This window comes from Sinohyriopsis cumingii, chromosome 1, assembly GCF_028554795.1.
Source record: "Sinohyriopsis cumingii isolate HCF-2022 chromosome 1, ASM2855479v2, whole genome shotgun sequence".
NCBI lineage: Eukaryota > Metazoa > Mollusca > Bivalvia > Unionida > Unionidae > Sinohyriopsis > Sinohyriopsis cumingii.
The window spans coordinates 79,882,837-80,027,015 of record NC_142961.1 but is presented as its reverse complement, the minus strand read 5'-3'; the positions used below and the strand labels follow the sequence as shown (position 1 = coordinate 80,027,015).

At 37.5% G+C, this 144,179-nt stretch overlaps 1 protein-coding gene across 5 annotated transcripts; it reads right to left on the bottom strand.

The window, feature by feature from the left end:
- Window positions 1-57,461: 57,461 nt before the first annotated feature.
- Window positions 57,462-120,487, bottom strand: LOC149807205 (uncharacterized). 5 transcript variants are annotated; one of them, XM_089963483.1, is made up of 19 exons: window positions 120,446-120,487; window positions 115,879-115,978; window positions 111,844-111,907; window positions 107,077-107,129; window positions 102,977-103,069; window positions 102,080-102,172; window positions 100,690-100,878; window positions 97,742-97,883; window positions 93,300-93,392; window positions 87,864-87,950; window positions 84,772-84,847; window positions 76,761-76,845; window positions 70,765-70,878; window positions 67,327-68,863; window positions 66,224-66,442; window positions 65,761-65,835; window positions 62,066-62,121; window positions 60,888-61,019; window positions 57,462-57,737 (listed from the first exon to the last, which is right to left on the bottom strand). In XM_089963483.1, exons 2-19 carry the CDS (start codon window positions 115,957-115,959, stop codon window positions 57,594-57,596), a joined length of 3,333 nt encoding a protein of 1,110 aa, XP_089819609.1. In that variant the 5' UTR covers window positions 115,960-115,978; window positions 120,446-120,487; the 3' UTR covers window positions 57,462-57,593. The 5 variants fall into 5 exon arrangements, with proteins under 5 accessions (XP_089819609.1, XP_089819641.1, XP_089819617.1 ...); XM_089963515.1 differs by having other exon boundaries at window positions 66,233-66,442; XM_089963491.1 differs by lacking the exon at window positions 120,446-120,487 and adding an exon at window positions 120,004-120,233.
- Between the last annotated feature and the right edge of the window lie 23,692 nt (window positions 120,488-144,179).

The following is a 144,179-nucleotide window of genomic DNA, read 5'->3' as shown; positions in this document are numbered from 1 at the left end:
GGACCCCCTGAACCCGAGGGATAGTTTGTGTGGAGGAAGAACCAATGCCACGTGTTTGCTGTACCAAGCCGACGAAGAGAAAGGAGAAGAAATCAAATACTTGGACGTGTGTTCGCTGTATCCCTATGTGTGCAAATATTGTTGCTTTCCTGCAGGGCACCCACAATTGTTGACGGAACACATCGACCTGAAACACGTTCGACAATACGAAGGTCTGATCAAGTGCAAAGTTTTACCTCCCACGGACTTGTACAATCCCGTGTTACCTCACCATTGCCAAGGCAAGCGGATGTTTCCCTTATGCCGTACTTGTGCCGAAACGTGCAACCAAGACCAGCCTTGTCAGCACACCCAGGAAGATCGCACCTTGACGGGGACGTGGGTTAGCGTGGAATTGTTCAAAGCTCTGGACATGGGATACCAATTGTTAGAAGTGTACGAAATTTGTCACTTTCACAAGACACAACCTTACTACAAGGATGACTCAAGTCAGAAAGGCATTTTCGCCGACTACGTGGATGCCTTTTTGAAACTGAAACAAGAAGCCAGTGGCTATCCTTACTGGTGTCACACTCCCGAAGACCAAAAGACATTCAAAGAGAAATACTGGGCACAAGAAGGCACCACTCTAGACCACATCGAGAAAAACGAAGGCAGGCGATCGTTTGCCAAAGTGATGTTAAATTGCTTCTGGGGTAAAATGGCACAACAACAGTGTTTACCCAAGACGGAGTATTTGACAGAACCTTCCCGCTACTGTCAGATGATTCACGACAAAACCAAGTACATGAAACACGTGGACGTCGTTCGCGAGGATTTGATCTTAGTCAATTACGAAGAAGATCTGGACTTTGTAGAAGCCGACGAATTTGGAAATGTCATCATTGCGGCTTACGTGACAGCTCATGCTCGCTTAAAATTGTACGAAGCTTTAGAACTGTTAGGGGAACGTGTCCTGTACTTTGACACGGACAGTTGTATCTACATCGAGCGCATCGGTCAACATCACCCTGACATCGAAGGAGACCGTTTAGGAGCCTGGACAGACGAGCACCCCGACGAGAAAAATTTTAAGTTTCGCGAGTGGCGGTCCTAAAAATTACGGCTACGAATACCGGGACAAACAAGAAGTGCACACGACGTGTAAAGTGAAAGGATTGACTCTGAATTATCGTACCAGTCAAGTGGTGAACTTTGGCGTATTGAAAGAAGCTTTGCAGTCTAGAGAAGATGAACACTTTAAAGTGACCACCTATCAACTCAACAAGATTGTACGTTTACCCACTCACCACATCGTCAGTCGACCCTTGGAAAAAGTCTATCAAATCGTGTACCAGAAGCGAGTGCGACTTCCCAATCACTTCACTTTGCTGTATGGATACGTCGGTATTGGCCTGTATATAAAACGGGACAATGTCCAAGATCAATAGTTCATTGTGACTACCCAAACCAAGCGAACAAGATGAATACTTTCAGAGAAACACAAAACAAGTTCAGACAGGCGCAATTCAAGTTTCGGGTCTCTGAAGTGGAATGCCATTGTGAGCCTTGCGATGTGAGCGATGCTGTACGCTGTGACCTTAGCGATGCCGTAAAGCATCATGGGAACTTTGTTCTCACTACCCCTATCATGGAAAGTGATGGTGTGCGTGTCAAACCTGATGGATGCGAAAGCGATGATACTCGTCCTCTTGGACACTTTACTGGGTTTCATGGTCAATGTGGATGTAAACCTTCACGTCTACCACCCTACGGAAGTCATCCAGCCCTGAGCAAACTCCTATCGATGTCACCCTGCCCTCATCGAAACGAACCTGTGAAAGACGAATATTCGTTCCCTGTGCGTTTGTCTGAATACTGTAACATTGAAAATCGTTTTCAATCGTTCAAAGGAAAATGGCCTATGTATCTGGGAGGACCGATCCCCGAAGAATTAGCCAGAGCCGGATTTTTCTACTTGGGCGAAAGGGATAAAGTCAAGTGCTTCAGTTGCGGTGTGTCACTTCACCACTGAGAACCGCAAGATTCAGCCTACCTCGAACATGCTCGATTTACCTTTAGTAGGACAGTATCAGTAATCCCTGAATGGATACTTTACAAGAGAATTTTCGTGCTTTGCCTGTGGAGTTGAGAGAACGCATTTACCCAGAACTGGTCAAAATGCAAGTGAAACGTAAAGAACAATTGCATCCGTTACGTCACCGGTGTTTAAACCACTGGTACCTGAATGCTATAAAAGGACTGATTCATGCGAAAGTGTTTCAATGGTCAGACCTTCATTAACTACCCCATGGTTTTAAAAAGGATTGGTTTGTTATTGATGATTTTATTTCTTACAATGTAAACTTACTGCATCGAATTCCAGAGGAAGAGTTAACGAGTTACCAAAATTTTTTACACAATGTTAACTTAGTGAGAAAGTGAAAGAGGAAACTTCTGAACGAACTGTGATGTGCAAATTAGTGACTAAACGATTTAGATTCGACACTGAAGCAAAACCATGTCTGTGCAAACAGTACATTTCTTGTGTCAGACAAAAGAGGATTTAATATCACCTATTCATGAATACTTTACAAGAGAACATTCGTGCTTTGCCTGTGGAGTTGAGAGAACGCATTTACCGAGAACTGGTCAAAATGCAAGTGAAAAGTAAAGAACAATTGCTTCCGTTACGTCACCGGTGTTTGAACCACTGGTACCTGAATGCTATAAGAGAACTGATTCGTAAGAAATTGTTTCAGTGGTCAGACATTGTTCAACACTTTGAGGTGGCAAATGATCGACATGTTCATGTTTTTCGTTACTTCGAGATAGACCTACTGCAACGAATTGAGGAAGAAGAGTTGAAGGATTACAAACATCTTTTATGCAACATCTGTTTAGCGAAAGAGGAAACTTCTGAACGAACTCTGGACTATAGGTTAGCGCATGGAGTATTTAGATTCCCTACTGGAAAACGAATATCTCTAGGCAGAAAGTACATTTATTGTATCCGAAAAAAGAATATAAAAACAGGCTGCCATGCCAAGGCTTTTATCACATGTGATTGAACGGATTCCGTGGAAGGAACTCAATGACAATATTCAAACCGTGGATCATTACCATCAATTATTACAAGAACTGTTTCCGTTCAATTTGGGTCGACAAGTGGTGTGTGTCTTAGTGACTTCTTTTCTGGGATTTCGTTTACCAGCCGATTCCTTGTGGACTCTTTAGGAACAGTACTTACCACCCAAATGGCCTTAAATGTTCACAAAAGACTCATTTTGCTCAAAGCCTTGCGTTTTCATCTGGATACTTCACGACCCCTACGGGAAAAAAAGATTCGTCAACTTTTAGCTACCGAAGACGTGTATGACGATGTGTGTGTAGCTTGTGACTTACACCCCCATTGGACAGATGTACGTGCCTGGAAAAAAATGGGGTTTTGAGGATTGGACCCAAGAAGTGGCCCAGTATGCTAGAGAGTTGTGATCCTTCCTTTCAACGTCCAAAGAAAAAAGTCACTTTTCAACCTGTGTTGGTGACAGTACCAGAAGAAGAACTCGTCACTCAGGACAGGATTGTCATGGACATTCCTGAAAGACCCTTTCGGGAGGACACTTGTGTGACCTTACCCCCTGTTGAACTTGTCAGAACATTACCCAAAACATGTTGTCCAGAAACTTGTTTCTATTCCACTTTGATCGTTTTCATGTGCATTTTATCGTTGTACTTAAGCTTTTGGCTTTTATGTCTTTTAGACTTTCGTGTTTATTTTTAAAACATCAATAAACGTGTCCTGAAAAAAGTATAAAAACTCTTGTCTTGTCTGTTTTCGTGTCACAAGTGACATTCCTGACACTATGGCTACCTCTGCTGTCTCTGTTCCCTCTTCCTCCCCTGTCAAAGTCATCGACGAACACTTAACTCGTGCCAGTTGGGAGGCTTTGTATCTTCGCCATCCCTCTAACATGCTCATTGCTGGACCTAGCGGTCCAGGCAAAACCGAATTTGTCAAACGTTTGATCGAACATAAACATCATTTGATCGATCGGCCACCTCAATGCATCGTGTGGTGTTACAAAGAGTGGCAGTCGGCATACAGCCTCTTGCGAGAAAGTCAAGGCGATTCCATCGTGTTTGTGGAAGACATTCCTAACGAAGACGACGAAAGTGTGACTAACTCCCGTCAAACCCATTTGGTCATTTTCGACGACATTTTAGAGAAGACGAAGAAGAAATTAAACTGTGGTTTACGCGCAAAGGGCATCATCGTAATGCCAGTGTCATTTACATCACTCAAAATTTGTTTCAACAAAGTAAAGCCCATCGCACCATCAGTCTCAATGCTCATTACGTGGTCTTGTTTAAAAGCCATCAAGATAAATCGCAAGTGCAAGTCTTAGCCAAACAATTAGGAGCGCCTTGGCTGACTCAGGTGTACGACGATGTCACTCAAACTCCACATGCCTATTTACTCGTCGATTTCAAACCTACTAACCCCGATTATTTGCGATTTCGTACTCAGTTGTTTCACCACTGGTGTCAAGACGGAGGGCCTGTCCTGTACACGTCTCCGTCCTCGACTTAACCCCAAAAAATCTATAAAAACCTTAGACACTTTTCGTCTGTCTCACACAGTTTGAACATGACGTCCCTTCAGTCGCATCTTCCCGTCAAATTGATTCGTGCCTTGTATGGCATCAGTCGCGAAAAAAATCCACAAATACGTGCTCGTGTCTTAGAATCCAGTCTCAAAGAAGTCTTACGATGGTTCACGGTGACAGCACGTCAATTACTGCAAGGCATCATTCAGATTCCTCATCAAACCAAACGCTTTTTTGATCGAAACAAAGTAGCTTTCACCCAACTGGCCGATCCCCGCATCGACACTCAAACCAAAAAACAAATCATTTTGAAACCTGGAGGGAGCGGTACTCTAGGAGGTGTCATCATTCGCTCTCTCTTAAGATGGGATCCTAATGCTCCCAAAGTTCTCCCCAAGAAAGAAGTCAAACGAAGCCCCAAGAAGAAAAAGAGAAACGGTGTCAAGACCAGGTCACCACCCCAGAAAAAGAAAAACCCCCAGAAAAAGATACCCCAATGAAAGAAAAGGAAAGGACTGTCTCCTCGTTTAATCAAACATGGGGACATGTTGTCTGTCTTGTCCAAAGCTTCTCCACCCCTACGAAAAAAAACTCATTCAATCGGCCTCCAAAGAGGTCATCGATACCGTGTGCGAATGTTGTTTGAACGTTTTGAAAGGCACGATCCCTTTGTCCAAACACCAGAAACAATGCTTAGGCAAACATCGTTACGTTCTTCGCCAAATGGTTCAAAAGAAAATCCCCATTCGCCAAAAGAAGAAGATGTTGGTCCAACGTGGAGGAATTTTGCCACTCTTGTTAGGCCCATTACTGAAAGGAGTCTTGGGAACCATGTTGGGAGGACGCGTGGGAGCAAGATAAAAAGGACGTCTGAAGTCTCAAGATCTCAGACGTAACCCTTGACATTGAATGGAAGGACGAAAACTAGCTTTAGTGCCTTACAAACGATGGATGGAATACCATCGGTGGCAAGAACAGCGGACCCCGCATATACCTCCCAATCCCAATTTGACCGAGATGTCTCAGTTACAACACGAATTGCAAACCTTGATGGATCGCCAAGATTTGTCCGAAACAGTAAAATCGCAAAAGTACGGTCAACTCTTGCAACGACTACAACTCTTTCACCAGAAAGCTTCAGACGAAACAGCTTTACCCACTCTGAAAGATTTTAAGACCTTGATGAAAAGTCCATCCCCCACACCACCACCACTACTACCATCCCCAGGGGTCACCAGAGACGCTACCCCACGAAGGCCTGAGGAAGAAGAGTTACGAGAAGTTTTTCAAACACCGTCAGCAGCTCCCATTTCTAGCAAGATTGCAGCATCCTTGTTGACCCCTTCCCCCACACCCCAACGAGAAGAAATGAAAGCTTGGGTTAAAAAGATGATGTCCACTCCTCCTTCGACAGAAGGGAAAAAGAAAGAAGGGAAACCAGAAGTGAAAAAAGAAAAGAAGACCAAAGTCATTCCATTACCACCTCCACCACTACCTTTGACTTCTACTCCCGTAGCCCATCGGACACGTAAATCCGTTTCCAAACCACCCCTTCGTCCCGCCCAAAGTAGCATCATCGAAGAGTGGGTGCTTTATTAGAAACAAAAAAAAAAAAAAACATAGAGAAGGTGTTAGCCAGCATTTACTACGATCCATCCCATCCTGCAGGTTACGGAGAAGTTCAAAAATTGTATTGTGCTGCCAAACCTCGACTGAAAAGTCTCCGTTTACCTCAAGTGCAACGATGGTTACAAGAACAAGCTACCTACACTTTACACAAACCCATTCGACACAAGTTTTCCAGAAGTCGCACCCAAGTGGAAGGCATCGATCATCAAGCCGATTTAGCCGATGTCTCTCATTTGGTCACTTACAATCGCGGCTACAAATATTTGTTTTGTGTCATCGGCGTCTTTTTCAAATTTGCCTGGGTCGTGCCATTGACTTCCAAATCGAGCAACGAGTTAGTGCGAGCCCTGCAACAGGTGTTGAAACAAAGCGGTCGTCACCCTCTTCGATGGCAAACGGACAAAGGTCGCGAATTTCTGAACCAAGCTTTCCAAAAAGAAAGAAACGTGACATTCATTTTTTTACCACCGAGAATCCTGAAACCAAGGCTAGCATCGTGGAACGTTTTCAACGCACTTTGAAAGAACGCATGTGGAAATATTTTACGCATCACCACACTCTGAAGTACATCGACATCTTACCGACCCTGGTGCAAGCGTACAACCAATCTTACCATCGAAGCATCGGATGTGCCCCCCAAGAGGTGACTCCCGACAACGAAGTGCTGGAGTCTGATCGTCTGTTTGGTACGTCCCCGACGAGGGCTGTCCCCAAGAAAAGTGGAGTGTTGGCCGTAGGAGATTGGGTGCGCATTGGCAAAACCAAACGCACTTTCGACAAAGGTTACTTACCTAACTGGACTACCGAATTGTTTCGTGTCACTGAATGAGTGCATGGCCGTCATCCTGCTGTCCATAAATTGGAAGACATGAACGGAGAAGTGTTAAAAGGAACGTTTTACTTACCCGAGTTACAACGTATCACCAAAAAAGAAGACGACGTGTACGACATTGAAAGCATTCTCGAACGCAGAACCCGTAAATTAGGTAAACGACGTGTCAAAGAAGTCAAAATATGTTGGAAAGGATATCCACCCAATTTTGATTCTTGGATCGACGCTTCGCAAGTCATCGACTATAAAAAGAAGTGACCATCATGCCCTTTCACACAGACGCAGCTACTGCGACCACTCCTTCACCCAGTTCTTCTCTGCAAGATTTACAGAAACAACCCTTGTGAGTGTGGTGTGGAGAACGTGTGCCTAAAAGGCAAATCGTCTTTTTCTGCCAAATCTTTGTGGTGCATTGTGTCATCGGTGCAGCCATTGCCAATTTGAGTTTGCAACAAGGAGACAAACAATTGTGGACCATTTTATTGAGCAGTTGCATTGGTTACCTGCTTCCCAATCCCTCCCTGAAATTCTCCTCGAACGGGAACAACGGGAACCTTGTGTCCAGTGCCAGTGTCAGTCACCACTCCAACAACAACAACCCCATTTTGGGCGGAGACACTCCTCTGACTTCCAGTAACCCTTCGGACAGCCACAGAACTCTGGAATTATGAGCCACACTAACCAATTTTACTTAACCTTACCCAGTGACAGTTCCATGGAGGTGTTTCCCAACAACACTTTGTGCTGTTACACGGCCAAATTACCTCAGGCCATCCAATTAAATCATGAAGCCTATTGGGAAGTGGCTTTGGTAGAAATGATTCACCCGACCCAAGTCCTCAATGTCCTTCCCGAGCAAATGCAACAGTACTTGGATACCAATGTAAAATATGATAAGAAAACCCCTAGCACAAAAACTCAAAAGTCGACCACATATCACTTGTTCATTCCTACAGGCTATTATTTTAGCGGACAACATTTGGTGAGCACCATTCCCTCCAGGTTTAATGTCGTGTTTCTTAAAGCTCTGGAGAGTGTAAGAAAAAGTGTCACGCTGGAGTACCATCAAGTAGCTCGTCACCTTCTAATGAAATTTTCTGAGGGGAGTAAAGTCATTTCGATTTTATTTCGTCCTGAATTGTTTGGCATGTTGGGCGGGGACATGGAGATGAGGAAGAAAGTAGAACAAAAAGGCGAATCACCAGTCATTTCGGACAACGATTCTTTTGCCAAGTTTTTTCGTGCCCCAATAGAATTGAACCAAGGACTGAATTTGATCTTTGTGTACTCCGATGTGGTGGAGTACAACGTGGTGGGACACACCTCTGTGCCGTTACTGCGTGTCATTCCTTTCAAAAGTGGATTCTGCCACGGTCTCTGACGAGGAAGGTGGAAAAATGTATCACGTTCACCGCGAATTTGCACATCCTCATTATTTGCCCGTCAGTAAGTCTTTTTTGGACACTGTCAACATTGCTATAAAAGGGGATCTGGGACAAAATATTCCATTCACCAAAGGGAAAGTCACGGTGAAACTTTATTTTCAAAAACGGTTCTTTAACGATTTATAAGTCATGTATCCAGTGTACCGAGGCGTTGCTCCACAGCGAGGACACGGTTTAGGAGATATGCTAAAATCGGTCTTTCGTTCGGTGGCCCCGGTGTTGAAACCGATGATGACACGAGAATTGCACGCCTTGAAAGATGCAACATTGACACACGGTAAAGAATTTCTCCAAAATGTCATTATCGACAAGCAAAACCCTAAAGAAGCCTTGTGGAGGGCAGGCAAAAATGTCTTCTTGCAAACGGGCAAAGACCTTTTGGGCCGACGAGAAACGCCTATAAATGCCCTGAGCTCTAGCGAGTCAGGCAATCCTACTTCCCTGAAGCCACAGCAAGGACAAGGCAGAAAGAGACGACGAAGAAAGCACCCTTTCGCAAGACTTCACACTTCTAAAGCTAGAAAGACAAAGAAAAGAAGATCTGTTCGAGACTTATACGTTTTCGATTATTAAATTATTGAGAAACAGAAAAATGATGCACCGAGAGTCTTGCGTCTGTTCCAAGTCGAAACTGGATCTGTTTGCCATGCCACCCACTATGATGACGATGCAAGAATCCCAATGGGTCGAATTTCATCCCGTCTCCTCTTTGACCGATTCAGCTCCCATCGAGTTTGAAATCAAAGGACAGCCCGAAGATTACATCGATCTGAACAGTAGTTACTTGTACTTGAAAGTCAAAGTGGAAGACATGTCAGCAGGCGGTCCCAATCTAAGGGACGGTGAGATAGTAGCTCCCGTTAACAATTTCATGCATTCCTTGTTCAGCGAAGTGGACTTGTACTTGAATAACAAACTGGTCAGCAGCAGCATGGATACTTACCCTTATCGAGCGTACCTGGAAAATCTCTTGACATACGGAAAAGAAGCCAAAAACACTCATCTGGATGCTTGCGTGGTATGGAAACCTGACACGGCAGGTCAATTCAACGAAACAGACGATGACAATAAGGGATTTATTGAACGTCAAGAGAAAATCAAACTAAGCCGTAGTTTAAAACTAATGGATCGTTTGCATTTGGACATGTGGTTGCAGGAGAAGTATTTGCTGAACGGTGTGGATATCCGTCTGAGACTGAATCGTAGCAGTGCCGCTTTCCAATTGTTGTCTGCAACTCCCGATTACAGAACCATTATCCAAGAAGCCAGACTCTACGTGCGACGCGTGGAAGTGTTGCCTAAAGTGGGAAACGACATCAGTCACACGTTGAGCAGAACGACTGCCAAGTATCCGATACGACAAGTGGAAGTGAAAACCTTCACCATTCCTGCTGGACAGCGATCCATGATCGAAGATCATCTGTTCCAAGGACAGTTACCCAAACGTTTGATTATTGGTATCGTCAAGAATTCAGCCTTCAACGGGACCCAGGATGAAAATCCTTTTCAGTTTCAACATTACAAAGTGTCCAAAATCGAAGTCAGCCGCGATGGTAAGACCTTGTGTACCAGACCCTTTGAACCTAAGTTTGGTGACGAGAAGAATTGCTTGAGATTGTACTTGTCCTTGTACGAAGCCACTGGACAGTTAGGAACCAACACCAGTCACGGCATATCGTACGAGGATTATGCAGGAGGCTATGCTTTGTGGGCTTTTGATTTCACTCCCGACCATGGCAGCGACGAGGGACATTTCCACCCTATAAAATCCGGTCAGATTCGTGTGGAACTTCAGTTTGCGAATCCAATACCCGCAGATAACACAGTGAACGTAATCTTGTATGCAGAATTTGACAATACGATAGAAATCAACAGTTTAAGAGGAGTCATCCTAGACTATTAGAAGCTATGGAAGACTGTTATCCCTCTCTACCTAGTGGAGAAACTTTGGACATGGAATGTGAGGAGACCATGAAAGAAGAATCCCAAGACAAAGACGACGAAGTTATGATGAAGTCCCGATGACCAGAACAAGAAGCCCATTTAGTCTCCTGTTTTGCTACAGTGCTGGGAGATAAAATTAAGGAATTGATCAAGAAAGATTGATATGGATGTCAAAACGATCATCCCAGTCAAATTCAGCACGCTAAATGTCTGATGCTGAGTCAAGAAGAAAAATTGGACGAGTATCTGGAAAAAGCTTGGAGTCTCATCGAGATAGAATTCGTGTATGATCAGTGGTATAAAGGCTTGCGTAAATATTCTTCTCCATTAACGCCTCTGGAGATCCGTCGCATCGAAACTCTCGTGAACCAGGGTCCGAAGTCGGAACTCGTACCTCTTTACTTGACAGACATTTTTCAAGAGAAAATCAGGATCGAATTGATCACTTATTATCACCTGTGAAGAAAAAAAGCCACACAAAATATGGATACCTGGGAACTTTATTACCTTTTGAACCACAGTTCGTACACTGCTTCTTGGAATCCTGTCGTATGTGCTAAAGATGAACTCCCTCATCGCAAACCTCAAGACCATCAAGCTTATGTGATCAACGCGGACGACAGTCATCTCCCAGGAACCCACTGGGTAGCTGTCTACTTTCCTCAAGAAGGATGTGTGGAATATTTTGATTCCTATGGATTGCCTCCTTTGGAAGACGACATCGCTGACTTTATGAGAAGAATGGCTCAGAACACACGATTCAATAATGTGAAATTACAAGGCACAGATTCCTTGGTTTATGGACAATATTGTCTGTATTTTCTGCATCATCGCAGTCTGGGCTATTCTTTAGAACATTTAGTGACTCATTTTGATCATAGTTCTTCTTCTAGAAACGATGTGAAAGTAGATCGTCGGTTCTGTGACCATTATACTTATCTTTTGTCTCAAGCTAGGAAACGTAGTGTCCATCAATGGCCCAATGACTTCCAACAGTGGAAATCAGAATTTCATTCACAACGTTGCCAGCCCTGTTTAAAATAGAGTGTTACTTGAAAAAAATGTTTGTTATTTGAAAAAATGTTTAATGTTATATTGAATAGTTAATGTTAAAATTTTATTGTTACTTGTTAGTGTTAAGTGATTTGAATAAAAATGTTGTGTTTTGAAGAAAAAAATGCCTTTGTCGTTTGTTTTGCTATTTGTATCATGATTCATGCTTTGACTTCTCTCTGTCCCTCCCATGACACTATTTGAACGTTCCGACTCGAAAACCGTGTAGGGATGTTTTCCTTCACGTCCGCGCTTTGACTATAAAAACGGGGCAGTCTGAAGAGATAGAGAATGTTAGAATGTTGAAAGTCACTGAAGACCTGATAGAAGAGCTCTTTAGAGAAGAAATTAACAGGGAGAAAGAAGAATGGACGGGGAAGTACAGACGTCAGAAACAGCAGAGAGAACAGCGAGAGCAGCAACAACAACAAAAGCAGCGGCAACCTGGTCCGGACAGAGGCTTTGTCGACTGTCGTATCGACACCAAAGAGTTCTTCTCTTTCCGAAGAAGCAGACCTTATCCTGTGAGAAAGCCTATCGTCAGAGGAGGCCGCAATCTTAGACCCTAAAAGATTGCCATAGCTTCAAGTTCACACAAAAAACAGCCCTTTTCAGGGCTACCCATACTCTAGAAAAGAAATAACATTCCATTGCCTATGATAAGATAGAAACAATTAGAAGTACGTGTATAAGCACATGAATTCTTTCTCTTGGTTAAAAAGTGAGTGAAAATTTTTGAAAATGGTGATGGGTAGTAAAAAAGTGAGTGAGTGTTTCTTTTAGGTCCGCGCGTTTTTGGGTCATGATCTAGGTAATATAAGTTGTTCTTAGGGGGTGTTTTCCTTCACGTCCGTGCTTTTCATATAAATACGAAACTAGTCGTTGACCTGTTAACAGCAAGACAATGAACACAAGAATTGCAAAACTTCATGAACTCCAGATGCACCTGGAATACGCCATGCGCATACTGAATGAGCTGGCCGCAGAGGCTATTGTGGAAGAGGGAAGGATAAAGAAGGAGGAGGAGAGAAGACAGAAGGAAGAGGAGGAAAAGAAGAAAGGGATCCTGCCTCACGTAATAATGAGGCAAACAAGTGAGGTGAAACCAATGGTGAGGGCACCTTCGCAAACAGTAGCTACACCGCAGCCACAGACACAACCTCTTCCACCAGTACAAAGGCCAATAGAGGTACGTGTGGAAAATATAACGAGGCCACAGCCACAACAGCATCCACGAATCCAGCACAGACAGAGGGAAGTCTTCAGGGTCCCAGAGAGTGAAGACTGGGATTCCGAAGCAAGTCAACCCGCCTCTGCGCTCCCAACCACAACTATAAATTGGCAAGGAGACTGGAGTAGGAGATGCGTGTGTGGTGCCAGACCAGAAGGTGTCAGCATTAGATCGGTGCATCTGGAGTTAAATAAAAACAGCCCTTTTCAGGGCTACCCAATACTCTAGAAAAGAAATAGTAATCAATTTGCCAATGTGTGAATGTGGAGTAGTGTGAAAACAAACACTCACTCCTTTCCTGGTGTGATTGTATGTGTTTATGTGTGTGATTGTAAGCGCTCTAATACGTATGTGTGGATAGTAGATTATGGGTTTGATTTTTTGCTGCTTTGCGTGTGTGGATAGTATATTTGAGTTTGATTTGACTGCTTCGCGTGTGTGGATAGTAGATTATGGTTATGTTTTTTGCTGATTTACGTATGTGGATAGTAGATTATAGTTATATTTTAGTTGCTTCAGGTGTGTGGATAGTAGATAATATGAGATGACGAAAGTAGGGGATGTTTTCCTTCACGTCCGCGCTTTACATATAAGAACCCACAACGTTCGTCGTTCGCGCCATTCTACGGAAAGACCGATATAAAAATGGCGCAAGTGTCTGCTTTATTTAATCTACTGAGAGACATCTATTTCTGGATGATAGATTTAGAATATGTGATAGAGAGGATAGAAAAGGAATGGAGGAATGGAGATACCAAAGACTTGGTAACCAGTCAAGTTAAAGGTCTAAAGTAGCCAGTAATCTGATAGCAGGGATGATAGAAGAAGAAGAAGTCAATAAGTCAAGAGGATTCATTGACCTACCTTATGTCAGAGTGGGAAGTTTGAAGGAAGCACTGGATCATGCCATCAAAGTCAGGTGCTTCCTAGAAATCATATTGTATTGGACGGAGTGGCGGAACGTAAAATGGGGGTTGGACAAGCTGAAGAAAGCGGAAGATCTTATGAGAAAAGTGATGGAGGAAGAAGTCAAGAAGATCAAAGAGAAATGGAGTAAAGAAAGAAAGGAAAAGGAAAACTTAAAGAAACAGGCAGAGTTTGAGAGGTTGAATAATAATTTGATAAAGATACAGGAGAAGTTCAGGTCTATGGGTCATCCTGACTGGTTACCAGAGTCAGAAATAAAGAAGAAGAAAGAAATTTTGGGAAAGATAAGGGGGTGGATGAAGAAGTGGAGGAAATAGAAGAAGAAGAAGAAACCCAAAGGCCCATTTCAGTGCCAATCATACGACTCGAAAAGAAATTAACTTTCATGCCTAAATTTCTTTAAAAGAAAATGTCTATTGTCTGTGTTCTATCCATCTCCCATGTTCAATGACGCTATACAGTCCCACCATGTTCAACTTCCCTTGACGCTATACAGAACCACAATCTATTCCCATGTTAAATTCCCCTTGAGGCCATAGTACAAAGTAAAATTTCCCCATGTTAAATTTCGATTGAGGCTAGGGTATCCCACATTCCCATGTTAAATTCCCCTTGAGGCTATAAGCTATAAGCCATCACAAATTTCCCCATGTTAAATTTCCATTGAAGCTAGGGTACAACCCTCCTATTTTAACATTAAAGTCCCCTTGAGGCTAGGGTATCCCTATTCACTACTGATGAAGCTGTAAATTGATTCTCTCTCTCTCTCTCTCTCTCTCTCTCTCTCTCTCTCTCTCTCTCTCTCTCTCTCTCTATATATATATATATATATATATATATATATATATATATATATATATATATGCTTGTTACGTCCGATAAATTATAGAAATTGATATATCTCTAAGAGGCACTAATAACTTAGATCTACATTTAAATACTGAGAAAACGTGAAACAGTAACTAAATAAATACAGAAAAACAGGAACACTAACTAGCTGCATAAATAGATAGTACAAATGAAACCACCTCAACTAAAACTGTATTCTATATCTATCCTCACCAAAAAGTGTATTTTCACTCTATCAGATCCGGTAAATAAAAATACAGATGCATCTAATTCAACTTTTGTTGAAAAATGCGAGTCAATACTTAAACATGTAAGATATCTGAAATATATTAAGACGTGGAGGGAAGAAGTTGACAATGATTTACTACTACTGAACAAAGTAGTACTGAACGAGCTTACAAAATCTCTGATCAACAAAACAGAAAGATGGTGACAATAAGAAAATGATTTTATATGCACAGGACTTCTTTAAGTTGGGAACCTAATTTAGTGTCGTACCGATATTCCTCGTGGGAAAGAACAAAGAGATACTTCATATCGGATATAAAATTTACAACAAATCTGAACAGAAAATATACAGTGCAATAGATTCTCTGGAGAGTGACATAGAGAAAATAAATCACTGAAAGCTTATACTACTAAGCAATCATTGCTGGAACAGTTAATGCAATAACTGTAATTAATTTCCCTTGAAATTAAAGAAGGACATATCGAATTTTGAACTACTTTTAATCACGCAAATTATTTTTTTTTACAGACTTTCTTTCCCATAACTAATTATACAGTTTTGTTTTAAACTCATAAAATACTTTAACTGAAACACCATTCAGCTCATCCTCGAAAGATTGCGGAATTTTGAAGAGAAAAAAAAAAGAACATTTTATGGGATATATAAGGCATCATTTTTGGAATAGTCGCTAATATCATATAGCTTAATGCAATCTTTCGAGTGATAGGAAAAGTTTTATTTCTCAGTATGAATGCGTATGTAGTCCATATCAATATAAATACTACTTAACAACCTCATTCTTCCGGGGGGGGGGGGGACAAACAACTTACATATACAAAACAAACACTTAGCACAAATTCTACGAGAGATTTGGACTCCTACATGTTAGAATCACTAGAGGCAATTTATAACAAGAGATATAACAATACAAAGTTATGCAAAATAATGGACGAACGAGTTCTTGTGTCTATCACATAGCGAACCAGTAAGTTTTGACGTACTTCGAATACGTGAACATACGTTGAAAACACAGCGTGGCGAGAGATCAACGCCATCTACAGGATATGGTAAAGAAGTTATTGCCCGGTAGAGTTACGTAAGGAGGGTCTGAAGGAAAGATAATTGTGTGTCGGGATAACAGAAATAATAATAATAATAATAATAATAATAATAATGTAATTACTTGGGAAGATATTTTGCTGCTAATGAGGCTTTTGTAATTTTATTCATTCGATGTCTCAGATCAATGGTTGCGCCAACATATTGCATGGCACAGCTCTTGCACATCAGAAGATAAATTGTATTATTGACTCGACATCCTGACCTCTGACTGATTGTGTAGTTAACTCCTGTGGTAAAACTTCTGAAAGATTTGGTCTCGGACATGTGTTTGCAAATCAAGCAACGTCTGTCTTTGCAACTGTATGTGCCTAAATATGTGGCCTTGTTTGAAGTTACCCTAGCCAATACTGTATGTATATAAACAGTAAACAAACAACGAACATTTCAAATCTAGTATTTAAATAGTCTAAGTGCATTTGACTCTCAATGAGTCTTTGTGAGAGGTAGTCAGTTTTTAACTGACCATTATTCCCACCCCATTTGAGATATTTTGACATTTATGTTGGCTGCAGGTTCTGAGCAAATTGTCTATACATTAATTCAATTCTCCGCCACCGATCCGTGGCGCTATAGGGTAGCTGCTTACTAGCGAGCGCAGCAAACCGATACAACATTATATCTAGTCATACTTGCATGAAATCGATGTAAATACGCTTCATTTTTCCGAAGAAAAATGCGAGTATAATACTCATTTGCACTGCTTGTCACATGACTGACCAAATCTTGGAACCAATGTGTCATTGACACCCGAGTTCAAATAGTTAGGAGATATCAACAACAAACCCATTCGGAATGTTGATGAACACAAAAATTCGAAAATATTAAGTCAAAGTCACGTAATGTTTGTTGAAAAACGAGAGAACATAAAATTCTCAACAGTTATTCCGAGAATAACAACCAGAATCCTATCGCTGACGCACCAGTCCAGTTTAATCTAGCAGTGAGCACGTGTCAAAGCGATTGTCGCGTGATGCCAACAAAAACATTGTTGATACATGTTGTATTCCGGATGCTTTTCCTTTGTGAAGTCGGTAAGGGGGCGGGACAGGGGTACCCGCAGCATTTGTTGTTGTTGTTGTTGGGGGGGACCATGTAGTGGTCAGCTATTATGTTTTACGAACGTTGACCGCAACATATTTTGAGGTGAAATGGGAGGGGGTGTACAACGAAGCAGGAGGTTATGCGAATGCTATAAGCTAAGAGGAAATCAGTTTTAAGGTCGTCATGACTTAAAATAACTATTCAACATACGTTTTAATGAGCGTTTTATCGGTATACAAAGGGTCATTAAAACAAGCATTGATTTACAATACACAGAAGCACAGCTTAATACATGGATACAATTGGACAAAAACACATAGTGCAGAATTTTAAACAAGATCAAGCAATGCATTTTAAAAGGCTATCAATTTCAAAATAAATTTAGTATTTGGTTCAATTAATTTCGAATACTACTACTACTAATAATAATAATAATAATTTATATTAATAGTAGTATTAAATCGAATTTAAATTAAACGCAGAAGCATCAAAAAGGCTAAAAGCTTGCTGCGGTGCAGCTTAAGCCCTACTTTAAAGAAGTGAGCTAACGGTATGACACATGATAGCATACTTAGTCTTTACCCATCCAGGACAGAATTAACGATCTAAATGAATTAAAATTTGATTGTTGTCTAAAGCGATCTGATTGTTCATTCCATAGAATGGCAGTTGCATACCGAAAAATGTTTTTGCCAAATGGTGAGATTTTAATTCTTGAGTGAGATGTGTAAAATATTGTAATATCAACAAACTGTATTGTTGCGTTTACATATAAAGTCATGCAAACATTTGGGAGCAAGCTCATTCAGACTTTTGAAAGTCTCTAAAGCCATTGCCAGAAGACTGTGTCTCTTCAGGGTTGGCATTTTTCACATAAGTAATAGTTTATAGTAGCTGTGTGTGTAATCATGATACACAGATTTCAGGGCACGCTAATGTATTTTGTTTCAAGTGTAGTAGTAGTGTTCACTGCAGAAATGTCAGACCTTGAAGCTTTCCTACTGTGGTGGTTTTTGTGTTTTTTTTTTGTTGTTGTGGTTTTTGTTTTTATCTGAATTGAATTGCAGTTGGTTGCCAATGCTAATTCTTAGCAGTTTAGCAATATCTTCAGTTTATGACAGCACTGCTTATGTTTTGTACAGGCTTCAAGTTGACTGTCTTTTACTCGAAGATAGTGCTTGAAACTTTCCAGTGTTGGCTTACATTTTCTTCGCAGTGAACCAGTTAATGCGAATGTTGGACTCTTGTTTCAAGTGTTTAATAAGAGTGTCAAAATCCGGTGAGGAAAGAGACAAAGTGTTAACATAGGAATAGTTATATAAAGAGCAATATACAATAAAACAGAAGATATCCTTCATAAAACATTAAAGAGTAACGGTCGTAGGACTGACCTCTGAGGAACAGCTTGAATATCAGTCCAACTAGGCCAGACTTAGAAAGAAAGAAAAAAATGCCCTCCCCGACCACACTAACAAAGATTTTAGTATACATACTTCTAAATTTATATCCCAATGCATTAATAGCAAATATGTGAGGCACTCGTCGCGGTAAATGAATTTTACTTCCTTTCAACGGTCCGCTTTATCAACTGTGACAATTCAGAAATATATTGAACGTCGTTAGTTTGGTAACAAATTAAAAAAAAAATTAATTCAGGAATGGTATTAAAAGGCATCCTATTTTCCCCACAAATTAAATTCATAAACTGTATATCCGAATTGTACATAGGTCCATTTAATAATTACGATTTATGACATTCTTGTGTTATATGGAATATTAGTAAGGTTAAATTGTGTGCCACGTGACTACAAAGAACAAGTTTGACGCTGTAACCCTCAAGTTGGGTAAATTTTGTTGCATGGGTTTCCCGATGTGACCCATTCCATTCAGCTTGTATTTAAATCGTGCAGCAGAAGACTTTGAAGGCAGAATGGTTATCAAAATTTTAGTGAATTTAAATTAACTATAAAAAAATGGGCGGGGGGATACTGGAATTGTATCAGGAAAAAATGGATTACTGACCTTAAGAGGGCCGGATCAGGTTAAGTGTTGGGTAGGTGGGGGTATTCAAAAGTTTCAAAAGGGCCCGGACTTTCCTAGAAGGACACCAAAGCAAAAGTCTTTGTGTCTGTTTACTCAAAGTGACCGCTCCGGTGGCCTAGTGTTAGAGCGACCGCCTCGGATGTGGGTTTGATCCCCGGCCGAATCAAACCAAAGACTTATAAAAATGGTACTAACAGCTGCCTCGCTTGGCGCTCAGCATTAAGAACTTAGTGGTAGGACTGGTCGGCCTGGTGTCAGGATAATGTGATATGACCGAATTTTTTTTAAAAAGTTGCGTTAAAATCCAAATCACACACACACACACACACACACATATATATATATATATATATATATATATATATATATATATATATATATATATATATATATATATATATATATATATATATCTTGCAATATAACCACGTGAGACATCTTACTACTCAATCTAATATTTCAAAATACTTGTGTGACCTAACCCATCCGATGAAAAGTTACTTATTTCTGCTAGAACCGTCCAAACCCCACATGAGAAATTAATCCAAAGTCACCAACACGTCGTATTATTAAGATTAGTAGTAGTAATTGTCAACACATATGTAAGCATCTATTTATAGATCCTATGTAAAATGTATGCACTCAAAATTTCACGACCTCCCGCATCTGAGGCAGATGCTCTAACCACTAAGCCACCGGAGCGGTCATAGTGCAAAATATAATGTAGTCATAATAGCCGTAAGTCATAAGGTGTAAATAAGGAGAGAACTGAGCTATCAGATTCATTTATATTTTGGATTCATTCCTATTTCGGATTCTGGTTTCATATGTTAAAATCAGTCAGATGTTTTTAATGTTGCGTTTAGACAATTTAAGTGGGAACATTTATTAGGACTATTTAATGGAATTACAAAGTGCTCATTGGACTATTCTGTCACTATAATGAATTAATCAAACGTGTTCTGGACAATGCCATTGTGATATGTACATTCAAGGATCTCAAATACATTTGACATTTGGAAAATTCAATTCTTTTGGTCTTGAATAGAACTTTGTTACGGTTATTTGGATTCACTCCAAAATAGTTAAGTTCCTCTTATATTGTCATTTTTATAACTGATAATTTAATTATTTGTTACGTTTTATAAAACTTGTTGGTTTTGCTTATTTTTGTTGCTTAGTTTATGACCACAGAGTCCTAACAGCACCATGTAGTTCAACTGGAAACTGAATGCGCAGTAGCCAATCAAGCTTGCAACTGCAATATCAGAGACTATTCTTATTTGTAATCCCAACATCTCCAATCAATTTTGCACTACTCACACGTGAACCTTACAGCCAGGACGATTTTTCTCGACGAGATGAGGAGTATATCCCAACACTCACTAAAAGCATATGCATACACAATATAATTACTGGAATATGCATTATTTTTTGTAATTGTTGCCCACACCTTGCTTCCACTGTAGTATGTTTACAGGAATATTACCAGTGATCCTGCAACTGTGAACTGGCTTAAGCTGGTCAAGAACATTTAGTTCCTAATTTCAAGCAACAAAAAAGAGACCGCTCCGGTGGCCTAGTGGTTACAGAGTCCGTCTAGGATACGGGAGGTCGTGGGTTCGACCCCCCGCCGAGTCATACCAAAGACTTACAAAAATGGTACTAACAGCTGCCTCGCTTGGCGCTCAGCATTAAGAGGTTAGTGTTTGGACTGGTCGGCCTGGTGTCAGGATAATGTGACTGGGTGGGACATCATGCTACATGTCTGCGGCATGATGCCCCAGTGCTAGGCATCACTATAAACTGTCACACTGCTGACATCGTAGCGATGTGACTGAACAATTGTTAAAAGCTACGTTAAAAATCCAGATCACACTCACACACACAAAAAAAGACTTTATCCTGTCGTCAGGGTTAGTTAGTTTCAGAGTGTGAAGTCTGTTGACGTGGATTATGCATTGTGATCAGAAATAATTCCGAAAGTATTAAATACATTAGCTCATTATGGTTGGATTACTAATGAGCTTAATCAGCATAAAACATTAATTTATTTCCGCAAGGCATGCTCTGCGTTGATGCTTCAAGTTGTCGATATGGAATGCAATCTATACTCTGTGTAATCAAACATAGTTCAGACTGGACTAAAGATGTTAACTGAAAATGGTTAAATTACAAATAAGCACAAGTGGCATAAAACAGAAACAGTTTGGCTTTGGAGTTTAAAGTCTGTTAAGATGTCTGTCTAAGTGTGCATTATCTCCCAATAATGAAAACTAACGGACTAAAATACAAAATTTCATTATGGATGGAGACGCATTTCAAGGAAAGGAGTCAATCTTGATTATCTGCTGCATAGATACGACACAGACAGGTTATTTCAATATGACTTGGAACTACTAAAGGTAGTGGATTCTTAGCCAAAAATCTCGGTAAAAAAGAGAACGAAACTGAAACAAAACCCTTATCTACTGACAAAGCATGAATTTCAATCCTCCTTGCTGATGCTAGGGAGAGAAGACTGTTTTAAGGGTAAGGAAGCCTTATACAAATGTTCATAAGTAGGTTTAGGTAGTCACGAGAGGTTTCACGTTGGCACTAACAAGCAATATACTGACCTCTGAAGTTCAAAGTATCTAATTAGCTGTGAAAGATGTAGAGAGTATTAGAGAGGGTTGCCCTATAGCCCTAAATGGTTTATACTGGTCAATCCGATAAATCAATACATTTTCTACTACACCAATTCCAGAAAATTAATCACTTGTCACAGCAAACCCTGCAAGTCAAATGCCTTTTAGGCTGGTCAATGTATTTGACAATCTTTCTCAAAAACTGGTCTTGGTTGATATCATTTGATATGAGCTAGATGTGATTGTAGAGGCTCTTAGGAGTGCTGCAACAGAAGATCCCTTGTCTGTGGTAATTCCGTTACCTTTGACCAACAGGTCATTCAACCGCAATAGCTGGGGTCACAGGGAAGCTATCAAGATGATTTAGGACCTGCAAGTCCCGAGTCTGTGATGAGCCTGAGGGATTATTCTAAAAGGTCGGAAGGCAATGGTTTACAGCTGATCCCACATGAAATATCGACTCTGCTAATGATTGGAGTAAGGGTGATTTTTTTGTGAGGTATGAATACCTGTCTGAAGACGCTGTGCGCCAGAACATTATTCTTGCCTGGAATTTCATGCTGTCCAATAGATAAAGTTCCAAACTTTCAAGTAGACAAATAGGAGATGAGTGCCACCTTGGCATTCAAGGTACACCATAACTGTTATCTTTAGCAACTGTGACAGCAATGCCTTATGTAGTTGACACACCCAAGAAGTGCTTGAAAATGTGACCTGAAGCTTTTTCTTGAGACCACTGAGCCTCTGGGACTATTTCATCTGGTTCTCGAGTAGGCAATGGTGTAAAGGAGGTTCCAAAATGTGAATCAGAAGTCCTATTAGAAGCCTGTCATGACTTTTCAACCAACTCCAATAGTAATGAATCTTAAAGTGATCTGGGCAGATAGTGGGCCCTTGTGAAGTCTCCAGTTCGCTCTAGACAGGAAATGAGGGGATGTACATGACGCATTCAAGGGAAAATAAGTCTGCTTCTTTGTCCAGAGTCCCCAGCAAAGAGTTAGAGACAAACATGTAACAATATGTGAGAAAATTCATCCCCACATAAACAAAATTCTGAAAAGGGATAAAATATCACTTCTTGTTGGGGATTAAGCATAGTCAAGTCATCGTCTCACAAAAAACAAATCACTCAGATGGTAATATTGAAGGCCAGTGTCCTGTTTAAGAATTAGAGAATGGGAACCCCTATTGATCTTCAATGAGCTATTACTTTCATTACCTTGGTGAAGGCACTGGAAGAAGAAACCAGATTGAAAGTAAGAGTTAACTTAAAGATCTTGCCAGACAAAATCACATACATTTCTTGTGGATGGTGAAGATGGTGATGTGAAGACAAGTATTTTGGAGATAGATGGAGACTGACAAGTTGTTTGGCCTGAGTACACTCCTGGCTGAGGAGACTATCTCCATCCTGAACTGCTCTTTCAGAAAGAATGATTTTAAAGGAGAATGGTCAATGAAAAGTCAAGATTTTCCCCCTGTCTTTGAAACTAAGAAAATCTTGGAATAAAATCATGGACTTCTTATCTTCTTCACCCTCTCTATCGTGCCCTTTTTAGTGTGAATATACATCTTCCTACAGAGATAACAGACGAGGCTAGTGGAACAAAATTGGGGTCCCTGAAAAATTTGGATGGTCTTTTAAGTGAAATTGGTAGCTTCCTATTATTGTGTAAAGGACTTACCCATAATCCATGTCTTTGTACCAACTGGGACATTGGAAAGGAGGAACTTTGGCAGGTGAGGCTGTGATTCTCTAGGGTGACTTGCCTCCCTCCTTAGAAAAGGTAGCAGGGCCCGTAGACTTCCTCCCCTGGACCCTCTGGAGGCTTTGTCATGAGAATGATGGGCAGTAAGGTGTTTAATACTGGCAATGAATTATGTTCTAATTGATTACCTGCTTAAAACACTTAACTGGGGAGTCATGGACTTTCCAAAAAGGGTGTGGTTTATCTGGGTCCTGTACTTCTGCCAGTGACCCGTATCGTCTACCCCTTAAATCCTGAGGTCACTGTAGGGATTAGCCATCCAAATACAGTACCTGCATCAAAAGTGGTGGTCTCAAGAGCCTTGATGGAGAGACAGGCCCAGGTCCCTGACAAAATCTAACACCTGGTAGGCAGCCGAATCCAATTTGGGGGGCTTTAGAGGCAAATCAGGCAAATGGTTGAGACTGGGGTCAAAGTGTATGAGGGGATAGACCACCTCTTCTGCTGTCTGGCCTCCTCTTTGCCTTCATACAATTTCTAAGTCAGCTCCCTTACCATTGTGGAGTGAGGTAGCAACAGCAGGTCTGACTTAGGCTGTGCCCTGAAAAACCTCTCAAAACTGGAGAGGACCTTTTCCGCTGATTATCCCAAATGCTTGGGACACAGAGAGACGTAATAAACCTCATTTACTGCCTTATTCAAAGTTCATTTATCTTCCTCCTCTGTCATCTCATCTAATTGGTGGGACAAATTACAACCAAAGGGTGAAGATGGAAAATGTCATCTCATTTATTTCCTGCGAGAAGACTTCCTGTGTGTTCGTCATCACATCTCAGCTCAAAACTAGCCTCCTGAGCCCTCCTCTCTGGAGATAGAGACACGTGATTCTTTTGTCATCCAAGATAGAATGTGGCATTACCCCATCCCTTTGGGGAAGATCCAGGGCATGCACATTCTGCTGATCCTGAGGTTGTTGCCCAGTACCATATTACAAAACTATGGTGAAGGTTGTTTGGGACATAAAATGGTGACCAGTGTCCAAAGACCAGTGCCACGCACCTGGTGATTGGGCACCTTATATCTGGTGACCAGTTACAGACCTTCTATGAGTGAAAAAATAACACATTTCCCAATGCCCAAAGACAGACCTTCTCTGTCTATTAGCCGATACACTACCAAGACACCAGATAATAACTATTCTGATGATATAAACCTTACTGGAGATTCTCTGGGGAACTTACCACAGATGAATGAGATCTTGCTTTAACACCATCAAAAGATGACTGCGCTTCCCATCCTTTTGGTAGGCAGGGTTCACTATTTGGAGCTGGCAACGGATCCCTTCCTCAGAGATTCCCTACTTTGCTGTGGAATCTGGCATCTTCAAAACTACAGACACCCCTCTCACTGAAGCATGCAACTTATAAACCCCTGGGATGCACTGTACTCCCCTTTTGGAATTTAGAGAGTCTTCCAGACGAACAGAAGAGGCGTGACCCTTCTACCTGGGCTTCTAGGCCCAGCAATTTGTGCCAAATTCCAAGCTTCACCAAGCCACAAACACTGATGCAACTGTCCTTGCATACACATTCCATGCATGCAAGACTGGAAGTACAAGTGTCCCATGCAATCTTTTTGTGCCCACACCTTAAAGCAGCCTGACAGAAAATATATAAATATAACAATGAACTGGAACAACAAATGCATTGAAATTACTTACCCAGACACCAGTGTCTATCAGAGGGATGGAACACAAGAAACACTGCTTCTGAAGTGATGTAATCAAAACACTCTAATTTAATGAAAATATGAAAATGAACAGTGAAAATAAAGCAAGAACTGGAGAACTGGAGGGAAACAAATACAATGCAAAAAAATAAGTACAACAGACAACAGAAATGACACCTAAACTGCCGACTGTCCAAGAGGTACATGTATAAATGCACCAAGTTCAAAGAAAAGGAAGAGGATATTCTTAGAGTGTAAGTAGTTGACTAAGGTATTGGACTGATCATTTTTTTAAATTCTAGACCAACAGTTACTAATTGGCAGCAGGAATAATGTCCTTGAACTGGTACTAGCAATAGGGAAAGATACAGAAATTTCAATAATAGCAGGTTTTTATTACAACTATTAAAATGGCACAGTCTGTTTTTTACATGATGGTGATATACGGAGACAATATTGTTCTCTCCGTTGAAAGGTGAACACGTTCTAAAGTCATTCATATCAAGTTCAGCTAAGTAAAGATTCTGTTATATAGATCATATTTTATGAACTTTTATATGTTCCCAAGTGGACACATTTTTAACATGTAAAGTTATGTGCTTCAGTATGTATTACAATAATGGATTCCATTTACTAACGATGTATGGGAGGTGCCACAGTGCTGTGGGCATGATTTGTCGATAACATTATTGTACTACTGAAGAAAAGGACTATTCTTTCCTAAATCACATTGTTGGTTGTGAAAATCAAATTTCAACAAATGTATATTTTTTTTATTAATGCAGTCACGACTCCATTCTTATTCATCATTGGAACAAATTGCTTTAATGTTTATCTGTTCTTTTCTGAACTCATTTTGCTTTAAAGTATTGTATGTGTCTGTGGACTGTGGTCAGAAACAAAGTTATGATTTATATATCCATAAAGTGGGTGTGATAAAAGAAAATAAATCATACCTGTCATCCAGTTCTTAAGCCATAAAAGATAAAACCTGACTCAAGACTTTAACCTTGAAATCATTTTAATATGCTTATTAAAAACACATGCAAAAATCTGGTCAAAATTCATAAGCTCAATGAATTACACCAAGCAATAAGTGAATTTTTACTTAACACCAAGGTCAAAATGGTTTCAAAAATTGTTAATAACAGCATTAACAAGATATTCAGACGATCCTGGTGTTTTAGTATCAATATGATGATCCAGTCAGGATCAGGATTAATGGAAGTGAAGATTTTCAAGATCTCCTTCAAGTTAGCTATTTCATAGACTAGAACAGCATCTTTCTAAAACAAGAAAAACTACATATTGCAGGAAAAAAGATATTTTGTATAGCCATCCATTTGGGATAACTGCTGCAATGATTTTTAATAATGGCTATTTTGGGAGTCTGATCAGCATCATTTCAATTTTGGCCCAACTATACAGTGATTTATATCAATACACCCAGTAAGTACTTCAAGAGAAGTAGCAATAAAAACATTTAAAAATCTCTGATAGCCACCCTTTTTGAGGTTTGATCACTGCCATTTTTATTCGTGACAAACCACATATTATAAGTCCTTCAGTGAAAATAAGGTTTCTAGTGAAAATTCCATGTCAATATGACTATATGTTCAGGGGATTAGTGATAACAAGATGGCCACCATGATGGCTATGCTGTTTTCATTTAATATTAACAAAATGTCATTAGAAGTTAAAACCCCATGTAACTACAATCATCAGTTTAAGGAACAAGGTTTTAAATATGGCTGCCATGGCAGTCATGTTTGATGTCAGATCAGCATCATTTTCATTTTGGACCAACTAGACAGTTTATGCAAACGATTTGAAACTTTGTTTGCAATAATATTGTGTCAAAATGAGTGGCAAGAATCTGATATCTGGCAATCTGTACAAGAATTTAAATTGTTAATGAGTATGCAGATCCCTGTCTGGAAGCTTCTTGACAACTTTTACAAAAACTGTATTAGATTTAATTACAAATAATATTCTCTTTTAAAATAAGCATATCATGTAAAATATAAAATGGCTAACTCTCATGTATGCAGTAAAAAAAAGTTACTACCGCTGAACTAATTTTAAGGTAATCACTGAAATGATTACTAACTAAAACTTTCGTGAAACAATGATTAAAAAAACAATGATTAAATCCTTGCAATGGACTGTATAAACTTGCATATTAGTTGGGTCTAACTGCAAACAATACAGACCCTGCTCTGCCATTCATGAAAAAAACTGAAATGATTACAAACTTAGTGTAAAAATGATTACAAAGTTAGTGTAAAAATGATTAAAAACTTGCAATACTAGTATTCAAGTTGGTTCCAACTGCAAACAAAATAGATCCTGCTATGTCATTGCATAATCTGCTGGTAGAACAGAGTTTCTGTTGTTTGTTCTACTAATTCCTCCCAATAAATTGCACAGACCCAGATCTGCTGGCACATTATGTGATGGCAGATATTGGTCTAAGCAGTCCGATCCAACTTATACATGGGTATATACGGTAAGTATACAGATTTTCACATCAAACTTGTATCAGTTACTCTACAATAAAGATCTAGGAAGAGCTGCAACCAAGTAAACAATTGGGAATTGCACTAAAAGTAAAAAATTATTGAAAACAGAAAATAAATTCCTCTCATAAATGGTTCATTTTGTTCATTTCATCTTCTGTTTTGCTTGGCTGCTGCTGTGTCAACAGAGGTCTGTCGCTTTCTGCCGCTATCTGGCACAGCAAATAACCTGAATGTGCTGAGAGTCAAGGAGAAAAAAATGGAGTGTAATAATGACAATTTTTACTCCGAGTCAATGGTGGCATTTTTTTCATTATCACCCTAAAAATTACAGTAACTGACATCATCTCTGATCATGTTAACAACCTACAATATAAACAAAAATGTTTAGACCTGTGAAATAAATCTTGGCCTCCTAATTATTGAAGATAAAGAGGAAAGAGAAAACAACATCAATTCCTGCATTTGAGAGACAGAACTTTTAGAAATAAAGCAGATTTTTTGGGAGAAGGAGGGAGGTTTGCTTTTAATGGCTCTCCCTTCTTATGTTCTTACAGAATGTGTGCTAGGTTGAGTAACCAGAAGTAAATATTTTCCAGAAAAGTATGAAACATTTGCTTTGCTTGTGTCCTTTCTCTTCCCAGATCCTGATATATATATTTTTTTCAGACTACCTATCTGCCCTGATTTTCTTCCATGTTTCTCAGTGCACTTAGAACTTGAGATAAGCAGCTCTTTGTGTCTCTAGTATAAACTTAAATATAATAGGAATGACTATTTTTAATCAAAGGGCCTAAGAGTTTTATTTTAAGCAGATTTAATGCAATTCTACGATGTCAGCATGCAGTGTTCTATTACTGTGTATTCCATTAATAAAACCTACTTAATAAGAACGAGTTCAGGATATTATGTGTACTTCTCCAATTACTGTATTTGTTCATGCCATGAACTGACATCATACATAACCATTCATGTAATTTTCCTACATGAAAAAATATTAACTTTGATCGCAGTAAGAAAAATGTATTTTAAAAAAATGCATATATCTGGTATACTTTGGATGGAGAAAAAATAATTATTATTTTTGTTATCCAAAGACATTAAATTCTTAAATTATTAAAAAATTATGATAAAAATAACATGCTCCCCTTCTCCTATAAGAAGTTACCATAAGCTCTTGAATAATGTGAAACAAGCATTTTTTATTTGATCCATGTCTGTTCACTAGAAATTGCAGCCATACACATATTAGAGACACAGTTTTATGTGCATTTTCCAATACAACTATAATCTCTTGATCAACTATTCTGCTAATCAGTGATTGTCAAAATACACCTTGCAACTTTATTTCTGTTTAAATAAGAAATGAAAATGAACGATTTTAGAATAATAATTCTGAATGTACTCTCTACATAAAATTACAAGCATTTTGGTACTGTGTGTAGAAATACATGTATGACTGTTACCAGCAGTCTTTAAATAAAAAGTAATATTCAGGTAGAAGTGTGATTAATATGTTGATATTCTTAAATAAATGTTAATCATCTTTTCTTTCCTTCTTTTGTTATTTCTTTATCTAGCAAAGCCTCAACTCAAACCAATAAGTTTGTCATGGATTGTTTAGATGTCTATCAGTCATTTCAAGGTGACTAGGTGATAGGGTTAAGAAAATAACTTGGATTTCTTGACAGGTGCATCAACATATATATATAAGGTACTCATCTCTGAAGGTCAGCCACCTGGATTTCTTTAAAGTTACTTGATAAACCAAACATTTTGCACCCACAAGCAGTATTTATCATCTACTAATGTTTAGTTGTTTATAAAGCATAGCTGTTAATAAGATGTAGAAAAGTAAGAAAGCTTAGTCCATGGCACATAATTCCATAAGGATAATGCATTTCTTTTGTTGCACGATTCCTCTGAATTTACTAATCCATACAAACTCTTTGAGGTATTGTTTAATGAGACAAAGTAGGGGATCATAGTTCAGAATAGAGGTAATACCAATTTCATTGTCTTTAATCAAAGTCATGACTCTGACACCTGGTTAAAGTGGACTTGTGCGTAATGACATCTACACTAACAACAAAAGATACATTTGTTCACTAATCAAACTAGTAAAATAAGTATTAATGATGGAAAATATAATGTACAATTTTCACATATTCTGCCAAGTTTTTGCAGTGGCTTTATTTTAGAAATCAGTGTGAATTATGCAACTGCACATTTTATAATAGTCTCTGTAAGACCTGGAATTCATGTTAACTGTAATATATAACACAAATATGGTGCTGCCTGTGGTAATTTCCTTTAAACTTTTAAGCTTTGACAGAATTATGCTTTTAAACATATCACTGCAAAGTCAGTGGAAGTATAATGTCTACCTTCTGAGTATAGAGTAAAACCAAATATCAAATAAATAACTAGTAAAATTATTGTCTTTAAAAGTGAAACAAATCCTTGTCCTTGATTCCCATGCTGGGAATTTTTCATAAGACCTGACACAAAAGATGTACAAAAGAAACAAAAGTTGAGCTTGAAATTACAGTAAGATGTTTGCTCATATTTGGTCAATTTGGTTCAATACTGAGTGTAATATTTTCGTTAGAAATATGATGATCCTACAATTGTGTGTACTATGATCGATTCAATACATGGAGACCAAATTTGGTGTCAGATGAAATTTGTTTCTTAACACATTAACCCCTAGTCACGAGTTTAAGTGGCAGGAGGTAGTAGCCTACTGCCGAGCTCTGTAGCGTCAAGGTCATGTAAGACACACTAAAATGGGTGGTACTATAGAAAGGTAGATGTAGCTCTACAACGATACCAAATAATCTGGAATTTCTAGTTGCACTACAAAATACGGAGGGAAAAATCTAATTTTTTGGACCCGATTTTTTTCTTCGCAAAATGTGCCCATGGTTGGAATCTGATTTTGTGTCAGGATTTTTAGAGTTTTTGGTCTTAGATCTAAGGCAAACCGGTATGAACTGCAAACAGACAGATGGACCTTTGCAAAAAGTAGGATAAGATGGGCATTTGGAATAGAGTGGTCTCAATACGAAAATAATGGGTCCGTTAAGCAAAACAAAACAAAACAAAAAAACAATTTTACAAAATCCAACTTTTACCCTTCTGCTCATGCACAAGCCAAATAGCCAATGAAAACCAATGTTTTTAACACAACTAGGCACTATTTTATTGGAAGATCACCTGGAAATTGGTGTTTTATGATTTATTCAGAAAAAGCTTTCAAAATGTGTTTCCTACTTGAATTTCAGACAAAAACGACAAAAACCTCCTGGGGTTAATGTGTTAAGTACTAATACCCTATCTCAGTGACTTTAAACACACACACAAAAAAATACATAATGGAAATATTTATATACGTATGTATATGGACAAAATCAAACTTTACCCCTACCACATCTTAGGTAAGGGAAATAAAAACATCAAAACAGAGAAATGAAATGGCTAAAACAATATACAACATTATGATGCCAATTAACATTGTATCTGTCACAAAACATTAAGATGGAATTCATACTTACTATTCCAAACAACTAAACTAAAATAGACATTTAGGCCAAGTAATTTTAATGCACATCATAAAATTTTATATCAAAATTTTAGCCCTGTGTATTTTAAAACCTAGTACCAATAATTCGAATACCTAACATTTTTTTAATATCTCCTTAACACATTAACCCCTAGTGACGAGTTAATGTGTCAGGAGGTAGTAGCCTACTGCTGAGCTCTGTAGCGTCATGGTCATGCATGATACACTAGAGTGGGTGGTATTATAGAAAGATAGTCAGATGTAGCTCTACAAGGATACCAAATATTCTAGTTGCACTACAGTACAGATGGAAAACCTCATTTTTTGGACATGGATTTTCTACACAAAATCTGCTTGTGGTCGGAATCCAAATTTGTGTCCAGATATTAGACTTTTTGGTCTCAGATCTAAGGCAAACCCGTATGAACTGCAAACAGACAGATGAACCTTTGCAAAAAGTAGGATAAGATGGGCATTTGGAATAAAGAGTGGTCTTGATACAAAAATAAAGACTCCGTTTAGAAAGAAAAAGAAAAATTCCCTTCTGCTCATGCACGAGCCAAATAACCAATGAAAAACAATGTTTCTAACACAACTAAGCAGTATGTTATTGAAAGATTACATGGGATCTGGTGTTTTCGGATCTATTCAGAAATAACTTTCAAAATGTGTTTCCTACTCGAATTTCAGGCGAAAATGACAAAAACTGCCAGGGGTTAATGTGTTAATAAACCTCAATACATTTGATTACTGCCCCAACTTCCTTCACACTTGTATCATTATAAAGGATATGAATTGACATCCACTTCCTGGCGCAGAATTCCAGTGAGTACAAATTCTGCACTGACGACAGGTATTTCTGAGTTGAGAGCTGGGGTGCATGCTGCTTTATCTTCATCGCATGATATCACTATTGTCTTCTCATCCACTGACTTTGGCATGCTGGCCAAGTACTGGAATAACAAAACATGTACAGTATTTACTTTGTGTGTTCAATATCAATGTAGCCAAATCTGCCATTGCATTAAGTATCATCAGATCAGGGTTAATGCTGCTTGTTGTACAACAGTGTTTAACAACACATTATGTAACCGATGCCCTTGGTTTTCCATAAATAAAATACCAAACTGACTTTAGACAGACAATATTTAATAGTAAAATGAAATTAATCAATTAAATTTCATCAAATTTATATATACAGTGTGACCCCGCTATAACACGGTAGTTGGGAGCCATAAAACCCGAGAGGAGTTATATACCAAACCGTGTTATATGCAACCAAGTTAGTTAGCTGAAGAAAATGACCCCCCCCAAAAAAAAATTTGTGGCGGGTGGGTGGGGGTAATAAATACGTGCTGTGTCGGCACAGTTACTATCTTAAATTGATGCATATTAAATGAGAAATACACCTGTAGTGAAAACAGAGAAGACATAATATAATAGTTTACTTTATTTAGAGAATCATAAATTGGTACATATACGTAAATCCTGTTGATATATAAATGTCTAATGTATAGCATGACTAGAGTATCAACACCGTGTACTCACCTGCGAACCTCATCATATACAGTGAATCCACAATACAAGTGATTCCATCGAAAGTATGCACAAACACAGCTTTAAAATATTCATTTAGTTTGTAACAGGTCATATTGGTCTGAATTCAGTGGAAAAACGTAACACAATCACATAACGAATGACGAAACACATTTACTTTAAAGTACGTTCCAAGTTGGTAAAAGTTAGTTTGCATTTTAAGCTGCCGTTGGTAGCGTTTGTAAACATAAACTTTTTCCCTACAAAAAGGAAACTTTCAAAGCACAGTTAACGTGTTCCAGTCACATTGGAAAAAGCAAAAATCCATCAGATTCCATCACTTTAATTTAAGTTTGGTACTGACTTCCTTTGAAGAAAAGTTCTTTGCTGTTGTTGAAAGATTGTGGTCGTCATTCTTTGATGAAGTTGCATGCACTATTGAAGTCACCGCTAAAGGACACTTTAGAGAACCAAACGAATGCCCATTTCTTATTGTGGCGGCAACATCAAATAATTGTATTGCATGACTGAGATTGGTATTTTTTCCATTTGCTGAGTACGTTTTCATAACAGTCGGTGCTACAAAGGTAATCTGTTTCCTTTGAAATTTCAGCAAACTATTTTATCTGGGTACATTTTTAAACAGGAATTGGCCGTCGTTTAGACTATTCTAGTTACTGTCCCTCCATGCCTACTGAATAAAACCAATAAGACATATTTTTTTTTTTTACATTTGTGGTAGCAGCGTGATGCTGCCTTCCATGCATGCGTCTGAAAATTAACAAAGGGTCAACGGACGACAGAGACGCAGGTGTTCTGATGATAGGGATTATTACAGAAAACATGAGTTTTCTGAAGGATTTAATTCTGAGTGAAACAAAGGAATTTTACTTACCATCCACATACAAATGTCAGTCTTTGTAAATATATTAATTACTAGTGAGTGGCCGAAAATCCGATGAAAGATAGATTACGAGACAATGCCTCGTCCGGTTGATCTCCGTTACCAGAAACAATGCACTGTTTAGATGGTTTGTCAGTATGGACAAAGAATTTGTTTATGTAACAACAGATAAATTTCAGTGCATTTTATATCCAGTTTGCGGCTTTCTTTCATGGGGCCTCTGAATTTCTGCACTGCAAACCAATGGTTGTATAAAAAAAAATTAAACAGCCAACAATGTCGCCAATAAATAAAAAAGCCCCATGGTATGTTTTGCAGCCAAAAATGAAAAACAATCCAAGTTTGTGGCATTGGTGAAGACCTACATGATCCCAGAATAAATTTTATATGAGTTTTTTTCGTGTACGAGAAAAATGCATATAAAATTTCAGAAGCCAAGCCACAATCGTCTTGTATTATTCATACACGATCTCTTCCCCAAAATGATAAGCAACTTTTTTTGTTTTTTTTCATACTTTAAAAAAAAAAAAATTGTGCACAAGAAAAATACATGTATATGAAATTTCGGGAGCCACACCACGACCGCATTATATCCAAATTCACATTATAATGGAGCGCACTATAGCGGGGTCACACTGTATATATATACACACACATACACAGTGAAAAAACCAACTGATTAAAATTTTGGTGACAGGGCCTTGGTTACTCAAGTGACATGCCATTCCTGCCATTAAAGACTAAAAAAGATCTTCAATTTTGGAAAGAACTAATGCTGACATTATAAATCTATTGTTAATCCATCACTAATTGGTGCAAAGACTAATGATGACTGATTGTGAAATCAGTGCTATTTCCAAATGCTACCCAATATAATTGTACACAAAAGCTGCAAATTAAGTGTAGACAAACTATTATACTGTTTCATAGCCGTTTTGGAACTAATTCATAATTACCATATCTAGAACAAGAGTATAGTAAAACAGCACATTATATGCTTTTATGCAGACACTAATAGGACAGGGCTGACACTAAAAATTATTGACAAATAGGTATCAATGACCAGGACCATGTACTGCAAGTCTAATAAAAATCTGATCAGAAATACAGCCTTTTGAGGCATAACAAGCTCAGCCAATCAGATGACCTAATTAGTAAACATGCATCATCCTTACAATTAAACCTATCTGAGAAATGTGCAATTAATTCATTCCTAATTTTTCATTCCTAGTTAGGGTTCATATTTCTTATGTTCTTATTAATCTCATTTGGCAGATGTATTTAATGTGCTTGGATCTTGTTTTTAGAGGAACAGTTTAAGTTACTGGAATTACAAAGTGTTATACGACTAAAGAAACATTTTGGGACTATTGTGAAGTTATTCACAGATGTTCTGGATAACCATTGTGAGATATCAATACTGTTGGTACTTCAACACATTCAAGGATGTTGGCACTTCTTTTGGACTTTTGATAGAACTTCAGCATATCCAAGGGTATTGGTACATCAGCATATTCAGGACTTCTTTTCGATATGTGATAGAACTTTTGTGATTATTTTGGATTTAGCCCACAATAACTTAGAGAATTAAATTCTTTGTTAAGTTTTACAAAACTTCTTCATTCTGCTTCTTTCTGTTACTTAGTTTATGACCACTGAGTCATATGACATGGGACTCACTCAATAATGAACCTGTTCTTCATTTTGGCATTAACCTATATTCCTAGTTTGACGGAAATCTGATTAGAAATATGGAATCAGAGTGGTATGAACACATGAAAATGAATGACCTGTGATGGAATCATGTTCATAATAAAAACTCACCTGGCCTTATGATTGCTTATGCTCTGATATGCTAATAATTTAAGAAATACTGGCATAACATTCAAGTGCTGCTAACTTTTAAGTCAAACAGATTGTAATTCAATCAAAATGTTGGAGAAAAAAATGAAAATTAGTAATGGGTGTGTAACTGAGGGCCCCACTCACAAAATGTGTTCAGGACAGCCTCAAACAGAGAGACCTGAATTAGGAAACAATGGTTAGGAGAAGCAGGGTATTCTTGGGACCAAAACTTCTCTCAATATTAAACTGGAATGCTTGAAATGCATCTCATTAAAGTCTTTGTCAATATAACAGTGCATAATATTTGAAATCAAACTTTCCTTACAAAAGTTCTGCTAGGTTACCCAAAGTTAGAGGGTAGATAATCAGGGGTCGTACTATTTGTAAATGATAGTACAGTGCTCTTTATAAGAATTTGAAAATGCAAATCAAAAAAAAAAAAAAAAGAGTCCAGGATACAAAACTGGAGATATTGAAAGCAAGGCCTCCCCTTACACAGAGCTCTGTAATGTGTAATGTGAAATACTGTAAACAAAATTCATTCATTGTCACTAGAAATCTGCATGCCAACTTTAGCTGAAATTCAGCAATTATCCATGATGAATAATGCTGCAGAAACCTTAGTCAAGAGGACATACGGGCCACAACTTCGGTAAATGATGTAATGACAGAAATCAACTGACTTCAGGTCTTATCATCATACAGGTGCACTTATTAGGTCTTATTAATAAAAAAGTGCTTGCTAAATCAGTGATCATTATTCCTCTAAATGATACAAATTGTTAAAATGAAACAATCCTTGATAGAAATGCAGAAATGCATGTCTGGAGGACAGGTATTTAGCAGCAATAACGTTTCTAAATAATGTCACAGAAGGCTGTAAATCAGATTCTTTTGAGGTTTCATCCTTATAAAGTTGCATATAACATTCAGTAAAATAAATTTAGGAAAATTAATTGTTAATACACTGACGAACATGATTATTACAAGACTCCATTGACTTCAATAACTTTATCAGGATCTTCGAAGTATTAATCTCAGTATCAAATTAGGTTCAAACCCCATGATTAATGCCACTGAGCTAAAATCATGCCTTTTACCTGTAGGATATACATTCATGGCTAAAAGTATCCATTATCCTCCATAAAATATGGCATGGTGAGAAAGAAAAACCCAAATAAACACAGCACTTACCTGTGCTCCAGCACACTTTAAAATATCTGAAATGATAAAAATACTGATGCTAAGAAAGTAGTTATTAGACAATTGGCTGATTCCTCCATTTCTACACTATAGAACTTTTCTTCCAACACTGCAGTATAAATTGCCAAATCCATCAAGCCTTGCAAAGATTTAGATTTTTGAGTGATGAATATACCAGAGATCCAAATTCAATCGATAAAAAAATCCAATTCATATTCAACTGGAATTACGAGACAGCACCCAACTTTTCTTTGGCACTTAGTGATATTCTTTGCTAAGATCCAATAAAATTCAGTTTTTTTTTTTAATCCTGTGTATCACCGATTGTTGTTTCTTGTATAGATGACTACCATATAAACTGCAGTGAAAACATAAATTTGACTGCCAAAATTTCACACCAATGTTTTAAAAATAGCCATGAAGTATGTTATGGTAGTGTTTCACTGTAATTGTACATAGGTGTCCAATACTTTAACAACTAAAGCCCTATTTACTAAGATTGATCAAAACTGGATCAGAAATACATTCTTTAGTGTGGTAACAAGCTCAATCAATCACAGGCAAGATCACCTCATTAATATGTGTTGATTCTACACCCATAAACCCATGCAAGTTCTTTATCACATATTCAATGGGGGATCAAAATCAGATCAAAAATATAGCTTCCAAAGTGGCAACAAGTTTACATCAGATGCAAAATCACTTTATTAACATGTGTGAATCCCACTCAATAATGAAATTATCCAAGACCTTGGTGATATAAACATACATTCCAAGTCTGATTAAAATTGGGTCAAACTGTGGCTCTCAGAGTGGTAACAATATCAGCACAGATCAAGCTCATCCAAGAACCTGGAGACATGCACCCATACTAAAAGTCTGATAAAAAATCAGATCAGAATTATTGCTTTCAAACTGGTAATAAACTCAGCCAATCACATTCAAAATCACCTTATTAATGTGCATCGACTGTATTCATTACTGAAATGTCCCAAGATTGTGACAATATATACCTATAATCCAAATCTGATAAAACAATACAGGCTCCAGAGTGGTGACAAGCTCAGAAGTATTATGTTAAAACCCCCAAATTTTCATGATTTTCCATCTAGGTGGAGTAGCAATAAGATTTTCAAGATGGCTGTTGTGGTGGCAAGATTGGATATAAAAAAGGTACAATCTGATTTAAGATCAACTGGACATCATAAGATGTCTTGTGATAAAAATCAATTGCTGATATAATGTTTCCTTCAAGCAGAGTTAAGCAATAACAAGATTTTCAAGACAGCTGCATTGGTGGCCATATTGAATGTCAGATTGGGAACATTTTCATTTCGGATCAGCTTGACACAAATCTTTCAATGAAAACTCATAATAACTACCATTTATTCTGGTGGAGTAGCAGTAACAAGATTTTTGAGATGGCCAATGTGGTGGTAGTACTGGACGTTATGACACCACCATTTTCATTTAGGATCAACAAGAAATAATAACACTAATAATAATTATTATAATAATAATAATGAGGACTTTGTATAGCGCCTAATCTTTAGAAGCTCTAAGTGCTTTACAACATTAGACAATACCTATAACATAAAAAAACATATATAATGATATGATTAAAAAAAAAACACCATGAAAGTAGAACACATAAAAATATGCTGAAAATATTTAAGGTAGGAAACATTATTAGATCTTTAAGTTTGTTCTTGCAGTCAAAATAGGTGAGTTTTATGAGCACTCTTGAGTGGGATCACTATGTCTTTGTGTCTAAGTTCAGTGGGCAATTCGTTCCATGTTGCTGGGTCCTGGTATGCAAAAGAATGTTGTCCATATGACTTCATTTTCATAGTGGGAATAATGAGTATACGATTGTCAGAAGAGGAGGACCGTAAGTATCTTGCTGGTGTGTACACATGGGTGAGGTCGGATAGGTATGTTGGACTAGAGTCCGTCAGTGAAACGTAGCACAGAGAACAAATTTTGTGTTTGATTCTGGATCGAATGGATAGCCACTGTAGGGAACAGAGCAGAGGGGAGATGTGCTCTGATCGTGGTACTCTAAAGGATGATCCGAGCAGCTGTGTTTTGAACTTTTTGAAGTTTCTGGAGTAGATATTGAGATGAACCAGACAGAATTGAGTTACAATAGTCCAGCCTTGAAAGTACTAATGAACACACAAGTGTTTTAGTGGCACCAACTGAAGATATTTGCGAATGGAGCTGATGCGTCTCAGCTCAAGATATACAGCCTTGCATATGTTCATGACATGTTGGTACAATGTGAGAGTACTGTCCAGAGCACCACCTGGGTTTCATACTGACTGTGTGAATTTAATGTTGGTGCTGCTGATATTTATTGTTTGAGGTAAAGGATGTGAATGAGAAAGTCTCTGTGTTGTGATCAGAATGGCCTCAGTTTTATAATCATTCATCTGCAGCCTGTTACGTATCATCCATGATTTCACATCAGAAATGCACCACTCTACACCTTGGATGGTAGCATCAACTTCAGTTGTGTGGCTAGATTTGTATATTTGGGAGTTAGCAGAGTACAGTTGGTGAGATACTGGTGGATGATGATCTATGACACTTGAGAGCAGCTGAGTGTATAGAATGAAGAGAACAGGTCCAAGAACAGACCCCAGTGGAACACCACAACATAGATCAAACAAGCTGGAGTGTATTCCATTTGCAAACACAATTTGTGTCCTGTTGACCAAGTAGGACTTGAACCACAGCAAGGCTGTATCATGAATGCCAAATACATGCTGGAGACGGTGAAGTAATATTATCATGGTCTATTGTGTCAAATGCTGCAGACAAATCAAGGAAGATGACTGTAATCCTTCCGCTATCCAAAACAGAGAGAAGGTCATTAACTGCTTTTAGAAGAGTAGTTTAAGTACTTTGGCCAAGGCGATATGCAAATTGGACATTACTTAAAAAATTTAAATGAGTTGGGATAGAACAACTTTTTCTAAGATTTTTTATTTGAATCGGAGTTTAGAAATTGGGCGGTAGTTCTTTAAATCATTATGATCAAGTTGGTTTCTTCAGCAGATTCTTTACAATGGCAGTTTTGAAAAATAATGGGAATTCCCCGGATGAGAGAGAGGTCTTAATAACGTCAGTTAGTGAAGGCAATATTGGATCTAAGCACTCATGCAGCAGAAATGTTGGAATTGGATCAAGTTCACATGACTTTGGTGCACTCTTCATAACGACTGTACATACTAAATCCATAGAGACAGGTTCAAATGCTGCTAACAGTTGTCGCTGAAATTCTGTATTGCAACTGCATGGTGATGAGTCAATTGAAATTGTGTTGTCAAGCTTATCTCTAATGGTTTGTACTTTGTCACAGAAAAAGTTTGCAAACAGATCCAGAAGGTTGACTGGAGAGAAGGTAGTTGGAACTCGTGTACATTTGTTCCTTGACATTAGCTTTTTAGCAATCTCGAAGAGCTCTTTGCAGCTTGAACTTTCCGTGATCTTAGTAATGTAGTGGGCTGATTTCACTGCATGGACTATATTTGTGATGTTCTTCTTGGCAGCTTCATAGATTTGATTATCAATAGTTGTTGTTGTTGTGTGGTTTAAATCCATTTTTCAGCACATGATAGGCTATGCATGGCGGCCAGTATTAATGGTAGAGGAAGAACCATGGAAAACCCCGGGAAGAACCACTGACCCAATGAGAAGCTACTGGCAAGCTTTCCGACATACCCACATTGGCCGAATCCTAGACTCGAACCCATGCAGACAGAGGTGAGATGGCAGTGATCCGTAATGGACAGCACTTTAGACCACTTGGGGCTTATGAATAGTGAGTCTGGTTGAAAGCCAAACCCTGACAGCTTTATGCTGGTCTCTTTTAGTAGTGCAGAGCTGGTCCCTAAAACTGCTATACCACGGAGAACACTTTTGAATTGATACTCTGCACTTGGTAGCTGGGGCATGTGTGTTGAGCAATGAAATCAGGCAGTTATCGAGTTGTTCTGCTGTAGGAGGTAAGCAAGTTGTTAGGTTTGCTTGGATGTCATGCATTAGTTTGGTTCTATTTATCATACGGAGATTTCTCTTAGTAGAAAATAAAGGTGGAGGGTTAGGGAATGATACGTCAAGATGGCATATAATGCAGCGGTGATCTGATGCAAGTTCGTGGGATACCAGGGCGGACCGTAGAATATTATCCAGTCTAAAATGTGACCATGTTTATGGGTGGGTTGGTTAACTGTGTTTGAAAACATGAATGGAATCTAGGAGTTTTGATGTGTATGGAATTCCAGAACAGTCAAAGTGAAAGTTGAAATCTTCAAGAATAATCAAGTTGCCACCTATCAAATTTCCATACTTCAGAAAATTTGGAAACTGCTCCAAAAAGAGATTCAGTCAACTTGTTTTTCTACTAGGAGGAGGGTGGTAGAGGCAGAAACAATGGGCTGACCTTTGTTCCAGTGTAAGTGTGGTCTGGACTAGTTCAAACAATGTGTGGTAGAAATTGAACGTTGTGGTGTGGTTAAGACTTTTGATCATGGAGTTCTTTGTGATGACAGCAATTCCACCTCCACGAGAGTGGCGTGGGAACGACTTGATGGAGTAACCGGTGGGTGTTAGATCCATGCAGTTGGGCCTGATGTTTTTAGCCATGTTTCTGTCAGGAAAGAGACACTGATATTCTGATTGTTAATAAAATTAACTATTTATGTGTGCTTTTCTGGTGGTCCTACTGATTGGGCATTGAATAATGCAATACGCAGTGGTATCTCTTGGATAGTTGACACAAAGGTCGACGATTTAATAGGGATTTGAATTAGGTTATCTAAATTAATGGACAAATTTTTAAACTGTTTCTCACTTCCGTTTACATTTAAGTAATGATGAATGTAGTCCCAGTTTGTTTAATCTAGAGCACAATGTAGTGTGGAGAGCCAAGGAGTGATCATTTAAAGCAATTAATGAGGGTCCATCATAGCATAAATGGGTTGACTGGCGAGTATCACATGATGGCTGTTTGTTCAAAAACAAAGGACACTGTAGCAGTGGAGCAAGAAAGCTGAGAAAAAGTCAAACTGTTCTCGCTTCCAAAACAAGGAGATTAAGAAACACATATGAACTGAACAGCCAATGCATGATGAACACAATAACATAGATGAAGACAGACAACAAGCACATATATCATGAAAAACAGCACAAAAAACGGAACAGCTGCTTTAAGCCTGTTAAGCGATAACGGTCATTTTGCCAAATCAGAATATGTCTTCTTGAGAAACCCCATGCCAATAAGACTTTCCAGGTAGAGTAGCATAACAATATTTTCAAGCTGGTTGATGTAATTATTATGATTCTGTGGTCTTAAACTAAGTAACAGAAATGAGTGAAAACCAGCAAGTTTTGTAAAATTTGACAAATAATTTATTTCCCCAGAATACAAAGTGAAAATTTAAAAAGAACTTATAGCATTGTGAAATCAAATCCCAAATAGTCCAAAAAGTTCTTTCACCAACCCTAATGAATAAAGTTCTAACTAAATTCCAGTGGTGTTCAAAATAAGATACAGCACTGAAGGTTGTTATTGTTGTTGTGGGGTTTAATGCCACTTTTCAGCACAAGATAGGCTATACATGGCGGCCAGTATTAATGGTGGAGGAAGAACCGAGGAAAACCCTGAAAAGAACCACCCACCCATGAGAAGCTACTGCCAAGTTTTCTCACATACACACATTGGCAAAACTGAGACTCGAACCCATGCAGACAGAGCAATGAAGGTGTTGATGTGCCTAGGTCTTGCATGTACTCATGTACCAGTGGCTTGAAGTGTGATGATGTGATAAGTTTTCCAATTAATCACAATATAATTCAAAAGGTCCTTGTCTGATTTCACTACAATTACAAATTAATGTTTCTGTCCAAGAATATTATTAAGCACCTTGTAATTCCAGAGAATAATAATTTGAACAAAATAATTCACCCACTAAAAAAACTGAACACAACAATACAAATGATTCTGTTTCTGATGTTATTGCCAGAATGAATAATTTTTCAAATATACAAGATTATAAACCCCGCTAATCAACCATGGTTGCAATTACCATTTTCCAGAAATACTCTGATACTTAAGGGAATTTTCCAAGTTGTTGACTAGATAAAATTTGTTACTAAATTTATAATAAATAATGTGGTAAACATCAGGTGGACCTGATTTATCATGGGGAATTACAAATGTCCTAGACCCAGACCCAAACAAACATGTTTATTTATAATGATAATGTTCCTAATATTTAACCAAGTCTCACAGAGAAATATTAACTATGTATTTTTATTTGTTTACAAAATAAAAATAAAATCAGAGTGCCTAGTCAATACACAGTGAACTTGATTTTAGATCAGGTCAAGTCCAAAATACAATTATACATAGCACAAAATCATGACAAACACCCCCCAAACAATACTATTAATATATACATGACAGTAATGACAATATTGGACTTCAAGTTGGTTCCATTTTCATTTAGGACCAACTACTGCTTAAGATTCTAAAGTCTCTTAGTGAAAACAACATGTTGATATGACCATCCATACAGGTGGAGAAGTGATCTGTGGTGGCCATATTGTATATCCAAGTGTTATCATTTTCATTTGGGACCAAACAGACATTGTATGAAGTCTTCTCATGAAAACTCCATGTGATAACTTTCCATCAAGGACAAGCAACAGCCAGATTTTCAAGTAGGCTACCATGGTAATGGATCACAGATTGAGCCATTTTTATTTATAACCAACTAGATATTGTAAGTATTCTAATGAAACTCCAATGCTGATTTGACCATTCACTCAGGGGAAATAGTAACAACAAGATTTTCAATATGACCAATGTGGTAGCCATAGTGGATGTCCCATTTAGGACAGAAGAAGTCTTCAGTGAAAACACCATATCGATATTTTTTCAAATTCAGAAGAAGTAGCCATAACAAGATTTTCAAGATGGCTGCAGTGCCAGCCATACTTAATGTCAGAATGGCATATTTTCATTTAGGACCAGCTAGATGTCATAAGAATGTTGATACAACCATCAATTCAAAAGAAGCAGAGACAAATCTTTGTCTATCTCAAGTGGGTTTTGCTACACTATGCTTAGAGATTTTTATCAATCAAGCCCATCTCCAAAAAGTTAACAAAGTGCTTGAAATCAGAAAAACTTGGCCTAAAACTCGTATACATACAAAAATGCTGGTCAAATTTCCTTTTTATATACTGTTTTTTGTGTGTGCATGGTCTTGGTAATAGGCTGCAATGAATGCACAGATAGGACAAAATCAAACAGTACAAGCAAATAATAATGGTCAGAGGTTAAGGCTATCTCAGACATTCTTGTACTGGCCACTATCTTGATGTGTCATATTGAGCATATGAAGTAAGGTTAAAGGCAATCACAGATGTGTCATATTGAGTGTATGAAGCAAAGGTTGAAAGGCAATCACAGATTTGTCATATTGAGCATATGAAGCAAAGGTTAAAGGCAATCACAGATTTGTCATATTGAGCAGATGAAGCAAAGGCTGAAAGGCAATCACAGATGTGTCATATTGAGCATATGAAGCAAAGGTTAAAGGCAATCACAGATTTGTCATATTGAGCAGATGAAGCAAAGGTTGAAAGGCAATCACAGATTTGTCATATTGAGCAGATGAAGCAAAGGTTAAAGGCAATCACAGATTTGTCATATTGAGCAGATGAAGCAAAGGCTGAAAGGCAATCACAGATGTGTCATATTGAGCAAATGAAGCAAAGGTTGAAAGGCAATCACAGATGTGTCATATTGAGCAAATGAAGCAAAGGTTAAAGGCAATCACAGATTTGTCATATTGAGCAGATGAAGCAAAGGTTAAAGGCAATCACAGATTTGTCATATTGAGCAGATGAAGCAAAGGCTGAAAGGCAATCACAGATTTGTCATATTGCGCAAATGAAGCAAAGGTTAAAGGCAATCACAGATTTGTCATATTGAGCATATGAAGCAAAGGTTAAAGGCAATCACAGATTTGTCATATTGAGCAGATGAAGCAAAGGCTGAAAGGCAATCACAGATTTGTCATATTGAGCAGATGAAGCAAAGGTTAAAGGCAATCACAGATTTGTCATATTGAGCAGATGAAGCAAAGGTTGAAAGGCAATCACAGATGTGTCATATTGAGCAAATGAAGCAAAGGTTGAAAGGCAATCACAGATGTGTCATATTGAGCAGATGAAGCAAAGGTTAAAGGCAATCACAGATGTGTCATATTGAGCAAATGAAGCAAAGGTTGAAAGGCAATCACAGATGTGTCATATTGAGCAAATGAAGCAAAGGTTGAAAGGCAATCACAGATGTGTCATATTGAGCATATGAAGCAAAGGTTAAAGGCAATCACAGATGTGTCATATTGAGCAAATGAAGCAAAGGCTGAAAGGCAATCACAGATTTGTCATATTGAGCATATGAAGCAAAGGTTAAAGGCAATCACAGATTTGTCATATTGAGCAGATGAAGCAAAGGTTAAAGGCAATCACAGATTTGTCATATTGAGCAGATGAAGCAAAGGCTGAAAGGCAATCACAGATGTGTCATATTGAGCAAATGAAGCAAAGGTTGAAAGGCAATCACAGATGTGTCATATTGAGCAAATGAAGCAAAGGTTGAAAGGCAATCACAGATGTGTCATATTGAGCAAATGAAGCAAAGGTTGAAAGGCAATCACAGATTTGTCATATTGAGCATATGAAGCAAAGGTTAAAGGCAATCACAGATGTGCTTGTTCTGGCCATCATCTTGATCTGGTGTATAGAGTCAACAATACAGTTTGATGCTGACAGGCTATCAGAGATGTGTTTGTACTGGCCACTACTCTGATAGGGTTTATAGCATACCAGATGAAGATAAAAAGCTTCTTGTGGAATCCACTTTGTGGGTACATGTGATTACTCCATTATACTTTTTGTGCAAGCTTACAGTCTGTGATAGTTAATCTGAAATACTCTCATCTTTACCTGACCACTCCTTCATAGTTCATATATTCCCACATTCCAAAGAATCTGATACATAGGTAGTAGTGGAAAGAACTAATTATTTGGTAATTAATCAATTAAAATTATATTTTTTGTGTAAGCCTACAGACTGTGACAGTTAATGAGACAACTCTCACCTTCATATGACCTATACTACATAGCTAAAATTTAGTTAACTGTATATTATACTACAGATGAAGCTAGAGGCCTATCACAGATGTGGTTATACTGGCCACCATCTGGATGTAGCATATAGAGTATATCACACAGCTAGATTTTGAGAGGCCTATCACACATGCTTGTAAAGCACCATGTTTACTTCCAAACTGTTGACATAGTCATGTATCATAAAACACAATTTTCATAAGATCAATAAAAACAAACCTTAAAGAAATAAAATAAAACAACCACCTAACTATATGCCTATAATGTATAGTATGCATAAAATCCTGCTGAAAGCTCATGCAAAAACAATCTTGGGGAAGTTTAAATGGCAAATTTTCACTGAGGCAATTAAAAGGTAAGGTTGTCAGATTTAAACAACCACCATTTTACCTATGACTTAAATGACTGACAATAGCTAGGGTGATGTGTCAAGTCCTTTGAAGACTGCTGAGAGGAACCGATTAGGCTAATTTGCATAGGCAAAGTTTACAAAGTAGAGCAACCCAATTCATTTGAAGTTATTGGTAAATCAAAGAGATGTATATTGAAGAATAAAAGTTATTACACATAACTACCTTGAATGAGAATGTTTCAGCCATTTTTATTTAAGATTACCATTACTAGCAAGTCTGTGAATAGCAGCAATGTTTTTTTTAGAAGTTGGATTTTACTCCATATGTAAAATAAAAAAATTAAATTTATTATTAAAATAAAAAACTTATTTATTATTAAAAAAACATTATTATTTCAGTAGTCAAAATAGTGTTCAAGAGTGATTTACTTCTGAAGGCAAAATTTTGCAACACAGCTGTGATTCAGGAAACAATGAGTTATCAGTGAAGCAAGCGAAGCCCATCAAAATTAACTTTCAGAACTCCTGGCTGACAAAGTCTAACTTTGTTAAGCACAACAAAAAGTGGAAGCATTACATTCTTTTAACAAACTGTAAACAATATATGAACATTAGTCATTCTGAAGTGCATGACATCCACCAACATAGCTTCACCACCTGAAGTAACATCAGGACAAAGCAGAATATTTTGAACACACTGAATTAATCATTCATGTTAGTTCTTATTTTTTTGTTAAATCTTCTTAACATACCAGCTATTAATGGACCTATGCTTTTCTGGGTGGTTTTAGCCATGAGACAGAGTGATTGAAACATTAAATAGGCACACGCTTTTGTTTACAAAGTTGATTTGTGTTGAAAAAGCTGAAATAAATCCCACCCCAATAATTAAATAGTCCATCCCTTATGTGATGTACATTTTTTCTTTTTTTCATACAACATATCTTGTGGTCAAATGGCACTGGATACACATCTAATAAAGCAAGTGTTACGAGTGGCAAGTACTCAGTTCTGATAAGAGAATCCAACAGGTAAGTTTGAACAAAAATACCGTTCAGTCCCTAATGAGTAAATAACACAAAATGACACCTGCATTACCTTCAAACTCCTAATGAAAGACTTGAACTCACGCAGACAGAGGTGAGATCGCAGTAATCCGTAACGGTGAGCGCTTTAGACCACTCGGCCACTCAGGGCCCCTGTGGGCATTATGCATACATATGTCTGTGGTGATGATGTCTGACAATGTTAAGTCTAACAACTATTTTTTGTGTACAAGTGTATTAACTGCTTCAAAGAAAATAGATAAGTTTCTTTCTTTTATCCAGATTTGAATATCCAGTAATTTTCGATTGGTTTATAGGTACAAACAGTTTATTCTCAACTGGACAATGCTGTATTTTTGGGTCACATACACTGCCCTTTGATTCTCGATCCCAGCAACAGTCTGGAAATATGGCAGGTATGGCTATTCCAAATGTGCTTGTACTGACAAACATCTTACTGTGGCATAATGATTATATGAAACTGCAGCTAAAGGTAGATAGGCTGTTACAGATATTCTTGTACTGGCCGCCATCTTGATATGGCATAATGAGTATATGAAACTGAAGCTAGACGTTGAAGGGCTGTTAGAGATGTACCTGAACTGGCTGCCATCTTGATACGACATAATGAGTACATGAAACAGCTAGAGTTTGATGGGCTATCACAGATGTTCTTGTACTGGCCACCATCTTGATGTGGCATAATAAATATATGAAACAGCTAGAGGCTGACAGGCTATTACAGATGTGCCCATACTGGCTGCCATCTTGATAGTATAGCTGATAAAGCATCATGTATGAACATGACCAACATCTATAGTTCCAACTCATATTGGCACTGAGACATTAGAATCAAGGGAAGTCAACACTGCTTACCCTTCATCTGTTGGGGTTCTGGTTTCACATTTTTGGTGACATGAACTTTATAACCTGCAAGCATCAAATTTGCTCCTGCCTTATTGAGAGACAGCTGAAGAGAAAACTTGTACTGTTTTTCTGTAGCTGAATCTTGCAGCAAAAATGGAGCTGGATCTGAAAAAGAAGCACATTATTACCAGCATGGGTCTTGCCAAACTTTGGGTTCCCTCACATTTCAAATAAAATTCCGAGTCTTTTCCAGGTGTTTTCCTGGACGAAATTCATTTTTTCAAGGTTCACTTATGATCATTGCTGAAGGTAACTAAAAACATTTTGGCTTAGAAAATGAGCATTTATTAAAATGATTTTTCACACATAAGGGCCAGCTTGTCACATGTGGAATGATATTACCCAAATGATTGGAGTTGAATGTTGCCACTCTGGAGTCACTTTGTTAATGCCTTGATGATCCAGAATGTGTAATCAATGGTGCAACTTTATAGTAACGTTTGAAGGAAGAGTCCATAAAAATGTACTTCAATGACTGACTAACTTAGTGTTATTGGCTGTGTTGTCAGATCCCTTTGATGTTAAGTATAGGTAATTTAGTGTTATTGTCCGTGTTGTCAGATCCCATTGATGTTAAGTATAGGTAATTTAGTGTCATTGGCTGTGTTTTCAGATCCCACCGATGTTAAGCATAGGTGATTTAGTGTTATCAGCTGTGTTACATCCCTCTGATGTTAAGTATAGGTGATTAAGTGTTATTGGCTGTGTCAGATCCCTTTGATGTTAAATATAGGTAATTTAGTGTTATTGGCTGTGTCAGATCTCTTTGATGTTACATATAGGTAATTTATTGTTATCAGCTGTGCAAGATCCCTTGATGTTAAGAACAGGTGATTTAGTGTTATTGGCTGTGCCAGATCCCTTTGATGTATAGTATAGGTGATTTAGTATTATTGGCTGTGTCAGATCCCTTTGATGTTAAGTATATGTAATTTAGTGTTATTGGCTGTCAGATCCCTTTGATGTTACATATAGGTAATTTATTGTTATCAGCTGTGCAAGATCCCTTGATGTTAAGAACAGGTGATTTAGTGTTATTGGCTGTGCCAGATCCCTTTGATGTATAGTATAGGTGATTTAGTATTATTGGTTGTGTCAGATCCCTTTGATGTTAAGTCTATGTAATTTAGTGTTATTGGCTGTCAGATCCCTTTGATGTTACATATAGGTAATTTATTGTTATCGGCTGTGCAAGATCCCTTTGATGTTAAGAACAGGTGATTTAGTGTTATTGGCTGTGCCAGATCCCTTTGATGTATAGTATAGGTGATTTAGTATTATTGGCTGTGTCAGATCCCTTTGATGCTAAGCATAGGTGATTTAGTGTTATTGGCTGTCAGATCCCTTTGATGTTAAGCATAGGTGATTTAGTGTTATTGGCTGTGTCAGATCCCTTTGATGTTAAGTATAGGTGATCTATCTTTATTGGCTGTGACAGATCCCTCTGACGTTAAGAATAGGTGTTTTATCTTGACAGGTCTTTAATTTGTGCTCATCAGTTGGTAGTACTGTTTTAAAGATGATGCAACTGCTGTTTCTTGTTAGCATACTTTTGTAATTGGTATAGAGGTTAATTCAACTAATTAAACACCTACACATCCAAATTTTGTCAGGCAAAAACCAAACATTCAAGTAAATATAATTTCTATGTTTTAAAAACAAAACCATGAACATCAAGACTCATGAAAATAAATGATACAACAGTATATTCAGATCACCAGTTACATTAGAATAAACAGTACCACTACCTAGTGAGCTAAAATCCTCTCATAAAGATGAAAATCAGACTGTTCCTTCTGAGTAATGCCTGATGACAGCAGATAATAACAGATGTACATTTATTTCCTTGGGGTTCATTAAGTTATGATCAAAATCAATGCTGTCGGTCAAGAATAGAACATCTTAGCCATGAATAAAACATCTTGGCAAATCTGGGTTGAATTCTTCAAGATGTTTAAAGATTTCATCAGAATCAACAAGGGTATCACCTTCAACAGTGTTCATGTGTGCAACTTTAAACTCACAAGTATTATGCCTGATTTCATGGCCCTTTGAAAAGACATACTGGTTTCTAACAGACTACTAACTTGAGATTCTGTAGAGTTAGGCTGTTCATCTAATAATGGGATATCAACAAGGAAACAGAAATTGCCAAAATGTGTGAGGATACAAAGGTTACAGTAGACAACAAGGCAGGCACCTTGTTAATATTTGTGGTAGGTTGGGATATCCATGTCAATACACTTCCTGTGATACCAGAAAACATACTCATCACATGCCATTGCTTACTGATTTTGTTTCATACATTTTGAGCAAGTGTCAAAAATATTTGTTGGGACTGGGGTTGGCAGAACTCATTGCAGTAAGGCAGTTGATTTTTTCCATAAGACTGACCAGTTTTCAGTAAGGTGTAACAAAATATCAATAACTGCTATTGTAAAGCTGGAAAACGTAATTAAATGTTCGACATATCGACAATAAACATTATGTTCAAATGAAAAGTTTGTAAAGTACACATAGACGTTATTTATCACTAGTACAGTTGCACAAACTCTAGTTCCAAACCCTATGCAGCTCAATGGCTTGTTGCTATCTCTAAACTTGACATAATTATTGGATATTCTTTTCCATTTCGCATGACGATGGCAATCATATCTCCTGCCATGAGACATACAAAAATTGGCATGTGATGTCCAATAAATGTAATTGTGTCCTTTCCAGCTTTTATTCAAAATAATCTGAATACTCCTTTTTATTCTTCTGTGTTGATTATTAACACTTATCTAGAAGCTTATTTTCCCTTTTGTCTTAAACATGCATCTCATTCTGGATGCCATTTAAAAAATTCTATAATCAATAGTTTGATCATGCAGATGCTTCGAATGAACAAATAGGTACAGTTTAAAGCATCTGGGGGGCTGCTGTAAAGTTAGTCTGGTTCCCTTGCTAATTTCATTAGTTCTAAGGTGAAACCTGGATAGAAATAAAGCACAGATGAACCAATTATCCAGATTTTTTGGAAACCATCATTTTTCCGTAGTTTTTGCTAGTATGCGATAAGCATGTATTTTAAGGGTAATTTTCATAACACTTAACACAAAATTGTAAGAGTTGGCAGGTCTGGGTTGGTTGCAATGTCCTCTGCAAGAACAAAGATGAAATGGAACACTTGGGTGGTAGTCTGTTGATGTGGTTGAATACTGACATGAATTTTAAGTATTAGAAACCATATGGCAGGCAATTAAAATGATACCAACTAGTGTATAATACAACAAAGTTATACAACTTAAGTGCAAAATATTTATCTATGATGAATTCAAAGTGATAACTCATACAAAATCTTACTGAGAATATTTCCCTGGGAGGAACTACAAAGGTTAGCCTAAATTAAGTGATAAAGCATAATATGGAAGGAATCTGTAAGGCCTCTTACAAGAGCATGCTGACCAGACAGTAGCAAACGTTGTAACTGACAGACATGATTAAGAGATAATCCCACCATCCAGTGGGGCCAATCCCATCTGACTTTCTTTTTGGCAAGCACTTCTGCAGCTGAAACATGTCAAATGACATGGTAAAGGGCCTTTCAAGGCAGGAAGGGCTGGATTTGTGAGGTCCTGGAAGCATTCATAACGTGTGATAATGTCTTTTTGATGATGAAATTAGTACCCTGAAGAAGAAAAAAGACCAAACACACACACACACACACAGAGAAACAAATTGTGAATTCACAAAACTGAAGTTTATGTAGCAATGTATGGAAAGAGTTACCTATGAACATTCCTGACTGTTTACTGCTGTTCAACCAAGTCTGGCTGACAATGGGAACTCCCTGACCCAAACAACACAGCAGCTTCACTGTTCTTCTTATCTATAAAATTTGTTTCATTAGTCAATTAGTTCATATACATAAAAAAAATTAAAAAGAATTTAAATTTTCAAGAATGCAGTCTAAATGTTGATTACAATCACTGTCTGCAAAGAATACACATTTCTGTGGTTCATGATGATCACCAATACCAAGTCTGACATTAGCTGCTGGCAATAAATGCTGATAATTGATGAATATCCAAGCTTCTCAAAATAAAATATTTAACTGCTTAACTGCATATGAAATGTTATGCTAATAAATATTGTTGTTGTCTTGGGTTAAATGCTGTTTCTCAGTGCAAGATACACTATTACTGGTGGAGGAAGAACCCGGGAATATTACAGTAAGAACCACTGACTTGTGGGAAGGTACTGGCAAGCTTTCTCATATATCACACTGGCTGCGTTCAAGACTCGAACCCATTCAGATAAAGGTAAGATGGCTGTTTTCATCAAAGACAAATGTTTTAGACCACTTGGTCATATGGGTATTCTATGCTCATAAATAAGAATGATTATCTGTATTTGGTGATTAGTTACAAAGGTATCCAATATTTCATTTTTCACCCACAAAAAACAGAAAACCTCTAAATAACATTTAGCTGCTGACATGTGAGACATTAAACTCAAGAAGGTGATGAGCAGAAGGAAGATGATGAAGAAGAACAGAAGAATGGCCAATTCAATCTGCAATTCTAGTATAATGACATTGTACAAATGTACTTGCCTTGTCTGTCACCAGGTGAGTACAAGTGTAAACTGAACTGGCCAACTCTCCTCCAAGATCCTTCACAATCTAAAAAAGAAATTGTAATTTACCATCATCTAGGTTAATATTACTGCAAAATTCATGCACTGTGCCTTATCTATGAACACAACAATAAAACTCAAAATGTTGATGAATTCATGTCAGACATTCATATATTATCTTTGGGAACATTTCAAAACTTTTCAAACAACTTGCTGTAGTTTATTTAATTTTGTGTATCCTCTGATTTTTTATATTTCAGATATCCATTAAAATTGTAAATAATGAAATGGATCATATATTTCATACTTCAATGGTAATTTTCATCAAATCTTTAAAATTTTCAAACAAAAATGTCTGAACAATACGATTTACATTTACAAAAAATATACATAATACTGCCCATCTTTTTCTTACAAAAAGGAATGATTACAATCATATACAATTTATAGGTGTTGTTTTGTCATTGTCAAATTATTTATGAACCTTGCATTTTTGTTTTATATCTGAAACAAAAGTTAATGTCAAAAATAGTTGAAGAAAATATATACTCATGCCAAAAACATCAAATGGTCAATGTACTGTATGCTAATTGTTTCATCAAATCTGATACAAAAGGTTTGGGCATGTGTTTAGATAATGCACTGAATAATGAAACTGGAGATTAAGAAACAAAAGAAATAATCAACATTCATAACTATGCAGAATGGTCTTTGTCTCTTTTTTTGAAAGGGTAGTTGTTTTGTTAACTGAAAATTTAGTCTTATTCTTTTGTCTAACTTTTTATTATTATATTTATCAGCATAAACAAATAACGATTGAAGCATGTGATCTCTTGTTGTCATTGCAACATCTGTTTACAAAAAACTGGACAATGGCACAGACAGAACATAATTCATTCCTACTATCAGTACTAAATGCTGTTTATTAAGCTAGTCACTGTCACAAGGCACTACGAACATTATAAAATGACTTTGGAAGCCATTTGACATTTCCTTTTCTATTAAAAGCTAAATTTCAGTAAATCCCATAATGAAGACCATAGACAACTGGTTAAGTAGTCTTGCCATTTCTTTAGAGTATAAACAAAATTAGTATCAAAATTTTGTCATTTTCAATCATAAATGTAAATCCTAATTTTTAAACCCATAAAACTTAATACTTAATTCCCAAACCTTGTTAAGGCAGGAAAATATAATACTGAAAGCTACCTGAGAGAGGTTATATTGTACTTTTCTGGGATCTACAATGACTCTGAAGGTGCAGGTTACACACTTGAAATGGTATTTCTTTAAAATTAAAACTGTTAGTCAAAGCTTCTGTTAAGAAATGTTGTTTACAGGTAAATATTTAAACTTTAAGAAATTATTTAACAGCATTACCAGCAAATCTATCTGATGTGTAATGTTGTCTAATGTGCCTATAACCAACTATCATAAAATTATGTTTTTTTCCTAGTGATGTCACATTTGACATGAAAACCCCAGATACATACTTTGCAAAGAAAAAATCTATTAAACAATCCTTTTAAGCAGAGATCAGGAAATATATAATTTAATTGGTACAGTTAACCTGTCTCTTGTATGGCCACCCCTTCTGCACCAGGAAAGTGGCCTTATAAAAGGGATGGCCTTTCCCAAGGAGGAAGACTATATTTGTGAAAAGTATATATATGTATGTGCATGTAGTAAGAAAGTTAATGTAACATCAAAGCATTTAATATCATCATTAAAAGTAACATTAATTATTAAAAAGTTCTTCTTGTCTCAAGAATAGTTAACATATTAGAATATTATTTGATTCTTAAGCATAAAATGTGAGTGTGATTTTGATGACACACATATTGCAAAAGCATTCAAAAACATTGTCATTTAAATCTCAGTACAAACATCACCTGCCATTTACAATCACTCTCTTGAAATTTACTCCGTTTTCCTACTGCTGCATAAAATTATCCTAATCTGTCACAATGTTAATGATCCGAGTCTTTCCAACATCAAATTGTGGCCAAGTTTAAAAAACTTTTATCTTTCTTGTAATGTTAAGAATTTTATTAAGGACATGTTACAGTTTGTGATGACTTATGCCTATGTTGCCAATTGTAATAAAATTTAATTATGCAGATGAAACTTTTGTACAGTGGACAAAATGCTTTGTTTATAAAGTGATACATGTTCTGTCACATGATTTTTCTATCTTTACCTGGTACCCGGTTTTGTTCTAGGTTCATTTCTCTCTGTGTGAATGCACACAATCTATCTTATGCAGTAAACTAAAATAAGCCATGTACATGTTAACACTTCAGCCTCTGTCACAGACATCTCCACACATTAACACAATGTGATGCAAGCTATTTTCATACATTCAACACAAGAAAAGGTACATGTAAGAAGTGAAAGATGGGATAACCAGTCTACCTGACCAATCAGATTGCGTAAGCACTGGACTGACTACACAATTATGTTTTGAGCAAGCACCTAAATTATCCATACATCAACTATATTTCAACTGACTGAAGATTTCTGCAACCTCAGAAAATTCCAGTAAAAACTGAACAAACTGAAGTATTAGTTCAGTTACAATTTAATTATGTAATTTTATTGAATCATGTGGCAGCTGAAAATCTGTTTTCCCTCCCAACTAGGATCAATATTTTCAAAATTAAAGGGCTTTTATTCGTCAGGAAGAAACCAACTTGACTTTTCCTGATTTCTCTGCAGCATGTAAAGATGTTTGTAGAAAATGAACAAGGATACCCCTCCCCCTTACATTTTGCATATATTTCAGAACTTACTTTTTCTCCCTGGTCATCAGATACGCCAGTGAACATGACCTTTGGTTTGGTGGAAGCAATAGAGGTCCTTCTCAGTGATGGGGAGTTGATACCACTCTCCTCTTTCTCTCTGGCACCTTTTGGAGCAAAAGACTCATCCTGGGCCTTGGCCTGTTTGGCTGGGGTTTGAAGGGTTGGCTGAATTGATTAGCAACAGACCAGGTTTAAATTAACCTTGTAATACCAAGTTTACTTTAAAGGATATATAAGTCCTAAATTTGGTCATTTGACTTTATGCAGTTTTACATCTGCAAACTGAACTCCACAATACAATTTCTGTGACTGCAAAAAAATTACTAACCAGCATTTTCAAATCTTCCATTCACAAAATGCTGATCTGCTTTTTCCAGAAGCTGACAATTCTATTAAAGATATTCTGAAATATTTATTTTTCTCTATTTCTATGTCTGATATCAACCACCATAACATTACACTTGTATCAAGTTTTTCTATCAGTATCTCAGACTTGTATGCCAAATTTTAACCCAAAAACAGATCAGAAGGCTTGTTACAATAGGAACAGTGTTAAAATAAGGAATATATGCATAAAATATTCTGAATAATTCTGAATAATGCTTTCCTAGATAAGTGAAACTCTTGGTAATGAGATAACATATAAATGTAAAAAGGTGAGTTTTGTTTCCCAGTTTGTGAGACAAACATAATCCATACACAAATACACCCTCGAATGTATCAAAGAGCGCTCTTTCATATTTTGCCACAATTTGAAATGATCTGTAAACAATCTTTACCAATGGACTAATTAGTGATCATTTTTCGCCAGTAACTAATTTGAAAAATGCTGTTAATCGATCACAGACCTATCAAAATATTTTCAACTCTGCACTAAAAACATGCACTCTATGCAATGACAAGATAAATAAAAATTTAAAATTTACTCTCACCTCCTCAGCTCCTCTTTTCCTTCCTCTGGTTTGCTGCGAGTCATTTGACTCCTTTGATCTTTTTTTTATTCTGCTCCTTTTTCCTGCAGCTTCTGGCCCCTCTTGAGACTCAGAACTCTCTGCCTCATACTTAGTAATGTCAGAAATAGATCCTGATTCCTTGTGTTGGCTGTAGCTGGGTGAAAGTGCTGTAGTTTTCTCTAGTTCAGAAGTTTTCTTTATTTGGCGTGTGGCTCTACCCTTCAACTGACTAAACTGAGCTGCAGGCTGATTGTTTTGTTCAAGCTCAGCAGCACCTGTAGCTATTGTTGCCCTTCGTCTGGTAGTTTTAAATTTATTGTCTGAAACAGCTTGAGAATTTAATGATTCAATACTGTCTTGTCTAATAATGTTAGTCTTAGTGTCTTTGCTTGTGTCCCCTTCTGCATTTGAACTCTTTCCTCTAATGGATTTTCTACCAGAATTTTCTGTAATATTGGGATTTTCACGCAAGCTATTACTCGACTTTTCATGTGACATTTTTCTTTGTGTAGACCGGTCATTCGAAACACCATTGCTTATCAAGGATTCTGGTTCAAGGGCCCTTGCATCCTTTGATTGTTTCCCTTGTGACCTGTTTGAACGTCTGGTTGAATTGGTCTTATTCTCCTCTTGGACTATATCATTTTCATTATGAGGGATTTCTGTTGGTTGATTACTAGTGTCATTACTTGTTTCCTCTCTAACACTCTCCTTATCTTTATCATCTTTTGTCTTGCCTATATGTCCTGAGGTCCTTTTCTTACTATTACCAACTGCCAATTTACCAGATAAACTATGCTGCACTTTAACATCTCTTCTTTCAGAATCACCATTTTGTAACACCTCTACAATTGGAGGTGGATCACTCCTTCTACTCCTTTTGGAAGTAAGACCAGTCTTTGCTGGTTCAGGTTGTAAAGAACCTCTTTTCAACTTTTTATTAGTTTCTGTAGTTGCGACTTTGTCAAATTCACCCTGATCCTTGGTCACAGCAAGACCTGCTGTTGACTTTCTCACTGTGCCATTTGACTTAGGCAGATTTTTCTCCTCTTTATTTTCATCAACAGATTCACCATGAATTGCAGTTTTATCTGCACTTTCCTCGCTATTCTTGTTCGTCTGTCCTCTTTTGTTTTTTTTCCATTGAGACAAGGCCTGGTGCCTCATTTTTGGAAAGGTCATTCTTTAAAGACCGTCGGGTCCTTTTCTCCTTTAAAACAGCCGATGGTTTTTTTACCCTTTTTTCTTCCTAATTAGACATAAAAAATTGCAAATAAAAGGATTGTGATTCCAAGTAATATATAGTAGGCTTCATTAATAATGAAACTTTTAAAAAGCCAGAATTTTGTTACGACTGAATATTGTCAAAAATTATGGAGGAAGCATTCATACTGTTTCTCAGATTCAAAACTGGACTCCATTACAGTATATACTCGCTTATAAGTCAGATCCAACTGCAAATTGAATGGACCCAGATCTATCACCACATGCTCCACTGGCAGATCTGGGTCCATGCTGATTTTGCAGATGGACCCAGCCCATACACAAGTATATATGTTCCATATGGAAATTTAACTTTGATTAGAAGTGAGTCCATTGTATATAAAATATACCGGCATAAAGAGGTCATAATCTTCTTTAAATATAATTTCACTGCTTGAATATAGTTAAGTTTTCTTGGTACCCTTAGAAGCTTGTACCAATAGCTAAGAACAAGCGCAATATTTCCATGAATTTGACGAAAATGATTAAATTCTTTCTGTACTGTTATTTCATGTTGTCTAGTTAGGGGTACGTACTAATGACTTTCTGTACTGTTATTTCATGTTGTCTAGTTAGGGGTATATACTAATGACTTTCTGTACTGTTATTTCATCTTATTTAGTTTGGAGTACGTACTAATGACTTTCTGTACTGTTATTTCATCTTATCTAGTTAGGGCTACGTACTAATGACTTTCTGTACTGTTATTTCATCTTATCTAGTTTGGAGTACGTACTAATAACTTTCTGTACTGTTATATCATCTTATCTAGTTAGGGGTACATACTAATGACTTTCTGTACTGTTATTTCATCTTATTTAGTTTGGAGTACATACTAATGACTTTCTGTACTGTTATTTCATCTTATCTAGTTTGGAGTACGTACTAATGACTTTCTGTACTGTTATTTCATCTTATCTAGTTAGAGGTACGTACTAATGATTGTCTTAGAGATAATTATACCATTCAGTAGGTACTAATGGTAAAGTCCATTTAACTTTTTACCTGAACTAGTCATTTATAACTTACAACCAATCTTTTCAGACCACAACTCTCACAGTAAAATGTTGATTATTTGAACCCATTGAGATGAGAATTGTGAACGGAAGTATCTGGAATAAATGGGTCCAATAATTGTGTGTCTGATGCTATATATATCTGTAATTACATAAATATTAAATTTATATGAACATTTAATGTCATCAGGAGCAGAAAAAAATACAAGCACTAAAAATAATGATACTTTTGTTGTGAACAAAAAATTTCAAAGGACTATGATGTTAAAAACAGCTGATATAAATTCTATAAACCTGTGTGATGGCAGATTAAGCGCCATTGATAATAGCTAATTACATAGAATTGGACAACAGAATGCATTTGAAATTACCATGAAGAGTCTTTTATCATTCTTAATTAGCTTGGGATTTCAGTACGACAAATTACATATTGTTCCAGCTGCACTTGCTTCGAGATAATTAGAAATTATTTTTCTCTATGGTTTTTCCTCTATCTCAATCTTTCCTCTCCAAATTAATTATTTTATTTTAAAAAAGATCAATACCATTATAACTTTATGCAACTATTTAACTGCATGATTATGATTTATATTACTGTGTTCTATGTTGGCATCATGATCAGCGAATATAATTACCATAGAGATACATAAACACTTTAATAAGTAAATATTTAAGTCAACACTGAAGAAGTCCACATGAGAAATAATTAAAGATAATCATCTGGATGATCAATGTTTTACTTTTCTTTAACATTTTCATTACTTTACAGCTGGTTTGCTAAATCAGGACAGAAATCCAAAATAATTTATTAGGTTCCACATGACCTTACTAATAGATCTGATTGAAGGCCTCAGGGTAAACAGAATTGCAATACCAAGTGACCAATTATAATAGTATACTTAAAATAAGTTAAACAAAATTTATCAATACATGATACAAGATTTTATAACTGCCTTCGAAATCAGCAGGATTTCTTATCAGCATTAATTTTACCTGGTTCATGGGGAGTGAATACAAAACAAGTGGGGTTTTGGGGCATAATAGGTATTGTCTTATTATTATAATAAAACGCTGAGTTTTTAACATGAATCTGGTTTTGATGGCAATGTCATAATAGTAATTAATTAATACAAGCCAGGAAATTGTCAATTAAATGAAAAAGGAAGAGCTGTATGGTTCACTGCAAAGAGAATTTTGATAAAATCCCTGAACATTTGTAGCTTCTGTCACAAGTCACTTTCCCACTCTTTGCTCTTCGGACTATTGTCTTAAGCCATTGGGGAAAATATACAATGCTCTATTTTCACCCACGCTGCCTGTGAAAAGTTTCCCCCCTTTTTCATGTCATCACAAACACAATGAAGCAAGCTTTTATACATCAACCAAAGTACCCTTGCATTGGTCAACAACTTCTTACTGGGTTATTCAAACAGTATGAAAGGTCATGGTGAGTCACCTTTCCAAGAAATTTTACATGAGCTTGCAAGACAGGTTTATACACATTCTACACATTCAACAGGAACTAGGAACTTTTATTCCAGGCTGCTGCTATGGGTGAAAATAAAAACCCAAAGCAGATTGGTGTCTGTAACATGTGATAATGATTTGGGGCTAATCTATTTTGATGTACTGTACCATCTAGATCATCCTCATTAGCTAATGGTTACACATAGTTTCACATCGGCGATGCATCAAGTGGATCCACTTCCCTTGCATAGCAAAGATGTGACAGGGTATTCTGGCACTATTTGAGGAAGATAGTGAATGAAAACTATGTACCGCCAAGATTCAAACGATTTAAGCTATCTGCTGATTTGACAACTGAAACAAATAAAATTGGAATAATGAGCAATATTCATATTTGGGTATTTATCGAAGTGTAATTTTATTTAATCACTCACTTTTGATGTATTATAGGAGACAAAAAGGAGGCAGTTTTGAATTAAAAAATCAAGGACTTTTCAACCTTGACAACATCTGTTTGCCAGAGTTGTGCCTCTTATTTTCAAATTATGTGCTTTTTGAAGATTTCTGGCATCACCAACATCCATTTATATTCAAAACCAGTGTTCAGAGAATATCACAAGTTTTGTCTGACATCAAGATTTCATTGCATGTACCTGTGCAAAAGTTACGCATTTTGGTAAGGGACTCTGCTTCCTGGTACTGGATGCTAATGCTGGCCTCAGAGGGGAGGTAGATGGCAAAGGAAATACAGGGCTCTTTAAAACGGCCTCAGGACTACTGCTGGCCTGCAAATAAATATGCATGTAAATATCACAGAACAACGTCACATGAATAAAATATTTATGATTAAGTGTCCCTGAGACTGATCACTAAACATAAATCAGAATCCAGATGTGATTTATTACAGCAATTTGCCAAGTGATCTGAACTAAACTTTACAGTGCAAAATCCTCAAGTAATTGGCAATATTTTAAACAAAGACATACTTAAACAAGAAGTAAATGGGATGATATAGTTGAACTGGTGAGAGATATAGAAAACTGGGTTGGTAGCCAGACAAGTATCCAGACCTGACAACATGAAAAAGACTTTTCCAGTAAGACAGTCTATATTTTTCTGTAAATTAAACCAATTTTCAGTAAAGTATAACACATAACCATATAATGTTAAAGTTGACCTGGATTTAAAAAGTTTTGAAGTATGATCTGCGGCTGAAGCGGCAAAGGGAAACATTATGTTCAACAAAATTGTTTGTAAGGTAAACTTAATCCTTAATTACCACTGGTACAGTTTCAAAAACTTCAGTTTCAAACCCCTCAAAGCTCAAAGGACTCTCATTTGTACTCCGAAATTGGCATTATCTGTAAGCTCATCTTGAATTTTGTGTGTTGATGACTAACATGTCTCCTTTGAGAGGTTCAGTGTCTTTTTGATCTTCAACATGTTCTGATTCATTGAATGCCTTTTGTAGAAAATGCTATCTAAGTAACAGGTTCATAATGCAAGTGTATCACATGACAAATATAGGCAGTTCAAAGCACCTAAGTTACACCTATAAAGGTAGACTGATACCATTATTATCTCCATTGAATATAATAAGAAATCCAGAAGTTTATCAAACACAGTCAAGCCAATATTTAGATTTGATTGCAATGATCATATTTTCATAATTTTTACTATTATTCCTCAAGATCATAATTTAAGGATCATTTCAGTAAGACATGTGGTCAAGATCTGGTGATATATACAGACAGATGGACAGATAGATGTGGTCAAATTGTAAGAACTGGAAGATATGGTGATATATACAGATGGACAGATAGATGCTTACATTTGCAGACAAAGGTGGAGTTGCATCTTTCTCCATTCCATATGCTTGAGTAGCTTCTGAAAATTAAAATATGGATATTACATGCTTTTCTGTGGAGATTCTGGGACAGCATTAACACGTCAATGTATCTGATTCTCTTTCATTCCCTTGTGATGCTTTATTCTGCTCACATTATTACTAAAAATCCATCCACAATGGGGAATTTTCCTTCAATCAGGCACACATTTATATGCCTATAGGCTGGAAATTTTAATTCCCTGAACTTGATCTTTTTCTGGGTACGCTTTACTGAATTCACGTCTGAACATTTAGTCTATTTTCTCAAAGCTCGCATCGTAATTGAGAAAATTCAAGGCTCCTCAGCAACAACCAGTGTGATCTGATGAAATAGATTCATGCTGCCTGACAATTTCGCTATGTTGTGGGACAAATTCTTCATGTCATGAGAGTACACTTGTGAATGCTAAATGTGGGCTGGTGTCATTTTCAAACTGGTCATATGTAAGTGTTGATGCAATCAATGAAAATGATCTACAACTTACATACATGGAATCAATTTTCAAATTCACTATACAATGTATATAAATTCTGTAAAACCAAACAACTATGAAAAGTTATATACCTGTGTATGTGTGTGTGCAGGCAACAACTTTATAAAAAACAAAACAAGGCAGTTGTTCATGTCCTACAAAACCATTTTATGCAACAGCTTAAAAAGGTACAGCAACCAAATTCAAGAAAATAAAATATATATAACAGAAAATGACTATTATGCACATAAACCATTAAATATTTGTTTACAAATACACTTCAAAATGTGATAATGATAATTCAGTATTGAAATAGATATATGGAGCTGTGTGATATGAAATTTTTGGCAAAATCAATTGGACTAGGCAACTGCTGTAATGATGGTAACATCAGAATGTAGACTAACCTGTTCGCATTTATCAAACAAAATTATGCCAGTCAGTAAAATCAATATATAGGTTTCATTCTGATAAGAAAACTATTGTCTGAATGCTTAATAGCATCACCTACTCATTAAGCATTTAATCCAACAAACAACAGCATAGATATAATGCAATTAAAGAAAATATGGAATAACTTAATATTCTTCCCAATCAAAATTGGAGATTTCTAAATGGGAAGAATCAGATAAATGACTGATGCTGAAAGACATGTTGTTTTGGGTTTAATGCCATTTTTCAGTACATGATAAGCTATGGACTGCAGCCAGTATAACTGGTGGAGAAGAACCTGGCAAAACAATTTTCAGAACCAATGGCCCATGGGAAGCAAGTTTCTCACCAGTGTTTCCCTTTATGCACATTTGTGCATCAGGGATGCATGCTGGAGAAAACTGACGCACAAGTTTTGTTGCCATGTGGGGTTTTTTTTATGCAAAGGATTTGCATAATGCGATATGGATTTATTTAATATCCAATGCTTTGACTGAGGGATGGCATCATGTATACTTCAAGCATAGGTATAGTCTGGTTCCCTCTTTCTTATGATCCTTGCATTGCACATAGCTATATGGAGCATACAAAACAGGAAACCAGACATAAGCAATGTATGACAGAGTAGCTTCCCCATGCCTCGCGAGCCCTTGCATGGTTTCCATCAAACTCAGCAAGATGTCGTCCAGATGTTTAACCTCAATGTGATCTCTAAGAATCGTTTGCCAAGAAAGTGAAAGAAGCAGAACACAAAAGAGTAACTGTGGATCTAGCCTTAATGAAAAATGGAGAAAATAAAAATCTTTGACTGGAATATGGCACATCCATTCGGATTACCAGTATAACTTCTGATCATGTGATTGCAAAGACTGCAAAGTGAATAATCCTTTTGTGACAGGATTTAAGAATTTTTAAAAATCTGCCGTTTCTCACATACCCACTTTGCCCATGCCTGCCTTAGATAAAAACCCATGGAGACAGAGGTGAAATAGCAGTGATCAGTAAAGACAAGTGCTTTATGACCACTCAGCCACGTGGGACCCCAGGAATAATATCAACTAGTCGGCTGTAGAAATAGAGGATGATGGATGTGATACAGCAATAACTCTCAAACAATGGAAGAAATTATCTGATGGATTAATTCGCCACAGAGTAACAAATCAGTTTACTAGCTAAAATGTCAGTCATTTTCAGATGTAACAATATTACAATATTGAGTGAAGAAAATGTATTAAAAAATAAATAATGCAAACGTATCCTTGCTTTAAAAAGGAAGAGCGTAGATTACATATAAGCTCAAATAATTGAAATAAAGACAATTTAATGTTTAGATTTCTCACAAAATCACTGATGACGATGCTTCCAATTAAATGTCATGCCAACCTTGGACATTTAGAAGGTGACAAATTTAATTTTTTAAATTTTTTTTCTCTGTAACTTTAAAATAACCAAAATTAAAAGCTAGTACATTCAATTTTTAAAAAAAATGCTTGTTCAGTTGTTAATTTACTTTGCATTTCACTGTTTATTTCAATTCCCACTTTGTTCTGATATTTTCAGTGCTTCATTCCTGTTGAATCTAATTGTGCAGCAATTCAACCGAAGCAATCATTCTTTTAAGACCCTCCAACTCTTTCACATTTTACACAACACTCAGTGTCAAAACTGTATTAGCTATAAGGTATATTGAACATACTGACCCTATATACAAAGGACACCTGTCCAAAAGATACAATGTTGTCAAGTCCCTTGACTGTACTTTATATACTGGTTTCACTGTACACATTGCCTTTACATTATGTACACTGACAAACTGTGTTTGAATGTAAATTAAGGGTAATTATTGCATCATGCAGACCTTCCAACCCTAATGAGTCCATCTCAGTAAGGCAGTTGATTTTTCCATAAGATTGACCAGTTTTCAGTAAGGTGTAACAAAATGTCAATAACTGCTATTGTAAAGTTGGAAAACAGAATTAAAAGTTTGATGCATTGACGATAAACATTATGTTCAACTGAAAAGTTCTAAACCTGATGCAACTCAATGGCTTGATCATATCTCTCAACTTGATGTAATTCTTGGAAATTCTTTTCCATTACAAATGATGACAGCAATCTCCTGCCACATGACATACTCAAATTGGCACGTGATGTCCAATAAGCAGAATTGTGTCCTTTCCAGCTTTTATTCACAAGAATCTGAATACTCCTTTTTATTCTTCTGTGTTGATTATTAACACTTTTCTGGAAGCTTATTTTTCCTTTTATCTTAAACATGCATTGCTTTCTGGATGCCATTTTGAAAAATTCTATAATCAACAGTTTAATCATGCAGACACTTTGCATGAACAAATAGGTGCAGTTTAAAGCATCTGGGGTGCTAATTTAGTCTGGTTCCCTGACTAATTTCACTAATTCTAAGATGAAACCTGGATCCAAATAAAACATGGATGAACCAATTATCTGGATTTTTCAGCAAGGTTCGTTTCTCAGTAGTTTTTGCTCATCTTTCGTAAGGCCATATTTTAAGGATAATTTTCTTAAGACTTACGGCAAAATCATAGGGTTTGGCAGGTCTGCATTATATACACTGACAAACTGTGTTTATAGTGTGAATTAACAGTAATTGTTACATTATGGTAATAATGAATTCATTTCGTCACGTGCTACCATAACTTCCATGGGTTAAAAAAAAAAGAATCAAATCTGGGTGCTACAAGAGGCGATACATACCAGCTTGCTTGAGGGCTGGCAAGTTCAGCAGATCACTAACAAGGTCCGATTCTTTATCCTCATCCTGCTTATTGCCTGAAGAAGAAAAAAAGCTCCAACATGCATGTTGGTCCATTTGAGAACAATGGATACAAGTACAGGGACATAAACTGATCTTTTTTGAGTTAGAACTGCATTTACTTAATAAGAAAAATTGGTTTACTGAGCCTGTTTTCCTTCTAAATTAAAACTACAAAAATTAACTAAGCAGTCTACTGTGTGATATAAAATCACTACAAGCTAGAATATGGGCTTAAGTAAACCAGCTTTCACTGGCAGTCTCAAGGCAAGCATTATGCCATTGTAAAGTGTGTGTGTCTGTGTGTGCATGTGTAACTCACCAATGAGGTGCATAAATTAAAAAAATATGCAAATCACATAGCACAAACTAGATTCTATTTTACTAGAAAATATGTTCCACAACCTTGTGTACCTCTCACTGGAGTTTCAGCCACTTTCTCCTGTGATCTTGATAAACGTTTACTTGAAGTTGCTGTGCTTGTTTCCCTTTTATTCCTCTTTGCACCTTGTTTTTTAATCACTTCCTGTAAAGATGGCAAGGAATCATCATCATCCCCATCGTCTGTATAAGCCTGTGTAGCTTCCTCTGTCTGTGGGACCCTGGTCACCTTCTTTGTTCTCTCTGCATATTTAAAAACAAGAACAACAAAAATAATCAAGAGCATCCACCGGCAAATTACTTACTTTACCCACCAAAAGGTAGTTTTCTTCAACCAGACTCATGCATGCCTGTGATATCTTCCTGCAACTCGAGTCTAAAAAAAACCTTCAATAATCTTTGTTACTGACAGATGGTGCTTTAGTAGAACGGTGTCAGATAGACATTGCAAAAGATGTCTCTACATATCTGAATATATTTCTGTATGTATTTTCTGTATTCATTCATGCTGGAATTAAGAATGTAAAAGGATATAACTGAACATCACATTTCAAACAGACTGTTCCTGAAGGTGCACCTCAATCAACCTGTGCAACTATACTGCATAAAATGTGAAGTAAGTTTGATGACATAACACATCAAATCACATTAGTCAATAAAATCACTTTTCAAATTTTTGACAAGCCTTCTTTTTACACCTCTTGTATATATTGTACGCATTAGGACCTTACTGGCATGTCAGCACAATGATGACTATATGGTGTTAATAAAAGCTGAAGTTTTTAAAATGTAATCTTTTAAGAGACCTTCCTTCTAGTGATCTCACAGAGCAACACAAAAGTCTGGATGTACAAAACTAGTCAATACATGAATATTTGAAATTCGAAGAGACAGCTGGCCAACATCATGGTGGACCATGTAATCTCCACTCACACTGATCTGAAATATTTGAATTTTGATATGATTATTATACATAAAGTGTTTTTGTACATTATATAGACTTGAATGGTTCAAGTCCATTCCAATTTTACACTATGTTTAATACATATGCATATGTATATATTAATGTCACATCCTTGCTATCATCAATGACATACAACCAAGTAAAATTCTTCACTAGCTCTTACCAATATTCCTTTGCCTGCTTATGTTGTCTTGCCTCCTGGCATGCACATCTCCACCTGCTTCAGCTGACCCTTTGGACTTTCTGCTAGACTTTCTTATAGGCTGTTCTCTCTTTCCATTCTTTATAATTGCATCAGCATGGTCCTTCTCATCAGCATAAGCTTGTGTTGCTTCTTCACCAGGCAGTTCATCCACAGCCATATCATAGGCATGGGTTGGTTCAGGGGAATTCAGTGTAGCATCTGAAATAAATGCCTGTGTGGGTTCTTCTACTTCCTTGTCTTCCATGATGAATGTTTGTGTGGGTTCGAACTCCTCCGTTTTCTTTCTCACATCAATGTTAAAGTTTTCTTTCATCTGTTCTCTAGGGTTCTCAATTTTCTTCATGTTACTAAAGGGGACGTATGTTGCCTCTTCTTCCTCTTCATCTATATGACCCTCTTTTCCATATGCCTGAGTGGCCTCCTCAGCCAAAGTTCTTCCCTTGCTCTTTCTACCAACAGCAACTATGCTCTTTCTACCAGATTTCCTAGTAGCAGTTTTTGCTGTAGAAAGAGCATCGTTTCCTTTCTCAGCCGCTCGTGTATCAGTCTCCTCATGAGAGCTTTCTTTTTCTAGTTTTCCCCTTTTACCTCTTTTGCTTCTTTCTCCTTCTGAATCCCCTGTCACAACACCACCAACTTCTTGATCTTTTTTCTGTCTTACTCTTCCTGCAGTTCTTAAAGCTCTACCACTTACAGGTTTTTCATCAGGCACTTCTAATAAAAATGTTTCCTCTGCAGTGAAGACTTGGGTAGCTTCATCTTCAGATGCAAGAATGGTTCCTTTATGGGTAATGTTGTCCTCATCATCATTAATAGCAACTGTAGCTTCCTCAGAAACAGTTATTGTGGCATCACCTCCATCTGAGATTGGCCGGGTGATATTATTCTCTACTAACACCAGTGTGGCTTCATTGGGTCTAGGTTTAGGTTTTGGGGTTCTGGCATTCCTAAGATTTCTGCTACTACTCTTGCAACTGATCTTCTCCACAACACAAAGTGCAGCATCTGTGACTGCAAGGGTTGGTACATCCTCTGTACATAATTGAGTTGTGTCCTCCTCAGGATCAGCCTTCTGGTTTCTGGTCTTTGTTGGAAGATCATCAAAAACCTGTGTAGCACTATCATGTGTAATACCCATAACAAAAACTTGTGTGGCTTGATTTTCTTCAAAAACTTGAGTGGCTTGTTCCCCCTCTTCAGCTTTCACTTTCTTTGTAGCATCACAAGATGGAAGTGCCTGGGTGGCTGCTTCATCATCCTCTATAAACACTTGTGTGGCACTATTATCAACACTTGTTCCAGCATTGGAATCTTTTTTAGTATCCTCTTTATTCTCAGGAATGGAAAGTTCATTATCACAAGCCAGTGTAGGAGACATAAACAAATTTTTCACAATTTCATTCTCTTCCTCCTCTTTTTCTTCTATTATTAATTCTTCCTCATCATCATCATTATGTTTCTTTTCAACCAGTCTTTCTTTACATTCTTTCTTTAGCTGATATAAAAGATAATAAAGTGTACTGAAAACTTCTAAATATTCCTATTAAAGTCTGAAAACTTTCTAATCATACCAGTGCTTTTTCTAGACTATCACTCTCACATTCCTCTTAACAAATTTTTAAAGTGGTATTGATTTGTCCTATTTCTGATCAGGCATGTTCTGAAGTATAAAAAGACCCATCTGTTCTATGAATATTCATCTACAAGTCAAACTGTATAAGCCCATTTTACTTAATCTCTGGCGCCATTTTCTTTAAAAGTACAGACTGGTCCAGTAACCAACTTGACTCTGAATATAATGAATCTGCAAGGCAAAGTTTCAAATTGAAGAAATCCATCTGTCTTGGATATGGGTCATATACTGATGCTATAAATAGAAAATTAGTATATGTAGATATATCCTGGGCAAATTAGCTCTTACACTATTCTTATACAGTACTCTTTCATTTTAGAATATTCTCAAATTTTGTACAATGAGTGAAATAAGATGATAATATAAATTAAACACAACGTTTATTGTTTTTATTTTTCTTCTTTTGTAATGTACTGGCAAAGCATAATCCATGTACAGTTGAGCATAAGACAAAGTGAAGAAAAAAGTAATGGATATGCAAAAAGCTTATGGTTGGCATGTATAAGTCACCCATTGATGCAATTTAGAATTTTGCACATCTTCACAGAAAGACTTCGATTAATCAGAGTACCTTGGCACAAAAAAGTGCCTTCCGTGGGTTTGTTTAAACAGAACAACCCTAAATGTGTAACAGAACATGTCTTTTCTTGACATTAATGAAATATTAGATTTGGAATCATTTCAGTAAACTGTTTAAGTTCTTTGCCCCACAGAGTAACAGCTTCATGCCGAAGAAACAATGAAAGCATTACTAGAAAAGGGTATGCTTTTCAAGAAAGATAAGTCTTTTCATATAATGGATATTGTCAGCTTTCAACTGCTGTTCAATATAATGAATGGAAATCATGTGTCTTCTGACATTAACTCAAGAAAAGTCGTAATGTAAGAATTGGAAAATTGTCTGGATAGAGTATTTCAACATCAAAGATTTAACTAATAATAGCACTTCTTTAATATGTATAAATCAGAGTGGCACATGTTATGATGACTGAAACAAGGAATCCCTCTACTGGCTGAAGTGAATTTCCAGGAATTTAAAATAAGACCACTTTTTCCTTTTCAATGCTGAGTGTAGAAATCATCTCTGATATTTATGAAGTGAAAAAAGTATCAAAGTAGCCACCATGACAGCTATAAATGATGAAAGATCAGCACCATTTTCATTTAGGGCACAGCAAACATCATTCAGCATATTGTGGTTAAAACCATGTGAATATAACCATCCATTCAGATGGAGTAGCGATAGCAAGATTTTCAAAATGCTGCTGTGATAGCCATGCTTGATGTCACATCAGCACCATTTTCATTTAGGATAAAGTAAATGTCACGTCTTTTGGTGAAAACCTCATATCAATATGCCTTTCCTTTCAGGAGGAGTAGCAATAACAAGATTTTCAGGATGACTGCTGTTTTGACTATGCTGGATGGCACCTTTATTATATAGGACTGATCAGACACCTAAAAATTCTTTCAGTGAAAACCCTAAGTTGACATAACAATCAATTCGGAATGAGCAGCAATAACACAATTTTCAAAATGGCCACTACACTGTCCATACTTAATGCCTGAGTATCGTTTAAGACCAACCTGACTTATGAATGCATGTGTAAAGTTTCATGGATAAGTAGTGTAGGAAAATGTGGGATAAAGTACAGGCAGAAAATGGATTTTGGACACCAGACACTGGACAGAGGATGACATGCAATGGACAACAGGCCATTCCATTAGCTCCTCCAGTCTATGAATAGTACAGCTCAAAATACCTTTGAGGGTGAAGATTCTTCAAAAGAACTGTATGCTTGAGTTGGTCCTAGATCCATTGCTGCATCAATATTTGTCACTGTAGTTTCACACAATATCTCAGATGCATCACTCTCCTTAAAAGGAAAAACAAATGTGCATTAAAAATATGCCTTTGAGTAGGAAGAAAATCAGATCAGAAGAATATATTTTAAAAATAAATTTTCCACATGGCTGCTATGGAAGCCACACCACTGCTTGGAGAGCCACCCTTCACACAAATCTGATAACACATAACCTAAGCACACTCTTACCAAACTGTCTCTGCTGTTATGTAAAAAAAAGTTGAAAACTGGTTTTGGATACAGTTACAGATGCCAATCCATTGCTTGTGGAGCCATCCCAAAACCTATTCTAATAGTACAAGAGTTGTGATAAACAAATTTTCAAGATTCTGACATGGAAGCCTTCTTTCATGTAAAAATTGATACCATTTTTATTTAGGACCTACTAGATACCATAAACATTCTACAAAATGGAAACATGTTGATATGACCATCCATTTAATAGGAAATACTGACAAGATTTTCAAAATGGCCACAGTGGCCATACTGGACTTCAGATTGGTACCATTTTCATTTAACACCAACTTTATATTGTAATTACTCTATTGGTGAAAACCACATGTTAAAAGGAGTTTCTATTCAGGGGAAGCTGCAGCAATATTTTCAAGATGGCTGCCATAATGACCATATTGAACATCAGATTTGCACCATTTTTATATATGACTAACTGTAGTTACAAGGGAAATGGTATACACACCAGACAGTGCATACTTTCTTTGCATCCTGAATTGTAGGTGATAGGTTTTGGAAAACAATCAGCATTTTCCAGTTTTTAAACTTCAGTAACCAGCACTTAAGCAACCAAAAAAAATCTCTTAAAATTTTTTTTAAAGCCTCAAAGGGCAGCAGATGAACTCAGTTCATTTTTATTTTATAACAAGCAGTATTGGAAATCACAAGTACTCTGTGGTTGCAATTTGTTTTATGTCTGGCTGCATTAAGAGATCTAACTTCTGACTTAATTAAAATTAAAAAGCTTAACTTGCTTGCACACTCCTACACTGTGAGCATTTGTTGGTGAACTATCATAAAATGTTCCACAACAAATGTAAAATAAACAAGTTTTCATTGCTTTGTGAAATACTGCTGCTCTTCAAATGATGTCTAGACTGGGTCTAGGTTATTCAGTAGACTGATGCCTAGGTATCAAGATTACTGAAATACCTGTTGTGTCCACTTTCAACTCTTTTGTGAAAGTAGCTGAATAATGACAAAATCAAAATCATGTCAGTTCAATGCCTCGATTCATCCAAGTTCAAGATGTCAAAAAGAAAGTGGTCAGTAAAGAATATACCTCAACAAAATGCATTTCAAATGGAATAAGTCCAGCATCAACAATGAACAAATACATGTACCATGCCTTTGGTAATCTTTCATCTACAGACTTTGCAAACACATGGTGGGCAAGAGGAGTGTGATAGGCACTTTCAACAAAAACCACTTTAAATCAGTCAGATATATTTAAAATCAAGAGTTGCAGAAAAAAAATTAAATTTTCCTACCTTATGTTAAGATTCAGATTTTCTGTAACTGGAATTCCTAGTTCACATTGGTAGGGGTTGCCATCTTGTGTTACTGAAGTATGCCCACATGAATTGTCTCCCTTCATCAAATTTGGCTAGTTGTAACAAAATTATAAATGGTGGCAACCTGACATGGTATCAACTTAATGCCAGTCAATCAAAATATGAATACATATGGCCATTTATTAAGTTTTGATTATAAACTTATTGTTTCATTGTGCTTCAAAAAGTCTACAAATGAGATCCACTGCTTTTGGCTGCTCCACACATATAAATTGAATATTTAAAGTACACATTTCACAATGGGGTTGTAAAGACTTAGGCTAACAGCAAGCTTATCCAATTCCATTTATGTGGCAATACTATACTACTGTTACTGCAATTATGTGGGGGGGGGGGGGGGCAAAATTATTAAAAATTGTTCATGCAACCTGTGCTGCTAATGGCTTTATTACCAAAAATTATAGTATATTTCTTATTGCCTTACAGTAATAATGGGTGCATCCTTGCCCTGAGGTATCATAATGGTTCTTCAAGTCTATGTCACTGGCCACATTGCCTGACACTTATCCATTGTTCACCTCCACTTCAATCCCAATTATGATAAAAGATTCATCAAAGGCCTCTAAACTTTTAACTTCACTTGTTGAGAGACATGAGAACCATAATTAATTTATAAACTTCACGATGTCATGTCAAATTTAAATGCTAACATATAGCAAGTTATTTTCAGAGCTAAATAAATTATGTGAATTTGTATCAAAACGATATTAACAAATTTGAAAAAATTCATAAATTATAATATTTACTGATTATATGGCACCATTTTTTAATTTAGCAAACTAATTTTTTACAGGCCTTCTATTATATATATGTGTGTGTATGTTTGCACACAACATACATTCACAAAATCCTTGCTAAAACAAACAATTTACGTTTAAATGGTAGGCAAAAGATTTATGAACAGGTAAACTGTTCATCCACTATAGTACAAGTCACATGGGTCATGTATGCATATTTACTCATTATAAATTGTTCTTTTAAAATTTAACACTAATTTTCTTTAACCAAAGTCTATTCAATCCAAATTATTGAATATTCTGCACCTTAACTGTCACCCAGAAAATTTAAGATGAAAATAATCTATTGCTATGGACTTTTACAATGGTGGCCACATACTAAACTTGGATCAAAATAAGAGCGTGTTGAGTGGAATTGTCACAATCGAGTTTCATACAAATATGTTTATCAATATGTGTAGCTTTCATTGTTACATCACAGTGCATGACATTCAATCCAGATAATATAGGATTTACACCTTTAGGTTCATTTCGTCCAATGATGTCTACGTACTGTAACACTGATTTTGCCGTATGCACCTCTCGAGGCATCTAAATAATGGCCTTCCAAAGGACTATGGACGTATATGAATCCAAATGAAGTGAATACTTGCCACTTACTGAAATAGTCAGCGTTGAATGCCCACATGGCCCAAGCGACTTGCACTACAGTTGGCTTAAAATTTGTATTTTCTGTCTGCCTAATGTGCAAAAATATTCATAATATGGTTTTATGATTTTATGACTTGCAAATTGTTCACTATATTTCAAGTCATCTTCATAGATATGGGATGGGTTGGTGGTGGGTATGGAGGGGCACATTGTTCTTTTAGTCCAAGATGGATTAATGTTCCAATTTGCTATGGTATTCCCAATCTTTCTTCCAAAGACAGTAAAAACACAAACAATTGAAAAGTAGCAGAAAACAAGACCATATAGTTCCCTTTACTGAAGAAAACTTAGCATTCTGCATATTATTGTCCCTTTACTGAAGAGAGCTTAGCATTCTGCATATTATTGTCCCTTTACTGAAGAGAACTCAGCATTCTGCATATTATTGTCCCTTTACTGAAGAGAACTCAGCATTCTGCATATTATTGTCCCTTTACTGAAGAGAACTCAGCATTCTGCATATTATTGTCCCTTTACTGAAGAGAACTCAACATTCTGCATATTATTGTCCCTTTACTGAAGAGAACTCAGCATTCTGCATATTATTGTCCCTTTACTGAAGAGAACTCAACATTCTGCATATTATTGTCCCTTTACTGAAGAGAACTCAGCATTCTGCATATTATTGTCCCTTTACTGAAGAGAACTCAACATTCTGCATATTATTGTCCCTTTACTGAAGAGAACTCAGCATTCTGCATATTATTGTCCCTCTGATCATACATTTTGCCCTTCACAAAACCTGTACTGTGACATGTTCATAAATTGTAAACTTTATTACCAAATCAAATGTTGTGATATATGAACAGCGAAATGTGAACTACTTTATTTTTTTATTTGTCAGCTTTGGACTAATATGCAAGAAAAGAATAAAAAGAATTATACCAGGAAAATCTAACAAATTTAGACCATATAAAAACACAATGTGTATTTTTCCATTTAGTTACAAATCTGATACATAACGTTCTAAGTAAGCATGCAAAACATATACTACAGACTTCATATCACTAAAATTTATAATGATGGGATGTTCAAGTCTAACCTCTGTACAGACAGACACATGCAAAATACAGTTTCTAATGATTTAATGGCAACCAGGCTCCTCAATAGTGCTCATTACTTAGGGGAGCAACTCCTGAAATTTCAAAGACCATGTCATAAGAAACAATCCTACCAAGGTTGATCAATATTAGTTTGTCATTCTGTACAAGAATTTGAAACTAGGTTCACCATTCTGTTGCTAAGGAAGAACAGCATTGTTAACCTTAACAAAATTTTGGAAAAGCTTGTCCTGAGAGACATTCCCACCATTTTTGATCCAAACTGGCTTAGCAGTTTTTCGACAAAATCAAAATAAGAATGTTGATGAATGATGCATGCCCTATACAAGGTCATACCACACCAATGTGTTTAAAAATTTAAACATAATCAAATTTCATTTCTCTACTCTGACAACTGAGGACAGTACCATATCGAAATGCCCCCTCTGCAAGCAAAGGGGGCATTACAAAACTATAATCTGTATGTGTGTGTGTGATTTGGATTTTCAACATGGCTTTAACAATTTTTCAGTCATATCGCTACGATGTCTGCAGTGTGACAGCTTATAGTGATGTCGAGCACTGGGATATCATGCTGAAGACATTTAGCATGATGTCCCACCCAGTCACATTATCCTGTCACCAGGCCGACCAGTCATAACACTAACCTCTTATTGCTGAGTGCCAATCAAGGCAGCTGTTAGTACCATTTTTATATGTCTGGTATGACTCAGCCGAGGATTGAACCCACAACCTCCCGCATTTGAGGCGGATGCTCTGACCATTAGGCCAATGGAGTGGTCTATGATCTGTAAACTAAAGTATGAGTAAATTGCAATTCAGCATGTGAAATCACGTCATCTGTATTACTGAAAGGCTGTGAAAGCCTGAGTCCAACTGGGCATGTAAACTCACCTCATCTTTACCAGTGGTAGCTGTGTTTGCCTGAGAGAAACTTTGCATGTAAACTCACCTCACCTTTATCAATGACAGCTGTGTAAGCCTGAGAGAAACTTAGAATGTAAACTCACCTCATCTTTGTGAAAGCTGTATAAGGCTGAGAGAAACGTTGCATGTAAACTCACCTCACCTTTATCAATGACAGCTGTGTAAGCCTGAGAGAAACTTAACATGTAAACTCACTTCACCTTTATCACTGACAGCTGTGTATATCACAGAGCAAATTAACATGTTTACACACTTCACCTACATCTCTGACAAGCAATTTAGCATGTAAACTACCTTCTCTGTATTACTGACTGCTGTGAAAGCCAGATAGCAATTTAGCATATAAACTCACCTCATCTGTATCACTGACAGCTGTGTAAGCTTGTGCTATTTACCATGCAAACTCACCTCATCTATATCACTGACAGGTGTGTAAACTTGTGTGCTAATTACCATGCAAACTCACCTCATCTATATCACTGACAGCTGTGTAAGCTTGTGTGCTATTTACCATGCAAACTCACCTCATCCATATCACTGACAGGTGTGTAAACTTGTTTGCTAATTACCATGCAAACTCACCTCATCTATATCACTGACAGGTGTGTAAGCTTGTGTGCTAATTACCATGCAAACTCACCTCATCTATATCACTGACAGGTGTGTAAACTTGTGTGCTATTTACCATGCAAACTCACCTCATCTATATCAATGACAGGTGTGTAAGCTTGTGTGCTAATTACCATGCAAACTCACCTCATCTATATCACTGACAGCTGTGTAAGCTTGTGTGCTATTTACCATGCAAACTCACCTCATCTATATCACTGACAACTGTGTAAGCTTGTGTGCTAATTACCATGCAAACTCACCTCGTCTGTATCACTGACAGCTGTGTAAGCCTGAGTGGCAGCATCTAGTAGGTTCAAGTGTCTTAAGCGCTTGGAATTAACTTTGCTGTTGATGAAAAATAGCAAATCATGTACAACCATGAATATTTGATCACTCGTCTTGTACAACATATCTGATCAGAGGTAAGTTTTGTCCTGTAATTTCACAATAAGAGATAAAATTATGGAGAACATCAAGGGCACCTAAGCAGCAGTCACTGCTCTCAGTTAATTCTCTTGTCAACTTTGCTAGCCAAGGCTGCAATATGATAACTGTTCTACACCTTGGCATATCGTGCCAATATTTCTGTGCTTTGGGTATGTGAATTTCATTGGATGTGGTGGCAAGCCAATGAATCTAATCAAAATTAAGTTATTCAAATTTAATATCAAAAAAAGTGGAGCACACAACTTGAATGGACTGATAAAGAAGCAGATTTCCACTGTAGGTCTGCGTTTGTTACAAATACCTTTCACTCAAATACACCTGTAATGGCTTCCTTCTGGTACAGTCATAATTTTGGTGTTAAACTTACAAAATATCCTTATAAGTCAAATGCCTCCAGCATTTTTGGCCGATGCACAATGCACAACTGTTATTGGTTAGCTGGCATTACATACTAAGGAAGGCAACTCGTGAAATCCAACAGATGTCACTAGGACAAAGCACGAAAATATCTACTCAATCTGCCAAGGTGTAGATAGGGGTTATCATGGCGGAACGTTGGCTAGCGAAGATGATTCTCTTGTCTAAGTAGCTGTTATTTATTTGAACATTTTGACTGTTGTTTGTTCTACATGAGTGTGACTCAAAAACTCTAATCTCAGACACTGTTAGATATCCTATTATATATCCTTTTTTTTAAAAAACATTTCAGGTAATAAATAGGAGTCCCTTGAAGGGACTTACACTCAACTGGTCAACAACAAAATCCAGGAATCCAATACAAGTCAGTTTCTTCTGCCATGCAATTATTTTTGCATGCTGAGTACTGACACCAATTCTGATATTTTTGAGAAAGTGCAACAAAGCAAGTTTGCAAATATAAATATTTTCTTACATTTTAGAGTTAACACAAGTTAACATGTTTGAGTAACAGCTTCACAAGATATTTGTAACTGCTGTAGAAAATTCTGTCATGGGTTCTGACATTAAGCCTGATATCATGGACATCAGATCAATGAAACTGTCTCTGTCAATGTCAAGATATACCCACAGGCCAAGTTTGGTTAAATTTATTAGTCATATCACATGGTATTGGGCTTCTATCTTAAAGGTCAAGAGCAGATATGAAGATTAAAAGTTGTATGTTTTCACTCCCTTACTCAAGAGCATTTGAGACAGAAGAATAAAACTTGGTCAACATATATATCTCAACTAGATGCAAAGTCACGTGCTAGAGACAAGATCATGCCCTCAAGGTCAATGACATATATTACTTTTTCCATTATTGCTTTATAACTCAGAGCCATAAAACTTGCTCCACTTATTCATCACTCAAAGATATGATAATAATAATAATAATAATAAAAATAATAATAATTTATTTTTTTATTTATAGATGGTAACTTAAGTAGTTCAACACTACTCTTCCTTGAGGTCTACTGCTAATTGTGGAAAAATTCTATACAATATTTACAACATACTATAAAATGTTAGTGTTGTTGTTGTTGTGGTGGAGTTTAATGCCATTTTTCAGCACACAATACGCTATGCATGGCGGCCAGTATTAATGGTGGAGGAAGAACCCGGGAAAACCCTGGGAAGAACCACCGACCCACGAGAAGCTAAAATGTTAGTGTATTATGACAATAATAAGATGTTGCTAAAGATGTAAAAAAGATACCATTTCTTTAAGTAACTTGATGAATACAAAAGCACCTAAATATCGCAGAGGACCACTCTCGTGGCCTAGTGGTTAGAGTGTCTGCCTCAGATGTGGGAGGTTGTAGGTTCGATCCCCGGCCAAGTCATAACAAAGACTTACAAAAATGGTACTAACAGCTGCCTTGCTAGGTGCTCAGTATTAAGCGGTCTGACATCATGCTACATGTCTGCGGCATGATGCCCCAGTGTTAGACATCACTATAAACTGTCACACTGCAGACATTGAAGGAATATGACTGTAAAATTGTTAAAGCTATGTTAAAAATCTAAATCCAAATATCGGAGAGACTTTTTGAAGGCTTCTAACTTTGACTTGGGAAGTCTAGGATCCTCATCAAGAACAGATTTTAATCCATATTCAGATAAGTCTGTTTCAAATAATTCCTCAAGATATTTGTGAAGCAATTCCTTGAAAAGATTTGTACACTAAATGCTTCTAATAAATCCAGCCAGTTCAATTCATGGAAGAGAGGCTCACGCGTGCATCAAACATTGTTTTCCGAGTATAATTATTGCCACTCTTTATTGTAGTTTTGGAAGTCTGTGTTTGGAAAACGTTCCCAAAATAGTGACACAGTAGTCAAAAAGTGGCAAAACATAAGAGTTATAATCTCTGCTCCACTGAAAGATATTTCTTTTTTAATTTAGTTACTTTATCAATTTGATCATTCCATTGTATAAATCTATCCAAATGAATACCTAAAAGTTTGACTTCCAACATTCTCAATTTCGATTCCTTTTAAGGCTAAATCTAAATGTATTTAGACTAATTGTGTCTGTCACTGTGAGGTTGTTATCAGCATACCCTTCTGTTTTATTTTTATTGATATGCATATCAATTTTATGACACCAATCTTCAATTTTTAAAGTCACTGCACAAGTCTGACTGCACAACATTTATGGAGAATCCTGATGCAATAAGTGTAAAATCATTAACAAAAAGGCACCACTCCAGTGGCCTAGTGGTTAGAGCGTCCACCTTGAATGTGGGAGGTGGGGGATTCAAACCCCCGCCAAGTCATATCAAAGACTTATAAAAATGTTAGCAGCAGCTGCCTTGCTAGGTGCTCAGCACTATGAGGTTAGTGTTAGGACTGGTTGGCCTGGTGTCAGGATAATGTGACTGGGTGGGACAACATTGCTGCATGTATATGGCATGATGTGCCAGTGTTAGACTTCACTATAAACTGCCACACTGTAGACATCATAGCAATATGACTGAAAAAGATGTGCTCAAGCTATGAAAAAAATCCAAAACACACACACATACATCAACAAAAATGAAATCATTTAGTGCACTTGTGAAAAAGGGCAGATCATTTAAGAAGACATGAAATAACAAAGGCCCAATTACTCATCCTTGGGGAAAACAGGCTATGATGCTTTCTGGTTGCAATGTTGTACTTTCTATGCAACTTGCTGTATTGACTCTTGCAGACATGACGCAAACAATTGGACAGCATTACATCTGCCAACGGGTACCATGATACAAGCCTGCTGAAAATAACTTAGGTAATAAAATGAGCCATCGGGTACCCATATAGTTCATATAAACACAAACATGTATCCAAGTTCAGATCAAATAATTATATCTGGTGACATCAGTAGCAAGTGAGACACAGAATAATGTGTACATTTTGAGGCATGTGTCATGTAACTATTGGCTCTTCACATGCACACACAACACAACACTGACCTGCCTAGAAGTTTTTGCAGTCTGATATTTAGGGCAGGCGAGGACATTGCTACAATTTAAAATTACTTTTTAAAATTAAAAATGAGTAAAACATAAAAAATGGGCATATGCTTAGTGAGTGGATGCAAATAGTGTTCAATGCAGTCTGTATGAAATAATGTTGGTAAATAAGATGGTATCATGAGTACTGTACAACACCATCTTGTCGGAACTAGACATGGACAATGGCAAAAGCTCATCAAACGATGTATCTATTTTTGCACCGACCCACCCAAATTATCATCTTCAACCTACAGCAAAGCAGTTCAAGTTTGTACACATTTTGTACAATTTCCATTTGATCTGGATAACCAATCACAGGATCTACAGCTGCAGATTTAAAATCCTATTAAACAATTCCAGTTAGGTTTCCTTTGTTCACTTCGCTCAACCATACATCTGTAATTTGAGTTAGAGTTGTTTGACAGGAGTATGAATGTCAAAATCATGACTGTTCTTTAAGCATAAGCAAAATTTAAGTAAGAATATGTAGGATTTACTATATGTTTTTCTATTACTTTATAAAGAGTGGATGATATATACTGGTGTGCACTTTTTTATTAACCTGGCACTTTTCTTTAAAATACCACTTTGTTGTGTATCATATTCTGAGTAATGTAATGAAGGTCAAGGTTAAAGATTTATATTACTAATATTTCTGAACTCACCAAAGTAGACAAAACTTTGAAATTGCTCATCTTCATGTTGGACTCCAGGTTGTGTTTTTTTAAAACAAATATATTAAATGTAGGACACAAATTCAAAATTACCAGTTTTTCGTCACTGATACAGTTTGCTTCCATCAGTCTCAAACAGCTATAGAATTATTAAATTTAAAATGATGACCTTTATTCTTAAACTTGATTATGTTATACAGCACTCCCTAACTGTAATGTTTAGGTTTGTTCAGTTTCATGAATTTATCAAACAGAGATTTAAAGTCATAGAGTAGAACAGGAAGTGAGCCTGATGAACAGAAATCAAATTTGTTTCTTTGGTAAATTGAGTTTCTCTGAGAATATTTACCCAATCACATTAACATCAGGGATATTAGCCTGCTACCTCACGAATCCAGCCCTACTAAAAGATGAAAACCATCTTTGTCTCTCTCATGTTCACAAAGGGCAACATCTCTTGCCCTTTACATCCTCTTGCCACTGCCAGGTGTTGCTAGTTTTTAGCTGAGTGATGTACTAACATGTATGGTCGCATGGCAAGGTGGCTGGGAGGGTTTTTAAGTAATACAATTGGGTTAGTATTCTCAGAGAAACATAATACTTATTGGGTCTACTGCTACCAGACCAACCAGATTCAAGGTTTGCCTCTGCGAAGCTAAATCTCTGAGATAAAAACTTGAGAAGGTTGATTCTGCATGGCAGCCAACAACTTCAAATATATCTCATATTGAAATATTATATTAGAATGTGAGGCTTGCAAAGATCGCTCCAATCTCATGAGCAGTAATCATGTGGTGACTAGGATCTTGAGAGACCTCCAAGTACACCGAGTATATAACCCATTTCAGCCATGAAGCAAGGAGTGAAATCCTATCTTCCGACTTACACTAGAAGAAAAGGCGCTTATGTGTGCCAATGCTTGTCTCTGTGCATTTGAAGTAGTACTTGAGTGCATGAACAGGATCTTGCATACTACTCTCGACGTGTGTTTGGAAGAGAGTAAAATGATGACTCTGATTGCCGACAGAGAATAACCTATTTATGGCTAAAAAGCCTGGTTGTGTCAAGAGGACCACAGTGCCATCTGAACTGAACTGAAGATAGTTCGGATCAACGGAAAGGGCACTGTGCTGGCTCAACCTGCATGCTGAAGCTAAAGCTATCAGGAACCATGTTTTGTATGATAGTAAATTTAGTGACGTGTGGGATAAAGGTTTGAATTTATATGTGAAAACCTGAAACAAATTCCATTTTGGAAACTGAGTGAAGGATTTTTGTTGAATGAGACTGAAACTGGCTAAAAGTTCCAATAGATCTTTATCATGCTCAATATCGTATCTACCATCATGCTGGAATGTGTCTCATATCATGAAGCAGTAGCCTTTGATAATAAGTGGGGTCAACTGTTTCTCCTCGACAAGCCACAGAAAAAAGTCAGCCTGTTGAAGGACTGAAGCACTCAGAGGGACAATGTTATTGATATGGTACCAGTACCTGAAAACACAACACTTTCCATCATAAGCCTTTAGAGTGGAGGGTCTTCTTGCTGTCAGGAGTCCATCCACAATCAAAGGTGTTAAGTTATTTTGCATAGCAAGGCTGTCTGGACAAGACCCATGAGTGAAAATGGTATGGACAGAGATGGAACACCTGTGACCATGGCTGCTTGAAAAGATTTAGGTTGGCTGGAATCTTTCTGGAAAAATCTATTGATAGATGGAGTAGATCAGTAACCCAGGATTTGTCCAATCTGAGAGGGGCTATCAGAATCATCTTGCATTTCTGACCCCCGTAACTTCTGGATTATTTTTGGTAATAAAACCATGGGGTGGTTGTGGGGAGGCAAATGCCCGCAATGCCTCCCAACTGACTGACAGAGCATCTGTCACTCACTGTGTTGAGTCCTGACCTGGTTCCACTTTGCAGCTCTAATAAACCATACCAGGTGGCATTGATGACTCAATTCTGTCCTCTTTGAAAAAAATGTACTAGTGTGGATGGGCAGTGAACATATGGAAGTTTGTCACTGCCTGATGGTTTGCCTGTCATATGGTTGGCCTGGATGCTGGCAGTATAGAAGACAGTCTGGCTATCATCTGTACAGGCCACTCCAATGGCCTGGCAGGACGGACAGATTTCTCACTGAAATCTCCATCAGTATGTATCAGACAGTATAGTTAAATGGATCTAGTATATCATGGTTAGCCGGACCATTTTATCATAAAAGTCTTCATGCTGGGAAGGTTGGATGTCTATCACTGATACCAGCTGCTTCAAAGGCTTGCCTGGACAACAGATTCCTGACTGAAATCTAAATCATATTAAAATTATGTCACTGAAGGTACAGCCAATTGGATGGATCTATCACTAATATCCCCATAACTCCTTTTTGGCTGGACCATTGCTGGACATCTGGAAACTGGTAATGGCAAGGGTGTATAATGAAATGGGTCCAATGGATTCAGTACAAACTCCATGCTTCTAGACTTATACGTCTGAGGGCCATGTTCAGACATGCATGTGGACTTGCGCTGACTGGCCAGCCTTAAACTGGGAACACTCCCCCAATGAGTCAGAAATGCAAGCAATGAATGTTATGTTCGGGAGGGGGGATCCTATGTACCCCCCAAACATGCAATGGAGGCTGACTTTGGATGTATCCTGCGATGACATCATCTTTCCTCAACTTTTTCCATCTTTCTTGCATTTAGTTGACATTTCACTGAAACAACATGTGAAGCATAAATTAGTAAATCAGCATGTTACTAACTCACTAATATCACTCCCAATACTAACAGAAACAGTAAAAAAAAAGTAGGTCTTGTATTTTAGAAGTCTATAGAATATGCCTTGAACTTGTGCATTTCGTCAACATTTCTATGGAAATGACACAAGGAAAGAAAAAGCATAAATTTGCAATTCGGCATGTTATTAACTCACTAATACCAACTCTGTTACTAACAGAGTAAGCAAAATAGTGTTGTCCTAACTTGCAAATGACAACATGAGGTCAACAATAGCATAATGTAACATTATCAGAAAAAGACAAAGTCCATTAAGGTGACAAAGTCACTCAAATTTAGTAGAAATTGTAAAAATAATTTACACAACATGCAGAAGAATGATTTTCCAACAAAAATATTAAAAATTAAACTTGGATGGTCCAATTTTAACACTAAGATGGCATGGAGTGTTGGAGGTAAGATGTATGACGTTATTATTACAGCAACAAAGCTATAAAAAACTAGCAACACCTGGCGGCGGCAAGATGAGATAATGGGTAAGAGTTATCGCATTTTGTCTATATGATTTAGTCAGAAAAAGACAATTTTCATCTTTAAGTAGGCTGGATTCACGAGATAGCAGGCTAATATCCCTAATGTCGATGTGATTGGTGAACATATATGAAGATGAATGTGTGTGTGTGTATTGGATTTTTATCAATTTTTGAGTCATATCGCTATGATGTCTGCAGTGTGTCAGTTTAACCATTTATATGAGTCTCTGGTATGACTCAGCAAGGGTTTGAACATGCAACCTCCCACATCTGAGGCGGACACTCTAACCACTAGGCTACCGGTATGGTCAAAGAAGAATGTGAATACCAAGCCCCCACAAACCTTATTTTGCAGTACAAACTTTGGTGACAAAAGCCTATTCTGAATTAATGTGACAGAAAAATGAAAGGCTTGCCTTCTCTCCTCAAAATCTGGATATGCCTGTGTTACTGCACCAAGAAGGCTTTTACTGGGTGAATCATCTTTCTCTTCTGCAATAAAACAACAGTACAAGTCATGAAGAGATATTATCGAAGTTGGATAATGATGATATGGCACTTTTAAAATGTATCACTCTATGGACACATAGAAATAAAACATCGCATCATAATACACTCTTACTAACTGAAAACCATCCAATTCTTTCTTTTTTTAACACCAGATGAAAAGTTTCCTACCAACAAAAAAAAAAGATATACAGTATTGGGAATGTATTTATTTACATGTCTATACATTTATATGGTTTACCAAAAACTGTATTTTCTTGGTGGAAGATAAACTAACTAAATTATCTATACCTACCTGCTACTAATGCACTGCTGTCCTTTTCCAGTACTCTAGACCCATCTTCAAGCTAATTATCTCCTCCTCCAATCAGTACTGAAGGCTCAGGTGATCAGGGTGGAGTGGATGGAGGGAATCTTCACAATAGTAACAGGTGAACATTACATAATTAGAATTACTTTGACCCTCCCCCCTAACTACATTTTAATAGCAATAATACATTACCTGCTATTATTGCATTGCTGAATTTACCAATTAGCAGCATGAGGCAAATGGAGAAGGTCAAGTGACACTGCCAGAAGGTAGCTCTGATAACATCATTGAAAAAAGATGAGTGATTCAAATAGGCCAAAGAAGCAGCAATAGCTCTAACTTCATGGGCTTCAATTCTCATGAAAGAACGATAAACTCTATTGAAAGTGAAGACCAGAAATAGTGGTCACCAAAATATTAGAGGAGCCTGTAAGAGGTGAGAACAGATGCCTCCAATCCTTCCTTTTTCACTTCAGAATAAGCCAATTAAAACCCTAAGGCCCTAACAGGGCCAAATGGCTTATCTTGATCGTCTGCAGCCAAACTGGGACTGTGGATCTCAAAAGGAAATGGAGCTAGTGAAGGCAGCTGATTCTTGGTCAGAAACCTTGGTTGCTAAAGAAGAGAAAATGAATCACAATTACCACTGAACCATAAATAACCCTTTCCCACTAACAAGGCATGAAGCTTACTCCTTTTCTTTAATGATGCTAAGGACACCAGGAAAACAGTCTAAAGAGTAAGGCCCTCAGTGGAAACTACACTCATAGATGGTGGGGAGGGTATGCTCATAAGACCCAAAGAATACATGAAAAATTAATGCTATGCATTAGTGAGAAATATTCTGGCCTCTGAAACACTAATTTCCAGATGATATCCAGATGATATCGTTAAGATTAGGGTCTGACAAAGTGATGGAACCCACAGAGAACTTAATGGGCTGTGATATAGCCCATAATAGTGGACACCACACTAAAAAGGGGACAGCTACGTTCAAAGCATGACTGGCTTAATGCTCCATGGGATGGGGATCTACTGTCGCCACAGGTTCCTCTCAGAAGTATTTGAATCCGCCAAGACAGAAATGACATAGCTGTCCTGAGACTGCTTGAATGGTGACACAGGACTGTTCCCTCCCAGTATCTCTCTCCCCAGAGGAAGACATAAAAATGGAGTTGCAAGCATCCCAAAGCCTTTCATACAGGATGAAGGGACTGACACTTCTAGCGGATCTCTTAGGCAAGTGGGATTAATGACCATTCTAGATCATCTTAGAGGTGAGAGGCAGCCCCTCCTTTTTGTTGACCCAGACAGGAGGGGATGGAGCAGGTCTAAAGCCTGTCATATCCATGCCTACCATGAAACTACCAAGGGAGAGACTTCCAGAGCACAATGGGGGGGGGGGGGGGGGAACTGCAGGGAAGGAAGACCTCCAAATCCCATAGGGATTAAAAGGGAACGGAAGATGCTGATCAGATTATCCTCCCTGACTCCCTATCCCCATCAGGATTAAATAGTAACATAGGAACAGGAGGGGGGAGGGGAAATATTGACCGATAATCTAGACTAATAACCAAATCCAGTGACTGGTGGTCAGTGTTCAAACTCTACTTACTGAATGCCCATTGCCCAATGACTGGTGATTAGTCACAGTTCAACAAGGACATCAGATTTATTTGAACAAGACTGATGCTATTTCCTCTCAGGAAAGCATGATTCACCAATCTCACTCACCCAGATACCGACCTTGAGATGGTACTACTGGCGGAAGGCATAATTTGCTCTCAGGTGTTTTCCCTTCCTTGGGAGAGACCAAGGATCAATCCCTTAATGACAATGATGTCATCATAACAAGCATCAAGGATCCTTGGCCGTAAGGTGATCTCAGAACCATGGAGGTCACAGAACATATATGTGTCAACCGCTCACAAAGTCACACACTTGGTCAGACAAAAGGTCAACAAATTGGACAGCCATCCATCTAAACAAATCAAGCAGGTGGGGGGTGTCCCACAGGGCCTTCCAGTATCAAGCAGGTGGGGGGTGTCCCACAGGACCTTCCAGTGCTCACACTTGCCCACACCATGTGACATCAGAAATTCTGAAATATAAAAATTCACACAATACATGAAGTCTAGAAAAAGACAAAATAGACATTACTCAATCAACTCAACAATGAAACAATTTAATGAAGCACTACTTACTAAACAAAGCCCTAAAATTTACAAAAAGAACAAAGAAAACACTAAACTACAGCAAGGACTTAGAAGACAAACACTCAGTTGATACGAAAGGAAGTGGCAAAATAATGTTTAAAGATGAAATGAAGACAAATTTCAATGTGCTATATAGCAGTGAGTATGTCATCCAAGGAAACAAGAGAATGGAATTCCACATGTTGCTTCTGACTAAGGAATCAAACTGACATATTCATTTCCAATTCTAACTGGAGAAGGCAATAATTAGTTTGAGATGAGGACTTGATTCCTGGAAAAGAAGCAGTAGTGTTCTATTACTGCCATTAAAAATGCATTTTCATTTGTACTTAATACATGGATTAGAGAAAGTTTTTGCTCATTCTTAGTTAGACCTTTGAAACATTTACAGCATTTGAATTATGCAGAGACTGAAAACTGCTAATGTACATAAGAAAGTGGATGTTTATATACTGAATTATGAATTTGTACTCACCATCATGATCACTCTCTGTGACATAAGCCTGAGTTGCTGCCTCCAGCATCTTCTTTCTGGCAGGCTCAGGGAATGTGTCTGCATTTTCTAAATGACATAATGCATGACTAAATCAGTAAAATGTGTCAATCACACCAATTTTCTTGAACATTATGAATCAAATCCTTTCCACCATCCCCAAAGATACTATATATACTTGCTGTTAAGTCAAGTCCAACCACAAACAAACAGACCCTGATCTGCAGTCATATCAGATCTGAGTTTTTGTTGCTTGTTCTACTGATTATTCCTAAAAATTGTAGAGACCAAAATCTGCCAGTATATAATGTAACAGCAGATCTGGGTCTGTCCAGTTGGATTTGACTTATTAGTGAATAGTGTACATATCGTAAGTGATCCCTGCTAATAAGATGTAAGATTTAAAGTCTAAACTATGCTAAATGACCTGGAACTTTAAAACTTAAATCAAACCCACAAACTATTTGTAACCCTCAGTATATCAGTGCTTAGTGTAATATTAAAAGACTTCATTTCAAGTCATATAATAAGCAATATATATCTCAGCTAATTATAGTAGCAAATTCTTCTGAACATTGAACTTTTTTATCATGTATGTAACAAATAGAAGAGCCAAATATTGGTTCAAGGTAGATATTTCACAAGTCAAATGTTTTGGGAAAGCAGCTACAATTTTGTGGACACTTAATTTTGTGTATTTATCAAATGAAGAAAAACAAACAACAGATCAGTGTAAATGATAATACCAACATACAATTTTACACAATTTCAAGCAAATAGGTTTAATTGCAGTAAATAAGGTTTTTTTTGCTACAATACTCATTGCTATCACATTACATAAGTATGGTGATCTGAATAAAAAATGACAACATCCATTTGCAGCCATGTACAAGCAGGCCAGCTAAATTCCACTGTTAATTAAAGATTGTGCGCGAAAGCAAGCAGCTGATAGCAAACCAAACTTTCTGAAACAAACCTTTTACCTTTTCAATATATAAATTAGTTCTGTTGAAATGAATTTCACTCTTCAAGCTACCACAATGTTATTGATGCTGAGGTCAAATGGTAAATTTACCATTGTGTAGCCAGTGCACTTCAATGTTTTCAAAGCATATCAGAAGGAGAGACTAATGTTTATTAAAAGGAAAAGCAAATTTTTAAAGTAAATTACGTTTCTCTGAGAATATTTACCCAACCACTTTATGTTAAGAATATTAGCCTGCCACCTCGCCAATCCAGTCCTACTAAAAGACAAAAATCATCTTTTCCTGTCTATATTTACATAAAGGGTAGTGACTCTTGAGCATTACCTTCCCTTGATACAACTAGGTGTCTCCAGTTTTGAGCTGAACATGACATTAACACAGATGCTCGCATGGTGGGGTGGTTGGGAGGGTTTTTAAGTAATGTGATTGGGTAAGTATTCTCTGGGAAACATAATTTACTTAACAATTTGCTTTCTCCTTTGAATATGTTCCCCAAGCACATTACGTTAGGAGAAAAAGTACTAGGAAGAGGGGAGGCAAAGCACCCCACCTCTAACCTGGGTATCCTTCTGGAGATGAGTGGCTGGATTCCCCATATTACAGATAACCTGTTCTCCTAATGACCTAAGCAACATAGCCTGAGATTCCTTTATTTGAGACTCGTATATATGGCTGAGAAGATGACACTGAGATCTTCTCACCTACCAAAATTTTCATGGTGAATCCAGCAAACCTAACAGGCTGTGTTGATTGATCTATTTGGGTCTGGTGGCTGTCTGTGCTGCTGCCACCAGCCCTACCAGATCTAACGTTTGTCTCTGTGGTGCTAAATCTTTGAGGCAAAACTCTAGAAGGTTGAATCTGCATGCCAGCCAACAGTTTCTATAATATTTCAGATTGAAATGTTGCATTCAAAAGAAAGGCTAGCAGAAATGGCTCTAATCTCATCAGCTGTAATCCTCATGAGGCAATTCTAATCTTGAGAGATCTCAGAGTACGCTGAGCACATAACCCACTTCAGCTATGAAGCAAGGGCTTGAGGGGTGATGTCTTGTTTTCTGGCCTTGACTGGGAGGAAGAGACAGTTGTGTGAACCATGACTTGTCTCAGTGCTTCAGGGCACAGACAAGATCCTGCATGGCTGCTGTTCTCGACTTATCTACGGAAGAGAGAGGCCGAATGACAACTAGTTGGTTACCTACTGATTCCTGGCAAAGAAGCCTGGTCATGTAAGGAGAACTACCGAACCATCCGATCTGAAATGATGATAGTTCAGGTCAACTGAACAGGCATGTAGCTCACTGACCCTGCATGCAGAGGCTAAAGCTATCAGGAAACATGTCTTGTATGATAGGAACTTTAGCAAGGCACGAGTGAGAGTTTCAAACTTGCTTGAGCTGAGCCAAGTTAGAACCCAAGACAAATTCAATTTTGGAAATAACGTTATGGATTTTGATCACTGGAAATCACAATTAGCTAACAGATCTGAGGGATCTTTATCATGCCCAACGTCACATCTGCCATGATGACGGAATGTGTCTGAGATCATAGACTGATAGCCTTTGTTAGTAATCAGAGCCAACTGTTTCTCCTCAAAGAGCCAGAGAAAACGTCATCCAACTGAGGGACCAAGGCACGCAAAGGGACGATGTGATGGGCTTGGCACCAGTTCCTAAACAAACATAACTTCCCCTCATAAGCCTTCCGAGTGGAGGGCCTTCTTGGTCTCGAGATTCTCTCCCTAATCAAAGGTTTGAATTGTTTGACTCGCAAGGCTGACCTGATCAGAGCCAAGCGTGTAGAAGAAGACAAACTGGGAAGAAATCGAACATCTTCGACTGTGTTTGCATGAGGAAATTCAGATTGGCAGGGATTTTCCTGGGTAGATATATTGCTATATCGAGCAGATCGGTGACCCAGAACTTGTACCACCTGAGGGAAGCAATCAGAATCATCTTGCGATTCTCACCCCATAACTTTTGCATTTTTTTTAGGTATGAGGACTGTGGGAAGGCCCAAAACCTCTCCCAACTGATTGACAGCGCATCCATGGCCCAGACGTTTGGGTCTGGAACAGGAGATACAAAGGTGTGCAATCTGAGGTTCCACCTTGTTGCAAAATGATTGATCATTGGTAGCCCCAGAAGGTGCAGATCCAAGCAAAGATCGCTGGGTTGAGTGGCCATTCCATGTGAAGGACATGGCCTCTCATGGATATGGTGTCGGCCAGGACACTGAGCCTGCCTAAGATGAGTCGGACTTGCACACTGATACAGAGACTATCGCACCAACGTAGCAACTGCCACACCAGGACACACATGTCAGGTGATTTGGTGCACCCCTGTTTGAGGAGACAAGTCACCACTTCCGAATTGTTGGATATGATGAGAACTGTTGTGCCCAAGAATTGATCTTCCCAGAAGTGAAAGGCCTTGAGAAGGCCCTCATTTCTAGGATGCTGATGTGTAGACGGTGCTTCTCTGGCACCCATATGCTGCCTACAGTAGTGAAGTCTATATGTACTAGCATCAGTGCAAACTGTTATTGCCACTTGGGGCTTCTCCAGTGGGATTCCCCTGGACAGCCAACCTAGGGTGTACCACGAAAGCAAGAGGGATCGAATCTCTCATGTGATCTGCATGCATTGATTGAGGGGATCTTAGAATGGGTGCCATGGAGTCAGCAATGACATCTGTAAGGGGGGGTGTAGAAAGGCGCCCAAGTGGGATCAGGTCTGCAGCCACAATGAATAAACTGAGGAGATGCAGGTACTCCTTCGCTGAAATCCAAGTCTTGTCAGAAACAGACTCAACCAGTTCTGTTATTCTGCTATTGCGGACATGAAGGAGCTGCACAAGATTCTGGTTGGTGAAAAACTTTATACCCAGATGGACAAAGTTCTGGGACGGATGAAGATTACAATTTTCCCAGTTCACTAGAAAACCTAGATGAGCCAGAAAATGAAAACCAAGATTGTTTCTGCCTTAAAGCAAGGTAGAACTTCCATGTGTTTCTGAAGGATGTCAATAAGGAACGCTGCTGTCACTGAGGACGTCAAAATGAGAAAGATGATACAATCCATCATCTAAGTGAAAGCATCCCTTGACATCATTATAAACTGCCATACTGCATATATCATTGTGATATGATTAAAAAATTGTTAAAGCTATGTTAAAAATCCAATCACACACACAAACAAACACACACACAGACAAACAAATACACACTCAAGTCAAGCTCTTACATAAATTTGGCGTTCAATGGTAATGTCTCTAATATTACATGTAATTTTAAAGCATATAATGTAGTGTCATTGTCTTTACAAACAAATGCCTCCACTGTGCTGGCAATAAATATAAACTGCAGGTTAATTCATTAAATCTATATTAAATATAAACTGCAGGTTGTCATAAAATATTAAAAGGATACTGCTCTTGTACAGACTGATCTGGTGGACTAAGTGGTTAGAGTGTCTGACTAGTATGCGAAAAGTCATGGGTTTGAACCCTGCCTGAGCCATACCAAAGCATTAAGAGGTCTGTGTTAGGGCTGGTTGGCCTGATGTCAGGAAAATATGACTGGGTGGGACATGATGTCACATATTTGCAGCACGATTCCCCAATGTTACACATCATTATAAATGCACACTGCAGACATGATTGTGATATGACTGAAAATTGTTAAAACTACTTTAAAAATCCAAAGCACACACACATACACACTGTTCACATGTAAAAACTGCCCTCCCCCCAACAATCCCACTTTCAAAAATGCTTGAGTGAGAATTCCTCCACTCAGTCTGACACCTTGGACACTAAAGGCTGGACCCTAATCATGTCCAATGTCCTCAAAATACAGTTGAATTACAGAATTTCAGATACTAAAAAGGTACAAAGGAAATGCTGGAAATGCTAGGCACTAGTAGTGTAAAAGATAATTTCATTTACTGTGGCAGGTTGGGGGAAGTTTTAACCTCATCTTATTGACTGAGGTACCATCTTATCCACGTAGAAATATTTACCTGAAAAGAGCAGCGTATTGGAATTTTTCATTCTAAATCTCGCTCTCATTTAACTTTCTTGTAATCACCCAGTTTCTACCAGGTTTTGAGATAATAATTCATTTTTTCATCCGATTTCTTTCAAAACTAGTATTTCAATAAAAGCTAAATAATATACTACTTCCTTCAAAAACGGATAGTCTTTCTGTGAAAATCCAGTGGATAGGACTACCTGTTCAAAGGCATTTCGACAACAATCTTTTCAAGATGGCCACTGTCTCATTAGTTTGGGAGGAATAGTTATAACAAACTTGTGCTAATGGATGGATGACAGACGACCAGCTGGTAAGCTCTTCAGATCAAGTTCAAAATTGCAGAAAAGCTGCAATTATATGCTCTATAAGAAAATCATGCAGAAATCAGTGTCATTACCTTCCATGGCTACCGTGGGGCAGGCCAGGAGATCACTTTTTTCCAATTCATCCTCTGTCTCAGATTCAGACTCTGGTAAAATCAGGGTGCCTGCTGTAAAACAAAATTCCTATCTACCTTTAAATATAAAAATGATATAAATATTAAGTTCTAAATGTAAATTCCTTTCCATCTTTAACTATAAAACTACACAAATATTAAGATCTAAATACTGGGCAATACATAATATCATTAATGAACTGGCAATGTATATTTTCACCATAAAAAGTACCAAAATTACCAGAGTGCTAAAATGTTTGTCAATTTTTAAACATTAATCAAAATCTTGGAAACTACTCCAAAAAGCTGAGATCTAGGATAAGCAGAAAAACAAAATCCAAACTCTTCTTAAGGAAGCACTCATTATCCCTCTTAGACAAAAACAACAATGGATGAACAAAAGACAACAGATGATCACACAAGCTCTTCTGGCTTATGACTAGAAGAGCCAAAAATATTTTGGATAAATCTTAAGTGTCAGGTAAATACTGATTTGGGCTGATTTAGCTTTAAAAATAGAAACGAAAAGCTTAAAACAGTTTACAAATTAGTTTATGAAAATACATGTAACAATTTTAGGGGTATCCATCAGAATAACATAAAATGATGCATCAAGTGGTGATTTTAAATCAATGTAATCACATGATTTCTGACCAATTGCAATTTTGAACATGCACAGTGTAGTGATGTATCTAAGAGAGAGAGAGAGAGTCTGGAATCTGATGGGCTGAATAAATGATGAACTACCATATTAAACATGGATTTGCTAAATAAAAAAGGTGACCAGACCTGCACCACTTTATTTTACCAATGATTTCATTTATCACTGTTAAAATTATCTGCCCTTCATTCAGACTGAATGTCTTCACATCAAATTCCTAATTTTTCAATGACCAATCAAGACAACTTCTGATATTTAACAGAGGAATCAACTTGAGTGCTAACACTTAAAACCTAATGATGCTTCAATTAAACTGTAATACACCAAATAAACTTTTGAGTTTACTGAAATTAATTTCAATCATAATTTTGTCATCACCAAAAAAAGTATAAATGTGCACTCAATCCGGAAGTCATTTACCCACAATATCATTCCTCAGTAATAATCAGTTCATTGCAGCCATGAAACAAATAACATCTGCACAGTCTCATTTATATCTTCCATTAGGTTTCCAAAACAAACCCACATGCATAGGCTCAAGTCTTGGGCTCAGCCAACATGGGTATGTGCAAAAAATTGCCAACAGCTTCCCATGGATCAGTGTTTTTTCCGGTGGTTCCTCCACCATTTACACTGGCCACCATGAATAGCCTAACATGTGCTGAAAAATGGCATTAAACCCACAAAAACAATAACATATACACAAAAACATGTATCAGGGGTAAAATTATTACTTGCCCAAGAGCCCAGACAATTAAAAATAGTGGCAGGCATCTGAATTTCCCAATGCAAAAGCTAGGTTGGGCAGCCAAAAGTATTATTTAAAAAAATGATGTAAATAATTTTAAAGGAATCAATATATATATTTTCCAGCACAACCATGATGATTAAATGGTTCCTTGGGATATAGCACAGTGACTGAATTACACCACTCCCTCGATAACTCGCAAACCCGCTTATAACGCGGTATCAGGTGTGGACCCCATTTTATAAACCCAAAAATGTATCCCTATTTGTTGAACTTGAAGAAAATCTCGATCAAAATTGGTAACGAAAGCTTTGATGTATCACTCGTTTTGTCGTTGAAAACGGTAGATAGGACCTGGAAATTTTAATCAACACTATGAAATATCAAAATTAAAAATACCTCATACATTTTTTTACATTTTCTTTTCCAAACAACATTCCTAGTACACTGCAATTAATGATATGTAAGGAAATTTCGATCAATGAAAATGTCACTTATGCTGAGCAGTACATTACTTTAATAAATAAATACAAATTAAATAATTTTTTATCAATTGAAATTTGTGTTCTAGTTCCATCTTTTAGTTCCTTTTAAGTGTAATCGTCATAAGTGCAATGTGTCCTCTTGTAATTAAACATAAAATGCGGCAATCTACCGTAACAGCTATGTCTGCGAGCGTTTCTGAGAACCTAATTAAGTGCCGAACGTGTTTTGATAACTGACTTGCGGAAGTATTTGGTGTATTGTTGCGCTAAATTAAAAGCTGGCCTCCTTTACATTATCACGTTAATTATGTCTTTTGAATAAAAAGAAAAGGAAGTGGAATAAAAGAAAAGTTAAAAGGCACAAATATCGAACTAACTTAAAATCTAGCGGCCTCGGTCATATGAACTCACTTCATTTGATCAATAGAACACTGTAATAAATGTTATTGTGTATGTAACAGAAACCACCTTAAATTAACCGACTCTTTCATAACTGTGATCAAAGATAACAAGGCAGCAAAGCGAAAAGAATACTTTGTAAAATAAAGACCTTGATTTCACAGATACGGACCATTGTGGGCAAGCGAGTTTGAGAGAATTCTTGAACTGGCACTTAGAGATATCTTCTGGGATGATAAGAACTTTCATTATTACTTCCACTGAAATCACGACATTAACATTGTACTAATTGAACAATAAAAAATTGAGTTTCGAAGTAGACATGTCATGAAATAAATGTCACGTGTTTTTGAAAGAAAAGGAATCTTGTTTGGTGGTGTAACAACAGTTAGTCTAGTTCCCAAACTGTGGACTACCAATTTGGAAAGATACTATTAAATACCATTACAGGAACCAGACTCATCAAGAAAACAAAAAGCCATGATGTAATACACAGATTTTTCGCGTACACGCGATGGTTGTTCAAACCAGTTGGAACGATCTTTCATATGCTAGATTTTTTGAGGGGAAAAAATGTTATTTAAACAGAATAACAACTTCATTAGCAAAAGAGCATTATTAAAAATCAATATCAAAGGGATTGTAAAATGAGGATTCAGTCATTAAACAGCCCAGTTCCCTAATGCCGCCCCCTCCGCCACGGTTTTCTTGATGTCAAAGATATTTTTAAAAATTTTTGGCGGTCTCTCGGTAACTTGCGCCTCGATTATATTGCGGTCTATGTTTGTGGATCCCGTTGTGCGCGATTTATCAAGGGAGAGGTGTATCTCCACATAACTGCTCTTGGTACGAGGTCACACTAATTAACTACTCATTATCTGATTAATTAACCAGTCCATATTACCAGCCCTCAAGATGAACCTTTGAAGAAACAAAACCCAGGAATTTTTGTCTTCTGTCAACACAACAACATACAGAACCTTTCATATCTGGATTGACACACTTGATGAGTATGATCCAGTATTACTATGACTCAATGGTCTATTGTAAAAATATGAACTCGCTGTAGAACATACGACAGTTGCTCCTGTTGATGAATTTAGCTAAAGGAATCATTTGCAACTCTGAGGTCAATCCTATGGATGAAACGTTTCTGTCTCAAAGAAACAGATGATGTGATCCAAATGCTGAAGGAATACATCAACTTCCAGGTCGATAATACAGCTCATACAATGTTGTCTCATACATATTTTTCTCGAATAAATAGCCATGGTCCAAACACAAAACAAATATCAGAAGTTTAAGTAATAAAGTAAATCACAAATGTTGCATGTTATTATTAGCTTGCTTTGTCATGGCTAAAGAAAATTCCCACATGGATTACGTTCCGGATAGTTTAAACACAGGACTGAAATAGCATCAATAATAACCTGAATTACAATGAAGTAAAATCAGATAAACATGAAATATGAAAGATTTATTTTTCTTCCTGATCTTGAAAGTGATTAAATAAGCATGTAAACGTGTATGACACTTTTCCATTAGCATGGTTAGATAGAAGCATTGTGGGAGATCTGAACAATAATGTATATCAAGCAAATTTTGATTATGGCAATCTTGGGTGGAGCTGGACCCAGGAACATCCATGGATTGTCAAAAATATTCTGCCCTGCACAAGCACACACATACTCTCACACAAAATCTAACTATTTATACAGTTTGCTGCTAAATTGGTGGCCACTAGTGGGTCTGATTATTGAGCTATTGCACCTGACAACTTTATACACTTGGCTACTATATTGGAACCTCTGGCAAGCCTGACTGCTAAGTTATCACACCTGACTATACTGATGGCTGCAACATGGGTGCCCACTAGTGGGTCTGATTGTACAGTCATTACATTTGATTATTTAGTACAGCTTTAACACAGTTGGCTGCCAAATGTGAAACCACTAATGGGTCTGATTGTTAAGCTATTGCACCTGATTATATGATACAGCCAGCAAATAACTGGGCAACCAATAGCATATCTACATCCATATCAGCTTTTGTAAATAGCTTACTTATCTAAGCCTCTTTAAAATTCATTCATCCTCAAAAGTTCACTCACTAAAGGCTGCCCTAGTTCTGCCCACTGCCGGGGTGTCCTTTACAGTGAGGTGCTGGTCTTCCTTCCAAGACTGTTCTGAGCCCATATCAACAGCAAACAAGCCAGGTCGACCTCTGTTTCCTTTTGCTACTGCAATATTGGGCTATAAAGATGAATGAAATCTCAATTACTGTAATGTTATGGGGAAAGTTTGGATAATATAGCAAGATGAAAAGTGTGTGAGTGTGTGTAGTCTATTCATTATTTAGAGACTGTTATCATTGGTACCTTACTACATTTTCAGTATATACATGCTTATAAATATAGGATTAGAGCAATCATATTATCCAGCAAGAAATCTTCAGACTGATATGATCTGCCTGCCTTGCCAATGCATTATCTGACAATATCACATGAACAATGGAGCAAGAAAAGTAACTCACTGTGACCTACTTTTGTTTTTAAATATTAATACTCAAAAAGAATGTGTTTATCAAGAATCATTATAGTAAATTTGGTAAATGTCAATGAAGTTGAGGTAAAAGAAAACAAAAACATAACTAAATCACTGGATTATTAAAAAGGAGGTCACTAGGACCCAGAATGTAGCAACTACAATTACGAGATTGTTCAGCAGAGTCAAAAGTAAACAGATATGGGCTTAAAACTATTTAAATGAGTTCAATATTTCTGTAACTGATAAAGCCTCTGAAACATGCTAGCATCTATCAGAAAACAATAATTTCCCATCATGTGAACTGCCATATAATCATGACTATTTTGCAGTGCCATTAACAATAATGTGAGGCCATGCCATTGGTATGGTCAAATATAGTATCATGCTGCTGAAATCAGCCAATCAAAATAAAATCAATTATACTTCACTCAAAATTAATAAAGAGATTTACATGCACGTTAATCCAGGGTTAAAAAAATATTCCAGTGCACAAACACATTACACATTTAAAAAGTTTCTTATATGAAAAAAAAAAGGAAATTAAGATAAAAGAGCCTGAAGGCAGTTGTTGCACATACAAGAGAAGGTTAGGCTTGTAACATTTTGTTGAGAGACCATCAAAATTGTTTACTGAAAATACATACCAAACCTGGCTTTTTGAAATAATGACATTTGTACATCCATCATTGATCTGCTATATATTAAGCAGCATAAAAGCATGTAATATGGAAGAGATGGTTTGACTCGCCATCTTGATTTTTTTTAAAATTACTCTTTTATGCCTTAAATAAGAATTCGAAAATTAGAACTCTATCACATTTCACATTTTAAATCTCTAAACGATTACCAGGGATGTATGGCAGTAAAGGTACTTTAGGTTTCTATCCATCATACCATGGATAACACAAAGTACTACAAAGTCATGTCTCAGATAAAACAAAGTACTATGAGGTCAAGTCTCAGATAACACAAAGTACTGAAGTCATGTCTCAGATAACACAAAGTACTATGAAGTCATGTCTCAGACATCACAAAGTATTATGAAGTCATGTCTCAGATAACACATAAAGGACTATGATGTCATGTCTCAGATAACACAAAGTACTATGAAGTCAAGTCTCAGACAACACAAAGTACTATGAAGTCATGTCTCAGGTAACACAAAGTATTATGAAGTCATGTCTCAGATAACACATAAAGGACTATGATGTCATGTCTCAGATTGCACAGGCATCATCTGGGGGAGCTTGATTTTATAGATATAAATTTTCCAGTGAAGGTATGAGATTAAGAATATCTGAGCATCTCAATAAGAACAATGCAACTAATGTGTTTAGGATGGAATAATTTTCTGTATCTTCCATGAGCCAAGCAAAACAATGGAAGATGGGAGACAGCAGGTTGTAGATCTTTTGCTGATTGTTGAAGAAGTTCAGTTCTTTTTGCACAAGGAAATTGCATTATTTTTTCTCTTTTGAATGTCTTCCAAGTGTAACTGACACAAAATTGGTAATGTTTTCAAATCATTTTTGGTGTCCAAAACAAAGGGAGTTAAATGGAGCCACCATTATAAGGCCTAAAACCTTGGATAAAACTCACTGCAACCAACAAGTAGTCGGTTTGCAAGTATTGTTGTTATCTTCTCATCAATGAGAATTGCATATAAATATATGATAACTATATGTCTATCTGAAGTTTGCATACTGGAAATACAACCAAGTATGTCAACATACACGAAAGGGCACCACCTACCTTCCAAAGATGGAAAGACCATCAAGTTCTTATGTGTATCGATATGTATCATATCGAAAACTTTTGTATCATGAACCATATCAATATGAAACATAGATGTATCATTTCACCCATAGTAACTTTTAAAAAAATTTCAGTCATATCGCTACGATGTCTGCAGTGTGGCAGTTTATAGTTATGTCTAGCACTGGGGCATCATGCCGCTGACATGTAGCATGATATCCCACCCAGTCACATTATAATGACACCAGGACAACCAGTACTAACACTAACGTCTTAATGCTGAGTGCCTAGCGAGGCAGCTGTCAGTACCATTTTTATAAGTCTTTGGTATGATTTGGATGGGGTTCAAAGCCATGACCTCTTGCATGTGAGGGGATATTCTAACCACTAGGCCACTGGAGTGGTTATCAGGAGGAAAAACAAGATTTTCAAGATGAATGCTGTGGTGGCCATATAGATGTCATATATGTATCATTTTCATCTAAGGCCAAACTCTGCAAATTTCCTATCTTTTCTAAGCTGACCTTTCTGTTCAGTAAAATATATAACTATTAATACAAAACAATTATTAGCAACTGCCTGCAACCTACTGAGAATATGCATTGTGTATGTTTAGTAGTTTTTATGAAATCTTGCTAAAAAAACTTCTTGGGTCAGACAGAGATGGAATTATGGACATATGGGACCAAAGTGAGATTGCCCCCAGAAATATTAGTGCAAGCTATATTATATTTTGGAGTGAAAGCATGTAACAAACCTGTGTTGGTTCCAGCACATCGCTACTGGCATCACTCAGATCTACAAGCTCCTTTTTGTCTGCAGAACCTTTTGGGGTCACCACCTTGATCCTATCAATAGGAACCTCATCATCATTAATCTCATCTGGGACTGTATGGAACATGGACTCAGACTCTGTCTCTGAACCCGTGTCATCTCCATCATTCACCTAAAAACAATAAATTATTTCATTAACACAGCAACTGCTCTCTTATTACCACCATATATACTCCTGTATAAGTTGATTTCAATTGCTATTAACATAGACCCTGGTCTGCCAGTTCTCTTTGTTGTTTGTTCTATTGATTATTCCCAACAAGCTGCACAGACCCAGATCTTCCAGTACATTGTGTGCCTGCACATCTGGGTCTGTGCAGTTTGCAATTGGACTCAACTTATAAGTGAGTTTATATAAGCTTAATATGCAAGAAAAACGAGCACTTGTTGAGCTAGAACAAATAAATGCCACTTAGTGATCTGGAACAAAGTGTAAACTGCATTACCTTTCCTAACATGGAAATTAGTTTTGCTCATGAAATCTAAGTCGATGCCATCCACTTCTCTATGCAGTTACCTTCCTTCCCTTACCATCTTAACAAAGAAAAACCTGCTGTGATACGATGCCAAATCAGACTTGTTCAGTTGCATAAATTAGGGTACAAAATTTCAAAATGTAATTAATTGCGACTAAGTCATCATAATCCTACCACTATCATAAGTCACAGGTAATTTATATGTTGTTGTTGTTGTTGTTCTAGGGTTTAACACCATTTTTCAGCACAAGATAGGCTATACATGGCGGCCAGTATAACTGATGGAGGAAGAACCCTGGAAAACCCTGGGAAGAACCCCCGACCCATGAGAAGCTACTGGCAGGCTTTCCCACGTACCCACGTTAGCCGAGCCTTGGACTCGAACCCATGCAGACAGAGGTGAGATGGCAGTGATCCGGAACGGTGAGCGCTTTAGACCACTCGGCCACCCGGGGCCTCTAGGTAATTTATATGATCAGCCCACATAAAATGAGGCGAATTTATGAAAAGGGGGGTGGGCTGGGTTACTGAAAAGGTAGTTTAATCTTCTACGTTTTGATTTAATCCAAAGCATGATTTCAATTTAATAAAAAGAAAATTTTTCTGCATAAATACCATATATATTCTATTTTGTGGTACAAAAAGGATATGTTTTAACTTGCAGCTTTGCCATTTATTAAAACATCACACTGTTGGTACCATATGACTAAATATATACAATATTTATACAGGAAAGAAAATAATCCTCTTTCATTTTCAGAAATCCGTCTTCATTAATTACAATGATATATCTGGCATAGATCTACTCAATCCTCAATCCAATCTGACAGTACTAACCTGGGATCCAACAAGGTACACACAGTTCACATCTCCAAACATTAATGTGTCATTGTGCTTGATTTCATATCGGACCTCAGGCAAAAGGAACATCTGAAATATGCAAATACAAACAATAACCAGATATGTGTGTATACAACACAGGTGACCACACAAAATTACCGTACGTTTCTCTCTTCAATACTTCCAATGAATTAAAAAGTCACAAGTGTTCAAAACAATATCTGGTTAAACAATTTCTCAGCAAAGTTTCTTCAACTAATGGAGATATTATTTAATAAATTATAAGTCAGAGCAAGAAAATGTGGCTGTTCTTTTTAAGACATAAACTGGAACTTCTCCCTTCTGAAATACTGTGGGACCCCTAAACCTAATGAAATGGGATATCTCTCCTTGCAGACGACCCATTATATATATTTTAAAGAAAAATAAGATCTCAAATCAGATGTCTGTTGCTGAATATACACTGGAACAGAACCATTTAAATTGTCTGTGTGGAGGGGTTCTATGAGGCCCTATGTGTGATTGTACTGCCAAGGCATGAGCAGAAATAGTAACTAATAATTATCAGGAAATGGCACAGATCCATCTTTCCAAGGGGGAACAACTCTTTCCAGCTGCCATCTCAGCAAGCAGATGAGATCTGAACATATATATTGGTCAGACAAACAGTAAGACATAATTAATGTCTTTTTGTGGCAGAAGGATACATTGTGATACAGTGAATGTTCTAATAACATATTATGAGTGGATAATGTATATGAACAAGAAATGGAGAAGTGTTCTCTTCCATTAAGCAGCGGCTTGTTATATATGTAATTTTTCTCCTTTATACATTTATGTTAATGCAGCATAACAGTATTTCAGACACTTACAACAAAATAAAGTTACCCTTACCTTCCCTCGCCGAGTCCTGTTACGACTATTTTTGTCACAGATCATATGATTATCTCCTCTGATCTCAATACATGCATGCTCTCGAGAAAGTGCCTGCAAAATTATAACAAAATGAAGATACATGGTTGAACAGAATTTGTAGTAATTTATAAGTAGCCCATTTCTTCCATACCTTTACTCTTTTTAACTGCTGAACACTTAAGTCACATCAGATATTCCTAACAAACTCCAACACACCAAATTTGGTAGAAAAAATATTTCCTTATGATTCAGTCAACAAGTTCACAAACAGCAGTATCAAAATCTGTCATGGCCTTTGAATTTGAACCTGATATCATGGAATGGAAGATATCACCCACACTGCTTAATTAATATTTGATCATTTCACTAAACAATTTCGTTTAGAACTGAAGGAACAAAGACTATGTAAACCATCTCCTAAACTTTATATCCTGTTGATTTTACTGACTTATTATCATCATAGACTATTAAAACTTCTTTGCAAGGATTAAAGCAATATTAATATGGAAAATCCCTAGCTCACAATTATGACTTGTTCTATATGAGGGATGCCACTCTCCAGTACTGGATTTTGATGTTTTCAAGGATGTTTGTAGAGTTTTCATTCCCCACATCTTGCCAAGTATAATGAATATGGTCATTATTTAAACCACTAATGTCAAAATATGGAATCTTCCTTTCAGAAACAAGTGACTGCAGGGCAGGTTTGGCTGCTTTATCTGCCTTTTAATTACTCTTAATACCCATATGACTAGGCAACTAACAATACAGAATCACCCAACTGTGTAAGCAAATCATGTTTCTGTAAGATATGGGATATTGATGAGTTGTCAGTTTTAAGAGTTGGCAAGACATTCAGTGTTGAAAGGGAATCTGAAAAGATGATGAAAATTGTTTCCATAAGAAGTTTCAATGTTGTTCAAAAATTTCAGTATGGCTGATTCAAATCCATATTTTTAAATAGTACCATGGGTTTCTTGCCTTGCTTCCCTTTAAAAGGAGGAAGTATATTAAAAATGAAATCAAATTAATTACAGAACATATAAATCTTACTGTGCTAAATTTGATAAATATCTGCAAATTTTTGTTCATTTTCAAGCTCACTGAGCAACTTTATGATACAAGTCTACTTACTAAGTTTTTTAAAAAATATGGTCAGACAAGAGTCACTCAAGTGTGGCCAAGCTCAGCCAATCTGAAGCAAGATCACCCGTCAATCTGTATTGATCTTACTCATAATATACCAACTAAGATCTTGGTGATTAAGACTGTTGCCAAGTTCACTCAAAACCAATCAGAAATGTAGTAATTAGAGTGGTAATAGGCTCATCCAATCTGATACCAGAAAACCTCATTAATATGCGTGGATCTCACTCATGCAATTCCTTGATAATTAAGCCTGCATGCCAAGTTTGATCAAAGCAGGACCAGAAATAGGACTTCTAGAGTGATAACAAGCTTGGCAAAATCAGATGCTAGAACACATCATTAATATGTGTGGATCTTGCCCATTATAAAACTTGTCCAAGATCTTGATGATAAAACCATATATTCCAAATTTGTTCAAAGACAGATCAGAAACAGAGACTATATACTAGTGACACGCTCAGCCAAACAGATGCAAGAACACCTCATTAATATTTGTGGATTATTGAAATTGTCCAAGTGCTTGATCGTATAAGCATTTACATATTTATATATTGTAAATCTGATCAAAATTATATCAGAAATTTAGCTTCCAGAGTTTTAACAAGCTCAGCCAATTAGATAAAAGATCACCTATTAATATGCATGACTGTCCCTTATTGATGATATAAACTTATATCCCATGATTTATCAGAACTGGATGAAAAACATGGCATCCAGAATGGTACTTGGTAAATGATGACCAACAGAAAATGGACTGGAAACAATCATTGGGCCATACCATAAACGCATTTGCCTCAAAGCCAGGTGACCTAAATAATGTCTAAATACCAAGTTTTCTTAAAATTTATTTGTAGATGTACAAGTCCTTTGTTCACAAAAGCAATGAATACAAATATAAGTTGAGACTTTTGACTTCTCAGGACTGATTTTTTCAATTTCATTTACTCTAACACAGACATGGTGGTGGTCAGACCTACACCATCTTCATTTAGGACCAATGATATATTGAAATAAGTAATATGGTAACAACCCCATGTCAATGCCACCATTCCTTCAAAAGAAGTAGTGACAAGATTTTTAGATGGTTACTATGGTTGCGTTGTCTGATGTCAGATCACCATCATTTTCATACTGGAAATGCTACATACTGAAGAAGCATTCACATAAGATTCTCAAGATGGCCACCAAGGCAGTCATTTTGGGGATGTGATTTGCATCATTTCAATAAAAGCCAACAGCATATTACAAATAGTCTTTCTGTGAAAACCCCATTCTGGCATGACCATTCTGTCAGGAAAAGTAGCCATGAAAGAATCTTTTCTTGGCCTTGTATGGCCACCATTTTGGTAGGCAATACCAGCATTCTTTCCATTCAGAAGCAACTACATATTATGAAATTTTTTTTTTAGTGAAAACTCATGTTGATGGGAATATCTTATCAGGAGGTAAAGTTATAATGTGATTTTATAGCCAGCTGCAAAGACAGACATTTTGTGAGACCAGAATAACATAATTTTCATTTTGGACAAACTTCATACAATCAGAAATGGTTTACTCGATGCAACTATACGATCAGGAATAGTATTAACAAGTTTCTCAACATCACTTCCATTCTGGCCATTTTGTAACATCAGATTGGCACTATTTTCATACAACCAACTAAATATAGGAAGCAATGTTGTTAATAAGATCATTCATTCAAAAGACATCAAAATAATACAGTCAGATTGGCATCCATTTTATTTAGGACCAACTGAATATCACAATGAATCCTTCAGTGAAAACCTCATCACAAGCTATTCAGAATTATTAACAACGAGATTTTCAAGATGGCCACCATGACAGCCATGCTGAATGTCAGATTGGAACCATTTTCTTTTAGGACCAACTAGATATTACAAAATGTCTTTCACTGAAACTGCTACAATGAAGTATATATCAACTTGGAAGGTGAAAGTAATAACATGATTTAAAAAAATGAACCTCAGAGCAGCCTTGTTGGAAATAAGACTGGCACATTTCGTTTAGAATGATTTACATATAAGAAATCTTTTATGGAAAACCCAATGTCAATATAATCCTCAGTTCAGGAGGGGTAGCAATAACAAGATTTTCAATATGGCCAACACTGCGACCATGTTAGACATTAGATCCAATCCATTTTCATTTCAGACCACCTGCAAAGCATAAAAAGGCATTTTGTTTATACTTCATGTTGATGCAACTATTCCTTTACAAAGAGCAGCAACAACATGAATTTCAAAGCATCACAATTCTATAAAGAACAGTCTGTACACTGCCTGCAAATAAAGAAACAACCCATGTGGACACAAAAACCTAAGCCAGTAAAATGTGAAATGTAGGTCAAAATGACTGTTTTGTTGTTGTTGTTGTTGTTGTGGGGTTTAACGCCATTTTTCAGCACGATAGGCTATACATGGCGGCCAGTATTAATGGTGGAGGAAGAACCCGGAAAACCCCGGAAAGAACCACCGACCCACGAGAAGCTACTGGCAAGCTTTCTCACATGCCCACATTGGCTGGACTGTTTTGTAATGGCGTGGTATTAAAACAGAAGCATACTGTTACCATGTTTAATTATTCTAGCTTCAACAGTTAAAATACAAACTGTAATTGGAGAGTAAAGCATAAAATATAGGTCATAGTGACCTACATTTGTGAATAGAATTGTACTCGTCAAAATGTATCCCTACACCAAGTTTTATGATTCAAGGTGTGACAGCATAATAGTGTGTGTTTAAAATGTGAACTGAATGGAAGTAACCTTTTGCTGCAATGGTGGGGTACTATCAGAGATGCTCACAATAATCTATTTTGCAGAGAGCTAAAAACTGTACATCACCTTATATATTTGTGTACATATTTGCAATGAGACTGGTGATTTAGTCCCATGCACAAAGAGCACCTACCTTAAGTGGTAAACAAACATTGCATGTATCTTGCCTTCCGATTAAATTGTCCCCTGAAATATAAATTGCTTGTAATCATTCAAACATGCATGTTTATTCTGCATACACAAGTGAATATCCTGTGAGTCTCCTTTTACTAAGGTTACAAATTCTAGGTTCACACTAACTACCACTAAAATTGTCAAAAGTAATGTATCACTGTAGTTGTTATTAGAGTTTATCAAAACACCTTCATACGGTAACTAGAAAAACCTGTATTTTTTCCCTTTATTCACTTAAACTTCAATTTTTTAACAGATTTATTCATACACAACACTGATTATACCAAAGTCATCAAATAAAGATATAAATATCTGGTTGTCCCAATTCTGTCCTTTTGACTGGCTTGACTTATTACAGCCATCGGGGATGAGTGACCTATTATATACTGATCAAAGCTTTACTTGCCTATTACATGTACAAGTGATTTACTAAGGCAAATAAGTGAACAAAGTAGATAACAATTTATTGGTTCTGCAAGTCAATGTATTGAAAAGCCCATGGGGAAAAGACACAGCCATGTGATTTTATATACGAGGTATTCCAAATAATGGGCAAGTCTAATATGTCATAAAAAGTGTTCAAGAACAATCTATAGGAAAATACAATGTTAATGAAATTCAGTTTGACAAATAAATATGAAATCAAAGCAGTGTTTATATCATTTTTTTCTAGTTAAAGTAAAACATTTTTTGTTATAAATTCTCTATTCAAATTTTAAAATGATCATTTTGACAACAGCAAAATACAGAAAATGAAAGAATTTCCTTTAATTAATCAGAACCAGAAAAAGAAACATTTCTTGCTGCAACTGTTATTTATTTACTTCAAAAATGAGACAATGATCATAATTCAGGCTACATCCTAAAATCAAATCACCAAACAAATCCCTGGCTTTTTATTTAAAGTGTCTACTGGAACAAATCAAATTGTGTCTTAGTGTTTATTAAAAGAAATCTTAACAATTACGAAACTCAAAGGAAACAGCATATAGTGCACAAATGGGTTGCCCAATTCCTAAGGTTTCTCTTAATAACACAGAGTTTAACCTAAATTTACACTTTTCTCTGAGTCTTTGTCACCTATGCAATCGTGTAGCTGGGCTGGGGCATGGATAATGGAAATGCATTGTTGCTTAGTTGCCAAGGGAGTCTCGCACACATCTCACCTTCTGAGACGTTATGCCCAATGCATCATTCCATAGAAGCTCATAAAGAGAAGCAAATGCCTAACTAAGACAATATAGAATGCAAATCAGGACTGGGATATATTCTCAGGATGGGCTAAAGAGCTGTAAAATTGACACAAAAATTTTTTGTGTTGTAAATGTGTCTGATAAATATCCTGCTTGTTTGCCTCAAATATGTCTCCTGCACTGGAAATCCCATGAAAGAAATGATGAAAATTTGAATTCCCTGGTTTAGTTGTGGGACTGCTAGTATACAACAGGCTGGAATAAAGAATATGATGAAATGTTTTCTTGAAGAGACTGGTACACAGACAAATGAAAAAAAAGTCACAAATCAGCAGGCATAGTTGTGTTGTGTTGTGTACTACTTTTATTATGTCAGAGAAATTCTCAGACAAAATTGTTAAATGTAAAAGTAATTACACAAGTTGAACTGTGCACAAGTACCCAAAAGAACAGTTTTCTATATTAACATAGATAATATAATGACCTAGAACCACCATCGACAAATGAAGCAGACAGAAGGGATTGGAAACTCATACAGCTTCCTAGTGGTATGGTTGCTTTTGAAAATTCCTCTCTTTCTGGAGTAAATTTAATACTGAACTGTGAAAATGAAGATTTTGACAAGGAAAGATTGAAGAAATCCTTATATATATGTATTTAATAATTAAAAGGATTAATTAAAGAATATTCACTGGATTCAAAGATTTGTTTCCTGTTCTGAACACAACTGCAAGACAGGCATGCACACACACCATCTCTCATGCTCAAAATTTCTTATGAGTTTATCGTGTCTGTTATATTTCCTATGTGCAAATGGTAAGCTAGAACTTCATTTATTTTGGTGGAATGTGTACTACAAACTAAATACGTTCACATTATTGGTGATGATGTGAGCTTCTCTTCTTGGATATATACTCACCATAGAAGCTCTGAAAAGTTCTCTTAATAGCTAAGCAAGTCTCAGTGATTAAGAGTTGTTGTTGTTGTTGCTGTTGTTTTTGTAGGGTTTTACCCCATTGTTCAGCACACGATAGTACTAATGGTGGAGGAAGAACCCAGGAAAACCCCGGAAAGAACCACCGACCCATGAGAAGCTACTGGCAAGCTTTCTCACATACCCACATTGGCTGAATCCAAGACTCAAACCCACGAAGACAGAGGTGAGATGGCAGTGATCCGTAACAGACAGCGCTTTAGACCACTCAGCCACTTGGGGCCCCTGATTAAGAGTTAACAGCATAAATTATTCCTAATTATTATGCTTTAATATGCATAACCCATCATGACACAATGGACACGATGTAACCTTTGAACTTAAGACAACTGTGTAATTTTACAAATTCACTGCCACTTGAATCTGAACAACACTGCAAGATTTCTTTTACTGGTTTATCTCTTTTTTCATACTGTATTAATTTGCTGTTAATTGCAATCATATTATGGTTAATCTTGACAAATTAAACATATTTTTGCATTTATTCAGATGTATATCTAGAATGCAATTAACAATTACATAACTCACTTCTAGTTTTACTAGTCTGTAGTAGCTATTGCAAACTTTATCAGACAAAAAGCAATTTTCATCATACAGAAAATAAATTCAGAGTAAAGTTATCTTAACTGAACAGTCTTCATGCCATGATGATTTCTGTGAAATCTGGCCAAATTGTGCAATCTACAAGATAATGTCTAAATATCCATATATTTTTTTAGCAATGTCAGCCATATAGGTCAGTAGTTTCTAAATAGTTGTCTTATAGGTGTTTCTGTTTTTACCAACATCAGTCCTGTTTGACAGCAAATTTGCATCATTTGTTCTAACTTAAAAGGTCTGTTTGCCAGAATTCTTTTAATCAAACTGGGTCAAATTCTGTGGAGCTCTTTTGATAAGAAGTGTTTTCAGTAATGATGGCGAAACTGATGGGTGATCTGCCAAATTTGATAAAAATTCAAACACCTTTATGCCAGAATACCTGCTAAATTTGTACAAAATTCAAACATCTTTATGCCAGAATACCTGTCAAATTTGTACTTTTAATTTTTTACTCCACATGAGGCTTTAAACACAGTAGAATGTAAAATAGAGAGATGTAATTCCTTTCACAATACAATATAATCCTTCATTACCTAATATAGGTCATATAATTAATAAATATTATAGTCTCCTAAATTTATCCAATAAAACTAGCGTCAAATCACTTTTCAAAATTAAGCAAATTCTCGCTTATAGAAGACCCAAGAATTTGCAAGATTTTTTAATCAGAACTAAACAGACAGAAAATAAAAAAATACACTTTTCGTCATCTAAATGTAATAGACACCGGTGCTCTCAATGTGCAAACATAAGAGAAAGTACTTCTTTCAGTAGTGCTAATACAAAAGAGGTATTTGATCTACGCGATAACACTAACTGCATATCAACTGATGTGATTTATTTAATAACCTGTAAAAAATGTAGCATGCAATATGTTGGACAAACACTACAACAAGTTTCTAAGAGAATGAATAATCAACACTTTCATATAAAAAATTAGAGATCCTCAGTTTTCCTCTAATGTTTCAGCACACTTTAACACCAATAATCACTCTCTACTTGATTTTTCTTTCATGCCAATAGATTTTGTGCATGGTGACATGAATAGACTCATAAAAGAAACTTATTGGATTCATAAGTTAGATACTCTGTATCCTAATGGACTTAATGCTAATGCACTATATAAAATTGTATAATTTAAATTGATATATTGTATATCCTTTATAACAACATAATTATATGTATGACTGTTTGTCTCTAGTTTATTTTATTATTTTGTCAAATCTGTACAAAATTCAAATATCTTTATGCCAGAATACCTGGCAAATTTGTACAAAATTCAAACACCTTTATGCCAGAATACCTGCCAAATTTGTACAAAATTTAAACATCTTTATGCCAGAATACCTGTCAAATCTGAACAAAATTCAAACACCTTTATGCCAGAATACCTACCAAATATGAGGAATTTTTGTTCAGCATTAAGTTCTTTAAAGGACAGTACAATTGGATGGCATATTAGCATTATCTGTAGAAAACTGACAGTTCATCATGCCTTTGAGTGGGTTTTGAATAGCAGTTTAATATTTATTTTTAGTAACAGAGGATCAGTTTCATTTGTATACAATGTCTTCATGATGCTCTTTGAAATTTGGTCAAATTGTGTTCAGAAGTTTATAAGATGTTTAAAAGTTTTTCTATTTTTAGCAACTAGAGCCATATTTGCAAGCAGTTTTTGAGAAATCATCTTAAAACTTGTTGTATTTTTAATCCAGGATGATTTCAGTCAAAACTTAACAAAGTCTGAAAAGCCGTTTCTAGGAAGTCTTTTATGGCAAATCTGCTTCATTTGTGCAAACCCAAAAGGTCTTCAGACCAGAATGCAATCTACTAAGTTAGGTAAAACACTGAATTTGTTCATGGATGCATGACAGTTTAAATGACAAATAACACAGTGGATATAAGGTCACATCATAAGACACCTGAGCTAAAAACTCACCTTCATATAAAGGAAAGATTCGTCCTGGGAACCCTTTTTGACACGGTACCTTCAAATGGGCTATCTGTGGTATAGAAATATCTACAAGTCATTATTACATCAACAGGATAATTCAAACAATAGTGACGTAAATACTGATAAATAGAAAAGCATCGACAAACTAAGTTTAATTCAAACTACACGGCAATTTCTATCAAATTTTTACCATATGCTGTACAGATTGTTGTACTTCATTTTTACATTTATATGATAGGTTTGTCTTCATAATATTTTGTGCAATTCAATTTTAAATATTTTTCAAATTTACCTTTAATTAGTAACATAAAGCAACTATTGTGCCGAGGTTCCATAAAACACCACTACATACTTACATATATTGCAATTTAAATGTATCTAGTTTGTCAAAGAGAAAGGCGTTTAAAATATTTTAAACTACACAGCAATTTCTATTAAATTTTTACCATGTGCTTTACAGATTGTTGTACTTCATTTTTTACATTAATTTGATGGGTTTGTCTTTCATAATATTTTGTGTAATTCAATTTTAAATATTTTTCAAATTTACCTTTAATTGGTAACATAAAGCAACTATTGTGCTGAGGGTCCATAAAACACTACTACATACCTACATATATTGCAATTTAGAGGTATCTGGTTTGTCAAAGAGAAAGGCGTTTAAAAAAATTTTAACTACTGGGCAATTTCTATCAAGTTTTTTACCATATGCTGTACAGATTGTTGTACTTCATTTTTTACATTTATTTGATGTGTTTGTCTTTCATAATATTTTGTGTAATTCAATTTTAAATATTTTTCAAATTTACCTTTAATTGGTAACATAAAGCGACTATTGTGCAGAGGTTCTATAAAAAGACTACTACATGCCTACATACATTGCAATTTAAAGGTATCTGGTTTGTCAAAGAGAAAAGTGTTAAAAAAAACCCCACTGAAATATCCATCACCGCTCCGGTGGCCTAGTGGTTAGAGCATCCGCCTTGGAAGCGAGAGGTCGTGGGTCTGAAACCCGGCCAAGTCACACCAAAGACTTACAAAAATGGTACTAACAGCTGCCTCGCTAGACGCTCAGCATTAAGAGGTTAGTGTTAGAACTGGTCGGCCTGGTGTCAGAATAATGTGACTGGGTGGGACATCATACTACATTTCTGCAGCATGATGCCCCAGTGCTAGGCATTACTATAAACTGCCACACTGCAGACATCATAGCAATATGACTGAAAAATTGTTAAAGCTACGTTAAAAATCCTAAACACACACACAATCACACTGAAATATCCTATCCTACAATTGAAATTAAGCCAATATCAAAAGTGAGCCTGTCCTGAATGACAAGTCTCAAAGAAAAACCGCCTAATATACTGAATTTATATCTTATAGGCTTAGTTAATGACCACAGAAAGAAACTTAAAGCTTCAAAAGGAAATCATATCTGCCTTACAGTGAAAACCATATGGAGATGACTTACCCCTTAAGACAGAGATGGGCAAACTTTCCAGTGCAAGTGCCGCATACACAAATTTACACCTTGTCGTGGGCTGCATAGTTCATTAAGTAAAATAATTAATATTTGAAATAGCAAAACCAAAAGATTTTTCTAAATAACATCTAATTAATTTTCAGTTGTTAATATGTTGTTAATATTTGAAAACTTAAACTTAAACTTCAAAAGAAGCACATTTATTTGATAAACAGAGTAACATAAACAGAGTCAGTGCGAATGATGACTTGTTCCTTGGCCGCATGAAAACCCTTGGCGGGCCGCATGCCATAGTTTGCCCAACCCTGCCTTAAGAGGAGTATCAATTTTATTAACATGGCTGCCATATTGGATGTCATAACAGCAACATTTCATTTGAGACTAATTATATATTTCAAAGGTCTTTTGTGAAAACCCCATGCTGATCAGACCATCTGTTCAAGATTAGCAGCAGCAGCAACAGTAAGATTTTCAAGACAGTCACTGTAATGGCCATAAGCAGCATCTGTAGCATTTCATTAACTCATTCAGCCCCACCGCCGTTATCATTATCACTGCTGCTATGCCCCAGCAGCACTAAGCCATGTCTAGCTCCTTGTGCCCCAAGAGTTTTTACCTAATGGGAATATGTTGTAAAATTTTCAGCAATTATTCCAAATGAATTTTTCTACACAGTGATGTATCTTCCCCCCCATTTGTCCAAGTCTTTCACAACTTATTTATATACTATTTACATAATTATGTGCAACATTTTTAGAAATATCATGATCACTCCAATCTGCTAGATCTGCAAGAACTCTATCATCACTGCTATCAGCATCTTCTTCTTCTGACGATTCAATCTCAGAAACTTCTATGTCCGAATCTAAATATCGCAAAATATCCAGCTGCCGAACATACCTTGCTCAATATTTTTGAGATAAAACCAGTCACCAAAAATCACTCTTATGTCCGCCATCATTTACAATTTTTCATGAATAGAAAGTGTGTGGTGAAACTGCTCTCAATTAGTAACCCATGGTCTCTAAACAATTCAAATTTACACCAAAAAAAGTAAAATCATTTTTGATTGGTTTAATATTGGTCTGATTCGTGGAAAAAACACACTTGTAACCAATCAGAGATGTTGTATCTAACACACATACAACACGATTGGAGACGGGATTGGCCACTGTATGCAGTAAACAAACCACAACTACAGGCAGGATCAGCCATTGAATGCAGAAACCGGATCATGCGTACAGACGGATCAGAGCCAAATGAGTTAAGGACCAAGAAGGCCTTAGGATGAAAGTGTGTGTGTATGTGTAAAGTCACATAGCAACCCTCCAAGTAGTTTAGGAGGAGCAAAACAATAACAATCCACTACTAATGAGCAGATGACCACCCCAATCTATGACCTGTAAAGCTAAATATCTGATATGGTATCAATTAGAATTATGTGTGTGTGTGTGATCTGGATTTTTAATGCAGCTTTTTAAAAAATTCAGTTATATCGCTACGATGTCTGCATTGTGGCAGTTTATAGTGATGTCTAGTGCTGGGGCATAATGCCACAGACATGTAGCATCATGTCCCACCCAGTCACATTATCCTGAAACCAGTCCTAACACTAACCTCTTAATGCAACGCAGCTATTAGTACCATTTATATAGATTTTTTTGTATGACTCAGCCAGGGATCAAACCTACAACATCCGAGGCGCACATTCTAACCTCGTTTAGAATTAAAATGTTCCACATCGATGCTACACTGAAAAGTAAGAACTGACATTATCACATTTTTTAATACATATTAGCAATTTTAGATCCAATTAAACCATTTTCACAGTCTGTTTGAATTCTTTCTAACAAAAATGCTCGCGTCTAAAACCATCCGCTCATTCTAAGTTTTCTAGGGTATGATTATTCATACATGCAAAAATTAAAATGTCAAAATTAAATGGAGAAGTAAATTACATGGATAAATCTCCTTTCTTGGCTCTTCAGCAGCTTGCATACTGACTGGCATTTCAATAAAATAACTATTAAGACAGCAGTTAATGCATAAATGCTTATTTTACATGTATTCGGAGACAAATTTTAAGATCATAAGTATATATTATTGTTTAACACCAACTGGGCACAATCACAGGGGCTCATATCATTATTTACAATTTACATATAAATTTATACACGTGCTATATAACATGAAAATGGAGGATACAACTCTTCTCACATGACCTATTTAAGAATCAATGATGATATTTAAAGCAACAATTCGCACAGCATACTAAGCCAAATGGAATACTACCTTCTCATTGGCCAACAGAATGATCAACTTCACCTGAAGATAACATGATTTTCAGTGGACCAATTAGGTCTCACACCACCTGGCCATAATTGAATAGTAGCTATATGGGGTCAACCCAAAGGAAAGTTCACAAATGCAAAATGAATTGCACAACAACTTTACACAGAAAATCCCAAATATGTTTACATAAAGATTGTAACAGATCTCAAATTGAAAGATTTGTCAAGTAGGCAATAAAAACTTACAGGTTTATTATCTTGTTCCTCATCAGTTTCATCCTCCAGGTCATCCAGATTTATTGCCTGTGTCTGATCTAGATCTGCCATTTTCAGAATCTTCAAGTTTCTGCAAAATTATGTACAAATAAATACTGAGGCAAACAACTTTCACACAAGTCCCTGGAAGGTACTCTACTGGTTGAAAAGAATTACCAGGAATCAAAGGTCAGTTTCTTCTTTCGAATTGCTGTGTTGCAACTATCTGTGATATTCTTAAGGATAACGATATTATCAAAATGGCTGCTGTATGGCCATACTGGATTAAGATGGGCACCAATTTTTAAAATACAACTTGTGCATCTTTACATGAAAAAGGTACTTTAACCATATATTTCAGATTCACTTCAATGTCTTCTTTTTCTTATTTCTACCAAAACATTAGTCTATCTGAATATTTTATTATATCTCTTTTCAGAATTAACTGAATCTTGTGACTTGTTTACTTTTCTGTAAATGTAGATAGTGGTATGAATGGTAAGAAATCGAAAATAATGCCTTTCTCTTTCAACTTCATGTGTTTTTGTATTGTCCCTAAATATCTGCACTACAAGATATGAGTTTTTAAATTAATTCTACCTACAAACTGCAGAGACCCAGCTTTGTTGATGCATAACATGCTGGCAGATCTGTGTCTGTGCAGTTTGTTAGGCATACTCAGTATAACAACACAAACACTAATCTGCTAGCACATTATGCAATGGCAGATCAGGGTCTATGTTCTTGAAGATGGAGTCAACTTATAAGTGACTGACTGTACAAGAATTTAATGCTTTCAAAAGAGAGTTCTGCAGATCAACACACTATCGATTCATTTTTTAAAAATAGTTAACAACCTAAATCTACTATCTCCTGATTTTTCAAAATTTGATTCATTTAGCTTTTGAGAAGAAAATCAAATCATAATAAAACTAACAACAGCTACAGGAATGCTGAATAATGTTTCTTTCTGTAATAACTGTTTTCTATGTCATTTTCATGTTCCTGAAGACAAGGAGAGCACACAACTGGAATGGACTCATCAATAAGCAATTTTCCACTCTCTGGTATGTAGTCATACTTTCAATGTTAAACTTACAATGTATCCTTCTGAAGTCAATTGCTTCACCCACGTTCAGTCAATGGATAATCCAGTGCTGTTAGACGCTATTGGAAAGTGGATATTACAAATAAGGGAGGCAACTCATGAAATTCAACAAATGCCACTAGGTCAAAGCAATGAAATATCTGACCAATCTGCCAGTGTAGATAGGTTAAAATATCAGAACCTTGGCTGGTGAAGATATAGGTTAAAATATCAGAACCTTGGCTGGTGAAGATGGTGTTTAAATGTCTAGTCACTAAATGGTAACCTAATAATGGGTTCAAAGCAAACTGTACAAAATTTGAGACTTTGGTCTAATATTTCTCCCTTTATATAGATCACCAGCAACATTAAGCTGCCTCCTATCCTGACTTCTTTTGTACTTCATGTCTTTGCAAATGACTACAATGCAAAATGGTAAAGACTAATTTATGCATCGTTCAAATGTCATTCACAAAACAACGTAATAACTAGTTATCACAAATACAGAAAGTACCACTAATCACTCCTAATATCATATTACTTGTACAAAAAGTGTCAACTCTTTCCCGATACATGGCCTAGTTCACACACCATGAAATCCTAGGGAGAAAAGCACATGGATAGATATACATGCGTAAATATTACATTCAGTGTGATTGACCATGCTGCACTCAGTTTAACACTTGTGATTAGAAACAATCGTGACATCCAAAAGACTGGAATGAAGTACAATCTTGTAATGTATGCAACTACTTGTATATCTTACCCAGGCAGTTTGTAATTGTGTTTGTCATTTTCTTAAACTGAGTCACTCTTACTTTGAAGTTAGTGCCTTCTCACACACTAGTGGAAAAGCATACTATAACAATTCTCACTGCTACAAGCAAATTCAATATATATCCCATTTATGCAGACCTATAAAGTTTATTTAGGATAATTAGCTAGTAGCAAGAACTTTTAATTATCTTTAGACATATATTATGAACAAAACATTGATGATACACTTTGGCAGCTTACCACAATATTTAGAGAATTATGTACAGTGAAGAGATGAAAAGAAGTCAAATGTAAACAAGCAAATAAATCATCTTAATATATGTATTTCTGGATCCTTTTGGAATTCTCTTTGCTATTATCAGGACCAACAATAACTGTACTATCAACATTTAAAGTCTGACAGCTTTTGAGTTTTAGGGATGCGTGAAATATTACTCCCAGTCAATGGACCAAGTTGACAGGATAAAGACTAATATGGTAGCCCCCATAACATGGCATCATGGTGTTTGCCACGTGCACTTTACACAAGGCCAAGTACATATGAAAACTGTAACATTCGTTCATCTTGCTTAGCTGTCATGCAACATAATGATTAAAATGCAATAGTACACTAATATCTCAGCGACCCTGAGTGGCCAAGTAATCTAAAGCACTCACCATTAAGGATCACTGCCATCTCACTTGTCTGAGTGGGTTCGAGTCTTGGGTTCAGCCAATGTGGGTATATGTGAAAGCTTGCCAGTAGCATTTTGTGGGTCGGTGGTTCTTTCCAGGGTTTTCCTGGGTTCTTCCTCCACCATTTATAGTGGCTGCCATGTATATCCTTTTTTGTGCTGAAAAATGGTGTTAAACCCTAAAATAACATCTCATTGTCTGGATCTTTTGTGTGTAAAATGCAATACCAAATGGCCCTTTTTTATCTCATATACCTTTTCCGCAAAAACAATTGTACCTTAATATCTAAACGACCGTTATTTGATATTCCAATGTATAATTTTTCACTTATTACGTTATATTTGGCTGAACCACACCCACCCAGTCCTACAATGTAATACCTCGACACTGATATTTATGTTTTGGGCATCAGGGTCTTGCTGCCTAACTAACAGCAAAGCTGTGTAATGTGCTCTGATGTCGACTAAAATTGTAACGTCAAATTGTCAGGAATATCTCACACAACTGGCAACCAATAATGATGCTTTTCTACAAAGTAAAGTCATGTTATAGTCAGACTTTACTTGTTCTGAGACAGCTCCAGTGGCCTAGTGGTTAGAGCATCCGCCTCGGATGCAGGAGGTCGTGGGTTCGATCCCCGGCTGAGTCATACCAAAGACTTATAAAAATGGTACTAACAGCTGCCTCACTTGGCACTCAGCATTAAGAGGTTAGTGTTAGGACTGGTCGGCCTGGTGTCAGGATAATGTGGCTGGGTGGAACATTATGCTACATGTCTGCGGCATTATGCCCCAGTAATAGATATCACTAGAAACTGTCACAATACAGATATCATAGCGATATGACTGAAAAATTTTTAAAGCTACATTTTAAAAAAATCCAAATCCAAATTGAACAATAGAAAAATAACAATTACTAATGAGACAAGAATATAAAAGCAGACATCATAGCAATATTACTGAAAAATTGTTAAAGCTACGTTAAAAATCCAAATCACACACACACACTTATTTTGATGTCTTTTCTCTAATAAATTCAAATTCTTGAATTTAAACAAATTCAAATTATGTCAACGGCACATGAAAATGCGTCCATTTGATAATGTCAGATTTTGATTCCACCAGGATAAAAACAGTACAGTAAGTATATTAACTGCATATCAATTTGGGGAAGAGTGTTGATATGGGCTGCCAAGTGTGTGATATTCCGGAAACTTTGACTATAATAATAATAATAATAATGAGGACTTTTGTATGGCGCCTAATCTTTAGAAGCTCTAAGTGCTTTACAACATTAGACAACACCTATAACATAAAAAAACATATATAATGATATGATTACAAAAACAAACACCATGAAATTAGAAAACATATATAAAAATAACATGCTGAGAATATTTAAGGTAGGAAACATTATTAGGTCTCCAAGTCTATTCGTTCCGATGTCAACCGACATAGTAACACGCTATACAAGGCCGTTATTAAGGTAGTAAAACAAAAGCAGTAGTAAGCAGTACTACTATTAGCAGTATTAGGGTCGTAAGCAGTAAAACAAAAATAACATGTGCTATGTCTTACATTGTAGGACTACACAACCACCCTACCTATGAAGACTTCGCATTACCAATTGCTCTTAAGCAAAGATGAGAGGCCCAGTAAGTGTGAATGCTTCACACATTATTCTCTACTTGGCTGTCTGTTTTTTCGAATTAAAGAACGACCAACATGTTTCTTCCTCATCTTCTTAATCCATTTCTCTCCGTTAAGAAAAATAACATCTAAGAATTCTCACTCTCTTTCATTCGGGATCTTTCTAACTTGTACCTTAATTAGATTTTTGTTTATAAGATTTATGAAATGAGTTAGGTCTAAGAAATATTTAAGTGTAAGCTCCAATATTTTGAATAATTATATTAAACTTTTGAGTTAGAATGATCTGTAAAACAATAAAAATTGTGACTAGATTCATTTCAGATCTTGTCAGCTGATAAAACGCTAAATTCAATTGATATGTACACACATTTATTTTCGTCCTTCCTTTCCCTTCGCGCAAAATACTGGCACATGCGCTTTCAAATAGTTATGCTATAGTAGTGAATGTTGTCCGACACCGTACCGGAATAAACTTTATCCCGACGTCTATAACAAAAATTTTCACGAACATACCTATTTAGTCAGTTTAAACGTATTTCACTGGTAAGACTTGGCCTTCATTGTTTCGAGAACAGTTTTCAAAAGATTTTCAATTTTATCAATATTTTTGTATCGAATATGCCAAAGAGCACATAATCTCGCATGACATAACATATCACAGGCAATACCATTTATATATGGAATAAAGAACAACGGCCCTAAAATTGACATCTGCAACACAAGTTTGTATGTACACTAAAGAGCACATACTAATATTTCAGTCAAGATCCGTTTAAACTATTCAAATAGTGAATATCTTATTTAATTGGTTATTTATTTGTATAAAAGACTAATATTAAAATCTCGTTTGAAAGCTTTGGAAATATCACAGAAAACCACGTACATAATTCATTATCGTTTCGAGCTGTACAATTCGATGATAACATTGATAAACTGGTGAGTAATTGAATGACAGGGTTTGAAATGATCCTAAATGGTACTTGTTAAGCAAGTCGATTTAATAAAAAAATAATTATGTAAGCATTTGACCAGTTTCATAATTTTTCCAACATAACTCAAAAGTGACATTAGTCAGTAATTCTCTAAGCTAATGTAATAAATATATTGGCTTTCACACCACAGAAAATAATTTCAACAACATTTGGAAGCACGTGAATGAAACTTTTAAGTGGATATGGCAATGGCATACCAAACTGCCAAATTCGTATTAGGGAATAGTAATTATTCGCTGCCAAAGTGGTATTAGAGCATATCAATTATTCATTGCCAAACTGGCATTATGGTACATTAATTATTCGCTGCCAAATTGTTATTAGGGCATAGTAAATATTCACTAGTAAATCAGAAGAACAGGGAAGAGCAGACAGAAAGAATTTCACAGAAAAGAGCTAACCACACTACAAATGTCTCGTGTTGTAAGTTAAAGTGAGACAAATGTTCTAGGTAAAATATATATTAAAAATATTAAATTTGAAACAAAAGTTCAGTGAACAAAAACTTTTTTGTGCAATATAAAAATAAGGATTCTAATCTATTGTTTTCTTGTGGATGTGGGATAGTTCACAAGATGGATTAAAACGGGTGGCGGAACTTTCTTTTTTAAAAAAAATCGGTGAGACACATTGAGAATTCTATTTTGGATTGTTAGAGATGAAAAACAACCCATCATTGGGAATATCTGATGGCAAGATCAAAACTCACGCCGATAACATGCGTTTGAAGCGGTATGCTCTTCTGAAGACTGTGGGGTCATAAGGCCACTTCAAAATAACTATTCTTGCTACTACATTTGGTGGATGTGTTTCATATGTCATTGTTATTAATTTAGGGCAAATAATATAACCGATAGTGAACAATAGCAGTTGTTGGAGAAAATATCATGAAAACAGTTGTGTGCCCAACGTCTTCCCCCTCATGTTATCATTACATGTCACAATGCTATCTTTAGATAGGGAATCGGTAAAGTTTACACCATGACAATATACAATAAATAGAAAGTCACTGACTCGGAAGTTTGTACATATCATAAAAAGGATTGAACTTACTTCCTAACAATATTTTCACGGAGTTAAAGGTCAAGGTCTACGGCGTATATAATAGCGCACGTGTGTGTGTGTGTGTGTGTGTGTGTGTGTGTGTGATTTGGATTTTTAACGTAGCTTAAACAATTTTTCAGTCATATCGCTACGATGTCTGCAGTGTGGCAATTTACAGTGATGATCAATGGCTGAGGGCAGCAATGACAACTATACCAATAAACAAACATTCATCTTAGAAGATCTTATATCTTGGATTAGAGTCGAGGGGTAATGTTGAATGGAGTGACCTCAACTCTTCGTATATGATACATGGGTTTTGTTGGTGTCAGAGCTTGACCGATGTGGTTTCACATTTTAGGTAATACTTGAACACGACACATTTCTTCGATGTGAGCTTTGTGCTTGTTATCATTAGCCAGTATTACCCCTAATCGGTCTCAGACGTATATCCGCATCATTCAACAAATGCTTGTCTTGCAACTACATGACCAAGTGTGAACAATCCATAATTTCTAACCTACTCTCGGGTTTGAGTTTCTTTTAGCGATCATTAAATCCAGGATTGAGAGGATCGTTAGCTTCTGTCCATTTTGTGTCCTTGAAAGCATCCAATGTGTCAGGTTTCCACACCTTACAAGCATCCAGATGTGTGTTTTTGTCTTCTTTCCCGTACATGTAGAGGAATGTGAAGTGAATTAAAAGAGGTGTCTCGGTGATCAAAGAGTTCTTTACCTGTCTGGACAACATGTTTTCTTTTTAGGCTTGTTTGGAACTTTGACGGCCGGTGAGCACGTTTTGGAGAAATTATTTTCATTGCATCAAGGCTGAATTGTTCAAAGCATGCCATCTTCGAGTGACCATATACTTTAAGATGCATGACACCGTACAAAAAGCCTACTTTAACATTTTGATATGCTCTCATCGAGCTGCTCCACGGCAAACAGAATATATCAGCTGCAATTCACGGTAGAATCGTTTTCGAGAATATAGTTTCACCGTGGCTTTTCCTTCACAGAATAGACTATTTTGTCAAAGCTCTCCTTTTATATTCATATTAAGACTGAAACAATATGATCAATAGACCGGAAGATTACAAGGATGTACTGATTCTCTGGGGAGATCGAGATTATTATTGAAATTTACTCATTATACTTTCATCTGAATCATCATCTTGTTGACTCACTGTAAAAGGCTCCATTAGCTTTTCAAAATGAGGTTTGTATAGTAGCCCTTGATTGGATTATACTATACTTTTCATGTCAGAAACTTTAGCACTCAAAATAGACATCACATAAGATCGAGAACGTTTTATAAGAGGTTTTTGGACCAACAATACGTATAAAATTCTTTCATTTTAGGTATCTTCAATGATGGTGCGGTGGAATTTATTAAAGCTGTTGCAGACTATGTTAATATGTTGTACTAGTGTTAAATGGCAGGTCAGATGGAAATGGCATTGAACAAACAGAAGTTCCCTGACTTGAAGTAAATATGCAACCCGTAAACAGACCTTACTAATCCTGGTTTTCTAGAATCTGATAAATGAAAATAACTTATTTTCAATACAGATGTTGCCAATCATACAGCGTATTTAAGCTGATTCTGTCAAAAGGACATACCACTTAAATCCCTGTATCTAAAATCATCCCTGTTAAATTTAAATGTGTGGTGTTTGAAAATGTCTGATGTTTTCTGTATGAAATAATAATCCTGTATATAGTAGATATTAATGATGTTGAGTGTGTTCGCAAATGGATTTATAGTATTAAATTGTGTTCACAAGGACAAGGAACTCTACCTGGTTGCACACTGCGGTAGCCTGGTAAAAGGACGAGTGTGTGTGTGTGTGTGTGTGTGTGTGTGTGTGTGATTTGGATTTTTAACGTAGCTTTAACAATTTTTCAGTCATATCGCTACGATATCTGCAGTGTGGCAGTTTATAGTGATGTCTAACACTGGGGCATCATGCCGCAGACATGTAGCATGATGTCCCACACAGTCACATTATCCTGACACAAGGCCGACCAGTCCTAACACTAGCCTCTTAATGTTGAGCGCCAAGCGAGGCAGCTGTTAGAACCATTTTTGTAAGTCTTTTGTATGACTCGGCCGGGGATCAAACCCACGACCTCCCGCATCCGAGGCGGACGCTCTAACCACTAACCCACCGGAGCGGTTCGTAAAAGGACGAGCGTTGTACGCTGGGTTAAACACCGCTGATTAACACACTCACTGGAAGTCATCATGAGGTCAAAATATATTTTGACAGTAGGAATTTGGAACGTACGCACAAGGTACAAAACATACAAGACAAACTATGCAATCGACATCATGCAATGATACAACCAAGAGAGATGTTATAAGTGAATTCCTCTGGACTGGTACATGACACATGACCATGAGTGATGAAACGAACAATCTCAATTCAGGCAAAAAAGATTCGCATATTGAATGAGTCGCCATCATGAAGGAATCTAGTAGGTCTCAAACTCTTCTAGAAAAGAAACAGTTTAGCCAGAAACTAGTCAGAGCCCATTCAATTCCAAATGCTGAAAGCTTACTCTAATACAGTGTTACGCCTCAAACCAATCTGGCAAATGATGAAGAAAAGACTGCATTTTGGGAACATCCGCAAGTTGTGATGTAGAAAGTCCCTACGAAAGACTTGCTACTTCTTATGAGTGACATTAACTCCAAAGCACGATCAAGCACTGTAGGAAGGGAGAGCTGGCAAACATGGCAGACACGGATGTGGTGTAGTCAACAACGATGAACAAAAAATACATATTGTGCAGCATCTTTGCTAGCCACGGTTTCTATGTGATGAACCAATCAATACCTTGGCGTATCGAGCAGATATTTCTGTGCCTCGGGTCTGTGAATTTCATTGCACGCGGCGGTAGTCCACTGGATCCAATCAAAATTAGGTTGTTCAAATTTGATCACTGTTTCTACATGATCGAGAAAGGGGAGAACACAACTTGAATGGACTGATAAATAAGCACCAATATATCTGTTCGATTCGCCAAGGTGTAGATAGGATTATGATATCAGAACCTAGGCTAGCGAAGATGCAGTGTGCAGGGGCGTACCTAAAGTAGTTTGCACCCGGAACGGATCCTTTCTTTGGCACCCCCAGAAATAATTTTTAATGTGAACACACAGAAAAATATATTTTGTTTGCACGTAGATTTTAAACTGTACAATGCTGTCATAAGCAAATTAGAAAAACATTTAATTTGGTGAATGTTTCATTGGTTTGAAAACTTTTACTGGTATTTCAACCTTTCTGGCTGTCACCCAGGGCGACCCCACCCCCACCCCTTAGTACGCCTCTGTTACTGTGTAAACATTCTAGTTATTGGAGGCACTCCGATCCATCAAAAACTGACCAAGAGATCCCTCAATAATAGAGACATAAATTAGAGTGAACAAATCATGGTCAACAGGTGTATGCTTTTTAATATGGTAAGCATACCATTTACATCTCTGATACTTTTATATGGGTCTTCCCTCACGTCTTTTCTACATTTATTCTTTCAATTCCATTATATGTGATTTTAACCATTTATCTGGGTTATATTTTTAAACAGTTCAGATATTACGAATTTTAAAGATAGCTGAATAGTACTGAAAGTCAGTGGATTGAAAACAAGGATACCAATAGACTGTATTTCATTTTAATTGTAGTTTTTCACGCTTTCCGTAAGGTGAAACGGCATTGTTGCAAGTAAATTTTAGATAATCAGAATAGTGCAAATTGGTGAGTTGGTATGACTGGTTTATTTATTTCTGTTTCTTTGGTGTAGAGTTTTGCCTTTTAAAAATTGTAGTTATTTTCGGTAACATAATTGGGGTATTAGACAATAGTTTATACTATTATTATATTATTATTAATTGAAATCCTTCCAGCATATGTTTGTTTATGATTAAAAGAAAACAAGGTAACCTAAAATTATATCATTCAGCAAATTTGCTCCTGGCTACTCTGTCTGTCTGTCTGTCTGTCTGTCTGTCTCTCTGTCTCTCTCTCTCTCTCTCCAGATATGTTTCACATCCAATATGTATATACTATGCGGCTTTTTTTTCATGAAAACCGTCTCGTATGATATGTTACATTTTTTAAATAGAGTTTTCGAACATAATTTCAACCATCAAGTCTGAATAAGTATTATAGCAGTTGTACCTCCTTTATCTGGGTGTAATATGTAACACGTTTACTATGTGTCCAAGTTCACAGTGTATGGGCAATCAGAACTGTGTGCTTTAAAGCCTTTATCAAGACAAGCGTGTGGTAATTTTTTAATGCGATAAATGTTAATTTTAATAATAACTTCCAAGACTTAAATAATATTAATTTGAAATAAAAATTAGAAGCCATCTTTTATACTTAAACTCTAATATCTCTCGATATAAATTTACTGTTTTAAATTCCTTTTAAAAAAAACAGTATATTTTACGTACCTTTGAACTTTAAAGCAATTTCATTAATAGTTATGCTTTTGCTTAAAACGTATTATGAAAGAAAACCACGGTATACTCTGAATACCTAAATTAGATAGTTCTGTCTGTGGAATAATATAAATGTTACGAATTTATGGTGATAAACGAAGTAACTGGAAGAAGCAAAACCAACAAGTTTCGAAACTTAAACAATTGAATTATCAATGTATAAATGAAAATGTGAGAAGGACTTACACTGTTATGAAGTGAACCCAGAACAATCATAAAATAGTTATAGTCCAAAAGAATGATAGGTTCTGTATAAAATTTACAACCGGAAATGTACTAGCCCGTCAAGAATCGTAACGTTGTCAAAATGGCGTTGTCTAGAACTCCTCTAAATAATTCACAATAGTTTCAAAATAATATTTTAGTCTTAAAAATGAGCACTTTTTATTTCCACTGAACAGTCCAAACAAATGTTTTACCTCTCAAATAATATCTAAGTAAACATAAAACACGTCTGCAGAATTGATATTACAATCTGGTTGCTGATTTCTCTCCTTGTATAAACTTTATATTATTACTATATATCACAACATACCCCAACGTGATCGATCATACTGCTCATTCTAATGTTTCAAAACACCTGTTCATGTGACTAACTCATCCTTAATTACTTTAATTCTTCTAAGACACCACCTGACCGATCTGTCCCATGGAAAAAAGACCGAATCTCGTAAACATGTTAACTAATAATTATATTATTAGTAACCGTCAAGACGTACGTAAGCATCTATTCATAGATCCTATGCAGTTTTTTTTATTTCTTTAATATCTTACAAAAGACCCCATGCACGTATCCTACCAACTAAAGATAATCTGTACATTTTACAGCCATTAATAAAAATTACAAAATTGGATTAAATCATGTACCAGGAGTTAACAAAAATATAGATATACATACGCATAACGTAAAACATCGCATCATACCCTTTAAAGTGCTCATAATAACTTGTTTTGATTACTCCAACTTTTCATAATAAAGAGAGAGTATCGTATGGCATTCGATTTTTCTCGTTCATCAATCCTGATAAAAAGAATTCATAAATAATAACACAATAATAAATATCGGGAGGCTGGTGGATGGGGTGGGTAAGTACCATCACAACCCACCATAGGACCCGCCCCTGGCTTAATTTAATTCTCTGTCATCTTTTAAAACGAAGAAATTAAGGTTCATTGATGTTAAGACATTCACGTTTATTACAATGAATTCCTAAATTATGAGTTTATGAGCCTACTATTACTCTATGGTCTCTAAGTAACAGAAAAGAGTGAAAACATCAATTTGTGTAACATTCGAAAATATTTTATTTCCCTAGAACACAAAGTGAAAATTTAAAAAGAACTTACAATTAAATCCCAAATAGTCCTAAAAGATTTATCACAAGTCCAAACGTACAAGTTCCTTCTGAATTCCAGTGGCATTCTAAATAAGTTCCAATATTGAATGTGCTGATGTGCATATAGTCTCGAACGTGATAATGTACCAATGACCTGAGTTTGTGATTATGTGCTAACTGCTTTTAATATATAACAATACTATAATCCAAGACTGTTCCTGTCTGAAATCTCTATAATTCCAAGTTAATGTTCCAGTCCAAGAATATTATAGATGAGCACTTTGTTTGTCCATAGAATAATATTTTGAATAAATAATTCCACCTAAATAAAATACTGAGCATAACAATAAGACTGATTCTGCCTCAGATGTTAAATGAACTTTCACTACTGATCGACCCATACTCGCAAGTTATTTTTAGTATGGTGGACAAATGCATGTGTCGAAGTGGCACATTATTGAATTGCCTGATTTTTAAACTGTGCCTATTGACATTACTTGCCCTTGGAAAATGTGTATTTAATCCATATCATTGACTAAAACAGGTCGAAGTACACGTCAGGTGTACAATATCCTATGCAATTTAACCTCGCATATGTCTACTCAAAGAAGCTGTTTACTTGTCTCTAGGGCAAGATCTCGGGAACAACTGAGAACCAATTAGTACGTTTTGTTCCAAATTCTAAAACAGGTCGCCGAAAGGCGTCCGTTTGCTTTTCGCTACCTAAAGTCACCTAATGCTAGACTTCATTAGCAACTTTGAGGTCAATCATGTCTCGAATGTGAAGTGGATACCTGACATTCGGACCACTTCAGCTATTTACGAAACAAGGACTGACAGAGAGGTTACGAATGACTGAATTGCTTTTTCCCTTCTGGTATCACGGTTCCAATTGTTTTTCCATAGACCTTAATGCTAATGTTTGGGGAAATAAATATATTTTCTATCCTACTTTAGCGTACATGTCACACACTTTTCTAGAGAGCAGTGTTAGATTGTCAATTTGACAAGGACAAAACCAGGTACTCCATTGCATTTAAGAGAGATAACTCTGTTAGAACTAGACAGGGGTAAGAGTTATCTAGTCACAACAGACAGTTTCAGACATGTGTACCACATTAAAAAAAAATCTTAAAAAATACAAAATATGATCTAGATAGGAATTAACATAATCTCACATGTTGCCAGAAGGCACAACTTTTTTTTAAAAGCCTAACAGAAAGTACAACTTTTACATAATGCACCAATTACAGCTAGTTTTGTTCTTTACTTCGGAATGCAATCTTCCTGCACCTTAAACTCCGCCCACCTGGACTTGCGCAAATGGTACCGTTATACCTTCTTAACCCTTCTGTAAGTCCTATAGGTGGCGCAATCCGTTGTTTTCACGTGACGTCACAAAACGTGTGTACTTCCATATCCGCCATTTTGAGCCCCTAGACCCTCAAATCGGCACCTAATAACATTGTTCTTCCCGCAAGTAGTAAATGGGGGCACTTTACGTACAATGGGAATTAGCATTACAGACCCCCCCTGGGTTAGATTACGTACAATGGAAATTTAACATGGTGAAAAATCGTGGGTCAGATTACGTACAAGGGGAATTAACATGGCGATAAATCGTGGGTCACTCTACGTACAAGGGGAATTTAACATGGCGATAAATCGTGGGTCACTCTACGTACAAGGGGAATTGAACATGGGGAATAGAGTTTGGGCTTGTTTAGGGACAAGGGGAATGGAACATGGGATTTTTTTTTCTTTTTTTTTTTTAAAAAAATTTTTTTTAAAAAAGGGGTAGGCAATTCAAAGACTATCTCTTTTCGAGAAATATGGCTGGCCCTGAAAAGGGCCTTTGGGTTTATGTTAATATTAATATTAACATAGATGGCATCTCTCACATCTTCTTCTTCTTCTTAAACTCCTTCTAACTGCCGGTCCATACACAAGTACCCTCTTCAGACATCCTTGTCTTTCTATATAAACTCTCCTCATCCATAGACTTGTATCTGTCCTATCAACAACAGTCCACTTGGACCGGACATACATGAGCATGTCCGTCCTGAACATCATTGTTGACACAAGGGTTGAAGATTGAACGTCGGTCCACATCTTGAGGCTCCGAGAAACAGGTGAATCAATGCAGTGAACGGCGCTTATTTATAGGCAGAGGTAGGATTGAAACGAATTGAGTTCATTCACCAATCCGAACACGCGTTACAAAATTCAGTCAGTCGCATCCAATCCGAAGAGAGCAGTCTGTGACGTCACGTAGTCAATATAGATTTGCTAGCGCTTGTGTGCAGTCAATCTATGCGACAGTGATTCAACATGACGGAAACTCAGAAAACGATCCATTGGGGTGCACCAGCAGGGGAGACTGCCCAAGGGAACCCGGACTTACTTTCAGAAGAGGTGAATTGGGATTTTGTGGATTTTCTCTCTTCGCAAGAATTTGTTCCGGAACCTGCGTTACCTTCTTCATTACCGCAAGTGGAGAATTTTAGACAGAGACAGAAAGAAGAATTGGAGAAATTTATACAACGACAAAAGGAAGCGGAACAAGCTTTTCTCCTACAGCAACAGCAACAAGAAGAAGAGGTAAGAAAAAAAACAACAGCAGCAACAGCAAGAAGAAGTAGCAGCAAAGAAACAAGAGGGTGAAAATCAAACGGTCACGGTACTGTTGGACATTTTAGCGGAGTTAAGAAGTCTGAAACAAATGTATCAGACTTCTTTATCACGACCGAAGAGAATACGACCTTCCCGAGCTAAACACGTCAACCCTGTGACTAAGCCTACCGTACCACCCTTAGTGATTTCAACTCAATCATCATCAACATTACGCAGTCCAGAAGTAGGCCTTGGCCGTGGCAAAGGCATAAGGCAGTTAAAGTTGATTGCTTAAACTCACCCCTGCACCAAAAAAGGCCCTTTTCAGGGCCACCCACATTTCTCGAAAAGAAATACAATTTCAATTTGCCAATAACTCAAAAAGAAAAAAACCCACCCATTTTACCCTTATAGTACGTGTCTGTGTATGAGTGCGTGAGTGTAGCTTCTTATTTTAAAATCACAACTCAAAGACACTTACCTTATATCATTAATTTATTCTTTTCTCCATTTTTTACAATCCAATTCACAATTCACAACACAACACTTTAATAGAAAGTTCATTAACTTCTTCTTTCTCCTTGTTTACTCTCTCTGTTTTTTAAATTTCTTCACCGTCTTTTCCTCATTTTCTTCCCTTCTTCTTTTCTTCTTCTCCTGTTTCTTTGCCTCTTGTAAATAGAATTGTCTTTTTTCTTCCTCTTCTTCCTCTGAAGAATCCCTCTTTTCTTCCGAAGAATCCCTCTCTTCTTCTGAAGAATCCTTCTTTTCTTCTGACTCCTCTTATTTCTTTTTTGGGCAATCTGGAGACCAATGTCCTTTTTCTTTACAATAATAACAGGTATCTTGACTTTTGTCTTTTTTAGTCCCTGTTTTTGTTCCTTTTTGACGGTCTGGACACTCTGAAGACCAATGCCCTTTCTTCTGACAGATATAGCAAGTATCTTGACTTTTATCTCGAAAGGAAGGAGAGTAGTCCGTAGGCTGGTCTGAAGAGAATTTTCTAATGACCCCTCGCAAAGCTCTGACGAAACGTTCCATCTGGTTAGTCTCTTCCATCGTTGTGCTCGGCTTGAGAGTGAAATGAATAGTGAAAGGATAAGACACACACCCTTTTATATACGCTGGTCTGCTATGACTATAAAGTAGTTCATGGTGTTTGAACTTGAGTCATTTGACTTTTTGCTTTCAAGATGAAACGATCCCATTCATTTGAGAAGAAAGAAGAAGAAGAAAGTAAGAGGCAGAAACGTGATCTATCGCCTCGTACCAGGGCTGAAATCTTGGCACAAATTCATGCCAGTGATTTTGAAGAGGACATGAGTGAACCAGAATCAGAACCCTCTAAACCAAGTTCACCACCCTTAGTCAACCCTGAAAAGTACTATTCCATTCGAGAGACGGAAAAGCGCTCCTCTAGAAAATTTAGAACCACTGCTTACAAATACACAGTGAAGTTTAAAGATTTCAAGGCTGAAGTGCCGTTAGAGAAAGCAGAAGTGTTCATCACCGAGGTGTGGGATTCTTTGCTCACTGCACTCAAGCAGCAATGTCAACCCAAAGAAGACGATCGCTTGAGACTTTCCATACAACACGACGGTTTGAAATCCCCTGTTTGGATCGAGTTTAGCACCCCTGCAGAATTGACCGCTTCCAAAGTCATGGACAAGATTCAACACGTGCAACAATCTAATGACCTTTTTGACATCACCGATGGAAAAGCCACACTGGACATGACCCACGTCTCTCCTCCTCAAGGAACTGGACGCAAAAAGATGTTATTGGTGGACGACCTTCGCAACACCAAAAAGAGTCTCGTCCGAATTAACAACTCTCATGACCAGATGTGTTTAGCCCGTGCCATCGTGGTGGGACGAACCTATACCGACAAGAACGACACGGTAGAATGGAAAAGAACCTGGAACACTATTCAACGTTCCCATCGAGCCAAACAACGAAACGAAGCAGAACTCCTGTTGCAACAAGCCGGCCTGTCCAAAGACACACCCTGTGGCATTCCTGAGATGCAAAAATTGCAAGATGCCCTAGCTCCACGCTACACCTTGAAAGTGCACCCTCAAGAAATGCGCGGGCCTCTGTTGTTTCGAGGCCAAGAATTTAAGGACGGAAAATACATTCACGTTTATCATCACGATGACCATTTCGATACGATTACCAGTATCACCGGATTCCTGGGATACAGTTATTACTGTGAGAAATGTGACCATGGTTATAATAATCGAGAGCAACACAAGCATTGTGGATCGAAATGCTCAGGATGTTTGGCCTCTTTACCCTGTCTGAGCGAAGAACCAGTGCCTTGTTCGACTTGTCTGCGCACGTTTGTTAGCCCTACTTGTTACCAACAACATCTGAAGACGCAAGGTTCACAGCAGAAATGTGCTTGTCAACTCCTGAGATTGTGCCCTACGTGTGGACAAGGTATACGTACCAATAGTACCAAGGCACACGTATGTTCAGGAAAAAAGAAATGTCACATTTGTCACCACATCGTGGACTTGGAACACCAATGTTACGTGCAAAAATACCAACCCCCACCAGAGAAAGAGGACGGTCACAAGAAGAAAGGCAATTTCATCTTTTTCGATTTCGAATGCATGCAAGAGACCGGTATTCACATTCCTAATTTCTGCGTGGCTCATCGAGCGTGCGAGAAGTGCATTCAAGAACCTATCTTCAGTCATTGCCCTCACTGCAGCAAGATTCCTGGAGGGCGTGAAAAAATCTTTCGGGGACCAAACACGTTAGCCGATTTTGCCCAATGGGTCTTAGACCCCATCGACAAGACGTGGAGCCAAGAGGACATCGAACTTTACGGAGATTGTCATCGTCATGCCACAGTGATGGCTCACAATTTCTCCGGATACGATGGACAGTTTCTTTTGAGGTACTATACGGAACATGGCACCGAACGTCCTAAAGTGACTTTGAACGGAGCCAAAATCATTTTCATGCAAGTGGGACAAGTACAGTTTAAAGATTCCATGAGCTACTTGGCCATGCCTTTGAGCCGAATGCCTAAAACGTTTGGAATGACAGAAATGGCTAAAGGGTACTTTCCACACTTTTTCAATACGGAAGCCAATCAACACGCCGTTCTACCCCATTTACCTGAGGCTCACTATTACGACCCCGACAACATGCGTACCGAACAACGAGAAGCTTTCTACGCTTGGTATCAGGCTCACGCCTCTGACCCCTTCGACTTTCAGGAAGAAATGTTAAAGTATTGTCGTTCCGACGTGGACATTTTACGGCGTTGCTGTGGAAAATTTCGAGAACTGTTCATGGAACACGGAGGGGTCGATCCTTTGAAAGAAGCTTGCACCATTGCCAAAGCGTGTTCCTTAGTGTATCGACAACGATTCATGCCTGAAGACACCGTGGCTGTCATCAGTCCTCAAACGACCCACTTTGTCAAACGTCAATACTCGGTCAAAGCCCTACGTTGGTTACATTACTTGTGCGACAAGGAAGACAAGTGGATTCAGCATGCCCGCAACGGAGGAGGCGAAAAGACCATCGGAACGTATTCGGTCGATGGCTGGGACTTAGAAAACCCCAAGATCGTGTACGAGTTTAACGGTTGCTTATTTCACGGATGTCCCGTCTGTTACCCTGACCGTGGCACTAAAAATCAGTTTTTGCAACGAACCATGGAAGACTTGTACCAGGACACTTGTCAGCGGCGCCTAAAGTTAGAACAGCAAGGATACCAAGTGGTGGAAATGTGGGAACACGAGTACGATCACCGTATGAAAACCGATCCCGAGTTTAAACGCCTCGTGGAAAGTTACCAGTTCATGGACCCGCTGAACCCGAGGGATAGTTTGTACGGAGGAAGGACCAATGCCACCTGTTTGCTGTACCAAGCCGACGAAGAGAAAGGAGAAGAAATCAAATACTTGGACGTGTGTTCGCTGTATCCCTACGTGTGCAAATATTGTCGCTTTCCTGTTGGGCACCCGCAATTGCTGACGGAACACATCGACCTGGTCAACATTCGACAATACGAAGGCTTGATCAAGTGCAAAGTTTTGCCTCCCACGAACCTATACCATCCCGTCTTACCTCACCATTGTCAAGGCAAACTGATGTTTCCCTTGTGCCGTACTTGTGCCGAAACATGCAACCAAGATCAGCCTTGTCAGCACACCCAGGAAGAACGGGCCTTGACGGGAACCTGGGTCAGCGTAGAATTGTTCAAAGCTCTGGACATGGGATACCAACTGTTAGAAGTGTACGAAATTTGTCACTTTCCCAAGACACAACAATACCGCAAGGGTGACCCTACTCAGAAAGGCATTTTCGCCGACTACGTGGATGCCTTTTTGAAACTGAAGCAAGAAGCCAGCGGCTATCCTTCCTGGTGTCACACTCCCGAAGACCAAATAAAATTCAAAGAGAAATACTACGAACAAGAAGGCATCACTTTAGACCACATCGAGAAAAACGAAGGCAGGCGATCGTTTGCCAAAGTGATGTTAAATTGCTTGTGGGGTAAAATGGCACAACGACCGTGTTTACCCAAGACGGAATATTTGACACAACCTTCCCGCTACTTCCAGATGATTCACGACAAAACCAAATACATGAAACACGTGGGCGTCGTTCGAGAGAATTTGATCTTGGTCAATTACGAAGAAGATCTGGACTTTGTACAAGACGACCCTTTTGGAAATGTCATCATTGCGGCTTACGTGACAGCCCATGCTCGCTTAAAATTGTACGAAGCTTTAGAACTGTTAGGGGAACGCGTCCTGTACTTTGACACGGACAGTTGCATTTACATCCATCACCCGATTCAACATCACCCTGACATCGAAGGAGACCGTTTAGGAGCCTGGACAGACGAGCATCCCGACGACAAGATTCTAAGTTTCGCGAGTGGCGGTCCCAAAAATTACGGCTACGAATACCGTGACAAACAAGGAGAAGTGCACACGACGTGCAAAGTGAAAGGACTGACTCTGAATCATCGTACCAGTCGTGTGGTCAACTTTGGGGTATTGAAAGAAGCCTTGCAATCGGGAGAGGATGGAAACTTTAAAGTGACCACCTATCAACCGAACAAGATTGTACGTTTACCCACTCACCACATCGTCAGTCGACCCTTGGAAAAAGTCTATCAAATTGTATACCAGAAGCGAGTTCGACTTCCCAATCATTTCACCTTACCGTACGGTCACGTCGGTATTGGTCTGTATATAAAAAAGGAACCCTAGGCAAGATCGATAGTTCATTGTGACTACCAAGACCGAGCGAACAAGATGAATACTTTGAAAGAGGCATCGTTCCAGTTTGGGGATTGTAAAAAAGTTGTATCTTCCTCTAGTGTGACTAATATTGGATGGATAAGACCCATGCATTGCGACGGAAAATGTCCGGAAGGAAACTGCGATTGTCCATGTGGTTACCATTGTAATTGCGTAACGGAGTTTGCAGACTAGTGCGATTGTGAGCCTTGCGATGGATACGATGCTGTACCTTGTGACCTGAGCGATGCCGTAAAGCATCATGGGAACTTTAGTGCCCCTACCCCTATCATGGAAAGTGATGCTGTGCGTGTCAAACCTGTGGGATGCGAAAGCGATGCTGCTCATCCTCTTGGACATTTTACTGGGTTTCGTTTTAAAGGGGAATGTTCACCTTCACGTCTACCCCCCTACGGATGTCATCCAGCCCTGAGCAAACTCCTACCCATGTCACTCAACCCTCATCGAAACGAACCTGTGAAAGACGAATATTCGTTCCCTGTGCGTTTGTCGGAATACTGCGACTTTGAAAATCGTCTTCAATCGTTCAAAGGAAAATGGCCTAAGTATCTGGGAGGACCGACCCCCGAAGAATTAGCCAGAGCCGGATTTTTCTACTTGGGCGAAGGAGATAAAGTCAAGTGCTTCAGTTGCGGTGTGTCACTTCACCACTGGGAACCGCAAGATTCGGCCTACGTAGAACATGCTCGATGGTCACCGAATTGTCATTACTTACCCTTAGTGGGACCGAGACATTGAAGTAACTTCTTACCATAATAATCTGTTCATGGATACTTTACAAGAGAACATTTGTGCTTTGCCCGTGGAGTTGAGAGAACGCATTTATCGAGAACTGGTCAAAATACAAGTGAAACGTAAAGAACAATTGCATCCGTTACGTCACCGGTGTTTGAACCACTGGTACCTGAAGGCTATACAAGGATTGATTCAATTGAAAGTGTTCCATCGGACAGACATTGATCAACGATCCTCTAGTTTTCAAAAGGATTGGTTTGTTATGGACGATTCTACCTACATCATTGTAATCGTACTGCATCGAATTCCAGAGGAAGAGTTAACGAATTACCAACATCTTGAACGCAATGTCAACTTGGTGAAAGAGGAAACTTCTGAACGAATTGTAATGTGCAGATTAGTGACTCAACGATTTAAATTCGACACTGAAGTAAAACCATGTTTGTGCAAAGAGTACATTTCTTGTGTCAGACCAAAGAGAATTTAGTATGACCTATTCATGGATACTTTACAAGAGAACATTCGTGCTTTGCCTGTGGAGTTGAGAGAACGCATTTACCGAGAGCTGGTCAAAATACAAGTGAAACGTAAAGAACAATTGCATCCGTTACGTCACCAGATCTTTAACCACTGGTACCTGAAGGGTATAAGAGAACTGATTCGTCAGAAATTGTTTCAGTGGTCAGACCTTGTTCAATACTTCCAGGCTCCCGATGATTCACGTGTTGATCATTTTGGTTACTTCGAGATTCACCTAGAGCAACCCATTGAGGAAGACGAGGTAAAGGATTACCAACATATTTTACGTGGAATCTACTTAGCGGAAGAGGAAACTTCTAATCGAACTCTGACGTTTCGGTTACAGTATGCAAGATTTACATTACCCACTGGAAAACGAAGATCACTGGCTAGAAAGTACGTGTATTCTTTTCGAAACAAAGAGACTATAAAAACAGGCAGCTATGCCACGACTTATGTCGTATGTAATCCAACAGATTCCGTGGAAGGAACTCAATGACCATATTCAAACCGTGGATCATTACCATCGATTATTGCAAGAACTGCATCCATTCAATTTGGGACGACAAGTGGTGTGTGTCTTAGTGACTTGTTTTCTGGGATTTCGTTTACCAGCCGATTCTTTGTGGACTCTTTACGATCAGTACTTACCACCTCCATGGCCTTAAATGGTCACAAAAAACTCCTTTTGCTCAAAGCCTTGCGGTTTCATCTGGATACTTCTCGACCTCAACAGGAAAAAAAGATTCGTCAACTTTTAGCTACCCAAGACGTGTATGACGATGTGTGTGTAGCTTGTGACTTACACCCTCATTGGACAGATGTTCGTGACTGGAAAAAGGGGGGTTTTGAGGCTTGGACCCAAGAAGTGGCCCAGTATGCACAAGAGTTGTTCAAGGAAAAAAGTTACTTTTCAACCTGTGTTAGTGACGGTGCCAGAAGAACCCGTCACCGAGAACAACCACTCGCTTCAGGACAGGACTGTCATGGACATTCCTGAAAGGTCATTCCGGGAGGACACTTGTGTGACAATACCTCATGTAGAGACTGTAAGAACATTACACACTGTCCCTAGGACATCTTGGTTACCCAAAACATGTTGAACAGACACTTGTTTATATTCCACTTTGATCGCTTTGATGTGTTTTATATTCCTGTACATCACTATTTGGGTTGTATGTATTTTTGTCTTTCGTGTTCATATTTGAAACATTCAATAAACGTGTTCTGAAAAAGTATATAAACTCTTGTCTTGTTTGTTTTTCGTGTCACAAGTGACATTTCTCATACCATGGCTACCTCTGCTGTCTCTGCTCCCTCTTCCTCTACTGTCAAAGTCATCGACGAACACTTAGATCGTGCCAGTTGGGAGGCTTTGTATCTTCGCCATCCCTTTAACATGCTCATTGCTGGACCTAGCGGTTCAGGCAAAACCGAATTCGTCAAACGTTTGATCGAACATAAACATCATTTGATCGATCGACCCCCTCAACGGATCGTGTGGTGTTACAAAGAGTGGCAATCGGCGTACAACCTCTTGCGAGAAAGTCAAGGCGATTCCATCGTGTTTGTGGAAGGCATTCCTAAAGAAGACGACGGCATCGTCTCTGACTCCCGTCTAACCCATTTGGTCATTTTCGACGACATGTTAGGAGAAGACGAAGAAGAAATTAAATTGTGGTTCACGCGCAAAGGGCATCACCGTAATGCCAGTGTCGTTTACATCACCCAAAATTTGTTTCAACAAAGTAAAGCCCATCGTACCATCAGTCTCAATGCGCATTACGTGGTCTTGTTTAAAAGCCCTCGAGATAAATCGCAAGTGCAAGTCTTAGCCAAACAGTTAGGAACGCCTTGGCTGACTCAGGCGTACGACGATGCCACTCAAACGCCACACGCCTATTTACTCGTCGATTTGAAACCTACGACTCCTGAGGATTTGCGATTTCGTACCCACTTGTTTCACCACTGGTGCCAAGACGGAGGGCCTGTCCTGTACACGTCTCCGTCCTCGACTTCATTTCACTCCCCATCAAAAAATCTATAAAAACCTCAGACCCTTTTTCGTCTGTCTCACTCTCAGTGCGAACATGACGTCCCTTCAGTCGCATCTTCCCGTCAAATTGATTCGTGCCTTGTATGGCATCAGTCAAGAAAAAGATCCACAAACACGAGCTCGTGTCTTAGAAGCTAGTCTCAAAGAAGTCTTACGATGGTTCACGGTGACGGCACGTCAAATACTCCAAGGAATCATTCAGATTCCTCATCAAACCCAACGCTTTTTCGATCGAAACAAAGTCGCTTTGGTCCAACTGGCCGATCCCCGCATCGACACTCAAACCAAAAAACAAATCATTTTGAAACCTGGAGGGAGCGGTACTTTAGGAGGGGTCATCATTCGTTCACTCTTAAGATGGGATCCTAATGCCCCCAAAGTTATCCCCAAGACAAAAGTTCAACGAAGCCCCAAGAAGAAAAAGACCAGGTCCCCAAAGAGAAGAACTTCTCCAGTGGCGGGACCCTCCTCTGACCAGACACCACCCCGAAAAAAGAAAAGAAGCCCCCAGAAAAAGAAACAGAGAAAAAGTCCTCAGAAAAAGAAAAGTCCACAGAAGAAAACTAGTCGCAAGAGAGGCACCGCGGCCAGGACGCAGCCTTACACTCGCAAACCACGACCTGCCACAGCGTCTCCGACAGCCTCACGTTTGTCCACTTCTCCGTTGATGTCACCAGGAACTGAAGAGTACTTGGAGACGTTGATTACACCAAGAACTTCTCCGTTGATGACCCCCAAAAGAACTTCCCCAGTGGCAGGACCTTCCAATTTAGCGGCAGTGGCTGCTGCTCACAAAGTACCTTCTCCCAAAATCAAAGTCCATGAAAGATCGGGCATGTTACAAAGTTTACTGGATTTGTCCAAGCAAGAACTGGCTCGATTTAGTCCGTTACGTACCCCTGCACGACGTGTCATGCCTGTCCTCAAACTGATACGACGTAAAGACAATCAATGGCGACGCGTTCCAGTATAAAAAAGGCCTGTGACCGAGTAGGATATCAGTGTTTTTTGGTGCTCCTGAAGACTCAAAGATGTCACCCTCCAGAAAACCCCAAGGAAAGAAAAGGAAAGGACTGCCACCACGTTTAGCCAAACATGGGGACATGTTATCTGTCCTGTCCAAAGCTTCTCCACCCCTACGAAAAAAACTCATTCAAACGGCCTCCAAAGAGGTCATCGATACCGTGTGCGAATGTTGTTTGAACGTTTTGAAAGGCACGATCCCTTTGTCCAAACACCAGAAACAATGCTTAAGCAAACATCGTCACGTTCTTCGCCAAACGGTTCGAAAGAAAATTCCCATTCGTCAAAAAAAGAAGATGTTAGTGCAACGTGGAGGCATTTTGCCCCTCTTGTTAGGCCCCATACTGAAAGGAGTCTTGGGAACCATGTTGGGAGGACTAGTGGGAGCAAGATAAAAAGGCCCTCGAAAGTCCCAAGATCTCAGAATTCACCCCTGACAACCCATGGAAGGACGAAAACTAGCTTTAGTGCCTTACAAACGATGGATGGAATACCATCGGTGGCAAGAACAACGCACCCCGCATTTACCTCCCAATCCCAATTTGAGCGAGATGTCCCAGTTACAACACGAATTGCAGTCCTTGATGGATCGCCAAGATTTGTCCGAAACAGAAAAATCGCAAAAGTACGGTCAACTCTTGCAACGACTGCAACTCTTTCACCAGAAAGCTTTAGACGAAACAGCTCTACCCACTTTGAAAGATTTTAAGACCTTGATGAAAAGTCCAGCACCATCACCAGTACCAGTACCAATACCGGTACCAGTGGTCAAGAAAGAAAAAGGAAAAGAAGAAGAAGAAGAAGGGTTTCAAACTCCACCAGAAAAAGTACGCAAGTTAACAACACCACCTACCTCCAGAATTGGATGGATTAAAAAGATGATGGCCACCCCTTCTTCATCACAAGAGAAAAAGAAAGTGAAGACAGAAGTGAAACAAGAACCGATATCCCCTACTCAGACATCCTCCTCTTCGACACCTATTGCCGGTCGCACACGCAAAGCCTTGCAATCCAAGAAAATACCCCAAGAGAAAAAGAGTAGCCTCTTCCAAGAGTGGGTGCCTTATTAACACACAAACACAAAAAAAATGGAAAAAGTCTTAGCCAGCATTTACTACGATCCCTCGCATCCTGCAGGTTACGCAGGAGTTCAAAAATTGTATCGTGCTGCCAAAACTCGACTGAAAAGTCTCCGTTTACCTCAAGTGCAACGATGGTTACAAGAACAAGCTACCTACACTTTACACAAACCCATTCGACGCAAGTTTTCCAGAAGTCGCACCCGAGTGGAAGGCATCGATCATCAATGGCAAGCCGATTTAGCCGATGTCTCTCATTTGGCCAGCTACAATCGCGGCTACAAATATTTGTTTTGTGTCATCGACGTCTTTTCCAAATTTGCCTGGGTCGTGCCCTTGACTTCCAAATCCAGCAGCGAGTTAGTGCGAGCCCTGCAACGAGTGTTGAAACAAAGCGGTCGTCACCCTCTTCGATGGCAAACGGACAAAGGCACCGAATTTCTGAACCAAGCTTTCCAAAAAGAATTAAAGAAACGTGACATTCATTTTTTTACCACCGAGAATCCCGAAACCAAAGCCAGCATCGTGGAACGTTTTCAACGCACTTTGAAAGAACGCATGTGGAAATATTTTACGCATCACCACACTCTGAAGTACATCGACATCTTACCGCACCTGGTGCAAGCGTACAACCAATCTTACCATCGAAGCATCGGACGTGCCCCGCAAGACGTGACTCCCGACAACGAAGTGCTGGTGTTTGAGCGCCTGTTTGGTACGTCCCCGACGAGGGCTGTCCCCAAGAAAAGTGGAGAGTTGACCGTAGGAGATTGGGTGCGCATTGGCAAAACCAAACGCACTTTCGACAAAGGTTACTTACCTAACTGGACGACCGAATTGTTTCGCGTCACTGGACGAGTGCATGGCCGTCATCCTGCCGTCTATAAATTGGAAGACATGAACGGAGAAGTGCTCAAAGGAACGTTTTATTTGCCCGAGTTACAGCGTGTGACCAAAAAAGAAGACGACGTGTACGACATCGAAAGCATTCTCGAACGCAGAACCCGTAAAGTGGGCAAACGACGTGTCAAAGAAGTCAAAGTACGTTGGAAAGGATATCCACCCAGTTTCGATTCTTGGATCGACGCTTCGCAAGTCATCGACTATAAAAAGAAGAAGTGACCATCATGCCCTTTCACACATCAGACGCAGCTACGTCGACCACTCCTTCTTCCCCTAGTTCTTCTGTGCAAGATTTACAAAAACAACCCTTGTGGGTGTGGTGTGGAGAACGTGTGCCTAAAACGCAAATCGTCTTTTTCTGCCAAATCTTCGTGGTGTATTGTGTCATCGGGGCAGCCATTGCCAATTTGAGTTTGCAACAAGGAGACAAACAATTGTGGACCATTTTATTGAGCAGTTGCATCGGTTACCTGCTTCCCAATCCCTCCCTGAAATTCTCCTCGAACGGTAACCCCGGGAGCCTTGTGTCCAGTGCCAGTGTCAGTCACAACCACAACCAGAACCCCATTTTGGGTGGAGACACGCCTCTGACGTCCAGTAATATCCCCTCGGACAGCCACAGAACTCTAGAATTATGAGTCACGAAAACCAATTTTACTTGACCTTACCCAGTGACAGTTCCATGGAGGTGTTTCCCAATAACACGTTGTGCTGTTACACGGCCAAATTACGTCAAGCCATCCCCTTAGACCACGAAGCCCATTGGGAAGTGGCTTTAGTGGAAATGATTCACCCGACCCAAGTCCTCAATGTCCTTCCCAATCAAAATAAATTTGATGTGGAAGTTCATGACGAGCAAATGCAACAGTGGATGGATACCCATAGCAAATATGACAAGAAAACCCGTACACCAAATCTAAAGTGGGCCACCTATCACTTGTTCATTCCCCCAGGCTATTATTTTAGTGGTCAACATTTGGTCAACGCCATAGCCACCAGGTTTAATGGTGTGTTTCTGAAAGCTTTAGAGCATGTCAAAAAAAGTGTCACCCTGGAGTACCACAAAACAGCTCGTCGCTTCCTGATAAAATTTCCTGAGGGGCCCAAAATCATGTCTTTCTTATTTTGTCCTGAATTGTTTGACATGTTGGGCGGTGACATGGAGCTGAGGAAGAAAGTAGAACAACAAAAAGGCGAATTACTAGTCATTTCTGACAACGATTCTTTTGCCAAGTATTTTCGTACCCCGGTAGAACTGAACCAAGGACTGAATTTGATGTTCGTGTACTCCGATGTGGTGGAGTACAACGTGGTGGGACACACCTCTGTGCCGTTACTGCGTGTCATTCCTTTCAAAGTGGATTCTGCCGCAAACGCTGACGAGGAAGGTGGAAACACTTACCACGTCCACCGCGAATTTGTCCATCCTCACTATTTACCTGTCAGCAAGTCGTATTTGGACACGGTCAACATTACTATAAAAGGAGATTTAGGACAAAATATTCCATTCACCAAAGGAAAAGTCACGGTGAAACTCCATTTTCGAAAACGGTTTTCTCACGACTCGTAAGTAAGTCATGTATCCAGTGTACCGAGGGGTTGCACGACAGCGAGGACACGGCTTAGGAGACATGTTAAAATCGGCCTTTCGTTCGGTGGCCCCAGTCTTGAAACCGATGGTGCCACGCGGATTGCACGCCTTGAAAGATGCGGCACTGACGCAAGGCAAAGAATTTCTCCAAAATGTCATCATCGACAAACAAAACCCTAAAGAAGCCTTCATGAGGGCTGGCAAAAATGTCTTGCTGCAAACGGGCAAAGACATTTTGGGCCGACAAGACACACCTATAAATGTTCTGCACGCTACCGAGTCAGGCATTCAGCAAGGACAAGGCAGAAAGAGACGACGAAGAAAACACCCTTTCACCAGACTTCAAGCGAGAAAGGCTAAGAAAAGAAGAACCGTTCGAGACTTAGACGTTTTCGAT

Excerpts from the sequence above, each read along its gene's own strand:
- LOC149807205 (XM_089963483.1), bottom strand. The coding sequence starts at position 115,959 with ATGGCAGATCTAGATCAGACACAGGCAATAAATCTGGATGACCTGGAG. Across the intron at positions 111,908-115,878 it reads AGGAACAAGATAATAAACCT|ATAGCCCATTTGAAGGTACC; the intron begins GTAAGTTTTTAT and ends TCTATACCACAG. Across the intron at positions 103,070-107,076 it reads ATGTTTGTTTACCACTTAAG|GCACTTTCTCGAGAGCATGC; the intron begins GTAGGTGCTCTT and ends ATAATTTTGCAG.